We start from the raw sequence: 144,179 nt of genomic DNA, 5'->3' as shown, positions 1-144,179 counted from the left end.
ATTAAGGTAAACAAAAAACTTCTTGCATTTGTTTTGATGCCCGACCTGTTCCAGTTCGATTGCAGCTTGGTTTATTATCCTTTTTTACCAAGTATTTATCCATTTTTGGGCCCTTTTCCATTACACTGTCTTCTCAAATCACCTGAAAGTATCTCCTCTCCTTCCTAATCGCCATTCTCTGATCTCCTACGGCTTCTTCTTGGGCCCACTTCTCCTCCCCCACTGCTTTCTTTCTCCTCTACATTTTACATTTTTGGCGGCGCTGAGGACCTTTCCTAGCGCAGTGACCTTTCTGGCTTTAAATTAAGCCCCACTGCGGCATGTCTCTCTTCATAGACCGCTCGTTACGAGCCTTTGGAGAACCGCAAAAAAAAAAAATAACGATTCTGATGAAATGGCCCCCTTTTTTAAAAAGCTCCTCCAAATTCCATTTACATTTTTCCTTTCCTCTTTCCTCCCCTTTTAGGTCTAGTTGCATTAATAGTCACACTAATGAGGAACATCCTAAAGAGCAGACCATGGGAAATATGACACATGCACACGCCTCCCCACATGCACATCACGCACACACTTTCTCCTTGCTAATGGGTTCTAATCAAATGGCATGTATGTTTTGATGTGATTTATGAAAACCGTGCAGCGTATGCTTGCAATGTGATTGCCTAACCAGAAAGAGGCCACTTTTCAGTGGATAACCCGGTTATCTGGCTTTTGTGTGGAGACAATGCTCTACATTATGTGATTAATAGGCTTCTGTTAAATTCTGTTCAGATGAGTATTTTTAACTGCAACAACACAGTGTTGTTCATTTCAAATATGTTCAAAGGTTTGTCTACAGGCCTGTGTGGTGTTCAGAAAAAAAGGGGATGATAACACATCTCAGTGCACAATCCTGCCTCACTTTTACAAAACAAGGAATCCGACTCAGTCGACCAACATGTGACACAAAAGTGTCCCAATAAGACACAACAGAAGTTTCGGTCAATTTTCAGGATAGATTTCGTCCCGATGTTCGGCTCGGACGGTTTTCTGAGCTTCAATACAATTCCAATGTAATGCCTTGATGCCTGCGTGCTTGTAGAGTGGCACTCGAGCGCTGTGTGAATTGTTCACAGGATGCAATCCGACAGACTGCCAGGGCGCATTGTGGCTAAACTCCAGATATAGCTGCATCTTTATTAATACATTACTTCACAAGGATATCCAAAAGGAACTTGCAGACCAATAACCTCTATTTAATCACAAAGTTGATAGTATATAATTCACTTCTTGTTGCCAATGAGAAGCTGCCTGCTTTTCCATTTAGTGTACCGTGATTACTATATAATGAGATGGGGTTACTTGCAGACTTATAATACATACATTCTGCTCAGAGGACGGCTATATTTAAGCACATTAGAGCGACACTTTTTCCACTTACAGATACTTTACGTCATAATTTATCCACTGTACCAAGAAAAAAACAAATGGAGAAAAGTGTGAAAATATACATGACATGTGGGTTTTCTCTACTCAACACATTGGTCCTCTCCACTAAGGCACTAGTGCACTAGCTTTGAATACTAATTGCCTCCTCCCCAATGTGGGCTGCAGTGATGATTTCTGGGGATCCTATCCTAAGGTGCTTCTTGTAGCCTTGGCAACCCTAATGAAATATGGGCCAGCCCAGTTAAAACACGTGTGGTATTACCCCATTCCAGGGTGTGTCCTCCTGGGTGTCTATGAATCACTGATCTCATCAGACAGTTTCTCTCTCTTTCTCTCTCTCTCTCTCCCCTCCCCTCCCCCAATCCCTGTCACACTCGAGTCCCCTGGGGCGTCAGTCTAGGATCTGCCAGGCTCATCAGTGTAGGAGAGGAGAAGGCTAACTGGGAGCTCGTACTGGCTGTAAATCTGACCAGAGAGGGAGGGGAATAGTGGCCACACTTCCACTGCAGCTCGATAAGTCAGACCGCCCCCAACAGTGCACTGAAAACCTCTTACTTGCGTCAACATGTGCAGACAGTCGCAAACCAAATAATCAGCATGGTCATTTGTTTTGATCGGGTGTTCACTTGCATTAAAAGCTGGGCTTTCTTTGTGTCTCAACAATTAGCGGAACTCGTCTTAAACTGAGAGCGGTCTTCACCATTTGAATTTGTCGGCATACATATGCTTAATAAACACTACATTTCACTTTTGTTTCACGGTAACAAATTACTTGAGCGAGTCATTGACGTGTCTGTGTCTGGGAGAGGAAAAGGCATATAGAGAGATACTCTCCAAATGAATACATGTATGGATAGAGAGTTGACATGTTTACTATTTCCTAATAAGAAGATGAAGGCTAATCTTTTCTGTCGGAGAGGTGATGAGAGTTGGACGGCATGCCGAGGGAGGTGCGATTTAATCCACAGTGCTTTGCCGAAGTTATTTCAGTCTGTGTTGCTTTGACGCCTTCGGAAGCCTAGCAGTGATCTGGACTGCAATGCAGTGAGGTGGGCCCTTCTCTCTCATACATACATTTAGATGGGTGTGATCTCCCCCCCCCACACACACACACCCCTCCCCCCTCCTCTCCTTATCTGGGAAATAAGCATTTTTACAGAGTTTGAGCTGTAAAAGGAGAGGAGCAGATAGCCCATAAATCTACCCATAAAAACGTTAAGTTGTCAGAGGTGCCATCAGCTATCAATCGTGTGCGGCAAGCTGATGAAGGGGAAATAGGTGATAAAAAACTGCATTTTAGGGAAATTATGTCCAGTCTTCCATTTGCCAAGTGCTGCAGTCGCATCACAGCAGAATCTTAATCAGTGGCTTGTGTGGCCAGGGACTGTTCCTTGGTGTGACAGTTAGGAGGAGCACACCCTGCTGGGAGGGTTGGATATTGAGAAGGGGAGCCATGGGGGGGGCGCTGTAGAAAATTATACAACTAGCATAAATCACTTCTACACCACGTTTTTTCTCTCGCCCTCATTTTCTCGCTTTCCCCATCTCCCTCGCAAGCTCCCTCTTTCTCTTTCTGTTTCTTTCCCTCCATAATGACCCAGCATCTCCCTCTCATTTGCTCTCCCACTGCTCTCACCCTTCCTAGCTTCCTTCCCTTTTATTTCTCCATCACTCCCTGGCCGTACGCTTCATTTGATGCACTGCTGGTTACCTTTTCCATCCCGATCTCCATCTATTGCAACTTCATTTCCATTGGGGTTTGTTGACATGCTTTCTTTATTGATCTGCTTTTTGTTGCCTACCAGGGATTTATCCCTTGTCCATAGGACGGTGTTTGCAAACCATGAGATTGACCTGTCTCTCTGCAATGGTTCAGATATAATCTGTACTTGAAATAAAAGGGAAAAAAAACATCTGGCTTGTGCTAACGCTTATTTTACACTTTAAGCTTCATCAGACAGCACTGTGACTCCATTCCTGGTTGCTTCTTAAAAGGCAGTTTGATGCATTGAGGCATTTTAATACAGGGCAGATTCATTGAAACGGCTTGCAAAAGCAGTATGCGCTGCACCCCATCGTTATTTTTCTTTATTAACTTGTGTATATTACACTAACCTCAAGAAGACATACTGTTAGAAAATGTGGCACAGAGAAATGGAACGAGGGCATCATGTGAGCGCACCGTTGCCTATTGAGCTGATGAATGGCTTCGTTGTCTGATCTGTGACTCCCCCCTTTAATCTAAGGTCATTCGTTAATTAATTTCAATAGCCTTACAGGCTCTGGTTGTGCTCTAGTGGTCCTGGTTGAGTGATGTCCTCCTGCACGGAGCAGACTTTAAACACTGAGATGGATGCAGTGATGCATGTTCACCTGCAGTATCCGCTCTAGTATTTTCTGCCCTCTGTCCATCTCTTGCGACCGCAGGAAGGTGTTACTGGTCACCAAGCATTCCTTAAGCTGTGAAAAGTGGCACTGCTCTATCGCTATTGTCACTGTGGTGCTGGTGGTTCATGTTGAGACGTTAAAGGTGCTCCCCGGCAGTGGTCACAGTTGGTCTGGTGTCAGGGGCTGTGCTGCCACCCTTAGACAGACTGCAGTACTGTAATGCAGTATCCATTCCCCCACACAGTCGGTGAGCTACTCTGCAGTTCAGTCACACAGCATGTGTTTGTGACAACCGGTAGTTTAACAACACATCTAACCGTACTGCATTACAGCTAGTGTACCGTGGGCACGCGGCCTTTGTGAAAAAATGCAGTGACAGAAAGATATACTGTCTGATGGTTTTAAGCTTTGCTTGCCTCTCCGTGCCGTTAATGTTTAAAAACCAGGCATTAACTTTGTGAGCAGTCTTGTGTTCTCGTGAATCTTGGATTTCGTTATAGATCTATTCCATCGTGTGTTCCTTTATCATGTTTGATTATTATATTTTTTCATATGGGTATAAACCTTTAATGTATATCCATTGGTGTTGCTGCTTTTATAGCTTAAGTTGTTGGCCTGTTATTGAGCTGAAACACTGTGGTCCCTCCGATTGAAACAGTTTTCCATGCATACGTTAACTGTGTAGCTGCTGCTTACCAGCCGAAAGGTGGAGTAATTTAATTATATTTTTGCCAGATAACCTTAGTGATAAGGGGCGGCTGTTCTCTCAGGGGTTGATTACCTTAAAACGTTACGTCAGGAGATTTGACATTAACAGCAGTATATTATAGTTTTTATTTGATTTTGAAAAATGGAGCTACCTAAATGTGGTCTTCCTTCAGAGGAATATACCTTTTCATAGCTCAATGCCATGTCCTATCTTTCCAAGGTTCCTTTTTATTATTTGTTTGATTTTGAGTGATGCAAATTAGAATTTCAGATGGCGTGGTTTGTTGATTATTGCCTCTAAATAAACATGAAGCCCATACAATGTAGATTTAATACATTAGAAGGTGAATGAGACATTCTTCTGGTGGTTTCAGTTGCAGGGAGTGGTCTTCCTTATTAAAATGTTAGTGCAGTTACAGCTGCATCTGCCAGGGGGCAGTCGAGCACACTCAGCAGAAAGTCCCAGTCCTGCCTCTGCAGATCTCCATCTCTCCCTTTATGGCAGTTTTACTATTTCTGTCCTTTTTACAGAAGATATTTAAAGCAAGTTGCAAATTCAACTTCAGCCACATAATGTTATATGGCTCATTGTTGCGATTAGGACTACTGTTAGAATCATTTTGAGTAGTGACTATAGTTATGTGATGCTCTGCTGTGATCATAAGCCCTCACTGATTTATATTCCCTTTTAATGTTCTGTTCATTAGCATTAAATCATGATAGTCATTTTTTATTTAGAAGTTAGATGAAGCAAAATGAGGAATTTGGGGGAAATTGTCTTATCTACAGGACAGTGTCATCAAAAGAACAATGTTCCGAATATAATACATTTTTAAACATTCAAAAGTTTAAACTGCATACATAAAAATATTTATTCACTTCAAAGCGTACCAGTTACACTTCAATGAATTCAAAATGTGGAGTTGTAATTTTGTACCTATAAAACTGTTAAAAGAATTTAATTCATTTCACTACTACTTATTTTACTACTCTGCCAAATTATGAGCAATGGGCAATATATACATTAATGTTATTGCTCATTTGAATAACTGCTGCACTATTATTATTTATTCTAAACCTAAGAAAGAAAAAACAAGTTATGATTCCTGCCAGTAATGATTATGTTTTGGAAGCACCCAACATTCTGTTGACTACTTATATTCATGTTTTTTCTTTTATGCGTTTATAATAGATTGTAATAAAATTCAAAATGGGTTTTTGTTTTCATTCACAAGCGTAATTTGTTTCCTGCTTCTCAGCACTTTTTTTCAGCGGGTGTTTGCAGAAAGGTATGTTGACTGCAGAGGTGTTGCTGCTTAGCCTGCTGCGTAGGGCTATGTATTAGTGCTATAAAGGTGATTATATCCTGTGTATAAAGCAAACTTGTTTTCTAAGCCCAATGTCACTTCTGTTTCCTCAGCCCTCCATAGAAGGAAAGTCATAAATCCTTTTTTTTTTTACCAACCGTGTTAAAAAGAACACCTGTAACTTGACACAGAGACTTCTCTAGTCATATGCCAGAGGCGACTTTATGACTCATGGGAACGGGGACACACGGCTAAATAGATTTTGCACAAGCCTACTGGTTTCAAACGCAACGTGCGTTTGAAACTAGCATCGAAAATACACAAGGGCAAAGGGCCAAATTCCCCCAAAGAAATATAATTTTGCCTCCGAAATCACGAGGAGAGGGGCAAAAAATGCCCCCATAATTTCCTCCAACAATAATTTAGATTCTCGCCTTGACTGATGTTGCGCGCTCGGGGGGATAAAACGTTCTTTAAAAAAAGGAAAAAAGCAGCTCTTCTTGATCAGACCTGTGAGTGCGGCAGAGCAAACCCAGCCTCCATTACCGTCTCTGGTTCAAAAGAAAAAATCCACGCACCCATCGACCATTAAAAAATGGAAGATAGATTGGCTTTGGGTGGAGGAAGACCACAAGAGAACCACCTGCATTTTTTGCAAGGGACTCAACTTGCCGACAACGAACTGCCAATGTCGTTGTCCACAAGCACCGCAAATTATTCTGCTAAATTTGGTCAAGAGGAGCGAAAGCAACAAACCATCGCCTACGGTGAGTGATAACTAAGTATTAATTATCTTGAAATCATCTATCTGTCTGGGTCAGGAGCCAGTCACGTTAGTTAGCTAACGTTAGCTAGCTTTGATTAGCTATTTAACTTAAATTAGCTACGACGGCTTGCTAGCTCGCTACAGTTAGCGAACGTTGGACAAAGTGCAGTCAGTGAGAAATGTTTCCCCTCATAAGTTACTGCCATCTTTTGATTAACAGCCAGCCCTCTATTTGGGTAAAATACAAATAGTTGAGACTGTAGTTGAAGGGTTAAATGTGTTGTTCTTTGTTTTTACAGAAGCATGGATTAATCGGCTCAATAACCGAGCCAACTGTGGAAGCTGTGAATCAGATGCAAAGACAGCACTCTGCAGAATGGTCAAGCTGTTTGACATTGCTTCACATATTGCTTAACATGAGAAACTACAAAGAAATGAAAAAAAAATTGAATAAGTCTGATTTCATGTTTTCTGTTCATTTGTGTTAAAAAAAAGTCAAACACTTTGAATCTGCCTAGTCTTATTGCTTCCATTTGATGGCAAATGCATATACAGGAAGCCCAAATAAGTATTTTTTTATTATTTTTAACAAAAAAATGCCCCCATTTTCTTATAAAATTCCAATGGTTTTCAGTCAGTGGGGGAAAAAATTGCCCGAAATAATATGTGAATTTCCTACCCTGCTTTGGACCGCATCTGAATGGAGGCCATTTTGTTTTGGCCTTATGTTTGCTCAGCCTTGGATTGTGCAGGCGCTAGTGGGGGATGGGTGGGCTGTTGCAGCAGCTACCCTGCAGACTCCTGTTAGTGTTTTAGTCATTCTGGAGCCCCTGGGCTGGGAGACCGATTCAGTCAAAAAGCATTTGAGCACTTTCAGGTTGTCAGAGTGATTTACTGCGTATTTGGACATCTGCAAAGAGCTTCTGCACCTTGAAATTCTCTCTCCTTGACTATCCCTCTTTCAAGTAGCAAACGCGTATGAATTTTTGTCATACTGAATCACCATGAAGGTATCTAAAGTACAGTCACTTCCTGTCATCTTCTCTCTCAATGATTCTACCCCTCCCTCTCTTCCACCTACTTAACTTACCTCATCTTTCTATACCCTCCGAACCTTCTCCTCGAGCCTCAACCACACCCTTCTCGTCTCGGACATCAGATTTAATGTGTGCTGCTTCTGTGTCTCTTCGCCCACCTCTTGCTCACCAGCTGAACACATCAATCCCATGTGACAGGTGCTTGTCAGTCCGCTCCTTCCAGGGCAGCATCCCAAAAAGGAAACACAAAGTCTTGGATTGCACAACTCTACCAGAAGCAAACATTTGTCAATATACAATGCCTCTTCATTAGATGTTGATCCTCACTCACGAGACAAGTATGGGTAGCTGCTGAGCAGCTATGAGTAAGTTACTCTACCTTGACAAGTTCTATTTACTGCTTAGTTGCCTATGGCGGCCACCCTGAGTCAAGTGAAAAGGACAGGCGTCAGTGGTCATCAATAACAGGTCTGTGTGGTGTGGGTGGTGCAGGCTGTGTGGCATGTGTTTTCTGAAGTGATGGCCAGAGGCCCTCTGTCTCTGCAGCTCCGAAAATATGGTGTCATTAGCATGTGTGTCTCCATAACTGGGACGGTTGCTGAAGAGGCCCAAGCATATCTGGTATGCAGTGTTTAGGAGGCACGCAGACGGGGTAATTGCTGGGCAGAAACTGGCCGTAGCTCCAGACTTTCAAGTGCTCGTTGCCTTTGAGCGTTTTACACCCCAAGTGGCTCAATTGCCCAAGGGAAACAAGCCTGCATTGATTTATTGCTCACCCTTAGGTCTTCTTTTGTTTCTTAGAGCCGAGTCCAACTCAATCACCCACCAAAGAAGTCTCCAACTTTGGGTTTTTTATGCCATCATTTTTTAGTTATTGCACATAGGAATCAGAATACCGTACAAGTAAACGTGTAAAGTAAAACGAGTTGGCTAAGACTTTCTCCCTTACCGGTGCAATGCTTGTAATGTTTGGCTGCATTTCACAACCACTGCTGTGTGTCTCTGCCAGTACCAGTGATTAAACACAAGAACAAAGTGTTTTCATTAAGGTTGAGTGAGATTTGGAACATTGGCAGGATAAATCTGACACAGTATCTGCTTACAAAATTGTTTGTCGATGTGTTTTGGTTTGCTGCTACATCTTTCTTTTATGCCAAGCTGTTAAATAAGATATGACTAAAACATTTTTATTTCCCTAAAAATATGGATGCCCAAGTGAAACCTCTAAGTAAAACTATACCAAAATATTCACTGTTTTCCCCCTATAATCCATCCCTCATAGTTCATAATTGTTTGCATATGCTGCTTAACTGGCATACCCATGTATTTGCATGTAAGCCAGGACATATTTACGGTAAAATGTTATGTCTTGCTATAAATATATTTATTGTTATATTATGCACTCATGGGGATGGCACAGTGATTGACACTGATAGGGAAAAGAGAGGCTGTGCATGAATATTCATAGCATTAAGTGTGGTTATAGTTTTCATATCGTTGTTTTCAATTAGGGTTTAGTATGTGTTGTCTAAATTCTTTATTAAATATGTAGCATATATTTAATTGGAGGCAATTCAGTATCCTACGGTTCATTTTTCCCCTCCATACATTGAAAGTAAATGAGACAAATCTGATACATTTGTTTAATAAGGTTTATTTCCTTATTCACTGACTTTGTATGAATGAGCTAAGATATTAGTGTTAACATTCATTGAATTCTTTCAATGTTAAGTTCCATAATATTTTACTCGGTTTATTTTATTAGCTGACAAAGTGCAACTTCTCCTCCACCATGGGTCATGGGTCATCTTATGAAAAGCTGCTCTTCGTTCTTGGTGGGTTTTCGTATATTTGCCAAGCATCACATGCCAATTTTACGCTCCTTAAATGCACTTATTCTTCAGCTTCCGTCTTCACAAGAAGCTACTTTGCTAGGTTTGGGGAACAAAACTTCTTGGTCAGGTTTAAGAAATGAATGTGGTTGGGATTCAAATAGCTACAGAAGTGGGGCAATGCAAGAGGTTACGGACTATTAACTCAATATTTAAAATACAATAGAGTACAGATAATACAGAAATACAGAAGTTACATGACCAATGAATCGTGTTCTGACTTATTTTTCAAAGGTCACTAAAATCATGTTTAACTCGAAAATCCGCCCAACATCCTTACAAGGCATTGGTCAGTTTCTATTCTTCGTTTGTGACAACATGTCAAAAATATTAAAGTTATGAAATAAATTAAAGTGATTTAGTTTTAGGCCAATGACAGTGTATGAGAACAGCCTGCGAGGTTCGCTTACTAAATACATATGGCAGACTCTGCTACGTTTTGATATCTGTTCAAAGAAGGATGTTTCATGATCTACATTATCAATATATTGTTGTTGCCGCTGCTACTGCAGTCCAAAAGTCTTTGCTCAGACTCAAGATTTGGTTCAAATTAGAGCCGGAATATTGGTCTATTTGAACAAACCTCAGCTTGGCCCTCTAAGCTCTATAGCTTGAAGTATGTTTAACTTCAGCCAGCAGCCTTTACTTGCCAGCACTGTAAATATGCCCAGATGTCAGTGACCAAAGCTTGACATGAGGAAAAATGATTAAGACAATCGGAATCTCTGATAAACACCAACAGCTGCTGGGAGATAAATAATTCATTGAAGTTACTGCATCCTTCAAATCCATCAGCACTGTCAGAACAACTAATATTTATTACTACAAACCATAGCTTTAAAGTCTGTACGTATATGGGATCCCAAATCATCTATTATCATCAAGGTTACTAACTAATTCACAATCTCCTAGATTTTGTGGAAATCTGTTTTCAGTGTGACATGTTGTAATATATACACATTGACATTTCATTTATTCAATCTCCAGCCAGGAGTAAATAGTGGAATAGCTTTCTGTTCTTTTGATTAGAGGCTTTTTAAAGGCTTCCATATTGCTCTGAAGTGGTTGGTAATGTTTTCATGGAGACAAAGAGTTAGACAGCGGTAGTGACATGTAACTGGAAACATATGATCTATAATTATGCAGCATCCGTCATAGCTGTTATGCAACGTGAGTGAACTCCTTCACGGGAAATGACAGGAAACATTTCTGAATAATTAATATCGACAAATTGTTGAGGAAGGCAGGAAAAGCCTTGGCGGAAACGTGATGTGTTGAGACACATTTGCTCCATTTTGTCAGAAATGAACAAGTGAAGATGGTTCCTCTTCTGTTATTGCAGTTTCAACTCCACCCGCATGATCACATCCCCAAGTACCCAGAGCCGCACTGTACTCAACCTGTCTTTGATGCAAAATAAAAGGTTTTGCGCGCTATTTAATTTTTTTTTCTCCTTTTTGTAAGGATTCTATGACAATGGCACACGCATATAGTTGTGTAATCATTCAATGGGAGACATTAAGGCTCCAGACATGGGTGTGTTCTCACGCAAAAATGGGTCCCCAACAAAAGCCATGAAGTAGAGGGAATACTGCTTGGCTTTTTAGGAATTAAATACCATGTCTAATGACTGTTAGTGGTTGACTCCCTAGAGGTGCAGCGGTGGTGATGCACCACAAAGAGTAAGTCAGATTCACAGCTTTTGCAGTTCCGGGCGACTTACAGAAGCCGTGCCAGTCCAATCAAATATAAACGGACAACTTTCCACCAAAAGTTAAATCAAGCAATTGGAGTCGTTTTCGTTCCTAAATTTCTTAAATGTTTTTTTCTACAAAAATGGATAGTAAGTGACCGTTAAACAAGATTTAAAAAATACTTTATTGATTGTAAAAGCTCTAGTAAAGAAGACCACTGTTTTAGAATTACGATGTGATGATAAAACTGTGAAAAGCTAAGGCTCATGAAATATATACTTGTAATAGCCAAAACTGAAACCCAGGCTTTGTGTAATAGTTGCTGTTGCACCTATTTTGAAACGAGAACACGTACTAAAAAGACTGGTACATATCAGTCTTTGTTTTAGCCCAATCACGACAGTAAAAGAGAATATATCCTGAACCTCAGACATTTAATTGTTTAGAGCGCAATTGACAAGCATCCAGTGGGAAATGCACTTTCTTCTCAAAGATATCTACGCCTCGACTCTTAATAAAAAGTGAACGTAGTGACCTTGAGGGCACCCATTCAATTGAGGACAGCCATTTTGAAGCCTTGAGTTTTATACCTAGGCCATCTGGGATTTAGACTCGCGTAATTTTAGATTTTTTTGCAGGGGGGGAGAGAGGTCGGAGGAACCTATGATGCTGAACTTTTAGGCCCGCAAAAAGTTTACAATGTTCTTCCATGAACTGAAAACTCACTGTGAAAAGTTCCAGTTATGAGACAAAAACACTGTCAATCCCATGGTAGCCATTTGTGTAATCTTCTCCCGAATCGAACCCAGACAGGGTGGTCCTCAGTAAATACAGGCCAATGTCAAAACTTTCTTGCATATACAAAATACTGAGAAACTAAAATAAAACAGGAAATGATTTGACCCTTAATACAGAGGCCTTTGCTGGATGGCTTGGCGAATGATAGTAAAAGCATTTCATAGTTTATAAAAGTGAAAAGCAATCCCAATACATTTCACACACACCAGATACAAAGCAGACTTGCGGATCGAACCAGTGCTAGACCCGTCACGTATTTTCTTTGCTTCTATGATAATAAACCAAATATTTTGAAATTAAGTTTTTACCGCCGAATCAATTTACAGTTATCAGACAGGGTTCCAACATAATGTGTAGTTAGAATTGACAGTGAGCTTTGGCAAGTGGCTGCAATCCACCAAGAACAAGACCTCCCGCTACAAAAACAGCTTCTTCCCTTCAGACGTTGGGCTCATCAGTAAAACCCTGGACCCCCACTGACTTTCTTCCTAATCATGCACTAAAAGAACAATTTTTACACATTAAAATTGAACATTTAAACATTGAAAGTATATAATTTGCCCTGATGTATGCTTTTCACTGCAGCTGGGTTGAGACAGCTTGTGTGCATTTACAGCCAGCTTGCTTTGTGTGCATTTATGGGAGTGCAGCTTGGTGTGGGGCTCCTACACCACGGGTTTGTTTGGGATAAACCTGTGTCTGGATTTGTTTCTATATACTGTAATTTAGTCTTGCTTGGGTGGATGGATATCCCACTCGTAGAATGCCAGTTCTGTGGTCTAGCCTTCATGGTACTAATGATGGTGTGTTGGTATATTTGTGTGTTTGTAGGGTGTTTTGCAGGTAGGAAGGCTCCATAGCACACCTTCCAGCTCTGTTGCTGTCCTTCCTGCAATCGTCTACTCAGTCATTTACAGCAAAAATGAAAAGCTCCAGATTCAATAGTTGTGATGTGGTTTACATCACAACTATTAAATTTGATCCATTGGCAATATATTAAGTGACTATCGATGCAGAAGTGAGAATGGAATTGACTGCTCATCACAATATCTTTAAGTAAAAGTCAAAATGCAAATTTACCAAAATGTGGAAATGTACCTCTAAATCAATCATCAAATGCGACAACCTGAAATCAACGGAACTCCAACTCAGATATAACAAAAACGGATCATGGACATCAACGCTAGTTATCCAATGGTTTTATATAGGCAGAAAACCGTTTGCTTCCATCCATTGTTTCCCCCTGGTTTCATTTTAGGGGCGGGGGGTAGGCAAATAGATCGGCCAAACGGGGCGGGGGGGGGGGGGGGGGGGAGACACTGCTATCAATATGTACACTCACTCTCCAGGACTTGGAGTGCTACTTTAAAAAGTTATCGTAACCAACGACCATATGATTCTGGTACACAATTTGCAGGGGGGAGAGCGCACCGGAGCTCTGCAGGTCCATCCCCACAGCCGGCCGGTCGGCTCGCTGGTGTGGGACGCTCCGGTCCGCGCTCCCCTCCCAGCGAGGTGATGAATGAGGCAGAGGGATAGCAAACCCTGCGCTTCTGCTGCACTTTTGTACTGTAGCCAGAGTAACATACGCATGGTGCACATCTTCATCCAGGCGCTCTTGTCGCAGCGTGGCAAAGCAAATTGCTTTCTTAATGAGGCCGGACAAGAAGCCAGCCGTCCACTGGGTCGTTTCCTGCTGCCGCCGTGCATTGGTTGGTGCACCATCGGTTGCAGAGAAATGAGCCCAACAGCCGACCTTCTGTTTCTCTTCAGAGAAAGCAAGATTTCCCTCCGTGTGAACAGCCAGCTCAGTCCATCGCTGCGGTGCGGCAGCCGTGACCGAGAATGTGGTGAGCTGAAGGCTAAGCTAAATAATAAGAAGCATGTTTTCTCCATCTCTGAAGGGCCTCACCAATAATGCAGCCTGCGAGGGCCTGGATTCTCATCTCAAATTTATGTATTGATTCTGGCACCCACCAACACAGCAGTTCTCTGGCATGATTTGTGTTAGCCACCGGTAATTCCTTTTGCCTCCAGCGACGTAATCATGACTTCAGCGGGTAGTGTTTGCAGAAAGAGGTGGCTGAATAATATCAAACATACCTGGATTTCTGCATTGGAACTCTGCTAGATTGGGATTTCTTTTTCTCCGTGAGCTCTAGATTTGTTGCCATGTTATTGTTAGAGGATTGTTCTGTTGGATTGTTGTGAATTCAATGCCCAATGTGACAAACAGATCTTAAGGCATTCGACCTGAGCGGCTGCATAGAGGTGGAGTAGATCGGCTACACAGGCATGTAGTGCTCTTACTATTTAAATAAAAAAGCCACAACACCAAATCTATTGGATGTATCAGTTATTTAAGTCCTTGGGAATGACAAGCCCTTGTTTATTATTCATTTTGTATACAATATACTGGAAGAGGTCATTTCAAATGCCTGTGCTATTAACCTGTCTATAGAGATTCATTTATTGACATTGAAAGAATGACCTAAAGGCATTGTTTGGATTTTTTTAGTGGTTTTATATGAGGTATATCAGGGCTACTGAGATTATTTTAATATACTTACATGGCTAATTTTACAATTCTTCAAACTGTTGACTTTGTTTTGTGTGGTCTGAAAACATGAAAAGGAATATGTCTCGTCAGTCATACATTCCTTGAAACTGAGTCAGAGGAGTGCTCACCAATCATTTACACAACTGCTAGTAGCACCACCGCCTCGGTAATAAAGCACTTTTCCTCAGAACTCGGCTATCTCCTTTTCCCCATAAACAGGGCATGTGTTGCCTCATTCATTAACAAGCCTTAGAGTACACATTCATGCGAGCACATCTGTGAGGCTGCACTCAGGCACATCAGTGCTTTGAGCTCAGTGCTCACGACCACGTACGTACAGACTTACTTTTTTACCCGTACTTTACAATTGATCTACTTATACATCTTCATACTTATGCTTTACTACATTTCAAAGGTATATTTTGTACAATTTTTCAACGTCATTACATTTAGAAGTATGGTAAATCAGACAAGCTCTGTATAACGAGATGGGTGAGGTGTTGTTTAGGATGTATATTCAAACAATGGATATTTATGTAGTGATATCCAGCTTGTTGTAATCACAAGGGCATGAAATACCAACACTTTTCATGTGTCCATCTGATGCACAGGGCACCCTTTAGTCCGAGTAGGACGCTCATGGCTCTTGAGTAACTACAACTTAACCCATCTCTGTCATTAATGGACGTACAGAGCAAAGGCTGCGGCAGTGTGACGACATGGACCCTTTAAACCCACAGCCATGATGTTTTTCGATAATCACACAGGTTTGTCCCCTAAACCTAACCTTGCTGTGGGCTCCCTTGTGCGTTGGGGATCTGACGAAGCTTCACCATAACGAGCTGGAATGGGAACATGTTGTGACATCCCAATAAACTAGCATTACTCGAGGTTTCCTAAGCCAGCATACCTTTGATTGCAATATCCTGCTTTCATTGCATGTCATTCCCATCCCATATTTTTCCACTCATGTCCCAACAGTCTTCTCCAGTTTGAAAATTGTTGCGTAGATACATGACTGCTTAAATACTAGATTACTTCATCACAATTTCATATTCCAAATGCTGAAAGCATTTGCAGACACTCTTTAGATGTGCAACATAAAACAATTGGTTTATTTACATAATTTGGATATTTGCTAAATGCAGGAAAGTTGGCAAATAAAATCCCAGAACGTCCCAAATAAAACAGCTCCTCATACCAATATTTTGATTGATCCTGTTTTTGGGGTTCACTTGTTCTGTACACAGATGTTTGTGCACGAACGGTTAAAGCACTTTTAAGTATTGCTGTCCAGTACTACCAAACAAAGTAGACCTATCACATTATGTCAATTGCCCAGCATTTGTTTTCAGACTTTATATACATTAGTTAGTGATTGATGCCGGCAAAATACGGGCCACGGCTCACTCTCTGATGGCCTGTTTACAGGGCTTTGACACTTTTATAGCTCTCCTAATACCATTACAAAGTATTGCTCAGACGGCGGGGCTCTCGCCTTTCCTGCAGAATGAGATGCACAACGCCGTCTGCTGCGCTTACTTGAACCAGCACTGTTGTGAAAATGTATTTTTAGTTCAAGCTGGATGAGAAATTATTCATTTATTTGTCAATGATTGTTTGGCAGATTTAGTTGGATACCAAAAGTACATTGAAAGAAGATTAAAAGATATACCAGTCTCAATTCCTAAAGTATTTAGTTCAACATACTTAAGGGGGGGGGGGGGGGGAATAAGCAAATTGTCAAATTTGAAATTGTTGCCATGACATTTTACAATTAAAACATTTTACACTAAAATACTTGCCAATTTATTTTCTGTTAAGAGTAGTGACAGATTTCAAAATTTATAATTTCAGCTCTTGAAAGGTTTACAAGCCCCTATTAAAATGAACCTATTGTTAGGAGAGCGATATTATAATCAAAGTTGAGTGAAGACTTCTGCGCATGTACATTTCTAAAATACACAACAGAGATCTGAAAAGAAAACCGACGCACTGACGAGCTCCTCGGGGTGCCGGTCTATTGACCAACAAAAACTCGCCACACAAACGACTTTGTCACGGGACTCCTCCTAAATCATTTAATGTTCATGCAGAATGGGTTTAAGCAAACTCAAGTGGGACATTCATAGGGATTCATCGTCCACGAACCATAAATGTTTGTACGAAAAAGCTGCCACTTGGTCCCGGAGATGTTGAGATGTGTCCTCGCTGGATAAATGAAAGTGTGACTAAAAGGAAAATAGCTTGAGGACACTAAGACAACGACAGCTTTCGCTGCCTCACAGTATCGGGGTTCCGGTTTGTGTTTGACACAACAAGAGGCGTCAGAAAGGAAGAAACGCAAAACTACTTAAAGCCAAAGGAGACTTGTTTTGAGTCCGCTATTTTGCTAGTGACCTTTCAGGGCTCAGAGACAACGTGTTCTGGTGGGTGGGATTTACTCCCTCAATTCAAAAGATTAGCGTTGTTTTTATTGTTTGTCTCTTTATATGTGTAATTTACATGAGTTTTTAAGTCATTTTTACATGTTCACATTGCTACTAGACACAAACTGATGATGTGCTTTATTTGGAAAATAGATTCTAGAGTTTCTTTTCTGTCAGAGACCAAGCATTACCCCTGGATGGATGGATCGGAACCTCACTAAAATGTTAATGTTGTTTTTAATGGACGTATATTAAAAGGTTTTTTTCTTTTTTAAAGAACTGCTATAAATGAAAGTCTTGCCCCTTCAGACTCACAGCCCAGAACTGCAGTCATGAAGAATGCAGACCTGCATGCTCATTTAATCGTCTGCTTAGCAGGAACTGAATGCATCCAAGTCAGGATTAACCGGTAAGGGGGGGGGTTGGGTAGAATTACTAACCTTTTAAAGCTCATTAGAATAACAAGAGATGGAACACAATGATCCTCGTGACCTTGGTCGTTTTAGAACAGCGGTTTCCAAACAAAAAATACGATCTTACAATTAAGAAGCCACTGAACATTTGTAACACAGGAACACGTCAACCCAAATGTCAAATCAAAAACGGGACCTGTATGAACCCCGTGCCAAATCAGTAACACTTGGAAAGCAGACAGAAGCTAGTTCTTTGGTTGCTGAATGACTAATGTTTCATTAGATTACCAAGTGTGCAGAGGGTATAGTCATGTGTACAGCTTGTGCTGCTTATGGTTTGCTGGACTATTGTTTGGTTCTTAAATGTAAAAAACGGTGACCTGCACAGCTTGAGGTTTAGAAAATTGCACACATGTAGAGTTCCATGGTTACTTTGAAGATCCCGAAAATGTCATCAACAATCCAACGGAAAAGATCCGGCAAAAGTCTTTTTTCCACATGGGAGATAACTGGATTGAAAAACAACCCCCCCCCTCCTGTGGTTATCATATACAGCAAATTTCAGAGAGTTAAATTGACTCTGTGAGATTCAATTTGAACTCTAAGCTGGTGTTTATATTGTCCCCATCCTGTCAGTGTTAAATCAACACTCAACAATTTAACTCTGAATAAGTGTCAAAAATAAATCTGCTCATTGTTAAATACAACGTCATTTAGCTAAAGTAACTTACATTGCATTTTTAACACACAGTGTTTACATTTTAGCCCAGGGAGCAGTGCAGGGTTAAGGTGTATTGCTCAGTGACACGGAGCAGCCAGGGTTTGAACCAACAACCTCATGGTTCCCGGCACTCCCTCTCCAATCCATGCGCCACAGTACATGGAGTTAAGCCCTACAACCAAGACGTGTGACACGGTTACAGTTACATTTCAAACCTATCAAAGAGTTAATTTAACTAAGTGTTGCAAATTAATCTGATCTTGACACTGGATGATGACTCTAACTCTTTCGTAAAATTAACTCTGTAAGAGTTTGCAGTGTGATTTCAACTCTGCACTTCAACACTTCTGCCCAACACTGGAAAATTAACTCTATGAATTTTGCTGTGTACCCACACATTGGAGTACATTTAAAAAAAATGTATTCCAGAGTATCCATCCCACTCCTTCAAAGAATGACTCTTGTTTCCGTTTGGGCGTGTTGTTTCATAACAGACTGCTGCTATGTTGATCTTCTCGAATAGTAACTTATGTAATACTGCAAGAGGGACATTAATTAACACCTCTCATATTAGTCATGTCACCTCAACCAAACTATTTGAATGAGAAGTCCTGGATGTGTCGCAGTGTATAATGAAAGCCATAGTTTGTGTGTACTTTGTTCTAGCAACTAATACAGATGTTCATTTTGAACACTTGACCTACATTCACAAACTGGTTCGCTCACACTGAATCTATCCATGCTCAATCCATTTTTAGGTTTTTAGCTGATAAAAAATCTAATCTTTATTTGCTGTCCAAACATTATTCAGTTCTGAGGTCAATTGCATTGAGTTTGCATTGCATCTAAATAACAATTTTTCAAACTTGAGAAACCAGAACCAGAAAATGTCCACATCCTTGTTTAACTCATTTCCTCAATGCGATGAATTGGAACAGAAGGTACAGACTTGGGGTCTGCTGAACAAGTTGTTTTTTTCTCATATGGGTCACAAAGAATATCAAAGTGAATCAAATATGCACACAATTGAATTCTGAGATACGTATAATAATATCCTTGCTATCTTTTCTTTACATTAGCCAAAGGCAAATCATTACTTTAATGGAAGCTTACGCGAAGGTGAGTACTTTATAGTATTTTTAATTTATAGATGAATGAACATACATTTTATAGAAAAGGGGGGTTCAATTTCATGACTATTGTAGCCAACTTCTATTTGTGCTACCTTTTAATACTAAATGATATTGGATTTACATATAATACAGTAAATACCTAAAAGAAAGTTTGTGTCTTTTCAGAATGGCAATTGTTGAAAACCTCGGCAAAAAAAGTTCTTTTAAAATACTTAAAGGATATTTATGCATGGCTGCATCAAAGAGATTATGTACACTCGATATCCTTGATGCAACTTCAAGATTAACGTTTCCAGTAGTTTCAAAGTGATATAGTTTTGGCATTACTGCAGTTAAAACGGGCCTGAAATAAACTGCCTACTCAGCAGTTCCTAATAGATTTAAAACAGTGCCGCCCATTTATTGCCTGAGGGCCACATGACTCCAGCTTAAAATTGCAGCCAAACAATATCTCATCTTTAGGAGCTATTGGCTCACAGTTGATTCAATCTGTGAGTCAAGTTATTTAATTGCAGCTTACAGGTTTCTAAGCATGAACATGCTTAGTGTTCATCTCTAGCAGCTCTTGGAGCAGACTTCCCCATGCTTTTTGGGCAGGTCACTAACTAAATGGTCTCTTTGAGTTTAGTCTGACCTTAAACATGCAGCGTTTTGAACAAATATTTTAAAAGTCCACAAAGTAGACTGAAGAGAAGCATTTACACATTTTTTTTTAAATGTACTGTCTGCATGCGGTGCTTAAATCTCCATTTGTGTGTCACCTTTTTCACATTGTAATTTGAATGTTTACATGTGAAGATGTTTATCTTCTCAAAACTGAGAACAATGCTTTCCTTAATAAATTAATAACGCCAGCACGTGTCTTGGAGTATGCTTTCTAATATTAGGGAGATATATCGTTAGGTTGATGTCTTATGATTTTCATTCATTTCATTTCATTCTTTACCACAACAAATAATTATTTTCAATCATTTGATTTTTTTTTTCTTTCACGCTCTTGCTCTGATTCACACATTTGTTGTTTGGTGTTATTCTCCGCTCTGTTAGTCAACAGGTAAAAACCCTGATATCGATGTTGCTCATTCATTTGTACCCTGTATCTTCTCGTAATTATTTCCATATAATTACATGTAAACCCTGTCATGCAGTTAATATCTCACCGGTGCGGATTATTTAACAGCCTCTTCAATCATTAATTGTGCAATTAAATAGCAAAGGAATTAATGCTCTGACGCGTCGATGCACTTTTCTGGTGATGCAGACACAACAAGAGTTGTGTTGCTTACTCCAGAACATCTCACGCAGGAAAAACAAGGTGAGAAGGTGTTTTTTTTAATCGCCTAATACTCCTCTGAATGTTGTGTAGTGAAGTTTTTTTTAAAATATAGAATTCATAGAGCAAGCGTACTTTTCAACAAAAAAAAAACAGCCGGGATGCACAGTCTGATGTAGAATTATTTTGGTTAGGAACTGTTTTCCCTGCAAAAATAAATCGGAAGTTTCCCTTCATCTGCACTAATTTGCGTATCTTTACTGACTTTAGATGTTTAGGATCATTAATGGTTCCGATGATTGTTTCTGACGAATAACGACGCATTTCAAATGTTCGGCTTGCATTTTCAGACCATCATACTTGAATCAGAAATGGTTTTGTTGCCCCACTTTAGCCCGACGACGGGAGTCGGAAGGTCCAGCCACAAGGTATGATGTCATGCAGACTCAAAACAACAGATAAATAAGATGCTGGTTAAGGACAACTTAATGTACTGATGAGATTAAAACCGGCTGATGGCGTGTCTTCTTAAAATCAAACCAGTGAATGCTCGATTATTTGTCAGTAACTAATACGCTTTGGAGAGGTTTTTTTTTTATTATTCTTTGGGGTGAGCTTGTTTCCTTTCCTTGATGCTCACAGGTTAAACGGAAGTCTGAGCTGTTTTGGATTGGAGTGTGACGCTGGGGCTAATGGATGGAGTTTTGGCCTTTATGAGAGAGGTGAGGGGTGTCCTCCCCAGAGCAGACCCAGCTCTGTCTGAGAAAAGTGACTTTGAACTTGAACTCCCGTCTTGTTCATCTTCGTCATCTGTGCCATCCACGGCTACAAGTGAACTCGACCATTCAGAATTCCCCTCGTTGACTTTATCGACGAATTTCCAGTTATTTACACCATATTTCCCCCCCCAAAAATGTTTAAATCGTTGAACAAACATCACCGGTTTTCCAATCTGTCTTTGATTTAACTCGAGTTAAGGTTCTAAACCTTCATTTGCTTTTGTGGTAGAGTAAACTTTTGTAGATCAAGGTTTAAATTCGGCATATGGGATTTGAACAAAACTAATGAATGGAGCCCAAACCTTTATCGCCGATTTTAGTCAAATGTCTAATACATTTAGACCTTTTTGGAGGAAGGCAGGCTAATTTATAAGCTATTCCGAATCGGTCCGCTTTAAAATCCACATACAGGAGTCTTTTGCGCACGTTTAGATACGTTTTATTTTTAGGAGGAGTCTGTTAAAATGTGTTTATTGAATTCTTTGCGCTACTATTCTGACCTCGTTAAATGTATCATATTTAATTTAATCATGAGCTATTCGCCCCGCGATCACAAACGCATTCTTCTTAAGAAATCATGCACATATACGTTTGTATGTGCAGTTCAGTTTTCCTGGAGAGCATGACGTGCAGGATGAAGTGTCAAAGTGTCGCATACGTTTGATCAGCCGCGCGGAGAGACCCATCGCGCACACGCAAACACGTGACTTTCCATTCGGGTTTTTTTTTTTTGGTGACCTCACTGTCAAAATGAGAAGGAAAGGTCCCATTGGAGCCGAAATCACCGTTTATATTATTCATCCAGGTTTCCACGCGTTTCATACGACGCATAAAATCACACGAATTTCTAATGTAATGTTGTATTATAGGAGAAAGTTATAAATATGCGTTTATCAGAGCCAAATGGCTTCTCTCCTCAGGCTCCTGACGTAATAACCTCCTTAAGTTATTCTTAAACGATTTGGATCGATATAGTATTTTACTTCCGTATTGAAATGACTCGAGTAGGGCTTCCTGTGCATACTTGCACTTAAAGAATCCCCCACTTCGCAACGAATGGACCAACAATAAGCAGGTGTGGACGTTATTTTGCGGTTGAAAGCCATTGACCGAATCTCTTCTTTAAAGGCCGCTCTCACTGCACGCGCACGAGGACGTTTGTGTCCCTGTCGCTTTCGGTAATTTCGCCCGTGTTTTATTTAGTGAGGTGTTTGATTTTAAATTTGAAAGTATCTTTCACAGCATATAAATCAACCCTTTGCTATACAAAATACAGTCCGACTCAGATCTGAGAAGGCGGATTCTAACGCTGTAACAAATGATAATGAAAAGAAAGTAATATAGTTTCTATTCTCGTTGATTCCAGAAGTTTCATCTTTATGTAAATATGGATATATGTTGCATCTAGTCATCAGGAAGCACAAACATACATTCAATTATTGTCAATAGGGGTTAATATCGATAGATCTACACGGGGATTTGAGGGGAAAAAATGGAATTTGATATTTCAGTTTAAATGTTCGAAGTGAAGTTCGTTCACTTATGCAAGAAAAATCATCCTTCAAGCTAGTTTTTAAAAACGGATAGTTTTCCTGTTTATGTGCTCAGACTATCGGTTGTTTTCGGAAAAATATATATTTTAACAAACATCGACAGTCCCCTGTCTTTGTGAACCTTTTGAGAACTACACGGGGTTTAGAGGCCATAATACACATTGAGTGGCGTGAAAATAATGCGCATAACACACGCCTCAAGATTGCGGAAGATACTCTGGGGAAAAAGATCATTTTGATACAGATTGAACTACTTTCCTCCCTCAGTTTTCTTTCGGTTGTAAATGATGTGACCTTCAAGGACCGCATTAGCGTCCTAGCGGGCCCGATTTAATCATGACTTATCATTTTAAAACATAGGAAATTCAGCCTTCTAGACCTTTCAATCTTGCAACTCATTGGTATGTTCCTCCTATCTCTCTTTTATCGAAGCATACCACTTTTTCAAATGTACTTGTAGGCACGTTTGTTCGCTTGGGTTTGGCCCGCGGAGTCTGAAATGCACCGAAAGTTAGAGGCGCTTTGTTGTGTGACAGAAGAAGTGAGATGATTAATGATGAGCGTGTGTGTCCTTTGTTTTGCTGTCTGGGTGGATGGAGCGACCTCCTCTCTTAACTTGAACTTGGACTTCCAACTGTGCATTTATTTTTGTCTGCTTTTCTCGCGGTACACCGACCAGGCTGCAGCATAAAAGTCAGAATAGCTTCTGCCAGACTAGTTGACCACATAAAAAATGTTCCCAACACATATTTTGATAGAATACAGGTCGTTTAAGGCCCACCATAACAGACACGAATAAGAACCTGTGGTGAAATATTACCGTGATTAAAACGTGTCTGGACAAACGAACTTCTCCCAGATGCGTATTTCATGGCGAATGGCGCATTTCCAACGTTGTGATGAAAAATGATTATATGATATACCTAATTGTCTAAATCCTCTATTGTTGTGGATACATTGTAACATGCCAAATGAAAAGCCCCACTTGCAGATGCTTATGTGATCACGCTTGTAATAGTCTATTTTCTGAATGGTCCGAGCTTCAATCTGTTGATGGGTAAACAATACACGAGTGTTGTGTTGTAGTCCATATCTTGATTTAATTGCAGTTCAGATAGTTATTTATTTTTGAAAACTACATGTTGCAATGCAAACATGACGCGTACAGACCTTTCTCTTGAATTTGGTCGAAACACTGAATTCCTAATATAGCAAACACACCATATGCAACTGCTAAAGCCTGTGTTGTAATGTGTAAATCCAGTATGGCCGGACTCATGGTGGTCTGAGCTCTGGGCGCGGCTCCGCATAGTCTGCTTTATTTTGCGGTTAAACCACATCTTCTCCATCTACCTGCTGTGGGTGCGGTTAAACGAGTCAAACCCCGCCTAAATTAGCGGTAAACTGTGGCGCAGGTACACGTTTTTATGCTTTACTTCTCACCAGCCCCACAACAACTAGCTTAACTACTGTATAGCACCAGTGGTAAATAAAGAAATGGATTTACCTCATAGGGGTTATGTTGGAAACAATCCAGCGACACGAACGGAACTCTACTGAATCTACTGCGAGTTCCCGAGCCCCAAATCTCGGGTTTTTACGCTTCTTCGTGAATAAACGCTCTACTGCGGGTCTCTGTCAAGTCCGTGTCACATGTGTATGAAGGTGTTGGTTTGTAAAGTGACTGTAATAAGGGGGTTACTCCCCCCACAGCTCCGCGAGGACTAAACTTGACACTGTTGTGCCCCGTATTCAGTGTGTGTCGTTTCAACAATACTTGAAGATAACGTAGTAATGACAGTAGTTTACACCATTGTAACAGGTAGTATAATGCGCCGTGGTTTACGTTAAATACAAGTCTTGTTGTCACGTGCTGCAGGGTCCCTTGACAAATGGACCTCGCGGATCTCGGTGCAAGCTGAAATGTTTTCTCATGTTGACGATCGTTTTCTAAATGTGTCTCTCTTACTGTGTGACTCGTACAAACGCTGCACTGCCTGAATGCGGTGTGCTGCTATGACTTCCTGTTCACTGACGGCCGGTAGCGATGGCCAGCGCTCCTGGCTGATACGGTTATGAACATTTTGTATCAAATTCAAGTCAGGCTGAATGGGGAAACGCCAGAGTGGGATTCTTTTTTTTAGTTAAGTATAGGAATGTTTTCTCTCCCCAGTCCGATAAACAACATGCCCACTTTCCCGTACACGCACTCGAACACACATGCGCCAATTGATATGCACAGCTGCAACCTAAAGCAATTTGAAATTGCTCAAAGTCAGCGAACATTCACACTTGTGTTGGAAAATGAAGCATTAAGTCAACCTACGCAAAACGCATGCACCACACAGGACCTCGTGAGTCACGCGCGCAATTTACAGTTCACTATTTTTGCGTGCACACGGTCCGATATTTGTCGATTTAATTTAGATCAGTCACTTGATTGATCCAGCGTTTATTTAATTTAGTTTGATATCTACAAATCCTTATTTTTGCATTAAGAATGCATTGACCTTTATATCTAAATAGGGCGTGGCTCTATTTTGTTATTTAGTCCACAGTGAATTTACCACCTGGTTAGATTTGATTACAATGAATGACTTTATCTCGAAGCTAAACCGTAAGCTGGTTGTATACTTGTAAACATGAACGCAACCTTCTTTTAGCCTGCATGTGGCATACTCAAACTGTGGTCTTGGATTGCCGCATCGCCTCTCTTTATCCTAAGGGATTTGCAGCATCCTCACGACTGGCGTGATACTGTTGGGCACTAATAGTATGGCTTTTCGGCGGGTTTCAGTCTGTTGATACACGTAAGAGAGAAGGAGTCGTTTTGATGGAGGGACTCCAATGCATTGATAATTCCAGATGATGGTTTGTCGGGGTTTTAAAGTTATGTTATTAAGATATATATTCCATTCGAATGTATTGGCATCATGGATGACTAAAATGCTCCATGTACCCATATTCTCCGTAAATATGGATTGGCTCAGTAATGTATACGTGCAGTCATGAGAGCAGAAGCTGCGAGTATGCAACATTGTTATGAGGATGATGCTCTCCCCTCCCCCACTAACATCCGCATCAGTCCAAATCTCTCTCTGTCTGACAGAGGCTGTCTGGAAAGGCATGACGTCTGGTTGTCAATTTACAGCAGCCACATTGGTTGTCAAGATATTGGTAGTCTTTTCACGAACAATTCATGAAATAAGTGAAGCCACAGTGGAGAAGAGTACCTGTCATACTTTAGGCTTAAAAATAGATTTTTTTTAAAAAGTGGCCAATATTTGTGGGGGCATTTACATGTATTTTGCATGTAAACTCAACAGTAAAAACCAGCCGCCCCATTGCAAACTGGCCTTGCATCAGTCTGAACATCTATGATGGTGTCTTCTATGTTGTTTCAATGATGCATGATCAGTTTCGCCAATTGAGTGAAATAATCAGTACCTCGCTACGCCCATGTCCATTCGCCCATAATGATGGTTTAAGTTTTTGAAAAGTTAATATATTTGAACTTTAACGTATTTGACCAATATTGTGCAAATGATGATACGTACCATATTGGTAGGTAGTTTAGGGGCATTTGCCAAATGTGAACAAAAATATTTAAACAACGAGTTAGTCGTTAAAGTATAATATTGGCTAGGATAAATAGTGAATACTTGCAGAATGTGCTCTAAGCAGGCTACTCGCTGGCATGGATCTGCTTTGAGATTGGACCGTTAATGTATTAGTGCTGTGCACAATTTGTGTGGTGTATATGCACCGTACGCATGAATATGTAATATTGGTGTTATCGCGTATATTTTGATAATATAACTAATAATTGTCATACTTGTCTTACTTATTTCAAAAGCTAACAATAACGAAAACTTTATTGTGAATAGGGTCGTTATCACAATAAATAACCTTTTACTTGGCATTACGAAGGCACGTTCTGGAGATCAGTGGAGGCAGATTTGGTGTATTAATTGTGGTGATTACAGCATAAACTAATTTAATTACATTTATATTATTATTGTTATTAAATATTCCTTTTCAGTAACAGTCCCGGTAGGACCAACGCTGCAACATCCGTGTGGAAATATTTACCTGAAATGTTTGTGCATAGTGTCGAATTTCAGCTGGTAGAAAAATACAAAACGAACTCAACTAAAAAGTACCACGCTGTGATTCAAGTCCGACGCCTTCATGGAAAAGTTAGTTTAGAAGGAGCCGGTTTCCTGGAGCGGAAAAAACTGTCAAATTCCTGATCTTTGAAAAACAAAAAAACCACCACGCGGGTGTATTTGCAGCCCTCTCTCTCTCTTCACACACAGCAGATATTTGAGAGTAGGGGTCTCTAAATAACAGCTAGTTTGCATGCATACTCTACTCTAGTGTGAAGTTCATTCTTCTCCCCGTCTAGACTCTGATTACGACCCTGTTTGTCTGCGTTTTTTTACCTTGACCTTGGACTTCCGTGCAGCTGCCGTTTGGATGAGCACTTCGTGGTTGTAATTTCCTTGAGACAAAAGAACTATAGTCTCTGTCCGAGAAAGGACAGGGGTCCAGCTTCCTCAGTACACAGACACTCAATGGTGGCCCGATTATTCCCAAGGCAACTCGGCAGTGAAAAAATGTTGATAAACTATAAGCACCCTTTCCTTGGGCAGCTTGTAGCTTGCTTTGTGAGTGACTCATGAGGCAAAAAAAAACCTATTTCATGCACCCATTACGGGTCTTTCCGATTGATCATATTTGAACCTCTAAAATACAGTCCAATGTATAATATTAACCCAGATGTATTTTGAAGAGGAAGAGGAGAAGAATGCGCAATATACTCCACTGTTGTGAATAATGAGCATGGGGAAGAGTGCAGGGACGTTTGGGGTTTAGAAGGAAGTGTTCGCGAGTTACCGGTTCTTTAAATATCAAGTAAAACAGAGGCTGAAGAATTCTTGGGAAAAGGTGAGACCGCATTTGTGTAATGGCGAGTTCAATAAGGTCTGTAGCCTAAAGTCCTCAAAGCGGTCAATTGTTATTTTTCCTTGGACCCTCAGCAAAGACCTTTAGGCTGTGGACGTTACGAGGAGTCGTTCATTAAAGTCATTTTAGCAGTCACGTTATCGCTTAAAAATATTTGAGGTCTAATGAATATTACTGTGCTAGAACCTAACTTTACCCCACACGTATCAACACTGTATTCGTCGTCCATATGTGCCAAAAAGCTGCCAATGAATGTGGGTGAGTTCTGTAATTATGCATTCAAAAAGACAGAGTACGTATCGCCCCAGAGAGCTAATTTGCAATATCTTACCTGTAATAGCTTTCACTTCCTCGTGTTCCTGTTAATGTCGTTGTACAATGGCTCACATTCAACACGTTCGACTCTTCCAATTCTGTTATTCCGGGTTCTAGTACACAAATCTGCACACAACCTGCAGATTCCGAATATGTATTGTTTAATTCTGACTGGTTAATAGAAAATAAACACGTCATGCACAATGTATAATCTGCTATATTAAGGGTCTAATATAAAACCACTAAATGGTCGCATTAACAGTACATATAATTATTACCCCTGCCGTATAAGAGTTCCAGATTCTCATCTCAGCATGGTATGACCCAGTGGCACTGGTTTAAAGATAATGTGTCCTTCAAAGAACGAGGATGAATTTGATCTAATTGCTCCGTATTTGCTGATGCTTAATACTTTCTAACGATAGTTGCTGAATGGACTGCCAATTGAATTATTTTATATATTTCGTATTACTACATATATAATAATGAAAGTAAACGTCAGACAGAAAAAGTAGCTTTCTTCAACTGAAACAACAACAAAACGCCAGGAGTAGAAGTAGCATCTTTTAAGATTGCATCAAAAATTACTTTATCTTTTATTTCTCCCTGCATAAATACATACAAGACATAAATCAAATGTTGTCATTTTCTCGGGAAGTCCTCGGAAATAGCCAAATTTCACAGGTTATTTCCATTTGCCCCAATCCTGAAAGTATCTCAACTCCCCTTTAAGGCTGTGGGTCTCAGTGATTTAAACCAATGGCGTGACTCGGTGTTCTGCAGGAAAGACCTGTGACATGTGAGGCAGTGGGTCTTTAAAGGGCTGCTCTGCCCACCTCTCAAGCCCGATCTCGTAGGACTTGTTAGCATATCACGTGCTAGATTCTTAATGAAGTGGACATACGAGGGTGTCGTGTGCGCATGCGCGCTGTGTAAAATGTAGTTGGAAATGAGGTGTCCGTCTTGGAGTAGTCGACTTTTTAAAAGCATCGGCAGCCCCTGATATGACGACTTCGCTGGTTCTGCATCCACGCTGGGCGGACACCTTGATGTACGTTTATGAAAAAAGCCCGAATGAAAACAGCCAGAATAAAAGCCAAACAATGGAGGGACTGAGCGGTAATTGCCCTGCGACCCACTGCCGGGACCTGATGTCGCACCCCGCACTGGGACGGCACTCTGGCACCATAGCGACCCACCAGGGCTCCGTCTACTCGGATATTTCCTCTGCGGACACCGGCCGGCAGTGTCCGGCTCCTCAATCGTCGTCCAGTGCGTCTTTGAGCTACGGTTATCCTTTCGGAAACCCATACTACGGTTGTCGGTTATCTCATTCGCACAACGTGAACTTGCAGCAGAAGCCTTGCTCCTACCACCCAGCAGAGAAATATGCCGAGCCCAGCACTGCGCTGCCCGCAGAGGAACTGTCTACCAGGGCGAAAGAGTTTGCCTTCTACCCGAGTTTCGCCGGCTCATATCAGGCTGTCCCCGGTTACCTCGACATGTCCGTGGTGCCCAGTATCAGTGCCCACCCGGAACCGAGGCACGACGCCTTGATCCCCATGGAAGGCTACCAGCACTGGGCTCTCTCCAATGGCTGGGATGGGCAGGTGTACTGCTCCAAGGAGCAAACGCAGTCAACGCATCTCTGGAAATCACCTTTTCCAGGTACGTCAAAATTCGGTTTGAATTTTTCTCCAGGCTTTAATATACAGTTGAACGGCTTTCACGGGTTTATTAAATCTGTTATCACATTAAGAAAGCTATTCAAATATAGAATGCCTTTTCTTTACTTTACTTGTGCACATGTGTTGTGTTATAATGCCTATATCAACTTACAGAGAGGTCCAGGGGAACTAAATTTGCTGAATAAACATAACTGTCATGTCTTATGTGAGTGAACATATGTCCTTTAGGGGCTGGACAGTCACGCTTGGTATTAAGCAAATCTTCAGGCATTTTCCTAGATGTTTGCAGAAATCTGAATTGTGATTTCAATGCGTTTTTTTCAGTTCACCGGTTAGTATGACACTTGATTTCGACAGTTTAGGAAGGAGCACCCGTGCATTGCCCCCGTGTGACAATATATAGACTATCTACTATTCATTTGACCAATATTTGAGCTGCACGCAGACTTCAGCATTTCAAAAATGGTTCACTACCACTGATTCGTTAAGACCCCATGACCCAGGCTTGCCTTCCAATTGACTCATTGTCATACGTAGAGGATATGTGATAATAGACACAAGGGCCCGGTCAGTATGCGGTTTACAGTGTGTTTACTGGGCTGCTTATTTTACCACACGGGTTTATTATCAGCGTGATCTGATATTTTAATTTCGCGAGCACGAAACGATAGGAACGTTCTCCTATCTCGACTGGGTCTCTCCCACAAAATATTCCTCCTTTTTTATATTGAAAATACCCAAAGAGCAAGCCACGCAAGCACGGGAACGTATAGGCGAATGCGCGCGCACACATGCACACAGAAAAAAAAAATCACGAACGCGCTGTCGTTGTCTTTCCGTCCCGCCTCACGAAAATACCATCTCCACGTACACACTCACACGGTCATGCGAAACTAGTTTGCTTTAAAGCGAACCCCTTTCTGATATTCTCCATGTACTTGTAGCAAATCATTTCACCATCTGGCCTTTTGCATGAATTACACCATGGTCGTGTATACATCTGAAATACCCACAATCCCTAACTGTAGGAGTAAACCTCTTCCTGTCTCACAGCTTGACATATTTGTCCTGTAATATTCTCACTGGCTCTCTTGCACAAAGGTACAGACGAAAAGGTCTAACCCACAGATGTACCTGCGCAGTGCCGATGTCTATTTTTTTTTTTTTTTTAAGAACAACGATATCATTTTAGGAGAATTCTGTGAAGTTCACTTTCGCCTAAATTACGATCAACACGTGTAACTTTGAAAACCTTGACTAACTATCCCTTTAGTGGCCATATTAGGATTTATATTAGTTGCCAAATAATGATTTCTATCGGGCTCTGACCGGCGTATTGCATTCATTACACCGTGTAGATTCCTACGAACAAGGTGTGTTGGTAGTTTAGCTGTAGTCAATCAGAAAATGAGGTATCAACGTTCATAATTCATATTGGATACAAAGCAAATTGTAGTGGATGTAACTATAAAGTAACTATTTATTTACATAAACCAAAGATGAACCAACACTGTGTTGTGTTCCTACATGTCAGGTGCAGTATTCGCCTGAGACCCACCCCACCCCAACTCCACCTACACCTACACACACACACACACACACACACCTTAGGACTTTGCACTGTTTGTATCGTAAAACAGAACGTTCTTTTCAACTGCAGTTGCTGCTGATTTTTTTTGTAAACAGTGTTGGTGTTTTGCGCATAATCTAATGTTTGCCTGCATTTCTTGTTCCCACAGATGTTGTGCCACTGCAGCCTGAGGTAAGCAGTTACCGACGTGGGCGTAAAAAACGTGTCCCTTACACAAAGATCCAACTGAAGGAGCTGGAGAAAGAGTATGCAGCGAGCAAGTTCATCACCAAAGACAAGAGGAGGCGCATCTCGGCCGGCACCAACCTCTCAGAGCGCCAAGTCACCATCTGGTTCCAAAACCGGCGAGTAAAGGAGAAGAAATTTGTCAGTAAATCCAAAAGCAATCATATGCACACCGCTTGATGAGATAATCGGCCTCCTTGAAACTGCGACTCATAACTTCAAAGGCACCATGCCATGTATCTCATCGTGCATCTAAAATCATGGCTGAAGAACATGGCATTATTTAACCTCCTTCCTCTCCATCGACCATGCCACCGCATCCCCTGTTTTGCAAGTTGGAGATGATGCTCAAAAAACTGTGAAAATATTGAGAATTCACTTCATTTGTTTAATGATTGTACATATATAAATATATAATATTTAAAACCGTATCTGTATTTCAAAGACACGTATTGCGTCTATGTCTTGTTCTTTTATTTCTTCTTTTTTGTTTAAGCCAAACTTCAACGGGACTGATGACATTTCAATGACTTTAAACAGGGAGCCAATCAAATCCGAAGAGACTTGTTTGATGCCATTTTAGAATGATAATGACCACATGGACATTTGTGGGATAATGACACGTTCACCTTAAGACGTCTTCAAGAAAAGGCTCACCAAGAGGACTATCAAGAGGATGTTTTTCTTTTTTAAATATTCCTTCCGAGTTTAAAAAGCTATCTTCTTGTACGGGAGATGTTCTTAAGCCAGTGGTAAAACAGAACAAAGCTCCTATGTTGATAATCTGTATAGTGCAATGCGTTTTTATTTAATTCATATTATCTAGTATATGGCTAAACTGTAAACTGGAATATCCCAAGACCTGTATGTTTTCCTTTGTCAGTGAAAGATTCTGTCTTGCAACTGGAATGATTGTAAACCATTAAAGATCAGTGAGTAATACACATAAATGCGCAGTGGTTCGGTTTGATTTTTGTCTTTGTTACACGCCTTGTACGAAGCCTTGTCATTTCTACTCTAGTGTAGTGTGTGAACTATATCGTGGTGTCGAATTACGTACTGGTAACGTGTTTCATATGAATAAATAATGATTCTGAAAATGCTTAAATATCTCAGTCGGTACTTGCAGTATATTTCTTTCAGTTTCTACTTACACATGTTGTACTTGTACGCGGCAGATCTCACCGCGTCCGTCTTTCCTCAAGTTGATCCCACAGTGGCGGATGTGCGAGACACCATTTAATGTTACACACTGCTAGATGAAGACTTTTCGTCCCTCCTGGAGTAGTTCTAGTGTCATTAAGAGAACATACAGTGATTGTTGATGTTTGTTTTGAATCACACCGAAATAATACCAAATCAATTGTGATATTCCGAAACTGTTCTGTTCCAGAAACAAATTTAATTGTTTAATTTTCGCAGGGTGAGGAGGGAAAAAAAAGGCATTTTTAGTCAAATGAATAATTCTAAATGTTTTAACCCCTTGGTCGACACACTGAACAGATTTTTATTCACCAGTTTTCGCAGAAATGTACTGGATGATAAGAGCACAGTTTGTTCAGAACATTTCTATCCCACAGGTCAAATGAGTTACCCAAGTTTCATTCCCTGTGGCGGGTCGGGTGTATCTTCAAATACACATTTCCAGCAAATGAACGGGTACAGCACAGGCTATCGATTTGATTTTTACCTGCAACAACACGCCGTAGGACTTTAGCAATTAACACGAGAATGCACTGGGTTCCGTCGCCCATGTTCTCTCTATATTTCGTATCACGGATACTCGTACAAGTGCTCGCGCTACGTTAGTCCGTAGTTGCGAATTGAGTCTCAATAGTTTTGTGCATGGAATATATCATCATTAAGAAATGTTCGCCTTATTGAGCAACAATCACCAGTCCACATATATGCAAGTTGATTACATTTGAAGAGGATCGTTCCGAGTATGATTAACGTTTAATGCGGTTTACTTTAAGGTGGGTGCTTTGAAGTACTTGACATTTCCGTGTAAAATGATCGAAACAAACGCACAATTATTAGTGACGGACATGTAAACAAATACACACACTTTATAGGGGTCTTTTGTTGTACAAATGATTCACTTTTTCGCCCTTTTTTTCTTTTGATGGTTATGTTAAATCTATTGCCATGAGCATTATGACAACCTATCGTAGTTTTTGTATTGTAATTCCTCAGTAGGAAAGTCATTGAAGCAGCGGGTCACAGTTTTGATTTTGCTAATGAGAACCCAAGCCTTTAGAGTTACGTCTTTGTGTTTTGTCTGCATCCTTCCCAGGGTTTGGGAGCTCTTGTGGAAAGTTCTGGGTCTCCTGCTTTACCCTTGACCATGACTGCAGACACTTTGACCTTGACATCACAGCAGATTGTGAATAATAAATAGGGGGCTGAACACCAATGCTGGCGGTTTGTTTGTAGGCAAACAAGGTGTTATATTCTTGTCTAGACAGGCTGGCTTAATGGCATGCCATAAATACATAAAAAAGGGGAAGTGTAGCGATATCCTCTGACCTGCATTTCTGACCATCTGGAGTTTCGTGGTAACATTTCTCGCTCGGGTCCTTTGTGTTTTTTTTTGTAGAAGTCCAATTCTTTTGGCTCATGCACTCTGGAACCACCCCATGCAGTCTTCATGAGGTGTGTATTATTGACCACGGAGGACAGGTAGGACTTTTGACGTCTCCCACTAACGCCAGAGGTCCGCAGCAGGCTGCCGTGCTGTCTGCACAGCGAGAGGACCAGACAATACGACGTGGCCCGCACTATAGCGATTGAAGGTACGGCTGTATTCTTCCTATTGTGGCAGTCGGCTTTCGTGGACTTTGTTTTATGGCTGTTTAGCTCACAATAAATGCGGTGCATTGAACAGTCAAAAGTAATTTCCGCAGACATGATGGATATATGATTTGTACTTAATTTGTCAAATTATGGTTTTCTTCAAAGTAAAGTGTTTGGTAAAGTGACGGGAATCCTAGGGCCTTCTTTATTACATGGACACGTTATGACACTTGAGAATTTAACAACATTACATAAAACATGTATTTATTTAGTATTTTGTTGATTTTCGTCTGTCACATAACACAAGTAGTCCCAAACAAAATAGTTTGACAAAACTTGCGGAGTTTGCCATTTGTTTTAGCTTTAATCCAAACGGCGTGTTTTTCTCTTACTGCACATGTAATTCGTATGTAAAGTTTATTTCCAAATTAAACATGTCACAATGGATAAATCAAGAAATTTCCACATAGCGCTGTTTGAAACTAGTTTTGTAAGATCATTTGGAAATATGTTTCCAGTGTGTTTTTTGCACTTGTTGTGAATAATGAAGTGGGCCAAACGAAGCAAGATCAATAACTCACTAAACCAGACCTAATTATTTTAAATGATAATAAAAACGTCAACGAAACTAAAATCTTTACAATTTCAATCCTCGCGGATTTTACCTTGAAAATATAAAACTTATTTCAAAAAGTTTCTTTTGTTTGTGTGTGTGTGTGTGCGCGTGCGCGCGTGTGTGTGTGTGTGGAGGTGTCAGTGCTGCAGGCCGCGTGCAACAGGACACATGAGAAAGGGGGCTGATAACCTCTGGTGGTGACCAGAGGAAAATATCAGGAAGTGCTGCAACTGTCTCTGATTTGAGGAGACTTGAGTTCAGTTGATTCGTTGTTTTATTGCCGTGACTCATTTGGTGCAGTGTTGTGTTCCTGTGCATTTCACAATATTTATGAAATATGGATTTGACAATTCGTATTATTTTAAGTTTTTCCAAACTTTTAATGTGCGAGGCCTGCTTGTATGTATAAATGGAGCAACAACTAGAGAAGTGACAACAAAGAAAATACAAATAATTGTATGCTGTTAACTATTGGTATTGATTAATTTCATTTATGCAATCGAGGCCTTGCGCTGTGTTTCGACGGCTTTTGATAATGAGAATATAAAGTCGAAGAAGTTTTAAAAACACAGCTGCGATTTTGACATTTGGTACTTTTTTATATTGTAATATTTAGATGTACTTATTTATTTTCTATGATGTCTTTAAAGCTATATGTCCATACGAATCGATGTATACAATACATTTGACCGCAGTCTTGTTTGACAGTCCCTTGTGTCGAAGCGTTATAAAATGTTTTTTCTGCTATACGCCTGGTGTGAAAATGTATAATTTGTTGATCATTAATACACTTTTTACATTTGATCGTACTTAATACGGATTACACACGCAAACACACACACACACACACACACACACACACACACACACACACACACACACGTACAAACTCACACACACACGGAGACACATTAATCACACACCTGTAAACACACACACAACACAGGTACACAAAAAACACAAAAGTTGAATAGTAGTTCAACAGTTTAAAATAAAAGTAAATAACAAGATTGTTGAGAGTGTGCAGTTTATTGCATTATGACTTTATACACATTGATTGTCAAGTTAACATATGACGCAACGGATTTATTATAATCGCCAGTTTGCGATGTTTCATTGGTAGGAATGATACGTACTGCATTATTATCAATTTGTTGTTGTTTTTTTACAGTGAAACAGAATATAAATAGTAACTGCATTGAAATTGGCTATATCAACAAACATGTGATTGTATTAGAGTACATCCTAGGCTTCTTCGTTGAATATTAAAGCGACATGAAATACCGTCTGTTGTAAACCCACGCAGAAGGATTCCGAACCTTTCAACCTAAACACTGAGGCTTCCTAAGGCTTCCCTTGGTGGTTTGTTTTCCTTGAAGGACGCTTTAGAGGGTTGCAGAGCTATAGCTGTGGCAACCTGCCTGCAGAGAATCAAAGAGAGAAAAGGGAAGAAAAGCCCTTTGTTTGGGCTATTGCCCTGTCTGGACAGGACCCGTAGGATTCCACGAGGGTCATTTCAATATCGACCAGACAGTGTACTAGACAGTGACCTTGACAGTCCAATGCTCGCTTTACCAGCTTTTTCTTAACCAGTTCGTTTTTTTTTCCTCTAAAATGAGAACACGAGGACTATACCGCTCACGGTCACGTGTGACACCAGCGCCAGCTGAGCTGGAGATGCACTGAGTTGACAAGCAGTTGTTTGAATGTGAAATTTGGATTCGTGGGAATACTGGATCGGAGGCGTGGAATGACGAGGCGAGGGGGCGCAACACATGGCCTCCTTCTCCGAGGTAAAGTGGCGCTTTAAGCCTGTACATTACTCACTTTCTGTTGTCATAACAAGCGATATCGTGTCACCCCATTGCTCCCACTGATGCACGAGTTGGGATATTTAATTGGTGTTGTGTTGCATTGCGAGACTCACTAACTGGGTAATAATTTGCAATGATTGTTGAGCTGACAGAATGAAACCCGCAAACGGATCCACGTGAGCCTCCCCAGTTCCACCATTTGATATTAGTCTTTCTATTTAAGGCAAAGGCAAGGCCTGCTGCCTTTGGGTTAGATAGCAACGTAGTCACAAGTGACGAATGTAGCTATCAGATATCGGCTGACTCGCAAATCGTTCCCGAACTGAATGAATGCTCTCACATAACACTTCACTGGCATGTTTGTAACACGCAACGAGGGCCAGTCAACACGCATGTGCAAGCTGCAGTAGCCCCTCTACTTTTTAAAACCCCAAACCCACTATAATATATATGAATTCATTATATCAGTTTTTTCTTATTTTTTTCTACTATTTAGAGTATTATCAATCGTTTTAATTCCAGAGTGTGTGTTAAGGCAAAGGGTGCGTGTTTTTTTTAATCAGCAGCATCTTGGAATACGTTATTTGTGTCACTATACTACAAATCCTGAACAATTGTTTATTCTATTTTGTTGATTAAAATGTCTACTTCATTTCATTTAATTGGAGTGTTTGAGTTCAATATCAAGTTCAACCCACCGAGACTCATGAACTTGAATGGTTTGACGGCATTACACTTGTGTGTGCTTAATAATAATTATTATCATTAATGAGTCATTGGTGAAAATTGTTGTCCTCGACTATTTTTTAATAGTCAAAATTGAGACATAAAAAAACTCTCCACTGCTCAATCATGAAAACATTTGAGATCTATAAATGTATTGTGTCTTCCTTAAATCTAGTGGTGGTAAATTGTGAATTCATAAAGGGAAAGTGGGATTTGCTCAATTATTTCTGGACTGAACCTACTATAAAAAGCTGGAAACGCTAAGAAATTCCGTTTTTTTTTTCTAAATGTCAGTTAACAAGACGTCTGTAGACCTTGGAGTGGAATGCAAAAACAAACAAAAAAGTTTGAAATGTAAAAATAACTTATTGGAATTCCAACCAAAGGCCAAATTTAGAGCAATGTCAGTCACGAGTATGCCATTGAGGATGATGGTCGGGGGGCTCGTTGACCAAAGCCCACATTAGAAATGACTGGGCCGTATACATGAATAATTTGCACAGGATGGGAAAGTTTTTGTGCAGAAAACGTGTGCAGAGAACTTTTTTTTGTCAGAACGGAAGTATATGATTCAATATTTGTTCTGTTTTGCCAGAGCTGCATCTACAAATCAACTAATTAGCCTCGATATAAAGCAGAGAAACTCTGCTGATTGTATCAGTTGAGTGCCCTCGGATATCTTGTAAAGTTCATATAAAATAATTGTGAGCAGTATAACAATCCCACAGAGTTTGGCTGTGAACGTTTATTGGAGGTATCTGTTAAAGTTGTTCATGTGAGGTGTACTAGGGGATATTATGTGAAATATATCCTCTTAAAGTAACCTTGTAGAATATCTTTCTCTTTTACACAGCCAATGGCTTCAACCTGCTGACCCTGTTACTGTATATGAGTAGAGTGCGGCAATGAGCATCAGTCTTTTCTTAAAATAAGCTTGTAAAATTGGGAGATCACAGCTTTATGTGACATGGAATTCATCCATAATTTGCTAGAAAACAAGAGGTCACATGCACCTTCTTATTCTAGAAAATTAGTTTTCATAAGAAATGGCATTTAAAAAAAAGTTTTGCCAGCTTATAAAGATAAAATAGCCCACGCGGTTCCATGAGTGTAAAGGGAGAAGCTGCCTGGGCTCCTTTTGGACTCAACGAGGAAAAAAAACATTCTGCAGTTTTAATAAAGGTTTTTATTGTATTTTTAAAAAGCATATAAACCTCTGTAATACAGAAGGTAATTTTTTGTTTTGTCTGAGATATAACGAGTGGGTGGTACTATGTGTAGCAGAAGTTAGCCTGGACACGTGGTTTGAGGAAGACCAATCAGGTGCCCCTCCAGGTTTAACTATGTTAAATGTCAGATTGCAATAAACTAGAAGCTGTTGGTCGGGCCCGTGGAAATGGGCGAGCATAATCTCCTTAATCCAGGGTTTGTGGGACCTTTGGTAAACATCCACACAGGAGACACATTTTACTTCCCGAATTTTAGAGCCTCAGGGGGACAACTGGCGGGGCTACCGTCGCTCTCCTACCCGAGAAGGGACAATGTTTGCTCCCTTCCGTGGAACCCTTCGGAGCCGTGCAATGGATACTCTCAACCCTACTTTAGCAGCCCCGTGTCTATTAACCCGTCTTTCAATCGCTCGTGTGAAGTCAGCAGACCAGACGAGGGAAAATGTTATTATAGCAACGGGAACAGGGAGACCTGTTCAGGTGGCAGCAGCCTCAAACGAGAGGATAGGGCGAGGGACACATCATCATTAACATCTGAGCACGGGATGCACAGTGGAATAGGCAGCACAGCCGTCTTCGCCAAATATGATTATGGGACCGAACAGCTTACGCAAGACCCGCCATCCTGTCAATCTATGGAGTCCGACTCCAGCTCCTCTCTGCTCAACGAAGGCAGCAAGCCTCCATCCAGCGACACACAGACCATCGTGTCATCGGGAAGCCATTCAAGCAACATAGCCATAGGCGGAGGTGGGTGCTTTTTTTTTTGCTTTTTAATTCAACATCGAGTATTTGAAAGGCACGTTGAAATGATTTATTAGGGACTTGCACGGAGTGTGAGCTCCTGGTATTGCTCGTTCGTTAGAGCTCGTTGTCTTGATGCACAGCATGCAGCCTGTAGATTAGCCTGCAGGGTAGTTGCGTGGTGTGCAAACGCCGCTAGGGGTTGCCCTAAAATGCCTCACGCGCCATGTGGTTGTGTACAGTTACAGATAAACCCACCAAGCCATACTCCCTACCAGTTTGGGGATGAATGACGACGAAAGTGTGATCGAGGCATAGCAATGGTCGTTATGTAATGTGACAAGTTGCATAGCCCGAAACAAATGAGTGTAGTGATTTAGAGAGGACGGCGCTTTGGGTGACTGCATTGAATAGAGTTTTCTTTTTAATGACTCGTAAACTGAATTAATATATGTCGCTGTGTACTCAAGAGTCATTTAATATGCTCTGAAACTCGCAAATAAGTGGGGGTATTTTCAAGCACGGCTTAATTATCACGTTAATGCTACTTTAACTGCAACAGTAAAACTTACCGTGACACCAGCCGCTGTAAACTGGTTGTCTCGAGAGGTTTGAGAAATACAATATAAACACGTACGATCCAAAAATGCTCAAAATTGTGAAGGTTCTGCTGGTGGTTCTGAAATTGGGTTTGTCCCGGCAAGACCAAAACAGTTTGGATGTGTGTGTGTCTGTGTGTGTGTGTGTGTGTGTGTGTGTGTGTGTCTGTGTGTGTGTGCAGGAAGTGAAAGATTAGGATCGTCAGCTCTCTGAACCCTAACATTCCTACATTTAGCTCAACAGAGAAATCCTCTATAGATGACTTAAACGTTTTGGAAATTGCTTTATTATAATGTATTTTGCCTTTTTGTGAGTGCTTTTCAGCTTACTGCTCAGATGATTATGAAATGATGTTAGCTCATTCACAAGGCAATCACCCAGGCTTCTCTTGAACAAGTGATGCCCCTCCTCATAACCTTGGAGGTGACCGTGATTTTGCAACTGTGGTGACTAATCCGTTGTTGCCCCCCTCCTCCTGCTCCCGCCTCTCCTCCAGGTGCCCCGTGGTACCCGATGCACACTCGGACCAGAAAGAAGCGTAAACCCTATTCCAAACTGCAACTGGCTGAGCTAGAGGGTGAATTCATGCTGAATGAATTCATCACCAGGCAGCGGCGGAGGGAGCTCTCCGACCGGCTGAACCTCAGCGACCAACAAGTGAAGATCTGGTTCCAGAACCGCAGGATGAAGAAGAAGAGACTCATGCTGAGGGAGCAAGCCCTGGCCTATTTTTAGAGATGCGGCAGAAGGTGAATGATTGGCAGTAAAAGCCGGTCCTTCTACGCTCCCTTTGGTCTTATTTCATTGCATGCACTCATGTAGCCACCGTTTAGATTGCAGGCGATTATTACAACACGTTCTGATATTATTTTTGTTTCTCTATAAGGCGTGGGTCACACGAGCCCAAAACAAGTAACCATCTGTGGTTCACACGGATACTATAGTCAGTGAGACGGTCTTTATGTTTGGTATAATCGCATAAAAAGCGGAGAAGATATATTTTTCTCATCTGTTTCTGTTCTGTTCTTGTCTTCGGAGAGATAACTCAGTTTGCGATGAACCGCGATGACATCATCCTTTTTATCCCACATGTAGTGAGGGGAAATCAGGGAGAAAAAAAAACGGGGCCACTTGCTAAATAAAAATAGGTAGAAAGAAAGAAAAGACTCATTACTCGGTCTCATCCGCGAAGTCCTTTTTCTTTTGCGTTATGAACAGAATAAACTCCGCCCGGTTGCTTAATATTTCCACAGCTATTATTTGTTGGGTAAGAGTAAAGCATCCTCTTAACGTTTTTGGGGACGTTCACGGTCACAGACAGGAAGTCTGGCCGTCTGCATGAGGAGGGGACTGTAACCCACCTTGCTGTCTTGTTGACTTTTCATTGAAAACAAAAGGATTGCAATGACTTCGTTCACGCGTTAAGACGTTTCTTACGGTATTTGTTATTGTATCTCTACTTGTATTACATTTAAACGTCTTAGGAAAACCTTCACGAAATACTGCATGGGTTGCATTTCTTAAATTGAGTTTGATCATCGTTTAGATATGGGTTTAAGATGCTATTAACCTCCGGAATGTGCCCCGTGCATTCAACCGTAAATTCACCTGGATCTGTCTGTAAATTCACCTGGAGATACTCGCAATTACATGTAGATTTTAGGCCAACTTGGTTAAACAAGGGAACTGCTTAAAGTTACGTCGTGGGGGGGGGGGGGGGGGGGGGGGGGGGCGTTTCAGGCCTGGAAAAAAAACATCTGAAACTTGATGAACGGACTGAAAATAAATATGAAACTAGTGAAGTTACTATGATTGCGCTCCCTTAATTCGGGAGGATACAGTGCAACATATGTCATGTAAAACGAGCAAGCTATAGAAGTGAAATGTATTTACAGCATGTTATTGATGTGAAATAGCTAAAAGTGTTTTTCTTTCTGCGGGCCACTTCTTGTGACTTTTTTTTTAATACATGTTTTTCTGAACAAATCAAAAGTAAACACGACCTTGAACATTTACACACAAGCGTCTACGAAGAATGTTTTTTTCATCGATATTATTATTCATATTTGACTACAAGGATGGACACTGAGGGCTTATTACCTAAATGAACTTGCTCTTTGCAATGTGATCAATGTTGTCCCTTCCCATACCTTGTACTGTATAACTTTGTAAAATTTTAAATGTCATATGTTACCTTTTGCATCCTATTTGAGGATCCCATATCGCTATGAAATAGTGCGTTATGTTATTGATCGTCTTGTATATCGCATTCCATACAGCCACTTTGTGGTTTTAAGGCTCCGAAATTTAGGCCTATTATATCATACTGCCAAAAATGGATCTAAGAAATGGTATGCGACACGTTTTACCGTACATGACACATAAATAAACCATGTTTCAGTGTGATAGTTGTTTGTCATTGTTATCTTAATTCGTCCCTCATTGCATTCCCTTCTTTGCGCTTGTAAGGATTGCTACGTTGTCTTGTAAAAGTATTAATGATATGAATGTATATGCATACGGTCTTCAATAAACATACTATTGAAACGTATATCGGTGTAACTTCACTTTATCATGATGTTGCCTCTCTGAATGTTCTGTTTGAAACACTGCTTTTCTGAGCGCTGACTGGAAGGATTATTGCAGGAAACTGAACATCGATGGGACGTTTTGAGGCATTTGGGAGGGTGTTTTGGTGGCACGCGGCTGTACTTGCTGTGAACTATGATCCATGGGAGCCCACACAGGTTGGCATTGTTTTATCAGCTCGGATTCAGAGGATTTAGCCATAAAACCTTTCGATGCAAAATGGCGGCCAGGTGAATGCAGAATTCTAAAACCCACCTTTCATTGAATATATTTTATTAATACAACAACTGCATTCGTTTTTGGCAAAATAGTACCCTCCCTCCCCCCCCCCCCCCCCCCACCACCACCACCTTAAAGTTCGTCCTAATCAATACCACTGGTATACGAGCCTATAACTACGCATCTAAACACGCTGTAGGTCTGTAAAGCAGTAATAAGGTTACACCCCAGGGCTCTGGAGTGAAGCTTCTTGAACTGCCCGTGTTTATCTTCTGTTTTGCATTAGGATTTTTAACGCTTGTGATGTCATATATTTACACAAATCAGAAGTGCTCTCACAAATGCATGTTGAACTGATATTTAAAATGAAGCGCAAAGCAATGCAGAGTCGAGCATCGCTCTGTAGATCATTGCCCAGAGGGAGTGCGTCTCAGTTGGGTTGCTGGAAGCAGTCGTGCCGTCTCAATGTTGAGATCACATGTTGCTTCTGCAGTGCACTGTAAACGGCCGAGTTAATCCGTCCGTGATCACAACACGAAAACACATCTTAAAGGACGCGAGCTAATTACTTAACAGCTCATCACGTGAAGCAATATTGAGGCCGACCGAAGCCGGGGATATTTTGCCAACCACTTTCTCCAAATCAGTAACAAACACGCACCTCATGCATTGATCATTACATTGCTTTGTAGCGTTATATTAACAATGAATATACTGCAATCAACCATGAGATGAACGCGCCTGGATTCACTGCAATCCGATGATGCCATGCGTTAGTTTGCAGGTATGATAAAGATAGATAGTTAGACATTGCTGCTTGCATCTGTAAATATGAAATGTAATATGTGTCTAGTGAAAACGAGAATATACATATTGTAATATATGGCATCCGCTAGTTTTATGCATTGCAAAAAAAATCTTCCGAGTCCTATGAAACGAATGAGCGTCCAGAATTTGAACATGGATATCAGGGTGAATAGTATCATCTCTGATTGATTATTACCTCATTGTAAGAAGACATACACAAACAAAATATTCTTTTGCGACTATATTCATATTCGTCTTTAAAGGTATACATCGTTTTCAAGTGGTGGCAGGTTGATGCGAAGTACATCCAAAGGACATCATTTGTCACTACTCGAATATTTTTAGCCAAGCAAAAGCACTTTTGAGATGAGATAATGTTTTATGTTTGTGTGTTTGATAAATAGGTTCGAGAAGAATAATGGAGGCAAAATGCACCAGGGCGCTCCTGATTATTTATCAAAGAAATCCTCAAAGTCAGTGATGTGGTGAATGATTTCGGTAACAAGTTAATCCCAAGCAATTGTAATAACTCGATATATTACAAATATTTATATTGATAGTGTTACTGGTATTTTGGAAAAGAGAGATATATTTTCCAGGATCCATGATATCTATTAAACGCTATGTCACCATAAGTAGTGTTAACTTAAATTCAAAACAGCGACAATTAACATATGTGTTCATACACATTTTTGTCACTATCTAAGGCCGCATTGAGCACAGCGTGATTCGTGTTTTCTACCGGATGAAATGAGCCAAACTGTTGTTGTGCGTTTACAGGCTAGTTGGGGGGTTCCTGTGTAAAACGGTGGGATTATTTGGAGAGTATCGTGGCAGGATGGATCGAGCACTGCCGAACGGATGTCTGGACACATAACCCGGTTTTACCTTGAACTTCAATCACTTGGGTTACACCTTTGTCCTATTTCTGCTTCTCTTCTTTATTTTTCTTTGGCTCCTGACAAACAATACTTTTTTTTTGTTTGGAAGAGCTTTCACGTCAACGAAACGATTTAACACCGGCCACAACTGCGCCTTTACCTGCAACCGTGTCTCTTATAGGTACAATATCCCTGCGTTGTAAATGTTTTCACTACTTCAAAATGTCGGTGTAATTTCGGATTTTCGGGAAATTCAAACGAAACATAAAACAAAAAACCCTCGTAGTATTTATCTTATTAAACAGTACACGATCTTAGTTGAGTTTGCGTAATTCCACGATAGGCCTTCCACTTCCGCACGTTTGACTTTGAGACGTCTGTTTATGGCGGCCTGTCTCCGTGTCTCAAAGGTCAGGGAGCTTCCCGGTGCCCTTCGCAGAGAACTTGTGTGGCATGTGGTCTATGTCCCCCGCCGCCCCTCTGCCATTTATGGTACAGAGCTGGCGAGAGAAATGGAAAGCAATGTTACTCCTGCTAAAGTGTGCGTGTGTGCGGACGTGCACGACAGTGTGAGGTGAGCGTGTGTGTGTGTGTTTTATTTGGAAAGAGTATTAACGCGATATAGAAAATACAGAATAAACGGAATGCCTGACATGAAAGATACACGTTGTTTCTCTCTTCTTCTTTCAGGACCGTTGTGTGTTGCTTTTGACGTTCTTTCTAATGAGACATTTCTCATTTTCCTGAAATGACTTAAAACGTTTAAACAGCAGCACAGGTCGAACACAACCTCCGTGCGGTATGTGAGTGTTGCGTTGCCGCACTGAAGGAGCCGGATAGGCCAGTTCAGCCGGATGCAAAGAAACCTCTTTCAATGTGTTTACAAGTCATTGAGGTCGCGATAGCGAATCACGAAGGCTTCATTTTATTGTTCTTGTTTAGCCTTTTCTTTTGGAATCACTGCGATTTTGCATTTTTTTAAACGTGTAGCAACATGGTTGAAAAGATCGAAAGAATGTGCGGTATTCGGAGTCCTTATTTTCCCACAAATATTTACACAGCGATGTTGAATCTCAAGTCTCTGAAACCCTTGTTTAATGTCTTACATATAAGTTGACTTATCACGTTTTGCTGCCTTTAGGACCTTCTTCTTCATTGTTTTTTCCTCCCCAGGCCGTCGCTGAAGGTCAAGTATGCCTCACAGAGCTGTTCAACCGGCGCCGCTTCAAGATTTTCCAATTTAAAGGAAATTCTATGTCATTTTTTAATGTTTGTTACAAGTGATTTCTTCGAATTAATTTTCTTAACATCACACACATTTGTCTGCAGTTGTTTGGAGGTCTAGCTCTGGAGGAAATCCGGAAAAACCTGCTGCTCAGACGGAAAAGCACTAAGTGTTCGAGCATGCATTGCAACGATATCTGAGTTTATGGTGGAAAGCTCGTAGGTTCTATTTGGGGTCCACGTAGCGTGCGAGGCCAGTGTAGAGTAAAATAAGGCATTTGGACCCCCGTTGCGAAAATGATGCGCCTTTTGCCTCAAATATAATACAAACAGGTTGATTTTGTACTGTTGCCGTTACACCTCGGTTACACATGACACGTTTCGAAATAATAATGAAGTAAAACATTAACTTTTAGTAACCTATGTCTTGGTCATTAATGCAAATACAAGATTAGTTATTCATTCGTCACAGTTTTCAATATAACCTGTAAGTGTAGAATTTCCCAAATTGAATCACTGCGTAATGGTTGGCCGTCGGTGCGTAATTGCGAGCCTTCTTGTGCGGTAAAAACATTTAATTAGGATGTTTTCGAATTTCTCATCCCCGTTTTGTTTTTTAGAAGATTGACTGTGCTGATAATAGATTTCAGCATGTGACAAGCTGTTGCCTCAAGTACATTTGCTTATAAAAGGTCTTAGGGATGGTTTTGTAGAGTAGTAATCGCGGAACGAAGAGCCCCTCCAGCAGAATATCCGACACAAGCTTTTGGGGATTTTTAAAACGTATTTAAAATTAGTTAATATTAAGACCGACACAATTCCTGTCTTATTGTCCCTGACTTCCAGGTTCATCTAAAAACATACAATAACACATGGGATCAGCCAGAAAGTCACTATCGGCCGATTTTCTTGAGATGTGAAATCATTTAATACTTCTAATAAAAAAAGTTAACACATTGTTGTGAAAGCTTTATGTGCTAGTTGGTAGAGAAATGCTCTCTGGAGATTGCTCTAAATGTTACAGCAACACGCATCCTTATCTCGTAAGCTATTGTTGCCACCCCAAACGCTTCACGCGAGGTGCATTTACCGAGACCTCAGTAAAACAAAAAAAAGCCTCTTTAGTGTTGCTTGAAACAGTTCGCAGCTCATACAGAGTTTAACTGCCCGACTTACATCCAATTAAACGTATCTAGGCCATGAGGGGACAGTAATATGATTACACAGGCTTCCCACATTTTGCCCCGACTTGATCTTACTGCAGCAGCGTACCGGTGAACTGGGCCCATTGTGCGCGTGTTGTGTTTGGAGTTAGTGTTGGATCACATGGCGCAGGATTTATCGACGCAGAGCCAAACCACTGCGATACCATTTTTTGAAAGGAGAGTCCTCCTTAGCATGTCCCACCTGAGAGAAGCAGTGCAAGTATGCTACACGTATAGCTTGAGTTCTACACAGTTGTAAAATCAGTGCTGCAATATCAAAACGCAGAGTGACAACTGGTTCCGACACCTTCTCCACACAATTAACATATGGTGAAACTTTTTGTTGGACAGATTTTTTTGCACGTTAGGGCGAGAACAGCCAGTGTTTAAGCCATCGGAAAGCGGATGTTGCCGACCTGATGGACGTGTAGTGTCCACTAAGACTTGAACGCAGTCAGGAATGATTCCTGCACGCTTAACTGAGTCTCGGGCGCTGTGTTGTAAAATGTGTCTTTCCCATTTTCAGTCGTGTGATTATCAGCCGTAACTTTTCAATTGTATTTGTGCATCACTTATTCATACCCTCACATTATTTATCCATACAATGGAATGGTCGTGACATTATTCGACTAAATTGTTTCAGACCGTCTGCGACACAAAGAACAGTTTGTATTCATTTGAAGGTGACGTGTTTTGTTCTTCAATTGATATAATTATCAGATTAGTGTTGAAATGCAGGTACATTCTAAATGTTGTATTTGACAACCATTGCTGTGGATCAATTAGTATTGAGGCTTTTCCGTTTGTAGAAAATTCAACAGGATTCCAACGAAGCGTTTTGTCTTGTTCAGTTTTTTAATAATTCGATGGAAAATATTTTATACTTTTCGAATAGACGTGTGTCCGCACAGGCCAACTACTAATGTTATGAAGAATATTTACATGGCTGCGGTGGTTCATCTACCAAAAATGACACTAACTAGCTAATTACAAGGCACAAATGCACTTGTATATATTTGTTTTTTTTGTGTCACATTCAAACTATTTCATTTTGTTTTCAGTGAATTAATCGTTAACCCTTACAATAATGTCCAAACACCGAATTTTAAGCGACCGGTTTCTATTTGGCTTCATCTCTCAGATGGACATACACACCTAGTTGGAATAAATGTATTATGGTTGTCTGTGTGACAATTCTGCCCGACGGTGTCTTTTTAAGTTGCAAAATATCTAGTTGCTGAAATCCAGATTCCTCTCATTCTCAAGTTTTATGGTTTTCTATAGAACAAAGGGATTTAGCGTTACTACAGCCATTCGGAGTTTTATGGTGGACGTAGAGAGGATTTTAGTGGTCAAATTCAAGTGCTGTGTCTGGACAGCTGTCTGCTTTCTTTGTACTTGGATGCAGGATGCATCATGTGAGACCACCTTTTGTCTATAAGGGTAGTAAACAAGTTAATGCCAATGCCACCGACACATTTTTCAAAGAATACGCCTGCAATGGAATCTTATTTCCAATGTTGAGGTCTGAGGATTTTGCTTGTTTTCACACTTGCTGTCGGATACGTTCCATTATTTTATTAAGGTATTGTATTAGAGCGATACTGTTATTGGACTATTGGATGATAATTCTAAATTAAATTGCATCATTTAGAAAGAAGCTTCTGATCATAAACAATGGGCCATCATATTAATTTTCCCCTGTGATAGTATCAGTTAGTCAATAAAGATTCAAAGACGCCCCTCGACAATATAATTAAAAGTTTACAATGATACAGGAAAGAACACGCAGGCGCATCTTTTCAAATCACTTGTTTATTACATTACATTTGATTTTTTTATTTTTAAGTCTGGAGGTCGTTCTGTTTAACAGCCACCGACAGATAAATGTCGAAAACAAAATGGTCACAGCAGCTTTGCACTTGTTTAATTCGAGAGGGAAAACGTCGGGTACATTCATGGCGTTTAGTGGCTTAAAGCAGCCGCCGCCGCTGCTCTGAAACGTGGAGACAAAAGCTGCAACACAACACATTCAGCGTGGTCGATATCTATTTGAATACTTTCACTGTAACAGTTTTTACACACGTGGGCTCGGTCTTCCTCTTATTGTTTTGGTCAATAACCACACCAAAGTCAAGGTTGCTGAATCCATCAGGTCACATTTAACCGGTGGAGGAGATGCGATGTCCGAGGGCTCTTTACTGGTGTCCCAGTAGCTGGAGTCTCGAATTAAGCAGTTGTCCTCCGATTGCTTTGATCCAACGTGAAAGGGGAAAATTAGAGTCGATTCATTTAGTTGCATCTATCCTGCATGGCCCAACTGTTGGTTGAGCTTAATTTCGCAACAGTATGACATAGTGGTGCACCTTTTTTTCTTTAGTGAAAACAAGTGACGGATTTAAATGTTGCACAGTAATAGCGAATCATCTGCGTTGTTGTTCTTCAATAGTCCGCGTTTAGCAGACTCGTCTTGCAACTTATAAGAATAAAAATAGATACAAATTATTTTTAAAAGTCGCATGCCAAGATCTCCTGCATATTCGCAGACAACAGTGTAAAATGTCCTGGGAGTCTCAGAGATTTGTGGAATAAGTCACGTTGAAGTAAGACGTTGATTAGACTCGCTTCTTAACAGCTGCACACAGCTGTGTGCTACGTTGACAGCGTCCACTGAACGATCCTACGTTCTTAATCCAGGTTTTGTACTGTACAATGCCATTAACAATAATGCCATTCTATGATTAAAATATCAAATGAACAGCAGTAGCCTATAACCGTGTCTGATTTGTATGGTAATTGTCATTTGATTGCAATAATTCGAATGAATAAGAGTAATAATGTAATAATTTGCAAAAAAACAATACGAATATTGCCTGTTAAATTCAATAACGCTAACATATGTCTGTGAAAGTACTCTGCAGTCTGTGCTGTGCTGGTCACACAAGCTGTAGTTGTGCAGCTAGCCTACCAGCAGCCCATTACCACAAACACACACAGCACATATCTCTCTAAATGTCACAAGGCAGCAAGCAGAAATCTGTTCCTGGTTTTCTTAGTGCGCCTGTGGCGTTGTGATTCGTTTGAACCTTCTCGATCTTACCTAAAGCCAACCACTCCTACACATCCAACTACTCCAAATTGATATATGACAATATCTACTTTCGATCACGTGTCTGCGGGGCGACTTAGACGGATTGCGCGTCATCTCGCCTTCCCAAATTCCACCCTTCTGCTGCAGCACGTATCCAAAACATCTATCTATAGTTCGGAGTACGAGAGAGAGAAAGATGTTTAACTCGGTGAATCTGGGCAACTTCTGCTCCCAGACGCGCAAAGACCGGACATCCGAGTTTGGGGACAGGACAGGCTGCGCGTCCAACATTTATCTCCCCAGCTGCACCTACTACGTCCCCGAGTTTTCTGCCGTCTCCTCGTTTCTTCCACAGGCCCCGTCCCGGCAAATCAGCTACCCTTATTCCACAAATCTGTCTCAAGTGCAGCCGGTACGGGAAGTTTCATACGGCTTGGACCCTACCAGTAAATGGCACCACAGAAGCAATTATGCATCGTGCTACTCCGGAGAAGATCTGGTGCATAGGGACTGTCTTCCGCCATCCACCATGACAGAAATGCTTATGAAGAACGAGAGCGTGTACAGCCACCACCACCATCACCATCACAGCCATCCGGGCTCCAATCACCCCGCCACAGGTTTTTACTCCGGGGTGGGGAAAAACAGCGTCCTTCCGCAAGGTTTCGACCGCTTTTTCGAGACCGCATACTGCAGCAGCACGGACAATCAGTCAGACAGTTGTTTACAAAAGGGCGAGGGAGGAAAGCTGGAAAGCGACGCTCAGCAGCAGCAGCAGCAGCAGCCCGTAGCCTCCTTAGCCGGAGCTCCGGAGCAGGAAAAAGACCCAGAAGATGAGGAGGAACATACAAATTCTGGCTCGTGCACTTCTTCTTCCACAACCACCAAGGACGGCACCGCCAACAAGAGCAGCCACTCGAGTAGGTTTAAAGCTGTAAAATGGGGGAAGGTTAAGGGGACTAGCCCGGTGTTTTGTCGGTCAGATTTTATGTGGAGTTTTATAAGCATTCAAAGGATTTTATTATAACCCTACAAAGCTCTTTCTTGCAACGAGAAGAATTTTTACGATGGGAAAGCGCTTTGAAAAAAAGGGATGTTATACACAGTCGCCTCTATGGTGAGAGTCTGTGAAATGTTTAAGAGAGAGCTATTGTGACAAATGTTAACTTTGATCGTGAACTTGCGTTGGGCATTTTAAGGGATTTTCTCGTCGGGCTGGGGAGAGTAAAAACCAATTGGGCAGAACATTGCTTTTGGCGTCTTGTGAATTTTCTTTTAGCACCGGGTTTGCACACAAAATACATGCTGCACCGAGTATTACATACTTTACGGTTGAACGCGTTCCTATATATACAGGTAGATGTCTGGAATACATGTATTCCTCCATCCAATAATAGATTAGAACCGTGTCCCACTTTAACAAGTAGTCAGTAAATGAAGCAGCTGCAGATAATCCGAGTGTGTCCATAACCTATATGAGGAGAATGCATAGGTCTGCAATTTATGCTCTTTACTCTGTAGCTACTAAAAAAAAAAGGTTGAGTCTAACTCCACTTCCATTTAGGCTCGGCTCTCTGTTAGTAGTTTGAATGCAAGCTGGCATTACTGATAACATGAATGTTCAATATTAAATAAAGTAATGCTTGTATGTATGTTATTGCAGCACACACTGGTGTTTAGCCTCATGTACATTGCATTAGCCCGGCCATTCTGCAGGTACAAGCTAACTGAGGCTACCCCTATTCCCCAGAAAACCATTAAAAAAAAAAAGTATTTCCGTCATCACCTGTTTGATAAGAGGTTATAGGGCCACAGAGGTCTGCATAGGCAGCTGCAAACATGAGCGATGCATTGCAACTCACTGCCAAAAGATTGTGTAAATTGTTTAGCTCCGGAGGAATGTAACGCGTATAATGCGGGTGGGTACTTTTGTTGTTGTATATTTATAACATATAAACACGTACTTAGAGCATGTAAGTTGATAGGATTTCCTGCCAGTGATTCGGATATTTAACGTGCTTTATGGATGGTCTAACTGATAGCCTCGACCACTTTGCTCGATGAATCTTGACGGAAATGTTAACGTTACTAATTTCAACTGAAACTTAAAGCTCCAGTCCTATGGGTTCATCAGCACTGCTCATTTGTCTCGTTCGTGTAAATTATTGTCAATACTGGTGACGTTGTTTCTATTTCCCGTGAAGCGGAATGCATTAAAATATAATGTATTTTTTTAAATTTTTCTCCAGCCACTCCCCGCACGCGGAAGAAGAGGTGTCCATATTCCAAGTTTCAGATTCGGGAGCTGGAGCGGGAGTTCTTCTTCAACGTTTACATCAACAAAGAGAAAAGGCTTCAGCTTTCGCGAATGTTAAACCTCACCGACCGCCAAGTTAAAATTTGGTTTCAGAATAGAAGAATGAAAGAGAAGAAGCTGAGCAGAGATCGCCTGCAGTACTTCTCTGGGAACCCCCTGTTGTGAGCAGGAGAAGGCAGCGTCACCATCTCGGTCAGGGACATTGAGGCCTACTCTAATCTCCTTGAGTTGTAATCATGGGCATAACCGTTTTAAGGAGCCCAAGCGGACAGTGGGAATAATGGGCCTGCATGGGATAATGTCGCGATTTTCGTATTGCCAAAGGGCGGCAGTGAATTTCTAGCTGCTCCCCAGTGAGGCCCACACGGTTAAAAAAAAAATCATTTATACCTATGCTGTCCTTGAATAGGTCTCTCTATTTATCAAGGTTCTCCATTGTGTTCATTCTATCGTTCATATAGACCTATTTGTTGTTGAAATAAAAACAAACAATTCAAATCTTATTTGTGCAACCAACGGTTAGCTCTTTCCTCCTGTTCTCTGGTCCATGTACATAGAATATCATGAATTATTTCTCGATCAGAGCAGAGACAAAGTAAGGCGAATCTCGTGGCTACATTTTTTTCCTTTGAGAACTGTGACGTCCAATCTATTAAAGTATAACCCCCTGAGTAGCCTATGCAATGTGCATTCGTGACTGTAAATATATGTTGAATTTGCTATATCCCGTCCCTGCTGCTATCTTTCAGTACACTGTCCATACGACTTAAACAGCTTTAACGCCAACTAAATTATTTGCTTAAAACATTGGTGCTTTGGATCCCAGAGATTGTTGGCCTGTGTATTGTTAATATTACATATGAAATAAACACAAACGTATAGGAAAAACTCAACTACTTTGTGCTTTTTCTGCCTCCCTGATCCCAGTTACAATTATTGATACGCATAAATTATTGACAGCTGTTATTGTTATTCTGGAAGGTCGTGAGTCAGAGAGTTTTTTTTTAAAATAGCAACTGCTTATAAATGGGTGTGTAACCTAGAAATGTCCAGTTCATTCTGATACACTCGTGGTGAAGATATTTGTTTTTTGGATATTTGGCAATTTTCAGGTTATCACATTCTAAATGATCAGGTTTATATTTTAGTAAGCATGTAAAACGAACATAGAACCCATATCTTAGACATGTAAAGAAAGAGAGTGGAATGGTCTTTTAGTGCCCACTAAATGGAATCGCACTCTTGTAGTCTAGACACTGCCATAAAGACAGAGGCACTAAATGGCTATTTTTTTCTCTTAATTGCACCGTCTGTTCGGGGGGGGGGGGGGGGGGGGGGATGGCGTGCACTACCGCAGTAAATAGTAAACAAGCAAGGCTCGATGTCCGAAAGGGTCGAAACCAAGTTGTCGTGATTTCGACATGAACTCGGTTTGTCTATCTGTAACTCGACCCCAACCCCCCTGTGCACCCAACTGCATGTCCACATCGCTTCTATAATCGCAATATCCTTTTGGATAAGCCCAGCAAACCAGTCTTTTTCCCAGAGATTTTGGTAGAGGTTTTATTAAGCTAATTTATATATTTTTTAATCTTTTCAACGATCGATCTCGTGAAAGAGTGGAATCATAATGTTCGGCATGCTCAGATTCAGGCAAGCATTTTAATAAATATTTTATTTGTCTGAGCAACCCCCCAAAACTTGCCTACTCCAATCAGTTATCAATACATTATTTTGATTGATGGACCACTTGAGCAATGACAAATAATATGGTAAAATCGCTCTTATTTCAAAACTTGTGTTTAATGTGTGTGTGTGTGTGTGTGTGTGTGTTCGGCATAAGCCTGTACGTGTATTTCGAATGTGTATCACCAAACATATGTGCATGATGATTGCACGTGTGCATTAACTACAGTTTATAATTAAATGTAGTCTTTGAACTTCAATCATGTCAAGGCCTTCACCTTTAACCCGCTGCAATAAAGTGGAATCAAGGAGTCACTTTAGCCCGGAAATGTGTGTAGCGGCAGAATGGGCCAATGAGTGTGAGTGGGAACAGAAAGTGGAATGTGTAAAGAGACCAACTTTGACCCTTCGCATTAAACTACAACAGGTAACTTTGCCAGCTTTAGCATGGCCAGTAAATACACTTTATTGTCCTTGTTAAATGTATACGTGTTCACGCATGATACGTGTTAAACCATGTTGGTACACACTGTTGACTTATAATTGTATTTCCTAAAGTTTGACATTAAGATGTTACGTGGGGCGGTCGCAGTGCATGTAATAAAAGTGATTCTGTATGTGTAAACCAGACATTTTGTGTGTGGCTGTGGTGAGTTGAGTCGGTCCAGCTTTTTATTCCCGACTTTAGAAGTGACTCCTGCTCATATTTTACAGAGCGGTTTATAGTTCTTTATTTAGACCTGAGGGTTTCATTTAAAGTCAGTGTCGGTTTGCTCTCTTTTGGGATAAGCATTACGTTCTCATCCGGATTATATATATATATATATATATATTTATTATTATTATTATATTTTAAGAGAAAAAGGCAACGAAACACTAGTTCCAAAAGTCCTGGGAGTCATTTTGTCTTTTCAGCTAATAGAGTTCAGGCTCCAATCTGCATATGTCAGTGTAAAATGTGGCAGAACAAAGGTGACGCATACTGGTGGAGATCAAGGCTATAGCTGCGCCTCTCTCTGTCTCTCTCTCTCTCTCTCTCTCTCGCCACACCCACCAACCTTGGCCCTGGGAGGGTGACGTGAATAATTTGTAGGTTTCCAGCACACAACGTCACTAACGGAGATAGCTGCGCTGCAGAGGCTTGTGCAAATGTTGTCTGTTAACCACACGAGGGCCAAGAGCCTCCCGGCCTCCGCGCTACTTTGTTTCCTCCAAGGGCATCTTGACGATGTTTGCTGAGATGGACGCCTGACCATCAGAGTAGTAGTAGTGGTAGATAGGCGACGTCCTCTTCGTGAGTCCGCTGTGCTCACTGTGGTCCACTGTGCAGGAATGCAGGTCTTTCGGTGTGTTTGGCTTGGTTTAGTTGTTGTGGTGAAGGAAAATGGCGGTGTGTCTGAGGCAAGGCACACTGGTGCTACAACAACGCAGAAGGGAACATTGATTAATTCAGCTCCATAAAATCGGAGGAATTGTTTTCAAGAATGTAAATGTTCGATTTGATGCTGTAAAATATCAATATCATTTGATGATACATATTTTAAATAAAACCTGGCTATAAACATCATGGGGACGTATATATGGATGAGTGTGTGAGTGCATTACTGTATATTGAAAGCTACCGTTGACCTTCAAATACCGGAAATTGTAAAGCAACATAGGCAATAATGGAGAAACGAGAAAGAAATATCTTGCAAATATGTTGAAAATGTGTAGCTAGAAAAACAATGTAAACACAGTTTATTTAGAAAATATAATCTGAGGTCAATACTATTTTGTAGCAATATATATATATATATGTATATCTATATATAATTTATAAGGATACCATATATGTAACAGTAAAAGTTATTGTGTTTTAATTATGATGTACATGGAGTATTCCTGTTTCTCTGCACATATTAATCACGGGGTTATAGGCTATTGAATGGTGTTATATTACAGTGTATCACTCATATCTCAGCACATTTCCTGTTCTATATAGGGCCATAAAACAGTTCGTCGCTGTAAAACGAAATTCCTTCTACTGCTGCAACCAAATAACTACACACGCTTTAGTTTACAATTTTGCCTTAGAACGCTGCTAATGCTAATAATCGCTGCGAAGTTCGTTGTGACAGTCATTTAAAGAAAGTTTTCAGTTACGGCGTCTGGTGCGAAGTGCTTGTCATCATCAATAATTGAATAGTTCTAAACCCCTGTATAGATCGCGGTTAGCACTCCGGTTTTTAATTAAGAACTTACATTATTCTGGCACCGCACATTTGCCGCTGCGCACGGAGTGGACAGCAGCATAAAAACATATAGGACACAAAGCACAATCTCCTCACGTCCGACTGGAAAGATGTTTCAAAGTGGTTGCCAGGTGCAAATGAGGTGTGTCGCCGCAGTGGCTCTTGATGAGTCTAATAAGGTTACTGGGCCCGTCTGTCCCGCAGCATTCAACACCCGTATTCGTAACATAATAACGGCCCAAAGGTGTGAAATCAATGGGACGACTATTTAGTGGCGAAAGTGCTGGCTGCGGTTTAGACAAGTGTAAAGACCCTGGTAAAATACAGTTGGAGTCAACTTCGTGTGCGTCTCCGTGGGTTTGTGTGCGTATGAGTGTGAGTGCGTGGGTGTTTTGTAATTGTGTGTAGGCCAGCTCAGGGTAGCTTAAAGCTTGCCAAGCAGCATATGTAGTGTGTCGGAGAAGATTATTGAAGTTGAATGCTAACACAGCGCAGAGAAATGTAGCCGTTACACGTTTTTTTTCAGAAGTGAGCGCATTACTTGAATCTATTAAAATGACACGCCGACCTTTGCAGAAAGAAAATCACGTAATATGATGCGATATCATTTTGGGAAAACATGGTTGTGTGTTCATGAGTGACACAAACAACACATAGCAGCAGAGTGCTCAATTTGTTATTTGCCGTTTTGTTCTTAAACGGTATGCTACGCAAATTTAGTAACGACACTCGTTGCACTCTTTGCACGTGGCTTCTGCACGTGACTGTTAAAGGGAATGACTTATTTTCGTGCTCTTCTAGCCTGCAGGCTAGTCTAAATGTGTCATGAAGTACTTTTTGTGTATTTGCGCTGTTTGTGAAGTTTGTGAAGTGGGTATTAAGACGACTAAGAAAGTTGGAGGGTGGTGAGACTCGAATGCTGCATTCGTTAAAGTCCTCTTGGCTGATAAACTACATTAACAAGTAAAATGTTGAGGAACCACATATAAGTGTGCACGGTTTAAAGTGTATATTTTGAGTCAAAGGTTGTCCACGCTATCCGTCCATCGTCGAGTAATATAAAAAAGCACAAGAAATGAAGATGCTAGACTGTCATTTGTAGCTATAACTGGTCTATTTCTTTTATAAATGTTCGGAATGTAGCAGGACCCGACACTGTGTACTGGTTATTATGAAAATGTTTCTCACTCACATTCAGGGCATCGCGTGCAAATAAATGTATTGTCTCGTCTTGAAACATCACTGTAGGCGTGCAAAGCCAGACAAATGTTTTAAACACGTTTGTAACGCATGCCTGTCTTTACCTTGTCTTTGAAACTTCAAATACTGAACTGAAAACACAGAAAGAGGGTCACAATTCGCAAGCAAACCCGCAGAGCATAATTTCCACGAGCAATCTTTCAACTGGTTCAACTCTTGCCTGCCTCCACATCTCTTCAAACCGGGAGTCTTGTTTGTTAGAGGTCTGTTCACAATGCTGATGGGACTTGGTTTTATTGCAGCTCTCAAACCATATTGGTAAAAGTTTTAGGCCTGTAGCATTTTTGCTTTTTTTTTTTTATCACCGCTGAACATTGCGTGGCCTTGAATTATAGTTTTACAAGCTTCACGTGTTTTAATAGAAAAAAAAGTGTGTGCAAGGATCAGCACCTCGTGAAAGTTTGGGAGCAACGTGTTGGCAGTATTTGGATCCATTGCGGGTTTGTTAAGAAACGACGTCTGAAGGCTGAGCTTACTGCAGGCCTGACACAAAACAACACGACACACAGGATTAAGGAAAATAACAACAAGCATCCACAAAAAATATGGGCTTCGTTTTAATTTGCTAAAATTCACACAATATTCACACACAAAAAAAGAAACAGATTATCATTGTACCATGTGTGCAAACAAGATTTTGAACAGTTCGTCTCTTGTTATAAAGAAAGTGCCTCTGCATAAATAACGTCATTTTAATGAAAGAGCCACACACCAGTTCTTCTGACCCACAGGCTTAGAACTAAATATGAACAAAGACTAGAACATCTAATACACTGTTCATTTCAGGTATCGATGGCACCACCGTGGTTACGAAATTAAAGAAACAGCACCCATGATGTAATTCTGCATTCTGCAATTTAATACATCTCCATAGCGAACCAATTCCATGGTCAAGTTAATATTTATATTCGTCATTTCCAGAAGAGAACGGCCAAACGCGACTGTATGAGTTAAATAGGCTCACTGCGCTGATGATGCAGAGTTTTGATGTAATTCAGAGTGGTTAAGTCAATCGTAGAAAAATATAAATGGATTATTAACCGAGGTTAAAAAAAAGGTTTTCGTAATAATGTTGAAATGTGTTTCTGTGAATCGGCTTTTCTGTAGCAGGTCACCGCATAAGCGAATATTTAAACCTTTATGCAATTGACGATTTTAAGTTTTTTTTTTTTAAAGATATTTGAATCAATCTTCAGATTTCCCTTTCTATAACACACCTGCGAACATCTTACGTTCCCTAAATCAACGGTACAACAGATCAAATCAACGAAATGAACACACGCAAAAGCAACCCTTCGGATGCTTGTCCTCCACAGCGCGGGACTAAAGGGAATTTACACGTTGCCCTAATTCATTTCCTCTCAAATATCTAAAGTTCAGGGCTGAAACTAAATTGGAATTGTTTAGAAAGCCACCTACTAGCTGCCGCAGAAACACTGCTGCAGCCGCCTCCCTTTGTTCCCCCCGCTGCGGCCCTGCTGTCCTAACCAGCATTTCAGCGCTAGGTGGCGCTCTTGCTCCACCAAAAAGCCTCCAGGTCCCCCAACTTGACCGTGCTGACGTCACGTCAGTCTGGAGCATCAAGTCCACTTTCACGCTGCTATTGGTCTGAAAATCACGTGACATGTCTCCCCGCATCCATAATTATGTTACTGATATTTTTTCACCCCCTCCAAAAGATGTCAGCATCCTACTGTCGTTATTCTCTTGGATAAATCCCGCATAGTTCAGAGCAGTGCAACTCACCAGTCGATTACTGTGTTGCCAAATGCAACAAAAAAAAATTTCATGTCCGAATAATTTAGCGCCCGGTAAATTCCTGATGGATTCTTTAACGGCAGGATCATCTTCCTTCAGGGCTGACGGTTATTCCAACAATCCCGGGATGTACATCCACACGACTGCAGAGTACGGATATTCAATGGTGAGAAACATTGGGAAGGTAGGACCAGCTTCCCTCTCGAAAGGAGACGATGTGGCTCCGGGCGGTGTCCCGCTCAGCGGCTTCCAGGATGGCCCCTACCTGTCGGCCCCATGGACACAGGGCTCCAAACCCAGTGGGGACGAACAACCTGTTGCCCAGTGTTTACAACCCTGCTCGTTTCCAGCGGGCAACGTCAAAGAGGAGGCGTTTTGTTGCCTCTATCGGGATGATGGCAGCAATAAGGGGAAGCAGACAACAGAGTCGGCCACTTACATCCGGCTCGGGGACAATAGCTGCCGGCCTGAGCGCAGCGCCTCGTCCAGCGGCTGTTTCCAGGTGTACAACGGAGAGAGGCCGCAGCAGGACGACCAGCAGTTCCCCTCCGGCTTCTCTCTGACCCACTTGGAGACTTCTGTTGAATTAGCATCGAAATCGACAATGAGTTGCAATAAATTGGAGCTTTCAAACACAGATGAGAGTCAGAAGAGAACGGAAGAGAAGGCCAAGAGTGACAGCTGTTCAGATAACTCGGACGGGCAATTAAAAGGTAGACGACTACTTTACCCCCTCCCCCTCTTCCCTGACACACACATAAACAACCCCCCCCCCCCTCCCTCCATCCCTCCCTCAACCACCCTCTCCACACACACACACACACACCAACGAGTTCACATGAATGCAAAGTACAGAAATACACAGGAAACGTGCGGACTTCCACACCGTGTACCGTGTGTGCACAATGTCTTGTGCCACGACCCAATTATGCAGACCTGAGTTGGATCGCAGTCACTAGCCTGTCAGACTATTTACCAGCCTCACTTAGTCTGGCACCTTCCCATTAATACGAGAATGGGAGATGGGCAGTTATCATTGAAATAAACTCTCTCTCTCTCTCTCTCTCTCTCACACACACACACACACACACACACACACACACACACACACACACACACACACACACTCACGCACATACACGTGCACCCACGCATAGACAAATTACTTCAATATCTCTCCCCATCAAAGGGTCCATTTGCATTGCATGTGACGTAAACAAAAGGCTGGTATATATTTAGAAATCCAGAGTTTTTCTTCAAAACAATTTGTACTAAAATCCTTGGGCAAAATTTCCTACTATTATATATTTTTTTCACAAACACACACTTTCCCATCAATGTAACGATAATTCAAGATTTCGTTTTTTTTAAATAACATATTGTTTAAGTGCACGTGTCAGATCTAAATCAGAATCCGGAGCCATGTTGGCACATATGTTACACATTTTGACTGGGTGCATTGGTGCAATGTGAGAATAAAATATAAGAATAATGTTCGTATAAGCCTGTATGCTGACAGTGGCATGTTGGTAAGAATTAATCGAATTAGTTTTTTGACATTGACAAAGGCAAAAATATGTATGATTTGTAAATTTACATTTTGTAACGAATTTTTAAAATGTTCTAAATACACACACATCGTTTGAAACTTATTTAAAATGTTGATAGAATGATTCCCCTTAATGCTGGGTTACACATCTGATACCATTGTGCATCACGTTGTGGTTTGTCTGTAGCTCTTTAAAAAATGTTTCAGTTTTCTGCGTTATTTATGTATTTAGCTTCCTAAATGACGACCAACAAGCTCATTTCATTTTATTTTATTTTAATTAGAGTATATAGCCAGTGTGTGTGTGTGTGTTCCACACACTTCTAATCCCACATTACTGAATTAAGCCCGGACTGTTCGCATTAGGGTAATTATCACTGTAACCTGCATGGTGTATGTGTGTGTATGTGTGTGTGTGTGTGTGTGTATGTGTTGGCATGCGCATAAAAGAGGCGTTATTCCCTAGAGTCTGTAACCTAATCAAGAAATTACCCGAATGCGCAGAAGCCTCATTTTCCCTGCTGACATGCGGCATTTTTTGTACATATGTTTTTTTTTTTTTTTTTTTTTAATTCGATGCGATGCTACAGAGACTTCCATCTGGATGGATCTCCAAATACATAATCATGTTTTATGAGAGTCTGAGGTCCAACTCAGACAACAGAAGTGCTTACACATTGGATCTGATTACAGCCCCACGGCACACAAAAGACATTTGCAAGCAGCATACATCGTGGTCAAAAGTGTTCAACTTCGTTCATTTGTCACGGAGATCCCACACCGGTTAAATCGTTTTTTTTTCTCTCTGCTCGATGCACACGATGCAGGATATGGGCGTGTTTATAGCATCGAGTCTACCGATAAGGATTAAGACGCCGCTTATGTTCTCTGCACAAAATGGATCCTGATCCTGCCACCGTTGCTCACTGGTGTCTTTTTGTTTGTTTGTTTGTTTGTTTGTTGCTCCAGTAGATGATTTATCCGAGGAAAAGACTACGGGAAGCTGGTTGAAAGCCAAAAGCGGAAGGAAAAAGCGCTGTCCCTACACAAAGCACCAGACGTTGGAGCTAGAGAAGGAGTTCTTGTTCAACATGTATCTGTCTCGGGAGCGCCGCCTGGAGATCAGTCGGAGTATCAACCTGACCGACAGACAGGTCAAGATCTGGTTCCAAAACAGACGCATGAAGCTCAAGAAGCTCAACAGGGAGAGCCGAGGAAGGGAGCACAGTGCAGTGTATAACTATTCTTGAAGACGTTTCTCACACACGCACTCAAACACACGCACATACATACACGCACCCACCAACACACACACACACACACACACATAGACATACAGACAGAGAAGCACGTGTCATCTCATAATGCGTTGAATTATCGTTTATAAAAAATGCTCTGCAAGCCACACGCACACACACACACACACACACTCACATACACGCGCGTCGTGTCTTCCTACCGGCAGACTTTAGTTCCAGACCAACACTTGGTGGAGGAGCATTGGGACATCGATACGCTATTACCTTGAACTGACAAACGATCATCTTACGTGAAGGAAACGAAAGGAGGACGATGTTTCTCCACTATTGCAGCTTTTTTTCGTTGCTGTGGCACATTCGTAACGTGTTATGCACACTTGACAATATCAAGCGGTGTCATCGCAAATGATACCAAAACAGTGAAGTGCACAGTTCGTAATACATGGAAAGGTATCACCAACTTTGTCCTTCGTCTGGAATAGTGGTGCAAATGAGAGGGACGGAAAGACACACTGCGGATGACACAAGTAGATCATGGCAGTTTTAATAGAAGTGAGAGACCATAACGTTGATTTAAATATTATCCAGGTGACCACAGTAAGTCAAGGTCATAAAATTCTAATGTCAGGTTCGCCCTGAAAACGTTGGGGGTGGATTTTATGATCTGCAAATATAATGTGCTGCAGCAGTAAAGATGCGTTTAAAGGTGTGTGTGGAGGGGGGCTAATCCATAGCAGAGACTGCAATGTGCAGGGTCCATCGGAGGCGCTGAGCTGGAAGGTACAACAGCTTCCACCCGGCAAAATGGAGCTGCGTGAGAGCAGGAGATAAGAAAGATGCTGGATAAAAAAAGGGGGGGACGGCGACCACGACGGCTGCATGAACAATAATAACAACAAGCATCATGGTAAACACGTGGATAAGGGAACGGACCGGCCCGCCGACTGCAGGAAGCAAGTAAAGGTAAGGCTCAGATTTTCTTTATTTCCTGCTCTGGGAAAAATCTGCAGCATTTGTCATGGGGAGCTTGCTTGACAGCTCTCGTGGCACGCAAGGTGCACGCCCGATAGTTGATGAGTTGTGGATTAGTCAGCGTCCGGCGGATTTCTGTTTCCTCTGTCACTATGATCAAAATGCTAGTTGCTGATTATGTTCCCTTTTTTTCTCGAGGTACTGACTTTTTTCCTGACGGTTTGCTTATTCAGAACGGCTGAATAAATTGCTGTCCTGCGTTTTACTGTTACAATACGCCGCTATTATGGAAGTGAAATAAGGCTGACACATTATTATTTTTACAAGTTGTTTTCACGCAGTTTTTTTTAAAAGTAGCTGCATCTCATTGTGTTTTATACTCGCCTTTTTATCTTTCTGGTGAGATGTGTTACTCCTCTTTTCCTGTCCATGGAGTTAAACCCTTTTGCGCGAAGCTGAAGCGTGGTTTAGGTAGTTTCATGTTGTTGGGGTTGGCTTCCTGGCTCGGCAACAAGAAACTGCCTTGATTACGTCAGTTCGTCTTCATCAAGGGCACAATTTCCGCTGAATTACCCCATATAGTCACCTAGGTCTCCCCGCAAATGGCATTGTAAATGAACTGAGCTGCAATACCTTGGACAGAGACGTTTTCTTTCTTTGCTGTTTTTTTTTGTGGTGGGCTGTAAAACCTTCTGAGGTTCTCAGGAGGAGAATGGGTTGTAAACAACGTGGGGTAAATTTTAGACTGCGTTATACTGCATCTGTCATCACTGACTGTCTGCTTAGGTTTTGTGGTTTCAGCTGCTTTATGATCATCTAAATGCAGACAAATGGATTGATACGAGTGGATATGAGTCACACATTTGAATTAAGCTGGCTCTAAAAGGGAATACATGCGTATTGACATTTCCATAATGTGAAGTCTGGCTCTTGTAAATGCTAATACACGCCTTGAAATTCAAATTATTCCGCTCAATCACATTCTCAAATGTTTCTCAAAGTGTTATACCGAGTGGAGGCCTCAAATAATTCTGACGTTGGACACACACGTAAGAACGATTTGATTGAAATGATAACAGTTATCACTTTTAATCATCTCGTTTGAAGTCATTTTTTTCGAATTGAAGTTGTCATTCGAATACCTGCAAAACATATGTGCATTAAATAACGTCACTCATCACTACATTTAGTACTCTACTTGTTGGTAGTTACAGTTGGGATAACTTAAACTTCAACAGTGCCAAATTATTTGATGCGTTGTCAGTTGGAAACGACAGCACGCCACCGAACATCCAAAGGAGAAGCCGTACATTAGTACCAATGGTCGATTGGATTATTGCTGCGAAAAAACTCGGCCTTCAAAGCAAAAAAAAAGGTATCCAAGAAAGAGTCAGCCTGTTGTCTGTAGTGCTTATCTGCGTTACCCCCCCCCCCCCTCCCCATTGTGTGGTGCAACTGGAAGAGACAGTCTGGAATCCAAAGTCATTTTCATTCAGCTCACCGAATGAGTGTCTCCCTTCGGAATGCATCACTGACAAAGACTTTACAGCGCTGGAAACAGCCCTGAGAGCTGCACAGATTTTCCCTAAAACCAGATACACACACAAGCAATTTATTTCACTTTGTTGTGGCGCACAGGAAGTGAAAGCTAAAGCTTCCTCGGGACAGGTCAGGATGTGTTCCTGCCGCTGCATGATCAGATAAGAGTCAGATATGCTCAAGGGTTTCCCTTTTCCTTCATCTACTTTTCTGGCGTTTTTTTTTTTAATTGTGTGAAGTATGTACATAAATGTTATCGTTGTGCTTTATTCATAACACGTTGATCAAGATGAAGTTAGTTAGGATTGAATTCACTGCTTTTACTTGAAAATACGTTGCTCTTATACTATTTGGAATATTGTTGAAAGTATGCAACTGAATTCTTTGACGTTTATTAAACGGAAACATTTCGTATCTACATTGTAGATTCAGGGACGCCATTTTGGCTACAAAAATATAACTTATGTGTTTTTTCTTACATCGTCATCCCAACCAACATTTTTTGGAATGCAAACATTTTTAAACAAGAAAATCTGAGGGTACAATATGTAGCTGAACTTTGATGTAACTTTGATATCGATGCTCGACTGTTAAGCTGCGGATGATTTTGCGGCCTTTTTGGCCACGAAGTAACTTTTGGATGGTACTTTCTGTTCAGTAAATGAGGTCGTTATGGGTATAATATAACATGCTCTTTGAAATCATTATATGCATATTAAGCAAAGGAAATGATACAGGGTTCAATGGGAAAAGGCGGTCTTCTGGAGTGCCATAACCTTTTCTGTAAGGATATTCAATTGTATTCTACTTCCAAATTGAGAAAACATGATGCACTTTCGTCCAGATATATGACACCAACCAGCGGATGGGATCTTACGTGTCTTACAAAAGCAAGCCGTGTTTCAACAAATACCTTCAATCATTCAGAAATCAGGCAAACTCATGTGAAGTGAAAACGAATCAGGGACGAAGAATGGATCATCTCTAATTGCACGGAAGAGGTGGTGGGGGGGGGGGGGAATTGTGTCTTGATATCAGCCTTTAGAGTCCCGTGCGTCTATCTGCTTGATGGTTTAATAATAGATAGCCTGGCTACAGGTTACTCTTTGTCATGATCTACCACACGAAGATGCACATTTATGATCTTAATTGATTTGAAGCGTCCCTGTTCAGTCTGTTTCTGCATTTTTCCCCCAAACTCCACTCAAACCTTAATTAAAGTGAGGCTTTAAGGCGTAGGACCTTTAACACTTGCTCTTCGGCTATTTCCGATGAATATGTAGCCTCACTGCACTGCGGCGCCGTGATGCTCTTCGACTGTGCGCCATTGTTTATATCTGTTAGCGTACTTTTGAAGTATTGCGGATGAACGCAGTGTGTACATATGGCTCATATTTCAAACAATGACTTGCACCATTGTCCACCTTTGTAAAGCTGTGTACATGGTAACGTTCCCATACATGGGTCTGTCTTCTGAGTTTTCTGATGCCTCATTTAATGAATAGGAAACAGAATCGTGTGTCTGAGAAATGTCCGGGCGAGCGTTCACTTTCAGCCATTGTGAGCATCTTTCAATTGATATAAATTCCTGTATGTACGATATCCAGACGATATTAAGAAATCCAGTACCTCCCTTTAGATGAAAACACAAAGTTTTCTTCATATCATGTGCAGACCAACCAAATGGACTTGACCAACAGCCCGTTCAAGAGCAAACAATCATCTAATCGTGTATTTTTGCGTTACATATCAATGCATAGTATTTATTTCCATTAATGGTGATATTAAATCATCAAAATGTAATAGAAAAATGCACACCTTTTTGTTTACGGTTACAGACTATTTTCAAAACGTTGAGGAACAAGTGAATCGGTTTTTAATAAGAGAAGGGTGGCGATGCAATAAAGAAGTATTTGTAAGACGGTAACGTTTATCTTATATCCAACTCAACCCAGTAGGAACAACGGTAAACAGTGAAATTCCTGAAATGAGAAACAACAATTGACTATTTTAGCATACATTGTTTTTTTTTAATGTAGAACAACAAACATGGATTAAAAACAAATCTTCACTTGTAATCAACTCACTCGATGCCACGCACACGCAGAGATACACGTAAGTACATATATCTATATATATATATATATATATATAGAGAGAGAGAGAGAGAGTTTTTAAAATACAGAGGTGATATAGAAATATAGAAGACATTTATATATACAAAAGTATGGTAATAAATGGCAACTAGCCCACTCTGCTTAATTAGCAGCTGAAGAATATGTAGAATTAGACCTTCAACTCGCACAAGACTTTAGGACAGACATAAAACGGCAAATTGAGGACTGAATTACGCTAAGCCAGTGGGGACGTGTGTGACTCACCAGAACGCCGTTTGGCGTTATCTGGGTTAGGGTCTGGCGTCTGGACTTTTAGATTTCATGGTTGAATCTGAACTCAGCCATGAATAACATCGCACTTCCCAAAGCGCACTGATTACAATTGTGCCCCACGGAGTCAAATATTAAGTATTATATCAGTAATAGGCCAAGCGTAGTAGTTAATTTGAACTGGAGTAGTCGAAGTGACCTCATTGAATCATTGCAACTTGGCGATGACAAAGCCAAGACTTTTTAAAATGCCAATACGGTTTGATTTCTATTTTCCTAATTACAGTAGGCGTCTTTGTCACTCATAAATTGGGATTTTTTTTTAAGTGTGGCCTCTGGTTAAGCTCGATTTGTTCAGGTTATATATTTTGTATGGCTGGGATGCACCCAGATTTAGTTAATTCCAGCAAAACAGAGGGCGGCTGGTTCGGCTGCACACCACTATATTTTCGAATTCACTTGCTTTATATTTAGCTTCCTCCTGTTACAGTTTTCAATAGTTCAATACCCTTTTTTCAATATTCCTCACTTAAGGGAAAATACAAAACCTTTTTCAATCATCAAAATGGCAGTTAAGCACATGATCCTACCAGTCACACAAAATACATTCAAAAACACATCAAAAACGTGCATGCTTTCACGTATTATTAAAAATCCGAGTTTACATGCATCAATTATTCTCCAAATTGTTAAAGTACTCCTGCACTAAAGTCACCACGTCACAAATGGTGCAACTTTAAAGATATATTATTGTTTCAAGCCAAGTTGTCATAGACCTTATCCATTTTGCACATGTGCATTTAACTGTCAGTATTTATGTGTCAGTCTAATTTGTGTTCCCCGCTGACTTCTCCACTCACATGATTATTCGCACATCGGTGATCTATCAACGGTGCAGAAGAGTTCAGGTAACACAGCCTTCTAACTGACAAATCTATCGTTGGGCAAACGGAAAACTTTTGCCACGAGAACCTACAGTAACATTATCCCTGTAATGAAACACTTAATTTGGTTATCCCTCTAACGAACCCCTTCTGCACTCTGAAGACTCCCCTCTCGTGTCTTCGGAGTTGTTTAATATGAATTGTTTCACATGCATAAAGTGGTGGTGGTGGTTTTTATGTGGAGCTAGGACCCCAGATGCAGTCTTATTAACGACACGTTTATGAACAATCAAATGGTCCTCGTTAAAATTTATAGATGGGCATAAAAACATTGATGGTCACTAGCCGAATATAACCCACTCCAGTGGGCTGCTTGTCAAGAATCTGAATCCCATCCTCTCGTATCTTCCTAAATGCTAAAGGATATGGTTAGGACGCTAAGGATAAGACGGTCTCGTTAAAAAGTTAACTTTAAAAAACGTAATTGTTGGTGTATTGTTCGTACCTTAATTTGACTCCGTCGCTGGTCCGACTATAGTCCGACCTGTGCCTACTGTGACGGTCTCTCTTCCTATCAACAAACTAACAGAAATCTTCAGCAAGTTCTAAATCCTTCACTTTATCAAACGTGCTGCCGCTGCTTTGATAAAGACGAAATACGTCAACGATTCAATAAACACTTTAATTGCTGCGATACTACCCATCTCAATAACACGGAGCATTTGCCAGACAGAGATTAATTACACCATAAAATAGTGCCCAGCTCGGTTATGGATCTAATGTGCGCAGGTCAGTACTGCGGCATGAGAAAGATCCGCTGTTACGAAAGCAGGTTTTATAAAGCGATAATAAAGATATTTGCTGGATTTTCCTCTAATACGTACCAGAGAAAAATCAAAAGAGCACATTCGTTAATCCCATTTATGTGCATTAAGATCCCGGGATAAGTGGCGCATTGATCCACTGTACAATTTGTGTGGGGGTAAATACAATCACGTGTCGTTGAGTCAGCCAATAGCAGCCGGGGAAGCGTTGAGAAATAATTACCTGCCTTGATTGTTCTATGGCTCGACAAAAAAGTACACATACACGCCATATAATAATCGGATGCATGTAAAAGAGTCGGGGAGCCTTCGACATGTCGACCACGGGTCCCATAAGTAATTACTATGTGGACTCTTTGATCAACCATGAAAACGAGGACGTCCTTGCAGCCGCTCGCTTCTCGGCTCCCGGTTCGCACTCCGCCGGCGCTCGTCCGACGTCCCTAGTGCCGGAGTGTGGCGACTACCCTTCCTGCAGCTTCGCGCCCAAGCCACCGGTCTTCTCCACCTCCTGGACCCCGGTGCACTCCCAGCCATCAGTGGTTTACCATCCCTACAGTCACCAACCCCACTTAGGCACAGACTCGAGGTATATGCGGTCATGGCTGGAGCCCATTTCAGGCGCCGTGCCTTTCCATGGCTACGCGGGGAACAGCAGGCACTATGGGCTGAAGCCCGACGCCTTCCAGGAGCACAGAGCCGCAGAGTGCCTCGGCTCCAGCGGACGGACGTACACGGATTACCTGTACTGCTCATCCACTGACATGCGAGACAAGATGCAGCAGAGTGTCCCTTCTCCCGAGTCGGAGCTGCTGGCTACAGGGAAACATAAAGACGAGAAGCCGGAGCTAGATCCGAGTAAGTTCAAGCTCCTGCAGTCTTTTGCAACCGGGTGGGGGTTTTCTTTAGGGGCTGTTTGAGGCTACCTTTGATTAGAGGCATTTTAACGTCCTGTATGAAGTAAAATGATAAGCTGTTTCATCCTCCCATTTCTGCCCAGTCCAAAATCGCCTCTGCTGAGGGGACCGCTTTAGGAACCATAAAAGACAAACGCTACTAGGCTAATATTGGGGCTATAAAACCAGACGGGGTTGTAAACATGGACTCGAAACTACAGGAAGACGTTGAATTTGGATGTACGTTGCGTCATCTTAAAACATGTTATGACCATTTTAAGAATACCTTAAACCGACATATGAAATAATCCTATTCATCAGTAAATGCTTTATGGTGCATTTTTACGACCATATTTTGACCCCGTGCCATTACACAAGGCACATGCTGCCCTATAAACTGACTTTCAGTAGTGTTCTGTTTTTCTTATGTAGTCCAGTCTTATGAGAAAAAGACATGACGTATTGTAGTGTTAATATAACGTACAGTATCCACACACACACACACACAATAATGAGAGGATGATATGCATGTAGTTACATGAAAAGTTGCTCTCCTCTCTGGGTCCAAAACAAATTCTCATGACTCTTTGAGACAACTTGAGGAATGCAGGAACATACTGGAGGACTTTCACCACGGACCTGTAAAGGCTTGAACCACGGGCCATTTTATGGGCCAATAAAGTGAATAAGCGCATAGAGTATTTTACGACGGTGTAACTCACAAGTCAAGGAAGCAAATCAGTATAGGGTTGGATAGTCTGAGGCTGAGTCTGAGGATCTTTCCTTCAAATATTTTGCTCATCTTATCTTGAACAGCAAACCCGTTTGTGCTTTGAACTGTAGCAAATTGTGATATTTCTATAGAATAGTTGTAAATCCAGAGGCACATTTTCTAAACCCTTAACACTAACGTGGGAGTCAGCAGCCATTGTTTCAGTGTTGAAAACTGTATCATCCCGTCATGTTTTCTCTCTACTATTATCTTGATGCGTTTTGCTTGCAGACAACCCTGTGGCTAATTGGATACACGCTCGCTCCACGAGGAAGAAGCGATGTCCGTACACAAAGTACCAGACTCTCGAGTTGGAAAAGGAGTTTTTGTTCAACATGTACCTCACTAGAGACCGCCGATTCGAGGTCGCGAGGGTCCTGAATCTGACTGAGAGGCAGGTCAAAATCTGGTTTCAGAACCGGCGAATGAAGATGAAGAAGATGAACAAAGAAAAGAACGACAGCAAAGAACAATAATGTGGGGTGCAGTCACACAACAACCATGATAACTACTAGTGAAATGGACAGCACAGATGCACCAAAACACACGATGACCCCCCCCCCTCTCCTCCTCTTCATAATTGTCACTTTGTTGAATTTGTATTAACCCTACCTTTGAGACTAATGCTGTTTTTTATTTTCCAGTGCAAATTTAAGTATCCATCGTATAAGAAAAAATGAGACGATTACATTCTGCGTTTACTTCGATACCTTGATGTTTTTTTTTTTTTTTAAAGAGAAATCATTCAAGTGCAGTTTGGACACGTTAAAACTGTCGGAAGAAAGAGAATACTTGAATTCTTGAATTTTACAAAACCCATAATTTATGATGTGAATTGTTTCTTTGATTTGTATTCCTTTTGTATACGTTGATGTGCAGGTGTAGTATTTTGTACAGAAAAAGAACATCTGCTACCGGACGTGTCTGTCTGTCTTGAAATTTTTGTGATAATTGTTACCGTGTTTGTGCATCTTTTTTTTCGATTGTAACCTACGAGTTTAACTATACACTGTAGATATAGATCTCTGCAAATATAAATATAATCACTAAGTGCTTGTATGCTGTGTTCATTGTGACTCAACGTGCATCTCATGTTTCCGTCCAAACGCATATCGGATAAGATCTCATCCAACAGCGGAAATTTAACGTACATTGCGCACTTGTTTTAAAAAAAGTATACGTTTGATAATAAATTATCCCTCCGTGATTTTAATTACTGAAAATTCCTCCAATGTAGCCTGGGCCTAAATTAGCTTTGCCACCGCAAATAACTGCGAAGTTTTTCAATTGATTTAATTGGACTATAAACTACTATAAATCGGTGTCTTTATTGACGTTATCTAAACCAGAGACACTTTTTTTTTACAATTGTTCATGTGCACTCTACCAAAATAAACCCCACAAAAGGTTATATTTTAAAACGGGAAACGCACTTCTCCCAGATCAGTATACACCCTTGTTTTAAAATATTTTTTGAATAATTAATTTTGCACTGTTGCTTAAATGTGCTAATAGAGTGGTCGCCAGCATAGTAGTTCACTTGTTTGTACACAGAAAAAAAAAATAAGGCAGCATTAGTTGTATTGTTTCTTGGCCTCCATGTTTTACCCAAGCTTTGTGAAATTCTCACATTTTTTAACACGCTTTCTTTTCTAAATATTTACCAGCCCTGAGGCATTTTTCTAAATTAATTGAAATCTAAATAATTTGATTGATGTACGTTTTCTACGTTCACTAAACTCACAGTCGATCAGAGAATCTGAGCCTCGGTTTAAACACTTAAAGGTGAGAAGCAATTTCCCAACTCTCGCATTTGTTTCCTGGGAAAGGCCTAAATTGCCTTTTTGTAGTGGCAAACAATGCGGACAGGATGCTGTAATTCCAAAGCCTAATCCGATGCATTTCCGCTCAACTGCGACAAAAATGCCAGTTTTACAGCCCTAGTTGGACCTCGACTGTTTGTCTCAAATGCAGACGAACAAAGCAAACTCAACTAACTGGCTAGACGTCTGGGCTAAATTACTTTATGGTTTTAATGAATTGTGTTGGTGGACTCCTTCAAAGGAGAGCCTTGTGCACAGTTCGGGACAGTTTGCCTGGTGGGCCGGCCTCAACACCCCCCCCCCCCCCCCCACACACACACACACACACACCCCGCACTACATCACATGAGTGGTCTATTAACCTACATTTAGATGAGAAAACGTCAATAGTTATTGTGCATAAATATAATATGAGTGCTGCGGAGCACCGTTATCTCTTGCAGGGAGCGCAGATAGCGGCCATGGCAGGAAAGAGGTATTGTGCAACAAACTATCAAAACTATCAAGAGGAGACTGGAGTAATGTAGTTACAGATGTGGGGGTAAACTACTTATTTCCCTTTCCTGTATTTAAGGAAGACTGGGTACACACACGGTTTGGACAAATGGGGAGACCCTTTCTTTCGACATCACGGTTTGGTTTGTTTTTATTGGTGGATTTATTCAGGTTCAGTGAGACACGGGGTCGCTAGATGGCGCTGCTAGTCCATGTTTTGAACAAAGTCTGTGTATCGATGGGCTTCTTTACAGCTTTGTGGCTTGACTGAAAATAAAGAGTAACCTATCGATGACAAAATGACAGATATGGTCACCCACCGCATTTTGGGTAATAGGCCACAGAGCAGCGCTCCAGAACCCTGCCAGCTGATTGTAGAGTTGGGAACAGAGTGGTTGCATAAACGTTTTTTTTCTCCTCTATTTTGTTATTTAATAGTTTTGTATTTTCTTCTTTCTGTACTAAGACTACATAATAGTTTACATATTAGTATTTTAATTGTTTAATCAAGACAGCCAACTCGGTAGTAGTTAATATGTTATTTTGTTAACCATTTGTTTTTCTACACCCATTGTGTTCCCATTGAAAATCATATAATTTATCTCACACTGGTATTTACGGTTTTAAAATGCATTTAGGTGCTAAAATGTAACATCGAGGGTTATTATTCTCTGTCTGGATTTTGATGTTTTCTATTTTTGTTGTTTTTATTCTTTTTTAAATGAGAAAAATAATACCTCAAATTAAATGTGCTACCTACGTTGAAAAACTAATACACGCATCATCAACGCATAACCAATAATTGGTTAACAACAATAAGCGATATTTGAGTATTTAATAGCACTTGCATCGGTAACAAAAACACCACAGCAGAAAACATTATGTTCAACACAAATGATTACCTAACATTGTATTACTACTACTACTAATAATAACAATAATAGTAACAATTTGAATAATAATAATACAATCGTGATAATAAAATATAATAATCGACACCCATTCCCGCAACGGGTCGGTACAGTGTTTTACCAAAACAGCTACCTGCTCATTTATGTCCTTAATGTGCTGTGTATCTGCAGCTTAAACTCCCCGAGAAGTGTGGAACAGTGATCGGCAATCTACATATTTGTAGTGTGTGAAAGGTTTTTATATTCGTTCAGTGTCCCTTTCAAATTTTACGATGATGTGTATAAAACGTCAGCAACTCCACAAAAACCACGCTTGTATATTTTGAGAGCGAGACCATGTAACTATTGGGCTGGGAATTCAGCTCGCGCCATTGCTAAACATCCGATATAACATTTTATGAACTCCTCCAAGTGTGAGATTTACTGCTTATCCTCGTCGGTTTTACAGGGTCAGTAAGTGGCACCGAGTATTCACAGGTCGCGTTTATATTTGCGTGTGTCGGTATTTTACTATAGATGTGTCTCTGTGGCCTCGGTTTCACGAGGGAGATGTTTTGTCTTACTCTCACACACTCGTTTTAATGTCATGTCAATGCTGCCTCATATAGCATATTTGGTTTTAACATGAACTTCACTAATGGTACGTTGACCTCATGGAGCCCATAAAGGCTCAACTATTTTCTAGGATCCAGTGTTCAAGGCTCGGTAGACCCTGACAGGGCAAACAGCGTCTCGTAACAGCTGTATCCGTTTTTAAAGAGGGAGCTTTAACTGCTTTATATACCTAATAAGCCCCCCACGCAAAGACAACAAGTCTGACTCTATGGTAGAACTGTGCCATGTGTCTAAGTCCATGACTCCATTGATCAGCTCACAACAAAGCTTTTTCTGGCGATATGCATAACATTGATCACATTTAAAGCCTGTAGGGTTGTTGCTTATGATTAGTGCAGATCCTCTCAAGGTGGATATACGTAGGGCCCACGTCTGACCGGGCGTAGGAGGATGAAGGGGTGGGGGTGAGGAGGGTGGGGGCGCTTAAGCTGGGGGTTGGTTCGGTGGGAAGCTAAAAAAAAAAAAAAAAAAAAGACAGAAAAGAGAAGCATCTGTGACCGTGCCGCTGGAGCAAGTCATCTCGAACCTTAGCAAACGCACATCCAAAGCACATGCCATGAGCCGGGTTTGAGCCTGGGAGAAAGAAAAAAAAAACCCACTCACAACTGCGAGAGAAATCCGATGAGAGGAACGGCTCGGAGAGAGTGAGCTGCCGTATATTGTCCAAAGGGGCAGCGTTTCTCCTAGTTCCGGTTTGTCTGCCTGTGCGCGCTGTGCGAGTTGGGACCCTAAACAAAAGGCTGCCATCATCCTAAAGGAGATATTCTACAGCGGGAGAGCCCATCTGCTTGATGCTAACCAAACATGAGCTCCTATTTTGTTAACCCTCTTTTTTCCAAGTACAAAGGCAGCGAGTCACTGGAGCCAACTTACTACGACTGCAGATTTCCACAAAGCGTCGCCCGCAGCCACACGCTGGTTTACGGACCCGGAGCAGCCGCGCCGGGCTTTCAGCACCCGTCCCATCATGTGCAGGACTTTTTCCACCATGGGACCACGGGGATCGCCAACCCCGGATACCAGCAGAACCCCTGCGCCTTGGCGTGCCACGGGGACGCTACGAAATTTTATGGATATGAAGCCCTTCCGAGGCAAACACTTTATGGTACCCAGCAAGACGCAAGCCTAGCGCAATACCCAGACTGTAAATCGTCGAGCAGCTCTAACCCCGGAGACGGACAAGGCCACTTAAATCAAAACTCCTCTCCCAGTCTTATGTTTCCCTGGATGAGACCCCACGGTCAGACTCGTACAATTATTTCCTTTTTATTTTCTATGTTGCCATGTGCGCGTGTGAGCATGCGTTTGCTTGCGTGTACGTGTTTTTTGTGTGTGCATGTGTTCGAGATGTGTATGAGTATACGAGTGTGTCTCTTACAAAACGAATTAATTCTCTAACATGATGGGGCAGAGACAACATGTACTGCAGGCAGCTGTTACTCTGCAGCACAAGTCCATACAGGGCTGATTTTTTTTTTTTTTTTGCTTTCATAATTGCCTTTAAAAAACGAATTGCTGATCATAGCTTAGGACACTATTGGCTCTTTGAAGTCATTTTTTATTTTAATAAGTTATTTCAAGAACTGTTGACGCACCAGGCAGAAGGAGGCATGTGTTAAGAGTTTCAAATATGGCACCTGAGTAACGTTCAGAGTGAAAGGACAACAACATGCCCAGATTATATAGGATGCGGGTTTCAAGAGTGTGGGGGTAATTTGAACCACAGGCCCAATGTGACAGACTCTATACAGCCACAATGATAAGGGCTATGTATGTTACCTCCTCCATTCATGGATCAGGCTATCAGGCAACATTCACTCTACCCAGGTGTAAGCTTAATTTCTATCTGTGCAGACAGACTTATCAATAGTCTGTCCCCTTCTGTTGTTACAGCGCAGTTTGATATCACCTAACCCCCCCCCCCCCCCCCCCTGACCCCCGCCCCCTTCTTATTTTCCTCATGTGCGTGCCCCTAAGTGTGTGTGTGTGTGAGAGTGTGTGTGATTGGAAATTGGAACCAGTCCTGTATAGGCCCTGGGAAACCTTTTTTCTCTTCCTCTTTGTGTAGTTCAAATATTCATCAAACATACGATATTAACACCTGAATGTAAAGGATAAAACTCAACTGATGACACTTAAGACACGTTTGCCTTCATCTACATATATTTATTAATATTATTTTTTATATATGTATTTGATCACTTCAATTTTCACACTGCCCATTTAACTAATTTTTTTGACAAGTCCCAGCTACAAACATATCTGTAAATTGCACAAACGTACGTGGTAATTACTTGTACACATTCCACACGTCGTATGAAATATTGCACACACGGGTTGACTAATAGATGTACCCATCTCAACCTTCAAATGTGGGTATCCCCCCCCCCCCCCCGCTCATCAAGAGTATACGTGAATAGGAATGGAAACTAAATGACGGAACTGGATGATTGCTATTCATGCTGAAGGGAAAGAAGCAAATGCTGAATTAATTATAACACTATTCTTTTTTTTTTTTTTTATGGGGGTCAGTCCAGCTAACCTCTGGCTTTATTTCATTCAAGCCCCAGGAAGACGGAATGGGAGGCAAACCTACAGTCGTTACCAAACTCTTGAACTGGAGAAGGAGTTTCTCTTCAACCCTTACCTGACCCGCAAGAGAAGGATCGAGGTGTCTCACGCCCTGAGCCTCACCGAGCGGCAGGTGAAGATTTGGTTTCAGAACAGGAGGATGAAATGGAAAAAAGAGAACAACAAAGACAAGTTTCCGGGTCAGAGAGGAGAGGCTGAAGCCGAGGCCGAGGCCGAGGATGAAGGAAACGAGGACGGTGACGGGGAAGAAGCAGATGAGAAAGAAGCGGAAGAGAAAGAAGAGACCAAGGAGTGATTTTATGGTCCTTTTTATGGTTATATGGCTGAAAAAAAAGAGGAAAAAAGAAAGGTCCCATAAAAAGAGCAAGAGTCACACTGAGGCAGAGAGCGTCAACTTTATGACCATCCTTTAATTTTGTCAAGAGGGAACAGGAATCTCTCTCATATCACCAATAGACAAAAATCCCCCAGTATCCCCGTTACCCTGACATGATTGGCATTTGTATTTTTCCGTAGAGGCTACACACGCGTAACACACTTTCTTTGATAGAACAGTAGCCCTTGCAATAAAACTAAAAACGCATGTAAGAAGGAAAATGGCATAGCTATGTTTTACAAATTTGCTTTTTATAATACCTGTATCAAAAGCATAGCCCACAAGATCAAAAACATGTCCAACGTTGACTTGTATTGTAAATAGATTATAGCCTACGTTTAAAAGAAAATGGGCTTCATTTCAGAGTGTAGGCCTATTACTTAGTGTTCAAACATCATCGCTGCAGTTACATTGGCTAACGGCCTGTGTATAAACCACAAGTTTTATTATTCTAATTGTTACTGTTATACTGTTTTACTCGTTTTCGTGTGAATGGCCTAGACTAAGATAGCCATTAGCTCCTCAGACATCTTTTTCTAGGATTACCAGGGAAATGCAATCGATTGAAATCCTTTGATGCTACCTAAACCTGGGGAAATTGCAATAGAGATTTCTGAATATAGAGATTTCATATGGTTTTAATTTTAAAAGTGTTCTATATCAATCTTATATTATTAAGTTATGTATGTAGCATTTACCCAATATACAATATACACTTGTGGAAGACAATTTGTGAGTCTTGGGAAGACAATTAGCTCAAAGCCAAGCAAACAATTTTGAGATTGTACCACGGCACTACCTAAACTCAGAGCCTTGCCTTTGCTGAATTTATATTCCTCACTTGTGGCATCGCTCTGGTTCGATTGCAAGCTATTTCCCCAACAACTAAAACTGCCTATAACGCACATTTTCTGTGTATGATATTACCTGCTACAATTACAAGAATTTTAAAGTAAGGGAATTTTTATTTTAATGTGCTGGTGACATAGCGTAGTTGTTTTGCACTGAATATAATCTTTATGTACGTCTTGTTATAAATCGATGTTAACAATATGCTCGTTTCCTGGTGTTTCTCCCGTGAAAGACGGAGTTGTGTGTCCCCGCCATTGTTGATGTAAAATCACAAATAAACAAGATGGCTCACCATCATTTCTCGTTTTTATTGATTTCACAGCCTCCGTTACAGATAGAATGTCGTCTTCTCCCCTCTTCCCACACACACATAGAAATGAGCTGCATATCCGCATTGAATAAAAAAGACGGTTACTCTAAATTGCAGTTTAGTACATATTCTATTTCCTTTTTGCACCTTCTCTGCTTTCTCCTTTAACGAGTTACATTCGCTGTGAGTCTCAGTTTTCATATAGAGAAGCAATTTGATAAAAGAAAAAACAACCAACATCAGTCAGTGAGGAAATGGCTAAACGAGCAACATACTTTAATGATGCCCTCAAAACGTTCACTGGCGGCGACAGGAGGGGAAAATAGTCAAGCACATTGAAAAGCTTCTCCACTAAAGTTTGCCTCATTTAAACTTTCCAACTCGTTTACAAAAAAAAAAAAAAAAACACGCCATAAGTGCGTTCGCAGACGGATCCGTCCACCTTTTAAGGAATTATTGAGCGTACCCTTCACAGCGTGCGTATTCTCTCCAGTGCCTGAGTCGTGTTTTGATTCATCCCCTTAATAAGAAACTTCCTCTCTTCAGGGTGGGCACCAAGCTTTCCTTAATGAATCTTGGGATGAATAATGGCTATTTGAGATGATATGAGAAAACATCTTGCCCGATGTTAATGATCACACTGAATAATGGCAGCGCGTGAGGGAGGCTTCATCCGTCCATACCATGAAACTTGGTGTGCTGCGAAATCAGATAATCAGATGAGAGGCCAAGTGCAGGTAACACCTTGCGTTCTTCTCCCTTCTGCTGCAGCTGCTGTTTTTACGACGACTGCTGAGAACAAATAGAGGCAGCTACGCAGAGTACAAGTGAAGCGGCACATGGACTTTAATGTATCTAAAACGTTACTGTTACAATAAATGAAGCCCACTTTATAACTATATTCAAATATATCTGATCCCTCTCTTTCAAATAATGTAATTGTATCGCTTCTAATATAATATACTGCCCCCCCCGCAAGTCACCTAAAGACGAGCAGTTTTTGATTTGAACTTTTATTCATGAATGTTGTTATTTTTTTTTATTTATCTTAACCAACTTTTAATGTATTATTGGAACTAAAGATCTCCTTAGGACTTAGGAAGTCACTCCGCGCGGCTGTTCCAGTGTCATCCAGCTAAATTATTCAAGACTCGGTTCGTCTGTCTGTGTTTGGATAGAACCGAAGTTTTCCATTTCATGTGACAAGCAATTAGTTTACCGTAAATACAACATAAGGTGCTAAACCTGATTTAAATAATATGTATTGAATTCTTATTTAAACTATGGAATTGTGTTTTCTATTCATAGAGATTTGGAAAATCAAAGGGAATATAATATAATATAAGGTGGAATAAACAAATATAGAAAGTAAACGGAGCTGCACACCAGAGCAATTTTTACTCTGTGTCCTTGCTAAAGATGAATGCAACCCATCGAAGTCTTGAAAGCAGCCTTTTCAAATATATTTGATCGTATTTTATTGCAAACTTTATATTTATTTTTCCCTTCTTCAATGTACGTCAACAACAAACAGAATCCTGGAGATCGTTATTTTTTGTTTTTCCCACTCAATTGTGTATTTTTCTAAATAAAAACCACCATGGTTTAATTGTTTTTTCTTTTGCGTGTTGTCTTTAGAACATTCCGGATGTGTCCCCAAGTCACAGCCATTCTGCCTCTTTGTGTGAGTGTACTTTTACCACAGGGTTGACATTACCAATAAAGTTGAATGTATACCTGCTGTAAACTTTATTGGTGGTGTAAAGGCACAGCTCGGATGGGTCCGCATCTTTTGTCCGTCTGTGTCGAGGCTCAGTTTGGAGATCACGGCCTGCAAGGACAAGATGCACTACTCCTCCAAGTATGGGACTGGTTTCTGGGATTCATTTGTTGTAAGCAATTTATTTTATTCGTTAAAGAGATCAAATCAATTTCTTTAAAGCCAGAGGCATTGTACAAGTGGAATTTATAAGATCAAACCTGCATTCAGCCGCAATGTTATTGTTAAAGACATTTTCATGTAAACCCAGTTTTCACCACGCGTGCTCCTTATTCCTAAAATGAAGAAATTCATGTCCATATTCTCAAATGCACAATTATCTTTTTCTCTGTGTGTGTTGAACCAGCTTTACGGTGTAAATTGTTGGTCTGTATATCTGCAGTGTACGTGTGTATTTGTGTGTTTTTTGCAGGCGCCACCTTTTTTTCAAGTTTAAATTATGTCGGAAACCCTCCTGGCAATTAGTTTAATTTGACCCTATTTCCACGATACGGAGTGTCAAACGTACCTAGAGGATAAATAGTTGATGTCTTAATGTTAAATGTGGAAGCTGATATAAGCTTGCTGTCATATAATCAGCCTGAGAGAGAGAGAGAGAGAGAGAAAAAGAGAGAGAGGGAGTGAGAGGCCCTAATATGGAAGTGTTTAGCTAATTGAAGTTTAATTAGACGTATCCGTCTTGTTCTCCCTTCCCTCTATTTCATACTCAGTTTTTTATTTCCCATTTCGCACTAGCTAGGGTACGTCATGGCATACAGCATACTTGTCCACCAGGACGACTGTCATATATTTTTGATGCACATCTATTTCGTAACGAACGGGAGATCTCAACTTCGAACTTCATATCACGTGATCATTTTAGTTGTATGCAATCGAAAAAATGAAAGGAGAAAAGATGGGTGCAAACATTCCTGGTTGTTAAAGGGAGAAATTTACAGCTGAGTAATAAAAGTTTACGACTGGATCCCCTCTGCTATTGGCTAAGCTGAGCCACGTGTCCCACGCTCTATGAACATGAACTTTATGCTGTTGTCTATTCTCTGGTCCTTCCCTTGTATCAGCAGCAGACTACGCTGGACTTAGAAACGTCCCTCTCTTTACTCTATTTTCATAATATTCTGCACGGACGTGTTGGCGCCGATTCGTGTGATATTTATCCGATTTCCAACTCCCCGACGCAGGGATCTTCGGGACAGTCGTCGCCTCCACGAGCCGCTGCGTTTATCCCCCCCCCCACCCCCCACCCCCCGGAGGCAATAAAACCGCGACTGGGAGAGGAAAAGGAGCCAGCCTGACTGCCTGAAAATACTTTCGTTCGGCGAGCCAACAGCCTGACTAAATGAGCTCCTCATCGGCGGGATGCGAAGACGTTACACGGGGAGATGGGCTCTCTGTTGATATTTCCAACTCGCAATCGTGACCCCCCCCCCCCTCATCTGCTGTGTTGGACCACAGAGAATCCCCAAACTACGGATAGCACTGGGGGTAAGACTGCAGAATATCTCTGCTCCTGTTTATCCGTGTTTTCATGTTATATTGTGTAGTTCGTGGTTGTTGGGCTGAAAACGATGCGTGAGAATGACGAGTTGACCATTCGGTGTGACCTGACCCGTAGCCCGAGGCTGGCTGATGCCCGGGGGAGGGGGGGGGGCGACAGGCATTGTGCCTCACTCGTAGCAGCACCTGCGCGCGTGGCCCTGGCTGCTTTGGCCTACATCCTGGAAGCTCATCTCAGAGATGCCGTGTCGATGTGTCTGGAATACTGGTAACAAACTTTGGTGTAACTCCGAGGCCCAACTACCAGGCAGCGATAACGCAGTTGTGCTCGCTGTCACTTATTCTCTTCAGCCAAGGGCCTGACTACCGTGGGCAATTTTCCTCACGTGCATGAAAAACACGCACACTGGCACACGCACACCCACGCGCACTTGTCGCGGTATGTACACGCTGACACGCAGTGGAGATCCCGCCAGTGCCCCCTAGCGATCAGAGGAGTTGCATGTGGAAGTGGGCGGAATTTTTGAGGCTTGTTGTTCATGGCTGCTGGTTTTAGGCGGCGGTTCACTGCGGATGTCAGCTGACCCAGCCAGTAACCGCACGAGCTTGACACCCAGGAGCGTTTCTGTGGAAGGGAGGAGTGTCTGATTTGTTGTTGAAACCCGGAGATGTGGGATTTGTCTGTTTTATTGTTGTCTACGGATCTAACAAGATTCTGATTTGTCATACTATACAACACATTACTGACAACATAATGATGAGCAGCACGAGATTTTATTCACACCATTAGCAAACAAATCATCACACATAAATTTTAAAAAAACAATAGCAACAAGGCTATAATTGAACAGTGTACATGGATAGCGCGATAATGAAAATGAACTATTGTCTATGTTAATTGCAGAGATTCCTTTTTATATTTATATTATATAAAATATTCCCGTATGTGGTTCAGGGATTGAGACCATCTTTATGCAAGTGTGTGTGTGTGTGTGTGTGGGAGGGGGGGGGGGGGTGTGAGGGAGAAAACGGGGGAGAGAGAGAGAGAGAGAGAGAGAGAGAGAGAGGACCAACAAAAACGTGTATGCAACTGGTTCATGACAGTATTTCGGCCCTGAAGCCCAAAATACAATCCCTCATGAAGTGAGTTCATGTGTGCTGTCCCCTGCTGAAGCTCACAGGTCTTTGCGTTTCAATCTCGTCAAACGCAATTATTGGATAAGCCTCAAACTGAAGTTTTATAACCTTCTGTTACACCCATTTTTCCCCCCTTATGGAACATTGCTGTTGCAATGGCTCGTGTCCGCTGCCGCCCGATACTTTGCCTGCAGTGAGAGGGAGAGAAAAAGGAGCAGAGAGAGACTCCATTTAATCCAAGAGGTTTGGGGTTGTGTGGTAAATCTTGGTTTAAAATAAGAGGGGAAACCACAGTCTATTGTTTTGCCCCGCAGTGTTTTTAAAAGCACAGATAGGCTCGCATAAAACTTCATGAAGTCATGAATCTGTCCGCATCACCACATTTAGAACCTCACTTACAAATCCCGACAGGGCAAAATTTTTTGCCTACTAATGGTCATAATTTATGATGTGTGGATCAACATGCGCTCATTGGGCAACAGCTTCCTGAGTGCTTAACGAGCATAAAGTCGAACACTTCCGGACATTAATTGGGCTAGCCAGCGATGGTAAAGTGCTTATAGAGGGCTTTACATTGTTAGTATGTGAATTACTCCTTATTAGTAAGGTTAGAAGCGGGGGAGAAGAAAAAAGCATCAGGGGCAGACCAGACTTTCCCTGCCTCGCTGTGTTTTTAATCATGGCTTATAACGTAGAAATGTTACAGGTCCCGTATAGCTAATTCTGAGTTAAGTTGTGTCTTTGGATTCTGATGTAAAGGAAAGTAAAGTGAATGTATATGTTCGTGCACGTCGATGGGCCCGGCTGTGTTGCAGGGAAAAAGGCTTTTCAAATTGGGCCTTCCGCAGTAGAGCCAATTATAGTGCACATTTAAAACCGATCCAACATGATAGTTAGTAACTACCCCGACAAGCACAATTAAAATAATAATAGAAATTATAAGACGACGCCGTGCTGCTGGTGATCTATTACCATTAGTCTGTGCCCTTCATTGCGCATTCACCATAGATAACTACAAGCTACAAATCAAGAGCCTATAATATTCAATAATTAATTATTAATGCTAATTATTAATATCCATGGTTGGCACCCTACATTAGCAGGCAGGTCATGTATATTTTTTTGTCTCAGACAATCTTCCTTCCATCATTCAACCCCGGCTGTAAGATCCTTTAAAGAATCGTCGAAACGTGGACCAAACGGCTCCTTTCCTTCCTGCATCAGAAGCCGTGCACGTGATTTGCCCCACGGGCCGCAATAAAACACTAAAAAACGGGGGATAGAATGACCTTTCTAATTCTGCACACTGACACAACCTCTGCTGCATTCCTTTGGCTAGTGTTCAGCCTTTATTTACAACCTAAACTTTATGGAGCCGTGTTGTCTTCTCTTTTTTTTTGCGGGTGGCTGAGAAGAACAGTCAAGGAAATGTGTGTCTAAAACTATAAGTATTTACCTTAAATGGATATTTTAACAGTTCTTCATTTTTTTTTAAATAAAAAGGAAATATTAACAACAGCATGGTGACAATAATAGGAAACAAAGACTGCACATGACTGCCAATGCCCAAATACCTCGCATTTGTTGCATCGAGACTCCTTTTGTTCAAATCTAAATTTAATTGTGGTATTAATGTGTTCAATGTCTATATATGTTTCCGTAAAACACACACTTACATGTATTACACACACGCACACACACACACACACACACACACACACACACTAACACACACACACACACACATATTGACTGAATAGAAACCAGTATTGTATCCCTGCTTTATACGTCCTGTCCCATCATCCACTGATTCGTTACTTGATATTAAAGTGAAAAGGGAAGAACAATCCCAGAACAGCAAAAGTGGGTCATTGCAGCATTTCACTTTTGATGTTTTATTCCTAAAATTCCTGCCACGCGGATATCATATTTGGCCACAAATAAGGTGAAGGGAAACTTTTATTGCACCAGCTACTTCCTTCTCTTTGTTCTTGTCTGTTTTATGGGCTCTCCGGGACCCCAAACAACAGACCAAACAGTGTACCCCGTAGAAGAAATCGATTAGCTGGACCGATGCGTGTTGCGTTTCAACAGAAATTTGCAATAACTACATTGATTATTGTCTTCGTATCTATCATGGCCTGTTGTGAACAGCAAATATAATATGACATATATTGTTTCAAATTAATGGGGATGGTTTTATTTGTTGTATTGTATTATGACGGTTTATTTTTTTCATTAAAAAGGCAGGCAGTGTAAAACTGCACTGTTATCAGCTGTACGAAAAGTAATTTAATTGTATTGATTACCGAAAAGTGAGAGCAAGAGCACGCGTTTTTTCTTTTATATTGTTGATGAATTGCACGCATTGAGCTTTTAGAACAGCACCTCAACACTTGCTACATTTTTGCAGAACACCTAAAGTCATTTCCAAACCCATAATTTGCTGCTGGGATAATGATTGGTTCCCCTTTCCCGTGTGTGACGGAGGAATGTCAAAGTGTGATCAGAAGAGGAGAATCAGACCAACGTAAATCCAAAAAGCATACTATATGTGATCGTGATTTAACGACACTGTACCTGAGCGGCTCAATAGGAAAACCGGGCCACTGTTTTTTTTGTCTGACGTGTGCCGGACAGTCGCATAACTGATTAGATGTTCATAGAGTGGCCATTCAGACGCAGTTCTGTAGTAGCCAGTTGGGGCAATGCGCGCTGTTTCCCTTTCACTTTATCCCTCCACGTGCTGTGCAGTGCTTTGTTTTTTCGGAGCCTGGGAGATTGCTGCTCGCGTTGCAAGGCTTTGCTGCAGAGATAGTAGCTGGTGTGCTGGGGAACGTCAAATGTTTTATTGCCCCCACAGAAGAGAGACCATAAACGCATTCTTACCTCCTACACCCTCCCCCAGTTCATTGCAACAACAAAAAAAGCATTCAAATTGCTCAGATGCTAATTCCTACCCAATGGAAAGATTTTACGGTCGATGTGGTTGAGACCAACAAAAAAATGCTAATATTAATTTAGTTTTTAATTCAAAAGTGCGGCGTCCTGCGAGTTGAGAGGTTGCAGAGCAGTCCATCGGTGCGGTGGTGTTGTGGTAATAAAACTGTGTTTTTTGGGGGGACACACACACACGCATACAAAACATAAACTCACAAACTTCGCTCAATTGGTTTGATAGCTGATTCCATGCACTCTCTGCCACCTCTGGAATTGTATGTATGTGTTTTTATGCAAATGTTTCGGCTTGGTTTGAATGTGATCACTGCACCGAATGACATTGCCCACGTTTTATATCATACTTCACCCCCAAACACCACATAATGTGAAACTAAAGTCAAAAATGTCTCATCCAGGCAAGCTTATAGCGTGCCACTCCAACTGCGTGGCGTGTTTATCGGCATTTAGCGCTAATGTTCAAGCGCGGAGCTAAAAGCTACAGTTTCTCCTCAACTCCTGCCTTTCAATTGGTGGAGACTGGTCAGCTGACGTTGTCATATTGTCTCTCACCGAGCCAAGCCTCGGCTATAACACTCGGGTTTGTGCGTCTTAACCGGAGATTGGAAATTAATAATATCGAATCCTCAAAGTAGCCCACGTCCAGTTGGAGAAGCAGAAAGTCGACAGAAAAAAAGAAGACCTTGGAGAAAGGTGTGGTTGGTTGACACAGACGCGAAGGAGATTTACTGAGAACGAGATTGAAGAGAGACCGATAAAGAAGTGGGGAGAGTTGGAGAGAGGGTTACAGGCAAGGTATGAATTCGTATTTCGCGAACCCGTCGCTCTCCTGCCATTTATCCGGTGGTCAAGACGTTTTGCCCAACGTACCCCTAAACTCCACCACCTATGACACAGTCAGACATTTTTCCTCGTACGGCGCCGCCGTGACCCAGAATCGGATATATGCACCTTTCTACTCTCCTCAAGACAATGTCGTGTTTGGGTCTGGCAGGGCACAGTACGAATACGGATCAAACGTGTTTCTTCAGGACAAGGACGTGCTGCCGAGTTGCAGACAAACAAACATGGGACTCAATACACAAAGCCACATTGCTCAAGAGTACAGTTTGGACCAAGGAAGAGCAGGAGCGCAGGATCAGAAAACCAACATCCCGATCTACCCGTGGATGCAGCGAATGAACTCACACAGCGGTGAGTTTTACTACGACAAATAAATTAAGGAAATGGGCCAGTTTTACGATATGTCTTACCAAGAGAGTAAGTTGCTTTTTATGGCCCCATAAAACATTACTGTATCCCCTTGACTTGTGGATGGGCCTTTACATGTGCAAACAAACAGCTTTCATGTTAACAAAGATATAGTAGCCATAACCAGCAGCAAGAGACGCAGAGAATACGTTGTGTTTTTTATTCAATTATTTTTTTATAATAAAGCTATAATAAAGCTAATGCCCTCGGAGAAAGGCTTTGATTTAAGTTCAATTTAGATTATTTTTGTTCGTGGATTTCTATTACGTTTATGATTTTAACAATGAGGTGAAACTTCTCAACTGCTTCAAAGTATTAACAGAGCACAGAGCGGAGAGTGTGTTTTTAACAATGTCAAATGTGACTTCGCTTTTCAAAGCGATTCAATTAGTGACTTCACTTTGTATTTCAGCAGGAGTGGGCTACGGGACAGACAGGCGCAGAGGACGTCAAATATACTCTCGTTACCAAACTCTTGAGCTGGAGAAGGAGTTTCATTTCAACCGCTACCTGACCCGGCGCAGACGCATCGAAATTGCAAATGCGCTTTGCTTAACGGAGCGGCAGATCAAAATCTGGTTTCAGAACCGACGTATGAAATGGAAGAAAGAGAGCAACCTGACCTCCACGGTGACTGGAAGTGAACAGACAGGAGCCTCTCCGGAGGAGGAAAGCAATGGCGCAATGGAAGAACAGAAAGACGAGGACAAGAAAAAAGAATAGCTTAGAAAGAAATCACAGGGGAGAACACCTGATGACCATTTAAACCCAACATAACTACCTAAAAAAAAATCTGTATGGATTTAAGAGCGACTTCACTGCATGATGACTACCGCAGCTCTCCCACTTATATCCCATATTGACGACAGGAGTGTTGAGCCTTAGAAATCCAGATTATTTCAGCCACAGATTGTCCCCCCGTGACTCTCGTGGGATGCTGATTCTGTTTTATTGCAATGTCACACTTGTATTGTGAAAATAAAAATAAGTATTCATTTCTACGTGATTTTTCATGCCAGTAAAATCTGTGTATTTATCCCCCCACAGCCCATCCATCACTGTGAACTCTTTGATCACCTCACCAACTACATTGTTGGTCAGACTTTACTCAATGTTGTACATGCACATTCCACGGAGGAAAAGGGAAGGACGGGCGGGCACTGCTTTTCACCACAGTATTATAGTAGCTATAGGAGACCTATTTTAATCGTTTGCCAAAAGGTGTCCTGCACAAACATGAAACTTGCACGGACTTAGACCACAGTCCACACACCAACAGCTGTAATGCCTGTAAATAAGCAAAGTAACAATATACCATGTTAATCCCGTAAGGACGTCTTAGCCGCTTTGATCGACACTGCATTAAATAAAATTGCGCTTTGCCCCCCATTTTGTTTTTAATTCCACACCATAGGCTCTCATTGCGAAACAGATATGTACACTAGTAATTATTGGCTTCTGTTTGGGAGTTACGAATTCATGTTTTGTCATAATTGTGTATCATGTAATAAAGTGTTTGCAAAAATGTCACCCTCGTCTTGTGCTTTAGGGAGCATCACATAGGGTCAAATGATCGTATAAAAGATGTGTTGATTTAGACACCAACCTAAGTACGTGTTTGTGGGAACTTGTTTGACATTTTTGTGTTTATCGTGACCATAATGGACAAAATAGGGTATAAAGCCAAGTGACAAATAAACAAATACGGGGTCATTTTACACGCTATGCATTTTAAGTGTGAAAAAATCTAACTTGACATGCTGCATAAGAGCATGGGAATGAGCTATTGTCCTACACGCGCTCGCGTAGCCGTATTTATAACTCAGACACACTCAAGTCTCACGTGCATATGTGGAAATGTATTTAAATCAAGCGAGCACTTTTAATCAGCGTCATAATTGCTTTTATTATTAGGAGTAGTGGTATTATTGTGATTGTTATAATTATTATTATTATTATGTTATAATGTGGGGCTGTTTGTGTGTCCGGGCCAGAGAGCTCTGGACGGTCCCGGCCGTCTTGCCCCATACCAGACACCAGATGACGCTCTTGTCTTACTGTCTCGCCCTTTTTTTGCGCTAAAGATCCCTGCCTGGTCCTCAACAACCAACAGCTCAAAGTTTACCGGACACGTTTCTCCAATTCATCAATGAGAGTATCAAAGCCAATTTATGACTGGCCAACATGCGCACGTGATCCCATACAAATACCCCATATTTGGGCAGCGCACGTCGGATCAAGAATTAAAAAAAGATACCAAAGCCTACTCCACCTATAAATCCTGGATTATTTTTTTAAGGCAGACAGCTTTGAATTTTTCAAAAGCGGCTACAAAGAAACGCAATGATCAACAAAAACAAGGAAATAAGCTCAACAATCACCCCGGAGACCGCTCTAGTTTAAAAAGAAAGTGTCGCTGATTGTTCGAAAACGAGCTCTTATGTTGACAGCTGCAATCTCGGGAAAACAAGCGAGACAACTTCTCCTAACACTATGTTTAGTTTCGATCTTTCTGGGCGCCCGTCCAGCCGCTACGAGGGTGCTAATGTGAACGGGATATTCACATGTCCCGTCCCCACGACCTCTGCTCAACGGGAGGAGATGAAAACGAGCCTGCGTGGCAACGCGGATCCTCCTCTCCCGCCGCCGGGACCGCAGATGACCATGGTCTCCGGTAGCTCGTCGGAGAACGCGAGCGCTTTCGACTACGACAGCGGCTCGCTGCTCGGACTGGGCGCGGAGAGAGACCCGGAGAGGAGCGCGAAATCCGGCGCAAACAAGAGCCAAGAGGGCGAGAGGAACGCGGCGAACACGCAAATGGTGAAACGACACACAGGCGCGAGCCAGCTCCAGGACAGCGAGCAGCAGCCACAGATTTATCCATGGATGACAAAACTGCACATGAGCCACGGTAAAGTTTGCCCCCCTTTTTTTTTCTAAAAGTGTGACTAAAATGCTTCCCCATAGTCTCTCTTTACGCTGCTACACTTCTTTTTGCCCGTTCCGGTTTTCTTCTCGAGTTTTATAGGCCAAACGCAGGAAATAATAAAAACTCGTGGTCATAAATTTTATGACAAAGGCATCCATTGCTCGTAAACCTGCTCCGTTACGGCGAAGGGGTGATCTGCGGGTTGATTTATGGTGGTATAATTGGATAAGAGAGGAGAATTGTGATAAAACTATGAAATAATATTCACAAATTCAGCTCTTAGTATTAGTCATGGTTTCCTTCTTAGTCGTAGTTAATGTTTTACATGATCAGACTCACTGTGTGGGAGCAGCTGTAGCCTTAAATTGAACTCTGGGAGACATCAATGCCCTGACCCAATCGTGAACTTTTCACCTCTAAAATATTTGAATAGTCGTGCTCCTTCCCCTTGCCTTATAACCACTGGTTGACTATTTAGGGGGCAGATGGACGGTGAGCACAATTGCTGCAAAAAAAATAAATAAAAAGAAGGTACTTCTGTTTTGTGTTCCTCCATTTGCAAACATCCTGGAGCACAGAGTGGGGAGTTTAAGATATTCAAGTCCAATAGCAACCGAGGCCTGTTGCTTAGCACGCCTTAATGTTTGTAAATCTGATAATATGAAACATATGTGCACATACATACATGTCTATGAGAACGAATCTGGGGTAAAAATTAGATTTAATGTTCTAATCCCTTTCCTTTTAGATTATGCACATCTGTTTTTCCTTCCACGGTGCAGCGGTAGGCCGAGGTCAGTCTTTACAGGAAGGACACCACATTAGGCCCTGTTGGTTATCCAGTTATCACATGTTACAATGAAAAGCGTTTGGTATTTTACATGTTGTATGTCAGCTAAGTATATTCATTACGGATAGTTAACCATCTTTATCAGCCTGACATTTTTATTACACAAATCCACAGTAAGTAAAATCTGATTAACTTTGGTTGTATAAAGATATTCGACCTTTTGGATGAGGAAGGGTATTTCATTAATTCAAATCAACAATATTATATTATATGTATGCTTGTAATGATTTTTTTTATGACCAATCTTTATGTAAATGTAATAATGCTATTATCCTATAGCAGTATATGTATTCACCACTATAACGCTGCTGAAAGCTAACTGATTTTAATGCCACTTCAGAATCGGAGGGTAAACGCTCCAGGACCAGTTACACCCGCTACCAGACTCTGGAGCTGGAGAAAGAGTTTCACTTCAACCGGTACCTGAGCCGCCGCAGGCGCGTAGAGATCGCCCACACCCTCTGCCTAAACGAGAGGCAGATCAAAATCTGGTTCCAGAACAGACGAATGAAGTGGAAGAAGGACTCAAAGGTCAAAGTGAAGGAATAAAAGAGCCCCAGAGAGTGGGTGCGTGCAGCGCGTTTTCATCCCGTCACTGCACAGTGCTGGAGTGCCGCCTGACCTCCGGATGAACTGCTAGGAGCAATGACATCATGACACCGCGCTGTGCGCTTCATCACCAATTATGTGTCACTTGCTGCAGTTTGGGACCTAATGTATTGAATATCACTCACTTTGATCAATCGGTTTACATTTCTAAATTAATTTGGTGCCCATGCGATGATAACCTCACTTTGCTGCACGAAGGGGACAAGAGGTCGAGGGGGGGGGGGGGGGGGGGGGGGGGGCCTTGCCCAATTCTGCGGCGAGTCTGCACGACGCTTGGTGTTTTTAACCTGCAACATTTCCAACTCTGTCACTGTCATCATCTGATAAAAAAATGTATGTCAACCACTCAAAATAAAGACAATAATACTGTTTTCTTGAGAGCTGTCCTGTAAACAACAGTGAAAAACCCCCTCTCCCACCTTTTTCCTTTTCTTTTTTAATCCAATATAATATGTCGCAGTGGTTGAATGTGTTGTATGTCCAATGAGCTAATGTGTCAGTGAAGGCACCATCCCTGTTGTCCGTCATATCATTGTGAACCTAAATCGTACTGTATAATTCAGCGACTGTGTGTGAAACTATTGTGATGTGCAATGAAGCCATTTCTCTCGCCCTCTGCAAAGGTGGCTGCTTTACTAGAGGCCCAGAAGAACTGAAAGATGGCTTCATTGTAGGTTGTAACCAATAAAGTCTCGTCATTAACAGAAAGGATTTTTCCTTTGATTTCTACGTATATCTATATGTTTTTGTATAACAGGCTTTAGACGAATACAGACATTGTTGCCTATACAAAAAACTTTTCGTTATATTTTACTCATCACGTTTTTCGGAATCCACAGAATTTCATTGACTAACAAACGCGCTCTGGTTTAAGGCCCTCATAAAACTTTATTGCCCCTTTTCCAGCAACTGCTCCACAGGCAAACTCGCGCTTCCTGTTTTGTCAGCGAAGGAAGGGACACACTAGCCTGTGATAACACTTGCCCTCGCGACCCAACATGCCAAACGTTGGCTTCCTGTGGCCATCGACTGACGCGCCATCGCTGGCAAAGACCTCACAGTAACTTTATTATATCTCCCTGCAATGGCGGCATTGCACTTTCGTTAAAACATCACGACCTGCTAGTATATAGAGGACATCAGATGATGACAGTTGCTGGGCGTAGGTGTAATAGTAGGACACAGCATAACCCAAAGCTACGAGGTCATTTAGATGTTAAATGAAATCAAAATCAAACTCACCTCTCAAACTAATAGCTTCCTATTTAACTCCCTTGACGGCTATGAGAGCCGGTCAGCTCCGCATCCACTTTCTCTGCGCTCTGTTGGGCCTAACATACGTGGACAATGTATTGAACCCCTGTTTGAATGTCTTTCTTTTAGGGTATTTTAAAGTTTACAAGGTTACATATGCCAATTGCCTCAAGCAGGGACTGTGAATGGTGCACAGGAAGCACGTGGTGTCATTTAAGTGGGTTTTATGGCCTGGAAGAGCTGACAAACCTTCGATATATACACATCATATATAATCTTAACTGTCCGGAATCGCAGCTGCTGGTTTCCCCTTATCTGGGGAAGAAAGGGCTTTGTGGCAGTGAGGATGCAGTACCTTTTATCCCGACTGCGTAGTCGGTGGTGCGGAGCACAGAGATCTAATGCAGTAAGTTGCTTTTAACTTTGCTTTTACAGGCCTGTGACTGTAACATTACTTTCGCCGGAAGAAAATAGATTCTGCCGGTTTTATATTAGCGTGACTTCGCATGCGTGAATGTTAAATTGATGAAGTTCGATATAAACGATACGATTTGAGGGTTAATAGACGTTTTTACACTGACCGAAATAAGCTTTTCTCGAATCCGGAAAATGTTTTTTTTTTAATTATTATTTTTCGTGTGTGTTGCATTTTTCGTCCGATAGAAACATTATTGCTTACGGTTATTTGGTTGTCATGGTAGTTATTGTTTTTTCACGCAATAGTTTTTCATATTTGCACTGCAAGATTTTAATCTTACAAGATGAAAGCAAAAGCAAAGAAAACTATCTTTGCATCTCAAAAGATTTGGTAGATCGTAGTAAAACAGTTTTCTTTAAATAATCTTATCTTTAACAGGATAAAAAAAATACAATAAGAAAAAAGATATCAAAGTCAGCCAGAACCATCAAAAAGTCGTTAATTAACTTTAACTTCTCCATCCACCGCACCCTCTCCCTCCCCTCAAACATTCATATTCTGACTATATCGTTTGCCTCTATGTATTTTTTTGTTTAATTGATTCATGGTTAAATATTGTGTAACTTCAAAATAATTCCCTTTGGTTTTGTGATGCAAAATGTTTGTCTTTTTGTTTGAAATAAGGCACCATAAAATATAATACCTCCTTATTAAAATCTGTGTCACCTTCACATGAGGTTAGTGTTTATCCTGGTGGGCTCCTGTTGTTTCCGGGTCACTACGAGGCCAATAGACAGGTGTCATTCAAAGCACTTTGTAGTGTTGTAATTATACCGTGTCCAAAATCCATGCTTGTAAAAAAAAACAGTGCGACTGTGAGGGACGTGTCGCATGTTTAACAAAAAAAGTGCCGTTGTTATACGAGAGGAATGTTTGTTTTTTTTCCACCCTCGTTGTAGACTTGTCCTCACTACAAGGGGCAGGATTTTACTGACTTGACCAGTTTGGAGACTGATGAGGCGACGTTGATCTTATTAGCTCGATAATTTTCTGTTGCTCTGTGGGGCACATTATTTAATTGCCCATATGTCTTGGAAAGCAGTTCATTTGAGAAATACTGCATGGTCTTTCCTGATCAATGGATTGCAAATGGCTCATTTTGAAATTAAGTATATTTTGGGCTGAGTGCAGCCCAGTTGACGGAGCAAGGTGCAGCAAGGCTGTGCATGATGCAGCACCAGAGGCCAATGGGGGAAGTATATATAGCAGAAATGGATGAATATTCTCTCAAAACAATCATAAGTTTTCAAGGTTCGCCTTCCGATATGACAACAGCATCACTTTTTCAGTCTTTTTGTTTTCAGGTGGATGATCAATTATACACTCCCAATAGGGGGCACTGTGTAACACTCTCCCGAGTGGGTGATTCATGGCAACGTATACGTAAGGGCACGGAGTTGTGCTCTTTTTATGATTTTATTTGATCTTGTGCTGGTTTTAAGCAGTTATATTGTCATGTTTGCTGTTATTTAGAGGGAGGCAATTGACAAAATTAACCCTTTAAAAGAAATAATGCAAAATACAACATTTATTTCGTTCAAAAACAAAATAAAACATTTGCTGATCCCAAATGAATTCAAAACGAATTTAATGTGTGATAAAAGCATCTTTATAAAGGACACAGATCTCTTAGTCTAATCAAAATGATACTTTTCACGTCCTGAGTGGAAGCTCGAATCACGTGTGTTATTGATATTAAAGTCATCCAGGCACACATTATTCTTATGTCACTCGGTAAAAGTGGAACAGTCTAAACATCCGTTTTCACTGCCATGTTCTGTGCTTTTGCATTATTTTCTTTAACCTGTGGAGCTGACACTGTCATCCTTCAATCCACCAAGGTCATTTCCGGGTGAGCACAGACTTTCCTTTGTCTGAGTCCAAATAAGAACCATAAAGTCTCATTAGGTCGGTTTCGAGCACAGCCAGATGTATTTACAATGGGAAGACAACGTCGTGATTCTTTTTCTCACTGTTCGCCATCATTCAGCCGCGCCGAAGTCCAAGGATTTCTATTTATAGAACATTTGGCAAGGAAATATCCTAATGCTTGTAAATTTATTTTGTACGCAAATGACCCGTCCTCAATATCTCTGTTCTCGGCCAGTTTTGCGGGAGCCCAAAGATGTCAACACGTTTCTAGGGCACCCTCGCTTCAATTAGGCTAAACAGAGAAGTTCAGACGCAGACAGAAAAATGAAGAAAAACAATTAAATTGAAGTATTATTAAGATGAAATAATAACACCAACATATCAAAACACAAGGTATACGAAATTTATGGGGAAATTTTTTTTGTCTGGAATAAAAAAAATGCGACTTTTTGACATTTTTAACAAAATATGTTGCTCATATTTATGTTGAAATAATTTAAATTAATTGTTATAATTGTTATGATTTTGTCTTCATTTTAAATTGGGCCTAAACGAAATAGGTTACACACAATGCATCCATTAATTCATTCTCCTGATTATGTGACACATTCTTTACTCAGTTATCCAGCAAGGGGTCAATTCATTCATCTAATATATGTTATTGGAACAAATGTTATTAAAACAACGTGTAGAATTGTATCTCCTTCGTCAAGAATTAAAATGAATTTGAATTAATTAATTTTCTTAACTCAAAAACGGCTTGTTCTTTAACTCATTTTCGTTGTCTCTTTTTATCAGAGCGTCCGTCGGGTCAACATGAGTGGGACCGTGGATCCATCAGTAAGTGTTATCCATCGCCCCACGCCTTTCCACCTGGCTTTGGTCAACAGATGTGACACATCTTGGAGCTGGTCATTTGGTTGTAGGCAAACAGCTGGCTGCGCTGACATCACGGGCCCCGATGCCTCTCTCCAACTGGTGTTTCATGGTTTGACAATCACACTCTTTTAACTTTCACTTGGATTTTATTATTTTCAAACACTGCGTACTGCAACAACAAAAAACAACAACAACTACCCGTTTTGTCCTCCTGCAAACTACTTTAATACTACGTTCATACCCTAGAAAAGTTGCTCCCTTGTCGCACATGCTGGATTTAACGCTGGATTTAAGAACCACACCATTGCTATAATGAATTGCAAACCAACCTTGTTTCTTTTGGGCATTTAGTATTTGAGACCAACTGTGCTCCTCTGGCTGCTGCTGTTAGAGGTTATTCATATCAAACTAGTCTCCAGTTTGTCTTCACTTCATTAAAACTTTTTTATTTTAACTGACGACCCCGCTTAACGTTATTACACCTGGGGAGATTAAACGTGTGAAGGCTATTAGGTTAAGGGTTTGATTAAAAGCGCATCGTAGCATCGTTATTATCAAGTACAGCACTGTCTGCATCCATGTCAGGTGCTGCCTGCTTGGCCACCAAATTAAAAAAGCATGCCATGCATGGACACAACCAAACCCTCCACATAGTTTGGCACAGACGTATTTTGTTTACATATGTACATGTGTGAACACGATTGTGCGGTTGTTATTTTGCAGGGGGGTGGAGGGGGAATGGTTGCATTTCACAATTTCTCAAATGAACAAATGAAACATCAAATTAGTCCGCCCGAGGGTCCCATTTTTTGTACTTCTATATTATAACTAGTTATTGAACTAGGTGCACGATCTGAAAGCCATTTGCGGGAGAAAGAATTCATTGCTCTCCCCCCATCAATAATCCTTGGCAGTGAACTATTGGAATCAGTCAAACGCGAGGGGTGAAACGCGGGTCAGGGCGTCTAACTAATATTAAAATGCGTCCGCCACAGCACATGCATGGGGCGAGAGGGGAGTTTGGGGCGTGCGTGCAGCACTGTCACATGGGTGCACAACAAACCGCTTATATTTAGATGAGCACAGGAGAAAGCCAAATGAACGCGTGAGTTAGGTGACTATTCCCTATTGGGTCCACTGCTTGTTTGCTCACGATGCTTTGTTCTGTAACATGTGACTGAATTGATAAACATAGTATAGGCGCGAGGGGGGGGGGGGGGGGGGGGGGTTAGATTTGGATGTTTTGGAAATCCCTTGTTCATGTCCACTGTAATCAATTCAATCGATTCATAGCATGAGCGTGTTTGCTGTTTTTAATAACTCCCAAATAGGTCACATGTCTGATATATCATTTTTCATCCGAGGCTTTTCTCATTAGCTTCCAGAGTGGCAGGACGAAAGGTTACCAAGCGGTCAGTATGGTAATAGCAAGAAGAAGAAATGGTTGGGGACAATGGAAACTTATTTTTCATCTGTGCTGTCACGCCGTCCCTTTGTAACCTCCGTGTTTGTGACTGAATATTCATATATGAGCAACCTCAAAGGCGGAGGTTGAATGTAAAGAAAAGAGAGCCTCTTGTCCTTTTGCACATGACGCGTTAGTGTGTGCACGAGAAGTTATATACGCACATTTCAGTTTATTTTAGAAAACCTGTTGAAGTCAAATCCTCTCTGGGAGCATAGAGCACATTGATTTGTGTTGGTGACAAACGGAGCCTCGTGTTGTGCAGTATTCGTCTCGTTGTGACAAACACGGTGTACTTCTTCAGACGTGACAACCCGCTGGGGTTCGGCTGAGAGATCTCCTCTGCAGTCTCTAACCTAAACAACACATTAGTTGTCTATATGTACCCTGTAGAACCGAATTTGCGTGAAATACAAACAGTCGCAAATACGTCTCTGCAGGAATACATGGGCGACTGAAATACCACGCAGGCCAACGGATTCCTCTGCTCCCTGCTCGTCTTCTTCACGCCTCTCGGTCTTTTTATCTCGCTGCTTTTGAATGTACAAACACTCAATGATATACAGCCAACATCCAGGCAGCAACGCAATAACAATGTCACCACGTGTGTTCGTCGTCCAAAGCAGCCATAGGCTGTGTAGGTGTAGGCAAAAGGAGAGCAAAACCACGTGTGTATCCGTTGTGCGGCTACAGTGTCAGACCCTATGAAACGCGTTAGGAACAGGGGGGCCGTTCAAAAGTGACGGATTTACGCCTTTTATTGCTCTATAAAACGCCTCTAACATTCTCGCAAATGGTAATAGAAATCTCGCGAGCATTCTATACAAACAGGACAGCCAGAAAGACTACGCCGTGTCTCATTTTTTAACCATTGCATGTAATTATTGCTGTGAAAATAGATTCATCAGTTACATTGCAATTTGCTGCACGCATAGATTGACTAGTGTTCTATGTTTGTTCAGGCTTAATGTTTCTTTAAGGAGCCTCTGACATTTTTATTAGTATTGTTGTTATTATTATAATACTTTAGTCTTGTAATTTTGGCTGTATATGACTCCATTGCTGGCTATCAAAATGATAAAATAAGAATATCTACAGTCTGGATGCTGCTGAGGTATTTGGGAGTTAACCCAGCCTCTCTTTGACCACAGCTGACTCTGAGATAGGAACTGGAAGCATGCAGCACATGACAAGTTTACATAGCCAGGCAGGATCAGTTTACACTTCAGCCGCAGACCTCCAATAACGTGGCTGATGTTCAGTGCTTCAGTCAAGAATAGCATGTAACATTTGGAGGCAGTGAGACTGATATGTAGGGTTTATATTGTTTTGGGATGAGATGAGTTTAAAGGAAAATAATATATAGATGGATCTTGTAAACATATCGGTTGTATTTATATACATATAAATGTATGTATACATATATACATTTTTATACATATAAAGAAATACTGCATTATTTCAAATCTTCTTCAGCATTTTCTTACGTCAAGCTGATTTTTATCATGGTTTTAGTCCCGTAAGATAATTACTGCTGGATATTGTTGAAGCAGCGGGGCATGACATCATGGAGTGAAGGGCAGCCATTGTCAAAAATATTATTATTATTTTGTGATTGTCTGTGTGGGCAGAACTGCACTTCATGTACCACTCAGGTAGAACTTCTCTGTGAAACGATGGGAATGCTCTGCATTAAAGTGAGCAGGCCATCAGTTTCTGAGACCCTCTGGTCTGTGACATCATGCTAGCTGTGTTCCCACATTGTCTGGTTTGTGATGTCACGATGATTGACATCACAAACAAGGTGTCCAGTTTGTGACACCACAGGGGAGGCAGGCCTGCAACTTCTCAGGTTTCAGCTGTTAGCTGCTCCAACATTTTATGGTCCTTAATTTTGCCATGACATTCAACTACTTTTTCTATTTTCAATGTTCATACAGAATTTTTTCAATTGAATCCCTATTGTATATTTTATAATTAGGATATTGTAAAAAGATGATGTAAACTTCAGACAATAGGAATATTATTATTATTGTCTCATTTTCTTTTTTGTAAAGCCCCCCTTCGTCCAAGCAGATTTCCAAAGGTGTTTCAATAAGACCCAGTTATAGTTGAATGCTGAGTTGTTGAATTGATAGAAGAAAGGGGATATCATTTTAGAATAGACAAATATCTCATCAATGAATGAAGCTTTTGGTTTCCGCAGCATGTCCACCTTTCTCCATCAATATAAATGATCAGGCCTAGTTTCAAAACTCAACCACACCCCCAAAGCATCTCACCACTCCAGTCATCTTTGACATTTAGATTCAGAACAAATGTATTAAGTATTTGTGCCGAAATGCTCTCAGCAATATCAATTTTACAAAACTAATAAATCTCCAATTATTAAGTGTATTAATGGATTGTAATCAGTATCACAGTGGAAGACTCTGCCTTCATTAATAATCAGTTAACCTTTATAAAAGCGTGTAGGCTAACAAAATGATTGGTTTGCTATTGTCTTATCATATCCCTCCTGCTAATCACCTTTGTCCTATTGAATAATCGAGACCAGAGGATTTTGCATGTTTTATTTTTTCCTTGGTCAGCAACTAAAGCTACTAGTTTTGTCCCCAAGATCAATTGCCTTGGTAACACAACTAGAGAGAGAGAGAGAGAGAGAGAGAGAGAGAGAGAGAGAGAGAGCGAGAGAGAGAGCGGGGAAGGGAAAGAGAGTGGGAGAGGGAGGGAGAGATTTGTGCCCACAATGGCGACTGTAGGTATGCTAAATACCTCTGGTTCCATATCCGGGAACTACCTCTTACTCTTCTATTGGGCCATTGGGTCACGTGGTAAAAGTAACTTTACAGGGCTGCTTGCAAGTAGGAGGGCTTTATGGAGCAGAAAAACGACAAAGCTAGAAAAATTATTTTCCACTCCAGAAATTAATGATCATGAGCTCGTATTTGATGGAGTCTAACTACATTGATCCGAAATTTCCTCCATGCGAGGAATATTCGCAAAATAACTACATCCCTGAGCATAGTCCCGAATATTACAGCCGCGCAAGGGAGACTGGCTTCCAGCATCACCATCAGGAGTTATATCCTCCGCGGGCGAGCTACCAAGAGCGCCAGTATAACTGTGCAAGCATCCCTGAACCTGACACGCCAAGGGGACATGGAGTACCCCATTCTGCGCACCTGCTGACAGGGAAAGGGCAACCAGCTTCATGTGAAACCCCCCAGTTGTCCATGTCCCCCGCTACCCCACCAGCCGCAACCTCCGCCTGCAACCAAGCTACCCCGGAGCATCCAAACAGCACAGCCTCCTCCAAGCAGCCCGTGGTGTACCCGTGGATGAAGAAAATTCATGTCAGCACTGGTAGGCAACTTGTGTGTTCATGTTCCCTGCACTCCCTGTGCTCCTCTCTCCCTTTCCCTCCCTTTATCAGTCCCTCTGACTCCCATCTCGTCGCCAGCCCCTGCTCCGATAGCAGGGAAGCCTTTGAAATGGCACAATTGAGGCGGATTTACGACTCGGCTTTGGTAATTACACCCACCATAAATTTTATAGCCGAGGTATACTCAGGGCAGCCGTATCACCATGTGGCTTCTGCTGTTATGTATTGCGCGATGGTGAGAGGGGGAGAAATGAATAAGAAAAAAAATTGAGCTTTGTAATCTTGCATTAATAATTTAGGTCATAGTTGGATGTGAGTGTCCTCTCATTACCATGAGAAGTTCTTAACTTCCCATTTAAATTTCTCAAACAGCTAAACATTCATATCCAATAAATCTTTCCAGCCATATCTCAGTCGAGGCCATTCTTGTTTACCCCTCCTTTCCTCCCTTCCCCGTCTCCCTTTCTCTCCACTTATCCTATTTCCAGTGAACCCGGGTTACAATGGGACGGAGCCCAAGCGGTCTAGGACAGCCTACACGCGGCAGCAGGTCTTAGAATTGGAGAAGGAATTCCACTATAACCGATATTTAACTCGGCGGAGGCGCATCGAGATCGCCCACACCCTGGTTCTCTCCGAGCGACAGATTAAAATCTGGTTTCAAAACCGCAGGATGAAATGGAAAAAGGATCACAGGCTGCCGAACACCAAAGTGAGATCCTCTTCCTCCTCCGGGTCCAACACAAGCTCGGCAGCCGGCGCTGTGGCCGCTGCTTCGGCCACTAACACTGGGGCCCCCGACGAACTCACCGGAGCGCAGCATGGCGAGGATATTACCAGGTTATAAAACCACGAACGGAGGGGAAGAAAAAGGACTGGTTATTTATAGAACAATTATATATTTTGTTTTCGTAGGTATCTTGTGCAGTTTCCTTTAACTCCAACGTTATATAAAATGCATGTTATATGGCATGGATTATTGCGAATACTGCGAATAATTTTTACGTGACACAGGGTTTAATTTATTTGAAGCTCAATTAAGATGATGTTTTTTATTAAAAAAATGTTTTGAATGAAGGAAAATAATTGTAGAAAAAAATATACGTTTTATCAAAATGTTATTGTGGGCCATTGTTTTGCCCTGGTGCCCAAGGTGAAATGCACAATCTATTTATTTCAAACAACACTGGAAGGAAATCAATATAATAATAGTTATTTTTGGTATAAAAAAGCTGGAACATACCATTGATCTTGAACTTGTATTGTTTTGGACAATAACAGTGTGTAAATTACCTCGTGTATTTCAGAAACAGGATTTTGATTTACAATTTAGTTTTGTGGTGTTAATGTTGTGTTTAGACCGTTAAACCGCAGATTATTGTGCAATGCAATAAACGGAGTGTAGTGTTGTGCTAATCATGTTGGTCAATAAAATAGTGAGTGTCTACTAGTTTTATACGTTTGGTCACACTTCATTTTAGGCAAGATGAGGTCTGCTGTAGTTTTATGGCTTTTTTGGAAGGATCACCTTAAAAAGTGTACAGATGTGTATTTGAACATTTCATGAGGGAAACAAGAAGCACTGTGTTTTTAAAATTGTGATTGTAAATCCTGCAGCTCATTCTTGCGTTTTCAGCAACGTGCACAGACGGCGTGTGTTTGTGTGCGTGTGGTGAGTGTGTGTGTGTGTGTGTGCGCGCGCGCGCGTGTGTGTTTGGGGGGAGGGGGGGAGTGCTCCTTCGTTCTGACTTGAACACAAAGCTGCATGCTTTCGGTTTAAGAGGGCATCTGTTAGATTACACAGATCTGTTGTTAAAATATTCTTATTCATTTTGTAACCTGGTATTTTTCCTGCTTTTTCCCCCCCTGCAGTCCAAATGTACAGAAATAAAAAAAAAACTAATACAATACGGTCTTGAGACGCAGATAGATTCTATAACGCGTCATGTGGTAATGGCGTAAATTAACTGACCTTTGTTATCAGTCTCTGTTGAAGTGCATTTGGCTCAAAGAAATCAATGCTGATGGTTTCTGGTTGGCTCACTCTCGGTTTGTGCTTGTGTAAACACTTTGCCATATTTACCTGCTGTCTCCCCAGTGGCTGATTTGCCTCCCGAGTGTGTGCAGCAGCTCGCGAGAATTCAAGAAACACGACAACTACAATTGTTTTTTAAACGGTGCGTCTGGCTGCACGCCGGTGGACCGACAGGACTGTTACCAAACATGCTGGACTACTATCGCCCAAGCTGCACCTCTCAACTGACGTGGCTTGAGATCTCTCTCTCTCTCTTTTTTATTTTTACAAAGATGCATTCATTTTGTTTTTGGGCTTCTTTTTTGGGGGCTGATTTTAGTTTAGACATGACTTAAACCCAAAGACGCGCACGAATTTGATAGATTATTGAATTGTGACATGAATAGGCCTCATAAAATGCCTGGCGTAGTGGGGGGCAAAGGAGCACAAAGGGAAGAGGTATTCTCCATCATCAATCTTTCACTACAGAGCCATGCGCTATGTTCTGGAAAATAGCTATGGCAACAGACAGTTTTGATCTTACAAAATATCCTGTACCAAGCCGTATCCACAACCATTATTTCCAAACGTGAGAGTTTAGATGGACTTTGGAAAAAAAAAAGCCCTTTAACTTGACCACAGCGGTTGCCATCTGCTTTTCGGACGGGGCTTTTGGAGAGGCACTAATGGTGAGACGGCGCTGAAAAATGAATCCAGAAGCCTTTATGTTGCTGGACAGATTAGAGAAATTAATGTGCTCGCCACAGTCGCAGCATCCCTCCAATTCCTTTCTAGGCCCTGTCGCCTCCATGTCGGGAGGCTGAAAAGGTACTTTATTGAAGTTTGGGGGCGAAGTGGGAGATGGCCGAGTTCACCTCGAGGACACATTTTATGTCCCATTAAGCTCATTTCAGTCTGGATGGCCGACCTCCCCAGCCCCTGAGACTGGACTCGCTCTGTGCGTGTACCCCCTGATTGCGCCCTCACTGGTCCTCCCTTGCCGCCGGCTTTCTATGTGGATGTTTCTGGGCTGTGCCGAGAGATAGGCCCACTGTGAGGCATCACTGAATGATGCGTTGACCTTTTGACAATATAGAACTCCCGGACACGTCCCCTTCTCTGCATCCGAGACGCCCAAACTCGCGCCTTCTTCGGTGGATTTAAAAAGAGCTTCCATGTGTGGAAACGTTCGTCGTTTAATGCAGTGATGAAAAACACGTGCACGTGGATGCAGCGTTCTTAGCAACGCTTAGAAAAGTTGTTTCTGAGCCATGCTGGTAGTTTGTACATTGATACACCCCGTTAAAAAGCCGTATTCATCGGATCAATTTCCAATTTCTTTCAAATTAGCAGCAATAAAATAAATATCACATTCATTACGTTGCTTGAAGTCTGAGAAACAGGAGGCATTAAACATTGTCGCTACGGCCATGTGGCTTCTGTGTGATTTAAGAGAAGAACTGTCCTCAGGTCAGTACATCCGCTCAAAAACAAGCAGCCAATTATAGCTTGGTGCGTCTGACAGTACTAGGACAGATGGTCATTGTGATTAGTTTATAGACAGGGGACCTTCAAACGGGTAGTCCACTTCTTACTAAAACATATTATCCAAATGGAAATTCTGTAAAACAGAACGAAGGCGTGTTAATAATACATCATGTTGATGTCTGGGATACCCCAACATGATAACATCAATAACGTTAAATATAAAGTATTAATTGATATTTCAGCATGTTTTCTGTTTAATTCAGTTGGAAAATCGTAGCAAGTGGCCTTGAACTCTGCAAGGCTGCATTGAGCCACACACGACATGATCTTGCAGTGCTCAGGGAAACATAATCGACAGCATGTCTCGATAAACAGCTGACACTGAAACCCAAACAAGTAATCGGAGTGCGTCTCATTTATAGCCCGCTTCAGTCGGCTCCTCCTACTTGTGTGTTCCGAGGCTACCGGTGGAGCACACATAACAATCTGAACTATAATGGCATGTCACTTTTGGTTTAAGCTCTTGTGATAAAATACTTTTATTATGATGAACACGAGGAATCATGTTCAGAGATATTGTGTCTTGCCTTTTCGTTTACAAACGTTTTTAATTATTCACACACATATTTTTCATCAAAATATAAAGGATCGTTCTTTGCATCAGTTATCTTCACATTTGGTCAAAACAACATTATATCCGTGACTGATATTTTCTTTGTTTTTCCTTTTTTTATTAAAAAGAGCCACTCTGTAAGTTTTAGATAACATGTAGATTTTAATCTTCCTTGAGCTAAAGCAGTCATCTACTCTGAATCTGTACAAAAAAGCTAAGACTCTACAATTATTATGTAATGGGTTTTCAGTGTTTAAATTCCCCAACACTTACTTAGCCCTAACAGACTTTTTTTCGGACTCAAAACTGTTGAATCACACAAGATTTTTAGCTCACATTGCACCGCTGCAGGCTCCATCTGATTTATGAGCACCTCGGGCGAGCATTTTTTTCTCTCTCTTGGAAGAAAAAAAAAAACCTTGACACAAACTGCCACCAAAATGTTTTAACAAGAGGCACATACGAAGCCATAATCATCAGCTGTTGTGTCGGCGTAGTGTTGTATTGCCTGTTTTTATTGTATAAGTAGCTGCAAAACGTTTCTTTCCCCCTACTCGCCTCAGGTGTGTCTTCTTCAACCACTTTGGTTTTTGATGTGTATTGGTATGGCGTAGTGTGTTTCGACGGCAGGCCGGTTGCATATAATCTGAGAGTTGAAGCAAGGGTCACGCTGCTATTTTCCAGGGACCGAGAGGCTCCTTCGCGTTGACCAGCAGTGGGTGTGTCATAAATCCGTAAATCTCTCGCCCATCCGTTCACTCTTGGGAGCAGATGCACCATGTCTTTTCCTTTTTTGTCACTGCAAGTGTGTGTGTATGTGTGTGTGTGTGTGTGGGGGGGGGGGGGGGGGGGGTGTTAAACACATTTACATAAAACTAGATTTCAAAACTCCATCAAACATTTTAAATGATTTGCTGTCAGTTCTTGCAAACCTTGGATCATCCCGCGAGACTCCGACGTCACATTCACAGGACTCGGTGACCACGAGTGAACGTACCTAGTAACAGTTGCTATGTCGTCATGATGCCTCGCTGAGAAATGTTTCATTACCTTATTTGCTGCATCGTTGAAGACCTTAGGAATTACAGTAATTTCCCCTCAGTTTGAGCCCAGACACTAGATTGAGTTATGATTATGTTATTCACTTTTCATTAGCAGCAGTGATCTGAATTTGGGACAATGAGACTATAGATCCACAGTTATAGGTTAAGTGCAAATGTCCGTTTCATTTAATTGGCTCTAATTGGTGTATTTGTGTGGCCACCAGTTGCCATTGTACTGCAGACTCGTTGTTTGAGCACAGCTGCTGGAAGTTGAAATGTCTCAGACAACTGAATGTTGGAAGCGAAGTACAACGCGTGCACGTAAATAGAAGGGTGGACCCTCTTTCGAAATGGTAAACAAACCCCATTTAAAAAAAGCCATTTTAACCAAATTAAAAATCGAAGGTAGCCGAATATCCTCTGATGAAAAAAAGGTTTCCTTTTAACAATAAAAGGTCGATTTTCATTAGTTGACTGGAGAAACCAAATGTATTTAATTGTTGAAACACACATAAGCTGCGAACACTTATTATACACATACATCACATTTCAAAAGGAATAAGAAAACCCATTTGTTTTTTAAAGATATTCTGATACGCAAATTTCCCCCGGGTAAACAAAAAGTAATTTCCAAATGTGACACATTGAGATATACAATGTCTCAGAGCTGCACGATTTATGCTTGTGTGCACTCTCCACAGACAGGCCAGAATTTACAGTGAGCTGCGCTTTAAACAGGCCCAAATTATTACTCCATGTTAATGGACATGCTCATGCAAGTCAGGACTTGTTTAGGAAATTGACAATGTGTGTCTTTTCCTCACTTACGAAGTGCAGTCTGCAAACTCTAGTCCTTTCATTTCACTCTGCATTGTTTACAGCAACATAGGGCATCGGGCCCATAAATCTTCTCCTTGCTCTGCCAAGACAGCGCCATTTGTATGCACCGTTTTAACCGACAGCATCCTCTGCCCATTAACGTCTTCTCCCCGGCTCTCTCCCAGTCTCCTCTTATCTGCCCGGCTCTGTCCCTTAAGAAATACATCAACTGATCAGTGCATTTGTTGACCCCTGGAAAAAAGAAATTGTGTTTTTTTTGCCTTTTAAATGTAAGGACTATATCATTTAGGTAAAAAAAAAAAAGAAAACAAGAGAAAACAATAATGCTATTATTCTATTTTTCCGATTCCACCGTGTGTGTGTGTGTGTGTGCGCGCGCGCGGTTTCAGATAGTCCCCATTCCCCAATGGCGTTGTAAGTCATTGGAAATAAAAGTGTATCGACGATTTGCTCTGTTGTTTGTGTTAGCAGGCGAGAGAGCGCATACGGTAAGGAGGAATTGGAACAGGGTTGACACCCAGAGCGACCGGCGCGCCTTTGTGTGTGTGAGAGAGAGAGAGAGAGAAATGATTTATTGCCACCGAGGCGGTTCAAACAGAGTTCACGGAGAATTGTGGTGGAGCCACGGAGGAGCTAAATTATGGTCTCGCTGAGCTAGTATATCACGGCTCCTATCTCCAATAGAGAGTGTGTTCAAGGGTGTGAGGTAAGGGAAACAAAAAACCGATTTAATTACTTTCCCGCGTTTCTGTCAGTGCTCAATTTGCCTGATAATATAAAATATTACAGCTAAATTCAATGGTTACAAACCATGCTAATAATAACAACTATTGGCACTGTTACGAGATGCAAGCAGGTGCCATGCTTAGCTACATTCAGCCAGTATTGAGGGTGACAGAAGAGACGTTTAGCATTTAACTGCCCTTTTAATGGACACCACGAGGTGATTAGAGCTGTTTTTAGTTCAGAATTACAGTCGTGCATCCAAGCTAAATGTTTTCATTTTCCGGTTAAATTATGACTCTGTAAAATTCGTTTTGATGTTGAAATTCAACACAAAAAGAAACTAGCAGGTAGAGCCTCAGTGTTGTTGGCAGCCGGTAGTTGTAGCTGAGGGTGAACGGAGAAGGGGGAAGGCTCCTCTCCTTCCAAGCTATGCAACCCTGAGTCCACAATCAATCACCGCTGAGAGGCACCTAAAGAGGGATTTCTCCACAGCTTTGTTGTGGTCAAACACCAGGAGGAACTTATATCGATAGCCTGCTGCAACTGAGATTTGCATATACAGAATATGCCGTAAACCCTCGCTTTGGAAGACGCTTTTTTGCTGCACTTGATTTAATCATTTTAATGGCTTCATTATTCTATGGTTATTTATCCACTTTGCACCACATTTAGTCGTGTTGAAACTACACAATCGTGTTTTATGAGTTTTCGTTTCTTCCAAAACGTAACTCAGTTTGCCCACATTTGATGTAGCATTTAGCTCAAATAATTTCCCCCAAAAAATTAATTATGGGAGTTTTAAATGAAGTTCCAAATTTCATATTTCGTTTAAGTGCTTTACACCTTTCTAACTGCATTTCCAAGATCCTTGTACCTTGTGTGGACTCTATTGTAACTCCAAAAAGGCGTCCATAAGGGCTCTGCAGAACATCTCCCCCACTCTTTTGTCCATCCGGCCGTGGAGCAAGCGGGGTGTCCTCCACTCAAACGTCCACTTTGTCTCTGCCCGCTGCCTCACGGACCCACGGACCTGGGACACTCGATACTGTACAGTGATGCCTGTTAAATGCAAATGGGCCGGGGGGAAAAAAGTCTCTAAAGATTGCCTCCTTTGTCTTTGTGTGGCAATGACTGTCAAGCCTTTGTTTGACCACTCCCCCGTGAATCCGATTAAGCCAAAGCTATACTTTCGCCCCAACAGTTATACGCATATGTTGTTATTTAAAGGAAAAGCCCGCCGATTTGCAGTCAAATAAGTTGCAAACCAAATTACCCCAAAATACTCGGAATTATTTATTTTACAGGGAAAAAAGCCAGGCGTATTGCAGTGCCCATATAGAGCAGCTAATAACATTGAAATACAAGAAAATTACTATTATTATTTTGTATTATATTTAATTGCAGAACAAAAACCCAATTGGCAAATTATTTTTTAGGTCTTTTACATCTGAAAAAGCTGACGTGAAATAATAAGTTGTGGTCGATGATGCATTACCATCAAGTATATTTTCCTAGCTCATCGACATGGTTTAACAGGAAGTCCTCCGGTTGTGGTCAAACCTTCCACGGGATCGGGATGGTGCAGCAGCAGATACCGGGTCCTTCTAACAATCGCGTCCTGTCGAAATATTGACAATATTACAAGAAATCAACGCTTAGTTTGAAATGAGACGTTCCTGAGATCGTGCAGTCTCCCCCTCTCTGCTATTGTTTCTCTCTCACGCATAAACACACCCATCTTTTTTTTTTTTTACCCCCGACAGTTTTGACACAGTTATTGGCGTCAGCTCATATTCCGTTTTGTGTTTTATAGATAAAAGGAACGCAGGCGGCTCATAGAAAATGTTATCAAAAGAAATATCGCAGAAGCTTCTCCGGCCGCCCCAAGTTGCCTGCGGATCACTTTGCAACCCCGAAGCTCTGCTATTGGACGATGGGCTCACGTGACTACGGCACCCTTCTGGTAAACGTTATTCAAATGTTTCACATGGTTATTTCAAGTGCGCTTCGCTGCATGCTTTGTACATCGGGTTAATTTTGATCGGATACTAGACGTTCAGAAGTCCCATATTCTTTCCTACCGTTGAGAGATCCATGGTTTTATAGCAGACAGTTTGATGAGCTGGGTCCATGGAGCCCCGACAGTCTGCCCTCCCACTACAGCTGCATGGCAACAGTTTAGCTGTGAGCTCTGGACACGTGCCAAAACTAAGCGCGGGATACGATGAAGAAGGAGGAGGTGGAGGCAAAGAAACTGAACTTAATCAGCCAATCCCAACCTCGTCTGCTCGTGTCAGTTCCAGGTTGAACCCAGGTGAACAGCTTCAGTGCCCACTGGAGCCTCCGGGTCACTGCAATGCCAAGGCCAAGATGGACTTTGAGAGCAGGAGATGCAGTCTACTCACCATCTGCCACTCGGGAGTAATTTATCCCTGGATGAATCCACGGCCAGCTGATTCAGAACTATCTGGTAACTCTGGTTTTGTATTTTTTCAAGCTCAAAATGAGTGCACAATCTTTAAAAGGTGCAGTGATGGGGTGATTACAAATTGAATGGGCATTTACCTCATTGGTGCATCTAATACACATCTAATGTCTGACTCGATTTATATTAGATATTAGTCAGCTGTTTACAGCTGTTTAGACTATTTGTTTCATGAAAACACATGTTGCAACCGCAGACACAGTCCGCCCAGTCTTACCTGATGACCACATTTCTAAGTAAAAGTCTCACTAGTTTGATAATAATGTGTCACATGGTTCATTTAAATGTCATTGATTTGCTCACAGTTGTTTTCTGTTCAGGGTTGCTGTTAGAAATAATCTTAAAAAGCTACAGTGACAAAGTTGGACACGTACAGATTTGGAGAATCTTATTTTAAATGAATCCATTCTACTCATTAAATATGTTTGTTTTGAGTGGAGTGTTAATCGTAGTTTTTGTTGTTGATATGAATTACCAAAATGTTTTTAATAAATAAACATCACAACCTCAAAATCAACAATGAAGCAACAGTTTGCCAGTCTGAGCCCTTTTCCTTCTAAGGTCACTATCATCACACCTATAAGGGATCCATTAACCCATGCTGTTGTCAAGAAGGCCCCCGGTATCGCTCATATACATGTCAAATGGAATCTCTAATGGTGGTTATTTTCAGTGGTGGTCCCATGGTACCTTTTAAGTGACTGAGATGGGGATTTGACGGGTTTGCTTCCGTGTGTAGCTGTGATTAATGTGGCCTGTCAGGCAGCCCTAGCGGCGTCAGATGTTTCCCCCAGACTGTTTCTTCAGGAGGTAACTTACCCTGAACACATGACACCGTAGACAGCCAGTCTTGTATAGTGTCTAAAGCATGACTGAATACACAGGAAGAGCTGAGAACCCTAATTTGTCCCAGGTTGATTGGCGGAGGATTAACATGATTCTCACTGGCTCTCGAAGTCCAACGAGGGCGTACATTTCAGGAGAGACCTAATCCCCTTCTCTTCTTTATGTGCTTCCTCCTGCATCAGTCAGTGGGGGTTTGGCGGTGGATCTGTCTGGCCGAGGAAGGCTCTGCGTCAGAAGGGAGAGAACGGCCTTCACCAAAAGCCAGCTGCTGGAACTGGAGAAGGAGTTTCACTTCAGCCCTTACCCGTGTCGTCCTCGGCGGCTGGAGATGGCCGCCGCGCTGCGCCTCACCGACCGCCAGGTGAAGATTTGGTTTCAGAACCGCAGGATGAGGTACAAAAAGGAGCAGAGGCACGGAACGGGCGCCAGGTTTTCCCAGTGGCCTCCCTATGACCCTCCCCTCAGCTTGAGCTCATGTGCGGACCAGTTGAGGTTTCGGGGTGAATGCGTTGTAAGAACCTCCTCATCAGATCTGCAGTTCGTGGATTACGCTCCGATGTCCTCCTTTCACTCGGGCTATCACAGCGATGGCGGCAGCGGTCAGTGTAATGACCTGCCCCATCCGAGCTGCATGCATCCACCTGTTGCAAAGGGCCCTCCGCCCTCCTGTACAAGCGCAGACAGCCATCGCCATGCCGGCATTTCAAACTGGCCCTAGGGGCCCATAACGGCCATTCCTCCCGTGCTCATCAAAATCTCAATGATACGTCCACTTTCACTTATGAAAGACTGGTGGATGTCTTATTAGCATCCCATGGTTGAAATCCCCTTAACACACCATTCAAGAAACATTTTAATTAAACTATATGAACATTTTTTAATTGAAGGAGAGCTACGGCGATATCATTTGTGTTTCTCCTCCACAGTGACTAAAGACTGCAGGTCAAACTTGCTGCTCATATTACTCACACAGCATGAAAACCCATTTGATCTAAATTACTACATGTTTTCCTTTTATTTTGTGGCTGTTACCTTCATATTGTTGTTGCACGTTCAATGCATGTGGGGATCAAATGTTACGTTTGGTTTTTTATCTACTGTAAATAACGGGTCAATTGCATAAAATGTTCAACTGTGAAATGGGAAGAATAAAGTTAATAACCGATGCTGTTATATTTTTATTAATCCCATTAAAGTACACAGCAAGTCTTTTATACGTTTCTTGATAAATTGATGTCATATGCTGTACACGCTTATTAATAAATGCATTTGGGAAAACCGCAGCCCTTGTGTATTGTTTACCATATTCATCGCTGATCAGATTTCAATCTTTTTCCAGCAGAATTTCATGAAGGATTCAGATCTCTGAGGGGGAAAAGAAAACAAAAGAAAGTAATCAAATAAAGGCATCCTTTAGATTAATTGAAAACTCTACAGTTTATTAAGGTTACACAACATAAGCCTCCTCCTCGATCCATGCCTCCTGGTTCCCCACCATTAATCACTGAGACAAGGCAGTCCTTCCAGCCCTCCTGAACCCACAGGGCACCATGACAAGATCTCTTGCCTCCTCCTTCCCAACCTTTGCATTTTCAATAGCAAAATTGTAGCGGTGCAAGTTGGGGCTGGCCTCCTTATTAGGGGGTGTTACTTGTGTAGCTTAGACGCCTTTACAACAGCCGACAGGCCACGACAGACCACGAGGTTCAATCACTAAGGACAACTTATCTTAAAAGGAGAGATACTTAGCTTAGCATCCACTGTGAGACGTTGTTAGCTGAAAATGATGCCATGGAAACATGATCTCTTCTCTTGCTATTTTAGGATTTCCGCATCTGCAGGGAATTCGGCTTCAATGTGACAGAAGTGGGTCACAGATTCTCTCGGGTCTCGATAGTTTTACACTTTACAACAAGACAGCAGCTTCCACGATGAAGGAGTAAACCTCCTCTTGTTATAACGTGAGCTGGGGTATCGATGTCCCTAACACAACTTCGCACAGTTTTGAAACGTGCTGACAGTTTTATGTCAGTGGCTGTACTGCAAACGAGCTGTCACCGAGGACTACTGACAGCTATGAAGAAGCTGATCCCGTCGGCTTCGGGGAAACACTTGGTGCTCCCGATTCATTAGTTAATCACTCCGTGGATCAGCTGTCATTTGGTAAATATTTGATACCATTTTCAGCAGGTGTTAGTAGTTGTCAGGGGAGCTTTACGACTGCTATAACTCTGAAGAAAAGTTTGAGTCAAATAAAATGAGGTCCACGCTAAATATGTATCGGATGTGTTGACAGCCAGGTAATTTAGGGGAAAAGTATAATAAAGGCAAGTAAAAAAAAAAAAGACAAGCAAGAAAAAGTTATTTGTTTTATATATATATATCTGCTATAGCAGATATATATATATATATATATATATATATATATATATATATAAGCTGCTGTCTATATATATATATATATACTGTATATACATATATATAATATGTTTGCCTCCAAAGGCAGAAAGGGGGGGGGGGGGTGTTGTGAAAAAGAAGAAGGAGACAGCGTTGAATTCCAGAGATTCTTGTATTTGCCGGGTGATTTATGGTGTTAATGGTGCCGTGGCTGAATAGGAACTTTACCTCTGGTTTCTCACTATACATTCTCCTTACAAACATTGAAAGCCATGAGGATCCACAGACTGGAGTGCTGTTTTCTGTAGATGTGGTCAAAGGGATCCCCAAGGTTCATGGACCCCCACCCCCTTAAGGACCCCACTGCAACCAGGGAACAGTCTACCTCCATTTCAACATTAGATTTGCCAGTTCTTCTCACATTGGATGGCTCCTTGTTAGCAAATAGTCATTTTTTCCCTTTCATACACTTAACCTCTGTTTGACAACATCTGTTTTCAGGGGGGGGGGGTAAAATCTGCAAAGCCAAAAAATCCTTACATTCTTACTATTTTTATAATTCAGAGCTTTGACCAGACTGGAACGATGCATTAAGTGGATCTTTGAAGTGATAAATGATGCCAGCCGTGGTGCCGTGAAACCAGCTTTGGTTACGGTCCATCATTAATTTAGATCTTTTTTGCATTGTGCATGTCCTTTACAGTGACTGATGTTCCACTGTCCCATTTGCAGCTGTTGTGAAACCGATTTTGGGGTTAGATTTGATAAATGCTCTATGGATCAAGACTTTTCTTGAGCTGCCATGAAAACATAACCGCTGTGTCCTCAGCAGAGACATGGGGCTGCAAGTGTCTTTCAAAGCATTGTACCCTGCGTTTAACTAAAGTAAAGCCAGAAGCTCATCATATTACCATCACAGCAAGCTTATAGTCTTACGCTGTTTGTTTCATGGGGATCACCATCACAGGAAATAAATAATGATTGTTTGACGTCTGGATAGTTGGTAGTGCGAGTGGGGTAAATTGACCAGGAGGCAGCAACAACAACAACAACAACAACAACAAAATCTGTTCAGACCCACCACAAAAAGGAGAAATACGAACCATGAACCTGTTTTCTGGGAGGGTCTCTGGAATGAATGCATCTTTAAGCCAGGTGGGTGGGATTAATGTAGTTTATTTGGAGCTAATTAGTAGCCAAATACACTCGGAAAAAAACAAACATGACTATCGCCCAAAAAATAGAGGCACAAATTACCTTGAAAAGTTTAATATTTGTCTTGAGTTTTGTTTTCTCTATATCTAATTTGTCAAGTTGTGTTCCACCTTTTTGTGTATTTATTTTTCAAACAGGAAAATTAACTTGTTCTATTTGTTAGGAAGCAAAACAAACCAAATGTGGGTCAAGGGGCTTCCAATGTCATCTCTTCAGCCAAACGTTTTTTTCAAATATGAGTAAATATCCTAAAATCTTGATTTCAGAGTTTAAAACCTGGAGAATATAAATTAATGTGATGCTTTCGAAACAGGATTTTCATTTTTTAAAATCTTGATGAGAAAGTTTGGTTAATTGACTGATCATTTAGGGTGCAGCTCTTATATGTGACCTGCCTCAGCAGTGCAGCCTCAAAGCTATTTAGGCATTTTTTTTACATTTGTTTGGAAATGAAAACCACTTGAAAAAAAATGTTTACCTTCTAGATAACATGGGGAGATACTTTTTACAACAATATGCAATATGCGATTTTCCCTTGTTGCGTAATGTTAGACTAAGGTCAGACTACTGATACTACAGAGGAGGAACTGTGACTTTGAGTATTTGGTTGAACATTAATATTTTTTAGTTCCAAGTTGTCTGGTACGATGCATTGTTCTGAAATTACATTTGTAATGTGTCACGGTTTGGTCCCTCTTCCTGTTTTAGTTTGAAGTTTCATGTTCCTTGTGGTCCTGGGTTAACTTCACTTCCTGCCTTGTCCTGTGATTGCCTGATTGTTTCCACCTGTGTCCAATCACCTGCACCTCCCTTGTGTATTTAAGCCCTGTGTGCCTGTTGTCCTTTGTCGTGTCATTGTCTAATGTCACTCTTCGTTGGTGTACGGTCCTCGGTTTGGTGAGTTTGGTCTTTTTTTTTTGAATAAAGAGCACGTCAAGAAGTCCTGCGTTTGAGTGTAACCTGCGCCAGAAGGATATTGTGACATAATGTGTCTTTCATGCTTATGTTAAACCGTTCTATTGGCCAAAGACAACTCAACCCTCTCACTGGAATAATTTACCTGAGTTAATGCTATTATTCTGTAGGACAAGTGCACATTTCTTTGGCTAATCTATACAATATTTATGTGACATGGACTGCTGTTTGAGAAATGCTTTTTCACTCCTGTTTAATCTTCCTGTTCAAAAAAGGTATTCTGTGGGGGGGCTTCCCTTTCCCCTTCCCCTTCCCCTCTCCCCCCACATGTCTTTAAATTCTTAAGTCCATTTGTACCAGTGGTGGGATGGTTGCATCCCACAAAATCATTCCTATCAAGAAGTTCTCTTTCAGGCAGGACAAAACCAATAAAGACCAAACTACGGCTAAAAAGATTGAATCAAAAGTCAAATCCTGGCTTTTATGAATGCAGGTAAGACGAATGTGTACCTTCCTCTCAGCATGTACAAATATTAACTTGGGTTAACTAAAATGACTTGATGCGATTAGAGAAAAACAGCCTAACGACCGCCCTGTTCATTCTCTCATTGGTTAGTTTACTTCCTGTGAATAAATGAGTTTTGATACATGTAATGTGACATGGTGACATGGGATTGAACATTTGTTTGGACGGTCGGCTACACTTTCAGTTGGAGCTGCGCTCTTGGCGATACATGCCATACAAACAATGCAAAACGGCAGCAATGACCTAACCAGTGGAGCGAAAACGCACATGCACTAAAAGGCTGGCGTAGCCATGTAAACAAGGCATACAGAAGCTTTGATTACAACACACACAGAAGGAGACTGACCTCATGCCCTCTCTACTCGTTTATCCACCAATTTCCATTGCAAATAGTTGTTTGCTCTGAGATTCATGTTTTTAATTCTGTACGTACAACCAAGTTTAACAAAAGTTACAACTGACATCAAGGCTGAAACCATGTAACATTATCTCATTTAGCAACGTGGACAAACGCGTTGACCTTATTTTCCCGACCATTTTCTGAATACAAGGTAAAGATGCTTCACAAGTCGCAACCAAATACGAAACCCAACTTTCTGTGCCGGCTGTTACGTCCCCTCTTTGCGTTTGTCTAGGGAAGGCGTGGGGGACAAAGACGGGACAGTCAGTCGGAGAAAGTCACACAAACTGATTTTACACAATTTATCATAAGACACTGCAATTTTTATAGAATGTTGTACTCTGAGTAGCCAGACTCACCTGGTCTTCAACCTCCCAACAAACTCATTCATTCGAACCCGTCTGCATCTCCCCGTTCAACTCCATCGTCCTCCTTTTATTGCAGAGCCTCGTCCAGTTGATTGACAGGAAGAGGTGGAACGCGCCTGGAAAGAGAGCAGGACGGGGTAAGGTGTCTTGCCCCATCCTGTCGCTGCATATTTACCTCTCAAACATCACAACACAACATGTCCTTTATGTATATTCACTCATTTAAAACAACCCTTTTGTTTGTCCCAGTTACAACACAACCTGGTCGGCGAGACTGCAACAACTTGACAAATAGTACAACAGACACTTATTATTATGACCAATTTGGGGCATGTGTTCACTTTAGGTTTTAATATTTATGCTTCGTAATTGAATGATTTGTACAATAAAAAGAATAATAGAAGGTAAGACTATCCCATGGCATTACTGTTATATGCAATACTTGGGTCCATTGTTCAGCAAAACCCTGGACTTTTATGCTCTGCCTTTAGGAGGTTTTGTTCTTTTTATGACCTATTAACCTTCTCAGCCTTTTTCCCTGCACAGTAGTAACGGCTGCGGACCGTTCTCTCCAGGTGCTTGTTGCTCAAGATGATTTTTAAGTATCAATTTCTGGTGTCACCTTTTATGGTTTTTATTTATTTGTCCGCTCCTTCGTGTGGAACAGAGCCTGAGCATTACTCAGGTAGATGGATTATAACTCAACTGCTACGACTCATCAATTTTAGAAATTTGACTTCCTGAATCTCATACAACTGTTAGTGTCATATTACAGGACAGCATTATCAAGATCAATGACATTTTAAATGCTTCCCATTTAAGGATGATCTGTGACAATAAAAAGGTAAGTTGGTGATGAAACTGTCTTAGCTGACGGACTCACCTGCTGGATGGAGCTCACAGTTCCCTCAGAAGAGGTCTGGTTTAATGAATGAACTTGTAATCACAACAGTCACCCTGCTAAATGTCAAATGTTGACCATTATTGATCACCCAGAATTATTTAGCACCCAACGGCTTCATCACAGAATTTAATCAATGCATACGTTACACTTGTTCTCGAAAATAATCCTTGGGGAAATATCTCAGATAAAGTATTTCATAATGTAATTGTGTTGGAAATGTATTGATATTTGAACATTCTGTGTGTTTGTTTTTCGTTAGAGGGAAAAAAAAAAAAAATCACAACCTTTGCAATTTCACTGTTCTGTTTTGGGCTCTCAGAGGAACTGCTAAATTTAAGGGATATTCATCTGCTCCATATCAGTGGATGGTGTTGACATCATTGTGATGTGACAATAGATATATCACACTGTACATTGGTATAGACATCATTTTATATTTTTTCCAACTTTCTAGATACAAAATATGCGTTCAAGATTTTTATACAGTTCTTATTTTATAGAAAATGTGTATAAAATGATGCACAGATTATACACCCATCAGGTTTGGATGGAATGTGCAGCCCTTAATCTAAATCAGTCAAGTCAATTTGAGACAGGATATACGATTCTGTCATATAAGATCATTTTAACAACCTTAGAGCTAATGTGGAATAAAAAACTTATTTTCATATTGTAAATATCCAATACCTTTAGTGATCTAAACTTTAACTTTCAAACTTTCACAAGGTTGACATTTCTCCTTTCAAGACTGAGATTGAGATGCAACAGAAGATTAGTGCTTTATTAATACAGTGTAATTTTTCTATCAGCATTTCGCTATTAACCATGCGTGAACAGTAGACTACTTATCTGCATTGTGAACAAGCGGGGGGATGTTTAAGCAGACAAATAAATAAATTAAAAACCACTGCTTCTCTTTCCCTGCAGCGAAAACCAGAATATTACAGAGCATGGTGCAATGATGAACGCTTCCTTCTGTTTCATGTTTAACCCTGCTCATTTCCCACAGTAAGAACTCCGGAAACACACAAGTGTGCACAGCGGCTTGGGGGGGAGATGACTGATGGCTTGTTGTCATGATGTTTGGGATTCTGCCGACTTCAAGCCTCTTGGCTCACCGAAGCTGTGAAGCACTGCAGCACATACTAGAGGCTATTGTTTAAAAGTCCTGGCATTAGCAAGGTATTGCTTCATCGTGACACTGTTGAGCCTTGGCAGAATGCTGTTATCTGTACATGTGCCTGACCATTTGTACCGTGGCTGCATTGGATTTATGATTACGTTCATGCACTGTGACAGATTTCATACCGTTTGACGACAAAGAGAGGACAGTTATTAGAATTTCACACTCCGCCATGGATTTCTTTGTTTCAAGAGGTGTTCCCCCGGATCTTGTGTGGGCTGGATGCACACGGAGCTAAACCTCAATTCTGTCACCCCTATTTTTCAAAAACGTCAATATTTGAAAAACACAGACATGCTCTATCAATCATACAGATAGTCATCTTTCAACCGGTCAATGTGCCACACTTGAGTATCTGTCTTCTTGTGCGTTAGCCTCGCTCTGACCCTTCCTCTCTCTCTATTGCTCTATTGCCGTATTACAGCTCTATCATGATGCCACATTGATGAGCCTGAGCTCCATAAACATGGGGAAGATGGCTGTCCTCCACTGCATTAAAGGCAGTGACCTCTCTGGCTGGTGGTGACAGTCGTCTGTCAGCGCTGGTTAATTCCTCGTCTCGTGAGGGTCAAGAGCTGACATATAATTACAGGCCTGACCATGTTGGAGAGCAAGACAAGGCTCTGGTGTCGATGGCGGCAGGTAGCATCGCGCGGCAGCGACAGGACGAGGGTTCAGTTCAGAATGTGGAGGTAATCCGAGCACGGCCGCGCTGATCCGCGTGCCTCGGCTGCCCATTGACACACTTCAGAGCAGGGGCGCAAAACTAATTAGCATCAGTAGATATTCTCTCCCTCCTCCTGCCTCCCGACGCAGCCACCCAAGTGCTCTGCGTGTTTCGCTTCACCTCCAGTCAAAGCCACTGAGGCAAAAAGTGTTCGAGGATGGTAGAAAATGCCTTCAATGAGTTTTAACAGGATGTTTATGGGTTCAGGGCAAAATATTCACATTTTCTGATTTGGGTGTAGAGTTTGGTTTGAGGGAAATCCCCAAATTGTATCCATTTAGCCTAAATAGGGAGATTATCCTCTTTCTTATTTCTCATGCATATGTGGAGGTTTAGGGGATACAAGCTGTCCAGAGCAAGAAACCTCAGCCACAGACGTCTAGTTATTTTGTGTGTGCTAAATTGGATAATATAACTTCTGCTGCATAAAAGGTGCTGGGCCGTGATGTGGAACAACAATTCAAATATGCTAATCAAACATATGGCACTGCAAGGGATTGCTGTGGTTGTCCTACATGATAAAAAGGTTACTTGGTTTTAAATATAATTTGAATACGTCCGAAGGCTGAGGCATGTGCTTAAGAAATAGTTTGCGTTGGGGGAAAAGCAGGCATTACACCTGTTTTTCTTTTTGTACTTCTCCCTGCAACCCCTTCCCACATCCCCTTCTCCGCGCTGAAAGCCATTACAGAAATACAATTTCTAATACCTCTGCACAGGTCTTCGATCGACTGCAAACAAATTTATATTCAGGCGGTAAACAGAGAGCCGCAGAGATTTATTTATTGAGTGTGGAGGAGAGAAAGAAGCTAGCGTGTGAACCCTGAGTAACCTCCGAGCTGACATGAAGATGGATCAGTGCACCCTGCAAATGCATGGAGAGAAGGGATATATTGCACTCAGTCATTCAGCACATCGCTGCCTGTAGAATCCTATTAACTCCAACAGCTGGGACCATGTGTGTTGTAGGAATGCATTTAGAAGTTGTTCATTACGCTGAATGGTAATTACTGCAGAGCTAAAAGACATAGGAGACATATTTCAAATTATACCAAAAAAAAGGTCATATTTAGTTGGTTGTTATTAAATGTTATGCATGGTAGTTTTGTACAGTTGCAGTTCACAACGTAGAAGTAAATAAAATAACCCTTATGACATGGATTTCAATTAACATACTACTTTTTATTGATGGATTTAAGCATACAGTGAGAGGAAAAATGAACAATTCAAACTTAGAAATATGGAAAAGTAGTAATATCATTTCAACATCATGCTTGAGTGATGTTAATAGCGACCAGGCCAATCACAGGAAGCATGCAATCCTCTCTGGCTAATTGAGTGTTTCTTTGGAATTGCGCACTTGTTTGCTTTCTTTGAAAATATATCACATAATATCTTTCCTTTTAAATAATTGAACGGGATGGAGATTAAATATTTACATCGGACAACTAGGATGCTGGTAAAGCTGTATTTATTATTGAAGCAAAGCAAGCAGCGCAAGCAATGTGTTTGAAAGTAAGTCACCAGTCTTAAACACAAAAAAAAGTGCACTTTGGAGTTCATTGACATAAGGACTAGAACACTGGCCTGCCAGGTTGTACCACAAGCCGCTGGCATTAGGGAAATTCTCATGTTTTAAGTCAGTTAGTCAGTTTCAAGTTTAAGTAGCAGAATGCAGGAATACTTGCACATGAAACGTTAAACATGATGATTCTTGACTGAAGACCTTTGTTGAAATGAGAGAACATTGTTGAAAACAGATGTTTGGACTCATCTAATCCAGCAGAGGAGATAGTTTAACCTCCAGATAAACATGCCCTCTCTGTCAGTTAAAACTTCTTGATCTCCGCTCGTAGACATTTTTTGTTTTTGTTCGAGGCTAATTACAAATCTGCTGCCACTGAACTTCTAAATACCAGCTGTCACGACCTATGAACCCATTAAGTGTGCCTTTCACATGACCTAAGCCCTTTGCTAAAGAGGAGCCTCGGGTTTTCAAGAAGCCATCCCACATTTGCATAATCCATTAGCTGCATCAATGTAGGCTTATATTATGCTAATGTAGCTTTGGAAAAACAAGAAGTGTTCATTGTTGCCGGGGAAAATAATCAAAATTCCAGATTTTGTCCCAAAATATATTTATCTTGGGGTAAAAATAACTGTGTATTATACAAAAACTGAAGCCGTAGCCTATAGAGTTGAGAGGCCCGTGAAGGCCCCTCGCTGTCTGATGACGGACTGCACTGCTTTTGACATTGTGTGAAGGTTTTTTTTTTTTTTTGCAGAGGCCCGCGTGGTGCAACTTCGATGGGCTCGGACACACAGTTTAAATGTTGACCTAAAGTGAGTTTCCCATCCCTGTTTAATCAGTGCTGTCCACTCTGATGACAGAGATGTCCAGCTATTGGCCGAGTCCAGGAGGGCACGTCATCTCCATCAATCAGGGACTACTGTTTCTCCTCAGAGGAATGTCCCCACGGTCCTCCGGCCGCCTGACCATGCATTACTTGTATGCACGAGAGGCCGGGCATGAAGTGCAACCCCGTCCAATGATTATGCAGGGGAGAGGTGATAATGACTTCCTATAAAGAGTTAACGGCCGAAGGGGAGAGTAGCCCTCTGTTCACGGGCTGCCGCCGAGCAAAAGAGGTCATAAACCGGGACCCGGACGGCAGCACGCATCCGGAACTCTCCAGTCGCGATGAGGAGGGCACATCGGAGGTGAAAGTCGCCTCGGGGATTACAGCCCCGCGTCCCCGGTGCTCCCAACAGTTGCACCTTTTTGGACAACTCTCCTCCTCCAGCGCGCGAGACTCTGGAGAGCTTCGCAGCGTCGGCCTGCCCCCCACTCGTCCCGTGTCCCCTGGCGGCGCAGGACGCACGAGCAGGGCTCACCGGGACGCGGACACCGCGCGTCAAATAACAACGGGACGCTACGATCCGGTTTTAGTTCCCCGGCCCAGCACATTCAAATCTACTCTCGCAGTGGCCCCGGGATTCACGTCGCCACGGGGAGCCCAACGGGCTCTGACCGCAACGTGACTCACGTGGATGTAAGCAGCAAAACTTTTGAGTGGATGAGAGTGAAAAGGAGTCAGCACCGGGCGGGTAAGTTTTTGTTTTTGTTGTCGAGGGAGACTGCGCGCGAGAGGAGGGGTAAACTAACATCGATACATTGAGGTAGTCATGTTGAATAAGTTGTTGATGCAAATTTAAGTTTTGGATCATTTCCATTCGTTGTTGGGTAAAGTTTGGTCGAAGTTTTTCTCTTCAAGCTGGAAAAGAAAATAGGAAAAAGAAATAGCAGACGCCACCGTTCACCATTTCCTCCGTTACCAACAATAAAGTTAAATGCACACATAACTATTGTCCCAATTTTGAAAGCATATCAAAGTGTTTTGAAGACAGCTGTAGAGTCGACGCCCCATTTGAATATGCACAAGAGGACTCGCTCGCTATTTCCTTAACGTTTCCATGTTACTGTAAGTCTGCTATTCAACATGCTCGCTCCACCTACTGTTACCAACAGAAAGCCGGGCTGTACACTACGAAGGTACAGACAAGTCCAAAGCCTGCTTAGCCTCACTGTAAATTCTACTGGAAAGCAATCAATTATTTACCCTTGACCTTACTAACCAGGAGCCGCTGAATAATGCAGCAGACCACTCACTGGCTGCTGAGACTCACATGAAGTTGAGTAAAACTTACTCCTGTAAGCTGTAGTGCTGCCTGAGTATTGATTAGTTGTCTGTTTGTAATGAAAGCCCTTGTGTATTGATTTCAGTTTGCAGCACCTTTACATGTGTCCACCTTTTTAACATAATTGCTGTCACAGATCATCATTTCACTGACTGATGAGCCCTGGGCAGAGAGCCCACAGTAGAATACATATCACAGGCTTTAAAAAAAAAATACCAATAGCCTACTAATTGGAAAAAATGTCTATCAATCCTTAATTTTATGTGAGTGATGGTAACTTATAGATCCTCCATTTGATCAATAATGCCAGTTGACTGACTGGCTACTGGAGTTGGGTTTTTATACATTTTATATTGAGGGAGATTTACTAGAATGGTGGTCCAACCAATCCCGGTCTGCTGTAAGCAAGCTGCCCAAGTGTTCAGTGACAACAGACTCAGGCTGTCTGAGGTGACAAGGCCCGAGGGCCTCCGCAAGGTCCGCAACAAACACGAAGCTGCAGCCCCATTTACATGCATATGTAAAATGATGTGGACACACGATTTCTGATTCTGCACAAGCAGGTCAGCGTGCACGAAATGTAACATCAGTACCTGTCATTTGACTGCACAACGGTTTAGCTGGATCACTTTGGATAAGTAATGATTATTGAGCCAGAGGATGACTCTACTATAATTAATATAAAAAGTTAGAAAATGTAACCACTGTTTTCACAATGTTGCTATAGGAAAAGGTGAAACGTTTGATTTATTGACGCTATTTTTGTGTTTCAAAATGCGGCAAGCACAAAACTGCAATCCTAATTACCTACTTTCTGTGGTGGGGCACCAGGCAGGGAAAAGGTGACAACTACACATTTCACTGGTTGGGTAGTTGTTTTATTCATAAAACACATTAGCCACTCATCTGAACCAGATCCGTGCTCTTGAGAAAGTCATTTGCTCACACCCACCCACGCAGACACTTCTCCTGGCAGTATTCTTTGCATCTCTGTAACCTCCTCCTGCATCCCTCTGAAGGGGATCATCTGTAGGAGTAACTCATTAGCGCCATAGTGTAACTTGTAAAAGAGTCATTAGTGAAAGTATGCTTTCCTCTTGAGGTTGTATTGGCTTTGGCACAAAACAAAGTCTTGCATATATTCTTCCACGCTGAAAGGCCTCCACAGACCTGCAGTAACCTGATCTCTTGGCTCAGTGTATATACTCCCAGTGCGTCATTCTTCAATTATGCCTTGACAGCACCTGAATTACTGTGGGCTGGATGCCCAGATGACTGAGGCAATGTGTATCGATCTATCCCTTTTCTTCTTCCCTCTCCTTGGCTTAGAAGGGCCTTCCTTTCCCTTTCCTGCACGGGCTATTTTTAAGCATGCGAGTTATTTCTCTAATATTTAGTTTGATTCTTTTATGCCTTCCGGCCAGCATCAATTCTATTATCTTTGGAGCCATTAATCAGAATGTGCATATGATTTGCACTCCTGAAAGCTGAAGTTGTTAATTAGGCACACTTCTTCCGCGTTGGTTCTTCCTGTTCACTGCCCTAATTCTCAGGCTCGGTTACCTTGACATTCATTTTCTTAAAACACAGATGTCGACATTTATCCTATAACTGACCTTTCGGTCTGCTATGCTTTTCCAAGTGGCTAGAGGCCTGTTAACCTTACTCTCTATGAATTGTGGTGGGAGGCATTGCTCCACACCTGGCACACTGGCTCCATTATGCAGCAGCAGCACATTCCCTGAGAGGCAAAGGCTCACTGACGACTTACCCACAATGTCAGCAATGAAAAATCCAGATATAGCTGCGGTTCCTGTCCTTCATTGGACATAAGTAGCATCGATGATAGTTTAATGTGTGACCGAGAAAACCTTATAGGAAGAAATGGAGGCATTTGGCATCAATGCAGTGTTTGAAAGGATTTGTAAACTGTTAAACTGTCATTGACACCAAAATGGCCTAAAGCAAATTATTAATGATTCCGATGAATACAGTTAATGGACCGTAAACAATACAAAGTAGTTTTGAATCGCCGAACATTCTTTTGACAACTTTCCCATATTGCTGCAATATACATTGACACATTTTGCAGCACTATTTGGTAAACTCGCTAAATGATTTGGGTGTCAACATAATTTCCCGGCTTTTGTTGGTGATATTGTTGCAGGAGAGTGCATTTCAGGGTTCAGTTTTCTGGTATTATGTTGAAATAGATAACACATAAGTTTTCACTTTTAACATTTTGGATCAGTTTACAGTATGCCTATGGGCTGCTAACTTTAATTATTTGAACTTTTGAGTACGTGCTCAGTGTCAACAAAGAAACAGCGATTCAAAAAAAGAATGTTCCTCATTATCCCATATTATATTATTGTAAGTGGCGTCAGCTAAACGATATGTAATGTAATATATACAGCTGTAAATACTTTATTTATTTTCTGAGGAAAAGTTAAAACTATATGACTTTGACTAAAGTTCCGTTTTACTCCCTAGAAGAACATCTAATCTTATTTCATGGACCAGTGGTTTTTATGGGTAACCTTATTGCTGCTTTCTCTGTTCCCAGGCAGGGTTCACGTGACCTGTGGTTTCAGTGTGGTTAACTCGCGCCTCGGCGTGGACGAGGCCGGACCCGGAAGCATCTGCACGGCGAACGGGCCCTCGAGGACGAGCTTCAGCACCAAGCAGCTCACCGAGCTGGAGAAAGAGTTCCATTTGAACGAATACGTGACGCGGGCCACGCGAGTGGAGGTGGCCGGCGCCCTGCAGCTCAGCGAGACGCAGGTGAAAGTTTGGTTTCAGAACAGGCGCATGAAGCAGGAGAGGTTACAGAGAGACGGGCTGCTCACAGACCCGGGGCCCTCACACGCCGCCGACCCCATTGGACACCTGCCTCTCTCCGGGATTTGTCCTCGTCAGAACACCTGTCCCTGAACTCCTGAGCTGCGTCACGCGTTACGCATGCGAGGGCTCCTGCCAGCAGATGTTTTGATTGCCTTTTGCATCGGTTTCAATCAGGCGTCACCTCTATTTGCTTACCGCGATGGATCTCGTATCGCAAGAAGCACAATGGCAGGTTCGTCATGCAAGAACGGATCAAAACAATTTGTCATCCTCCCTCGGCTTCCGACTTGTGCTGATTTGAATATTAAAATTCGAGTCATTGCAGCGCGCTCCTATCTACGCAACGAAAACAAGGAAACAAAATTATATTAATTGTCCATAGAAACTGTGGCAGACTTATTTGTTTATTTATTCGGAACAAATTATCCAGGATTTGACTTTTCTTGAATATATATTCAAGAGGACACCGCCTTTGTGTATGATAATAATAATTTGCATGTATTCAATGTACATACGATCATATTTATTATATTTTAAATCGACTCTATTGGGATTGATTGGATTATATAGTACTGATTTCTCAGTCAATTCAAGTTGTAGCATTATTCGATTTTTTTTCCTTCAATTTCTCTAAAAAGCAGTTTGTATCTGAATATTTGAGGGAGAAGTCAGATGAATTTGTTGTAGACCAAAATTGTCAGGCTAATTTAGCAACTCTTTATCGCTGCTTTGATTTTGGGTATTTTCCGATTTTAAGGTTTTCGTTCACGGAAATTAAAATGCAATAATTGACTGATATGTGTATTGATCGCTATTATTAAGAGTATTGATCCGTAGTAATATACCTATTTGAGGCAGAAATCCCTGTGCATTTGCTTGCATCTGTAACTGCATCTTAATGGGAAGGAGAAAAATGTCGGTCGGGAGTTGTTGCGTCTTTTATTGCCGCTATATACATGCATCAGAGAATGATAATTTGGCTTGAACACTCATGCGGGAGGGCACACAATAAAACGCTGCCTGCGCCGTTTTGCAGATCAACCAATAAACAGTTTGAACCCAGCAGTTCCCCATCTGCTAAATATTCCTTCTAGATTCACGTCTCATCTCGGATATAAAGTAAATGATTGTTAACTCGGCCACAAACACTGTTATGTTCCCGGTATCGCGATGGGGTTTCCGTCATGATAATGTCTGTTCTAATATCAAGATATGAGGCCACCAGCCACACTAATTCCATGTCAGGGAGTATTTTTGTTTAGTTGTCAATTAGCGGTGTTTTCACTAAGCTAAATCCAGCGGAAATAAACCTAAAAAGCAGCTGCGCTTAGAAATAACAATCCAAATGAATAAATTCGGTCCTTTAAAAACATTTAACAGGTGTCCTTTTTTTGGAATTTATGTAAGTAAAATAACAATCTAATTATTAGACAGTTGCACATTCAAGCTAATATATGCGGCTACACTGGAGTTCACCTCTCACCTCTTGACCTTTCGTCTTGCCTCGGGACGACGATGACCCGGTCAGCGGCTCGGTGAGAGAGAGATGCATCATTCATTGGGTTGACCTCAGCATTCCCTCTCTCTTTCTATCTCTGTGTCTTTCTTTCGGTTTTTCTGTTTTTTTTCAACATCTCGAAACGCTTTTGTTCACACAATAATATTTCATGGAGCTGAATGGAGGGGCGACCAGTTCATATGATAATTGTTCATATTATAATTCTATGCCAAGCCACATAATGTATTATTTTTCCACACCTAGACCTCATTTTGGCCCTATCTTTTATTTTAATAATCCCAGAAATATGCTCCTGGCTCACTTTATAAACTGGATAAAAGAGTCTTTTTACCCACTACGTTTTGGATACAAACCACAAATCTATTTTTAATTGCAAAGTTGAAAAATTAAAGTTACTTGAGCATACCGAACACTTAATAGGATTCCATATTCCAGCCCGTATAAACAAAATTTAGAGCAACTATTCATAACACCCTTGCTGCTTATATATTTCATACGTGTTGCCTTGAATATTTTTGGAATAATTTAAACATTAAAGCCCTGCTAACAATCCCCTTTACAATATTCATCTCATTCATTTTAACTGAAGGCAAATGAATAGAAGTTCAGACTCAAAGGTCCGCAGGGGAGCTTTTGACAGTGCAAACATTTAAAGGTTTTATTTGTAACTATTTTACATGCAAGCTAGACTTAAAATGTGTTGAGCCCAATTTATTTTACATTTGCATTTAAACAAAATACATGCCATTAAGGTTGCCTTTCTCTAAACAAAATATATCACAAAGTGAAAGTCTTAACAAAATCAAATTTGTCTGTCTTCTTTCAGTGCAAATAAGTGTGCACCTGTAAAGTTTATGAGGATGATTATGATGACAATGATGATGAAACAATGTGATGATAAAGCTTGTGAGTATAAAAACGTACCTTCATGTAAGAAGTGTGTTAAGTTGACCGATTCAGAAAAACTTTTATCTTATTGTGGAAATATGTTCCCTTTGTTACAGGCTGTAATGAATAGAGGAAGCTAACAGCAGATGTGCAGTCACACTTTTACAAAAATCAAACAGTTGACAGATTCCCATAGAAATGCGTAACAATATTAAATAGTAGAAAAGTGTGTGTGTGGGGGGGGGGAGGTTAATGTGAGTATGATGGGAAGGTGAAACGAGAGCTTTATTTTCGGTGAACTATTTATTGAATTTCATTTTGTGGCAGCTTCAATATTTGAGTGTTTGTCTGAGTGTGACTCTATACGCTGATTTTGTTGTGCTCTTCTTTAATTCCTTCCTGAAGATGTGAAGGTTGAGACTGACAGCTGTGCTGTGCTCTTACACAAGCATGCACACGGTGTGTGGAAGTGAAATAAAACCAAAATAACTCAGCTAAGAATCTATTAGGGCTGCAGGTACGTGCTGACGTTGAATCACTTTTCTTTTCACCCTTATTTTTCTTTTCCTCTGCTGAAGAGCAATAATTTATTGTAATTAAATGTGATTCTTCATTGAATTCAAGAAGAAAAATATTCATATGGAGTAGATAATAGAGTGAAATAGTTTCAAACATGGTTTGTCAAATTACCTGTTCCATTTTTAATAAATAAAACACTCCAACATGTATAAATTCATCACGAATGAGGCTTCGTCTGGAAGTTAGCTGATGTGCGCGGCTGTAAAAATGATCCTGAGAAGTGCCGCGTGGCACGACCAATGACAGAGCGCTAAAATCCACACACGCTTTAAATTAACACATAGGTTTCTTCTGAGCTCATTGTAATTGATGCCTGAAATTAACTTAATGGATAATATGCATGTAATATCCTCACCGGTGCTCAGGGGAAGGAAATCAATTGGTCAAGTTAAGCTCTTTCTAACTCTTACCACTCATACGAATAGCTTGTTGTTATAAATACAAGTCATTTTAGTTTTTCCGATCGTCTAATTTTACTGTTGTTTTTTTTAAATTTGCAAACACTTTAATGCGCAATCTGTCTTTTTTGTTGGTCTCATTCACATATTTGACTACCAAACAATTTGTGCATCAAGAAAGTTGAAATGAAGTGCACCTGCTTGTGTGTGTGATTGAGTGTGCCTCTGGATATTTGGATGCCCCGTCTACAATTACACAAATATGTGTTTTGTTTCCAAGGTGCTACTAATAAGGCGCTCAGAAAGATACAAAGCACCTATTTGAATAATTGTTCAATCACATGCGCGTGCACACACTCGCACATACAAATCCATTCATAACCCGTTCTGACAGAGCCTCACTGAACACCGTGCGCACCAATCCAGTCCTTGCTGATCTCCTGCTCCACTCCGGGGAGCAGATGTTTGGGGACAGCTTACAGCCTCAGCGAATTTCTGTGTACAATGCAAACAGCGGCACTCAGCACTTCTGGCTGCAAAAAACGAGATCTGCGCCGGAGAGTGTGTGCATGTGCGGGTACGTGTACGTGTGCGGTGGGGGCTTCGAGTCAATGTGAGGCAACATGAAGATGGGATTTGAGGGAGAGAAGAGTGAAAAGGGGTGCACGCAGGGGTGAAACTGTAGGAACATTCCTCGTTCCCTAAGACATCTCCTGCTGTGTCGGACCTATGTGTGGGTATCATTATGTCCAGTGCACACACAGTATCTTCCTGTGGCATAATGCAGCATCCGTAAAATCAACCAAGGTGCCCCCCTGACCTCTCCCACGCAGCTCTGTTCACTCACTAGTCTGGATTGCCCTTTTCAAAAATGGAACATAAGCATAAAGTGAAGGCAAAACAACAGGATGAGCCTTTACAGAGATGCTGATACCGCATCTGAGACATCAGCTAAGGAACAGCAAAGATAATGATGCCATTTATATAATGGCACTAGTATTGCGGCGGAATGCTCAGTTTGTGTCGAGAGGAAAAATTGCAATCGAAAAATTGAAAGACAAGTTTTTCTTTATCTCATTAAATATTTCATGAAACATAAATGCACAACATAAAATAAAAATGTGAAATGAAATTGTTTTTCCGTTCAAAATGTTTACAGTGCAGCGGTTTCACGTATGCTCAACGACGAGCTGCACGCAGTGTTCTGACTAGACTCAAACACGCACACTCATGCCCAGACATGTGTGCAAGTACACACATTTTGACCTCTCATCAGTGTATTGTAATCCCTAAACAAACCATCATAAATGAGCCCTGCCATGCTTATTTGTCTGAACGAAGGAAACCCCTCCTCCTTCGCCACTGGGGCGAGGTTGCCATGGCGACAGGTTCACAGACATATGGAGAGAGAGGAGAAGGGGAGCCGAGTTGAGAGGCGGGGCTTCGGGGGGGGGGGGGGGGAAGTGGATGGGTACCAGTTGGAGGAGGTTGGCGCTCTGTCTTTCAGATGTGTCTTTGTGTTTCATCTGTCAATCAGCCATCCGTGTCTGTCTGCGCTCCGTGAGGGAACAGTTCATGAACTTTTCTCAATCAAGTCTCTGTCAGGCGCCATCTTGGCTATATTTCATCAGGGATTGATTCTTGTGCCAGCTTCACGGCCCAGACAACCAAAAAAATGTGCAGGGGGGCCTGAGACAAATAGTGAACTGAAAATGTGTAATATTACCTTTATTTTTAACTTTGTGTTGCAGCTTTGCAGTGGCCATTTCGCTGTTTAAAGTAAAACCCCATTAAAATGATTAAAAACAGACACACAGATGTTTTTGGTCGTCACTAACGCTGATTCAGATGATATGACCAATGTTTCGGCCAACCTGAGGACACGTGGCAATGAACAAGAAGAAAACAAGAGATGGTAAGGGATAGAGAGAGAGCGGAGGGGGGTGAAGGGGCCATCAGGGCTGGTCTTGCCGCTACAAATACAATTTTTTTCGTCAGCCTTTTTATACAAACGGGGACAACCAGGTGCTCAATCAAACCTCATGCCGACAGTATTATTTTTCATCTTCACCAGGGCTTTTCCGCACAAACCTGTGTGCCTTCCCTTTTCCCTCGCCCCATTCTTCTCCTCTTCTTGCCATTCGTCTTCCCTCCTGCCGCTCCTCTTCCAACTGATATGAGAAAGTGACCCTTGGATCCCTGGGGGTCAAGTGATACAAGGTCATTTTTAGTTCATCTGTGCTGACTGGCTGACCTCTAAAAGGACTTCTGGAAGGAACCAATCAGATGTTGTTCCTCCACCCCAAGGCAGATCCCCTCCCTTGCTCATCAGCAGCCTGTGTCACATGACCAGGGCAAAGCGTCAGAGGGAGGATGATTAATGATGCTTTTAGTACCTGTTTAGAATGAAGCTGTCCACACCGCGATGTAATTACCCACTCCCAGGCGGCAGCTGCCCAACATAATTGCTTTTTGTTAGTTGACCTGGTTTATTGAGGAGAAAGATGGTTTTGGCTCGGTAAGATGGTTCTATGTACAGTACACGAAGGTGAGTATGGATGTTTGTTCAATATTAGCAGTCCTGTTTGAGATCCTTGTAAGTTACAAAGGTGTGAGCAAGAACCTTCAAAGCCTGATACTTATGTCAAACAAAATCCATTCATTCATTCAATCCAATTCAATCCAATTCAATCCAATGCATCTGCATCTACAGTAAATGTCCGTTAGGAATCATTTAACACAGGCAACCTTCCTACTTAAGGTGAACAAGCCACAGGCCTCTGGTGCAAGTCTACGGCTCGTCGCCGGAATAAACAATGCACAGTTAAGGAGGAGCTTATTCTGTCATGCATAATTCATGACAACATCTCAAAGGCACAAGCACTGTATTGCTTTGGAAATCAAAAACTAAGTTCAGAAGGTCAATAGAGTACCAAACCTGGAGGCCCCTCCCCACCCCCCCACCCCTCTCGCCTCCCACACCCTCCCCTTCTTTGGCTTTATGCCTACGACAAATATGAACATTTCAGTACCTCCGGCGCACGCCACGAGGACGGTGACAATGAAACCCAGATAAACAGCCCCTCGTTTGACCTATGGAGAGCATAAATTTACCACCCATAAATCCTTGAATGTTTCGGCTCCGTTAGGCGCGTTTGCCGTGCCTCTCCACCCAGACGGCGAGAGGCAAGTGTCGGGTATCAGTGCTGCTGTATGAGCAGCTTTCATCCTGCTCCTGGTTCTCACATAACTCAGTCCTGCAGCCTTTATCACCGCCTCATAAATAACTAGGCTATCGCCTGATAATGTCCACTTAATGCTTAGTCAATAAAGCCCACAGTGAGAGGGGCCTTTTTTAGCCTCTCTCCTGTACATAAATATAAACAGAGCGGTAGATTGATGTGATGGGCCGGCTCCTTCTACACTGGGACAAAAAGAGGCAGCGTGTGGGCATGGGAAGCTGAAGGTGGGCTGTGGGGCTGCAGGTGTTTAGAGGAGATAGTGGGCTGTAATGAGGGGGCTGCAAGAGAAGGACTGAGTGGATAGCCTTGACTGATCACCTGTGAAAGGCACACAGACACAAATGATGGCACACAGACACTAACGTGCAAAGGCACACGCGCACGTAGGGACACTAATGCCATCATTAGTTAACCCATTGGTGTCGAGGCGTGCTGCACAAACGCTCACCCTCCCTATTTGAAGGGCATTAGAGCATTATGATAAAGACACTCCCAAACTGCTTTTGTATCTTGTTAGCATCTCTTCCTAATCTATTGTCACATTTTCAAAGCAAACAATACAGCGCTTTACAGCACATATCCTTTCCCCTTGCACATGGCAGGGACAGTTATCGACCATTCACGCTCGTCATCAGACCATCCAATTCCAGTGTGGCGCCAGGGGCAGCTGTAGTCGGTGTGATGGCTGGAATGGTATCAGACTGAGCCCTGGGGAGACAGAAGAGACGGACAGGGATGTTGCCGGGTTGAACGAGGAGGCTGATTGTGATCCATGAGTAAGTCAGTGCTGCAGCACCTGGGCTTGGAGCAGCAGCTGGGAGAGATGGACAGGGTGACACGGAGTGGGTTCAAAATGAGAAGGATCATCCAATCAGATTGTACTGACATACTTGGTTGGGTGCAGTTGGTGGTGGCGTATGAATGTCTACTCTACATATATCTCGTCAGGCCAGATGAAGCCCAAAGACCAGACGACCAAATCCTGAAGTCCACTGATTCTGGATTTGTTTTGGGAATCATCGCTTATTTTCTTTGACTTGAGCTTTTATAATCACAAAATAAACATAATGGAATCGAAAGAAGACCTTTATTATGACTATGCTTGCCAAAACCACATTGGCTGATGATTAATGATCCAGTTATATTCCAAGATGGCATGCAGGCCGCGTGTCGTCCATAAAGCACTCGAGAATAAAAAATAGACCAAACAAATTGACCGTAGCTTTTATTATCTTTGACATTGTTCGGGTGTTTGTTGATGCTGCATATGTTTATTGCTGATGATCAAAATGACTTGAAAGAATGAAAAAAATTTTAAAGCTTTTTTATTCCTCTGCTATCAAGAAGAAGATATTTGACATAATACCGAAAAAATATCTTTAATAACCAAATACACAACTAGGCCAAAGAGCATGCTGCACCCTGAATCACTCTTGAGGGAAAAATAATGAATTCATAATTAATGCATAACATGTAAAGCCATTTAATTCTAATTAATGGCTGACCACCCAACCTTGAAGTTGCTGGACTATTTCCTCACTTTAGAGTTGTTCTTAGTGTGGCCCCCTCTTCTGATATTTGGAGAGTTCAAAGTAACAGCAATTTTTCAACATAACGCAAATAGATAGGATTATTACAAATGGGATTATCTGAGTATTGTAAGTAATACCATAACATTTTTTTGATAAAATGTTACTTACAACTATTATACCCAGTGTGTCTGTAAAAGGATCACCGGCAACTACGGAACACTATAGATAGAAGGCACCCGCACACTTCTAGAGGCACTGGTCCGAACACTGCGGCAAATGAATCTCCCGGGTAATGGAGACAGAACTATAGCAAAATTAGGTGAGACATTAACTAGGGTATCAATAAATAAACCTCTAATTAGGAAAAAAGAAGCAGAGCGGTGCCGGAGCAACAGCACAGGGGGAGAATATCAATGGCACATCTGTATGCAGGCACAGCTCTCTGGTGAGGGGCTGTAGGCGTCACAGGGGCTTCGCCAATGGTAGTAGCTCACGCATCCATTCACGACCCGCCCTGGCGGAGAGAGCATGCCTACTCTTTGACTGTGCATTGAACCCAGCACGCCCTTCCCCCTCTTCCAAGCCTACGTCCAAGAGCATGCCCCCCCCCCCCCCCCCCGCCCCTTCCACTTCCTCCACCTCTAGTTGCTTTGCTCTTCTCTTCTCCAACCAGCTTATCAGCGCGGTGCCCTGAGTGTGCCGCTGTGCTCTGTGACTCCTCCATGATTGATTGTGCTGTTGGTCCTCCACTCCCTTCGTGAGAGAGAAAATGGAGGACGGAAAAACAGGAGAGAGGGAGATGGGCAAAGTACAGAAGCCTGGAGAGAGAGAGAGAGAGAGAGAGACTGTGATGAGTAAAATTAAATGGATGCAGTGTGTTTGTGTATGTATGCGTCTCCACCTGGTACTGAGTAACGCCAAATGCGTGCTTTTCGATAGGAATGACGAAGACGGCAATCGGTGCATGCCCCGAGTCGACGTGCGTGTGTGTCCTGCTATAACGTGTCAGGATTAGTTGGACGTCTGGCCAGCGGAGGGATGTTGAGGTGCAACCTGGGTGGAAGGTGGAGGGCGGAGGGGTGCGTGGCGCTGACCGCTCCCTGTCTCCCCTCCCTCTGTTCCCTGGAGGGTAATAAAGACGGATGACAGTGATGCTGTGCCATCCGGCTCCACAGTCTCCACTGCACAACCATTTGCGCCATCATTTATTCCGCTCTCCCCTCCCCGCTCTAATTCTGCTTTAATAACCGCCAGCACCATTCATCAGTGTATTGACGGCCATGACAGGCGGTGCGGCACACACCAACTCCCTGCCCTTTACTCGCTCACAGTTGGGGTCAGCGCGAGGTCATACAGTCAATAATCACAACACACCTCACTGTCACCTTGGAGCGACGGCATGCCCTGCATATCTATCCTCTCGCATGCCCACTTTACTGCTTAGTACCCAGCAGCGTGCACATTCGTAACGGTCACAGAGGTGGGTTCGAATCGCACCACAGGAGACATGCAGAGCAGAGGAAGTGTGGATGTCGCTCCATTGGTGATCCAAACATTTGCACGTTTTGAATATGTGGGACTCCGAGTTGGATCATTCCTCTCCTACAATGCCAAAGGATTTGATGTATTTATTCTTTCACACTAAGTATAAGTTTGTCATACACACAACATCCCATTTACACTTTGCTTCTACACTTTTTGGAAGGGGGGTGGGGGGGGGGGGGGGTGGCTAGTCATCTGTTACAGGTGAAGCATCTCCCTCTCTCTCCTTGGGCATTCACCTCTTCGTATGCAAAACATGTCCCGCTGTCCTCAAACTCCAGAACAGTTTGCTGCCGTGACACATTTTTTCTTCATTTCAGCTTGACAGTGACATTTATGTTCATTTGCTCGGTGCAATTGTGAGGCATCTGGAGAGGCTGTTTCCTTTTTTTTTCCTCCCTCACCTTTTTCCTTTTTTCTCTCCTGACAAAAATCTGAATGCAGATTTGCATTCCACTGTGACTAAGCCCTTGATGAACCCTTGGATTTTAGGGATCACATAAGGGAGAAACACCTCTGTATTTATACATGGTAAGAAGACTGATGCAATGGATTCTACTGGAGATAAATTACACTGTATGTGGTAGCTTAGAACATAGCCAGGCTCAGTAGCACTGGGAACCTGCACCAGTCCATGAATCTTGTAATGCTGCTGAGTGTGGTGGTACCGTAAGTTGTGGTGCACTGGGGAGCTAGACATGCTGCACACTGTGCTGGGGCAGGTGGTACCCACCCTTCTTCCTCCTCGATGGTCACATGATTTATCCCCGCACTCCATTTCCTGACCCCTTCTGCTCACACATGCACAAAAACATTGCGGAGACAAACAAGAGCCCCTTTGAGGAACACACAAATAAAAAGTAGCAAGCAATTGCTACATTGCACATTGCACCTTCTAAGACACCAATATGGGACACACGCGCCTCTCGACCGCCCACAACAGTCCAGCTTCACCTATCCTGGCCGAGCAGCAGGAGCAGCCAGGGTGCGGGTGCTAAGGGCTTTAATCCACGGTGCGGGTCCCATCGGCAAGGATCATTGAGCTAATTAATAACATGGCACAGAGAGGGATGGCAGTCATTAAGGAGCCAGGGCTGTGTGTGTTGTGGGCCTCTGAATGTGTGTGTGTGTGTGTGTGTGTGTATGTGTGTGTGGGTGGGGTTGGGACACGCAGGGAGGGGGCACTGCAGAAGGAGATTCATTCTGGCATGCAAGCCTAAGATTCACAATTCACACAGCAAATATGAAAGCACACTATCATACAGGCAGACGCACATAAACGCATGAACACACACATATACAGCGTTGGCGTGAGTGCATGCACGCGATGCACACACGTACGCATCAAATAATTTACTGTAAAACGTCAAATAGAATGTGTGTAAGGGTCAGGCAGAGTGCAGCTCCTCAGGAGTTCCCTTTCGGTGTGTGTCAACGAAGCCAACTCTGCACGTTACTCCAGTTCCGAACACACCGGCTCACAACCGGAGCATCACAACGCTCCACGTATTAAAACACTCTACGGCGGAGCCCATCATTTCCAGTCTGCCGCCATATGTTAGGAGGCGCTGTATACATCGCCAATATTTACTATAGGCTGGGGGGGGACCAGAAGGCTAAGAGCACTTAGTTGTGTGAGGCAGTCCAATAGCTCAGCCTGGGCTAATGAAAGGAAACAACAGGAGCAATTAGCAGTGTAAACAAACAGCTCGCCGAGGCTCCAGTCTCTTGCCTCCCCTCTGACAGCAAAGGGACTGGCAGCCTGGAGTAGGAGGTAATTGGGGGAGCTAGGAGCCGAGACAAAATCAATGACAACGCACGCACAGACAGAGCGCGATTACTCACCACCCTGCATTGCAGCCCCCGGGGGATTCAAACACGACAGGGCGTTGTAGCAGGGTTGACCCTGGCGAGCTTACACTCACCTCAAGAAATGCTGCTTTACTAGGTCTCAGTGATGTTTAAATGCGCACACACTCATGCGGTCACAGCGCCGTTAAGTTCAGCGCGTTGACACAAATGCTCTTGGACAGACAAACACAGGCTCTAACCCCCGACACAGCGTACAAGCATCACACTCTGACCACTGGCCATACGGGGGCCTAACAACCTTCTCTGTCTAATTGATCTCATCTCGGGGCCATTTATGTGTCTGCTTGTGCGCTAATGTATCCTACTCACTCACTCATTGGGAAGCATCAGCGTCTGCAGTGCGACCATGTGGCTGCGGCCTGCAGGGCAGAGGGGCATCACTAATGCATGAGGATGGCGAGGACTTGGACTCTGCAGGGCACATTCAGCGGGCTTTTGCTGTCTGAGTGCTGGCCATGGCAATAATCAGCTAGAGAGAAACTTTCCTGCGGAGTTTTACGAAGTCTCCCATGCGTTGTTTATGGTGTGTTTTTACAAGAAACAGGTTTTTATCTGAATCAGGACTTGTTGGCTCTTGCCTTAGGCGGGACATTTACATAATGGCGAGACCTCGCTTGTGCGAGAGTAATACCGATCTTTTACAATTACAAATATCCATGGAGGTAACACCAATGTAAATAAAAGCTCCAAATGTTCTTACACAGCTAGTGCGAACTATGTTCAGAGCCATTATCCACAAATGGACAACCTTCAAAGGAGTGGCCGTCCTGCCAAAACTACTCCAAGAGTACATCAACTCCAGGAGGTCACAAAAGACAGAAAAACAACATCTAAAGAACGCACTTGCCTCGGGAAATATGCACAAGTAAGAAACCAGGAGGGGGGTGAATACGTTTTCACTGCATTTTATATTATTTTGCAAATGTGTTGTCTTTGGGTTTTGGACTGTTGGTGTCACACAACAGACCATTTTTAAATGTCACCTTGGTCTTAAAGACATTGTCTCAGTGTTTTATGATTAAAAACTATTAAAAACCACAGAAGAGTGGGACTAAGAGTTTGAGCTTCATCTCCACGCCCTTAAGCAGGAACCCCCATCATGTCCAGGTATTGTTTAATCACGTGCTTTGCCAAGTTATTCATATTTGCAATAATGACTCCTTCTTTGTATTTTCAGGGCATCTTGGTACTTCGAGTGTACTCTATTCAACAGCATCAGCAAAACGCCAAAGCTATGAGGAAAACCGATTGACTCACGACCGTAATTCAAAAAAGATTTCACATGGACGTGGATTTTGAGCTCACAGTCGAGCTTAATCTGGACCTAAAAGACTTATTCCAACATTTATGATTCTAGAAATTGTGGGGGAACACTACATTAATCACCTACCTCAGCAACATTTCTGATTTAGTGGTTAAATTGATGGATATTGCCACTATTAGTCCTCATTATTACTGTAAATTTTGCTATACTGCCGGGTCGGCTCGGTAGGGATTATGGACCATTATGAGCAGAGTGGAGACAGAGATACCTTCTCTACCAGATGCAGAGCAGGAAAAGTGGAGGCCAGGAAAAAGGAATGTGACCAGGCTCCTTTTAATGTTAATAGAGGAGACGGAGCACTGATTGGGGTGCAACACAATCCCATTCAGCTACACTTAACAACATCCTCCATAACAGCATCACTCGGTCTGAAGAGCCAAATGTCTGGATGCTGGACGCTACCACACGCACACACTCACAAACCGTTTGCCCTCCACATACCAGTGCATTACCGCCTTGGCACTCATTGACAGAGCTGCCACTCACCACTGAGATGGATGCTCCTCCGGGGACAATTCCAAACTTCCTTCATTGACTCATTTGTTTTGCTGATCTAACTACCTTTGAACGTTCCCTCGGCATTGGTGAAACTAGCTCATGGAGCCTGTACAGTACAGAACAGGGGAGCCTGCAAGTGATCTGTTCTTTCTCTCTAACTTTAAAATACAATTGATCCTTTCCTTCATTAGAATCTGCACAAATAAGTCTTGTGGATCATTTATGCACATTTTCCTCCAGGTTTCTTGATTAAAAACATGTAAATGATTGGTCTAAGTCCCCAGCCTCCCTGAGCATTATATTAACCCAAACAAGCCTTTAAAATTTGCATTTTCATTCAATTCTGGGACTGGGATCCTCCAGCCACGAGCCTCGGTTCCACTTCCACACCTCCACTTACATCTTCATCTCCTATCACTCTCCCATTGGAGTGTGTCACGACCACAAGCACCCTGGCAGACAGCCCTGCATTCATCACACACTCCTGTTCATAGTCACCAGGCTGAGCAGGTTGATTATACATTTGAAGAGTTGCGCACCTATAGCACAGTCATTTTCTTTATCAGTCCGATAAAAGGATGTGATATGATAGTGGCTCTGCGCTGTGAGAGTATCAGCCTCACGCCGCTATTTATCTCACCAAGATCTAACAATGGCAAGGCTCATCCCTCAAGGCAGCCACACGCATGTGTTATCTATAGAATTTAAAGAAGGGTTAATATCTCATAAGACTGTGTGCTTATGAAAACCTTAATTTCCATAACATTATCGCTACCAATGTCTGACTGCTGTACTAAAATACTTATCTCGGGATCTGCTTTGGTTCTGGTTCAGGGACAGCTCGAGACTAAAGGTGCAAATATGGGTTGGGCCTATTCCTCTTATGAAGTTGAGTCTTTATAATTGACCCAGACACACTGGCAATTTGATTAGCTCTTCCTGCTGCTTGAGGGCATTTGTCCATAGCAACCTCATGGTGTGTTTCATGTACATAGCTCCACCTATTGGTGAAATGAGAGAACAGCGTACAGAGCAGACTGAGCCTGAGTTGACTCACACTGCGATTGGAATTCACACACTGGGCCAAATCCACGAATACCTGACGAGCCGAGCAACAGCTGTATCACAAACCTAAAACCAAATAAATGATATTAGGTCATCTCTGCAGGAGCCAGGCTGAATGATGATTTGGCGACTGATCTAAACTTTTTCTTTTTGTCATGTGTTGCATTAGAAAACGATTAACACTTTTTTTGGGGGGGGGAAAGGGAGGAAGGCAGCATGGATTTACACAACGACATGCGTGTGTCCACGGGCCAGCTTGTGTGTTAGTGAGTGTGTGTGTGCTAGTAAAAGCAGTTCATCCCGTTATTACAAAGAGAACTGATAAGAGCCACTTGAAACACTTGAGATAAATCGCCGGCTTAAGTGCACTGACATAGTCACAAAACATGCAAGGCATAGGAATGAAAGTCAAGAAAGATGGGGGAAAAAAAACACACAGTGAAATGGTAGTGTCATTCAAAGCACCGTTAAAAGAATGTGCGCAGGAGCAAAACAGTGTGTCAAAAGAAGGAAAAATTGCTGTACATCCATTCATCAAGATACATGATTATAGCTGTCAAACAACAAAGGCTCTCTGATGCAAGCTCTTTCTTGACAAACACCAATAGCTTAATTTGTCAAAGTTGTTTCAGCCACGACAAACTGTGAGGCAAAGAGAACCGAAGAGAGCATGAAATTCAGATTAAGAAAAGGAACTTAATGTTTATATAGAAAATTTAAATTGGAATATAAAAAAAAAAAAAACGGGAATGAGAAACAGAAAAGGGAGCAGCCAATGGATCGGCAGCAGAGTTTCGTAACATCTCTGTCATCTAGTGCGACGCCACCTGGACTGGGCCCCGACCCCTCAGGCCCAAGCATGCTGGTTCAGAGCTGCACACACCTGCAGGTACCAAAAGGTGCACAAAACATTATCTCTACGTCTGTCGTGTTATTTGTATTATCTGCATTGCTCAACCTCACCTTTGTTTGACCTCGCGAGGCATCCAGCACATCACTCACTTTAGTCCAGATGTGTTATCATTCATCATTTTATTAACATGGGAAACATTTTGGGGGGAGATTGTATTGCTAATTTCTATCCAAATAATGCTTGTAAGAATACATTTTTAAAGTTTATGCGGCTTGCGATCAAATGGGTTTTAGATATCCCCAGGCTCTTGTATTCTCCAAATTGCTTCAATAAATAACTTGTAAGTCTAATTATGCAGCAATTAATTGCAGCCAACATGGAATGCCCATCAATCTTGTAACTTGAAAAAGTATTTTCCAGCACAGCCTGACAGTCCAAATAGGAAATTTGATTAGATTTTGCGTGCACGTATGGGATAGCGTGTGTGTGTGTCTGCCAGTCTGTCATTACGCATGTATGTGAGCGTGACTGTGTGTGTGTGTGTGTGTGTGTGTGTGTGTAGACATTTGCCCATGGAGGTTACAGCCAGATCACAGAACAGAGAGTTCCATCCCAGCAGCTCTCGGCAGTCTGCTCCTTCTGCCGTCTCGTCCAGTTGCTATGGCAGCAGCAGCGAAGGCTGTATCCATGGCCAAAGGAGGAAGCTGGCATCCCCCAATAACAGACCTTCCACCCCTTCTCTCTCCCCGTCTCCCACCGCCAGGCTCCTGACCCGCTGGTGAACCTGCCCGGGGTCGGGGGTCAATGGCTCAGAGCTGCCGAGTGACAGTGAGGGATGATTAGGGAGAGAATGAGAAGGAGAGGAGTTACACCACAAAGATGGGGAGGAGAGACGAGAAAATGAAAAGATGAGACAAAATTTGATTACTATCAAGGGGTGGGGGTGGCGAATCAACACTTTTAGAAAATGGCTGCTATTCTGCCCGTTGCCTTTAAAATGGAGGTGGAAGGCCGATTGTGTTGACTTTTTTGTTGCACAATTTGGATTTTTTTTTCACTGCGTAATGTCTTTTGGTGGCATGCACGCAGAGCCAAGGAGTCTACGGGGCGGCTAGCAAGGAAAGGAGACATCTTCCCCCGTCGGGAGGAAAGATAGACTCTCAGTCACTTCCGCTTTTTTGTTCATTGATTGTGTGCATATGTGTCGGGCCCACAAGAGAAAGTGTTTCTATCCTTGACTGTAAAACCCGTGGAGAGTAAAGGTATGTGTGAAGGCAGTTATTTGTGTGTTCAGTACAGGATTGATATGGTCGAAGGGGGTTCAAGTGAGTTGACCCCTAACCTCTTTTCCTCTGAGAGGTCAGACAGTCTCTGGTTAGCTCAAAACGAAACCTCCTCACCTTGAAGATTTCTGTGGTTTCGTACCTGGGGGCCTTGAAAAGTATGCAGTCAACGGAAATTTCCCGAATCAAAGATTGGACATCCTTCTACATTTTTCCACTATAAGGTGAAATGTGGTTTTCATTTGGTGTGCGTTTAATTATTTTCCAACAGTATTCCATTCCAATGTGCATTAAGGATTTGGTGAAACAATAAACAAAGAAAGAAAAAGGATCAATAAAGAGTGTTGATCCAGGAAAGAGTAAATGACCCCCACTTACAGACGCACACCACCTGTAATGTTAGAACCTGTGATAATACATCACCCTCTACTGTCTGAGATCAGCGCCACATTTCCTTTGGAGAGCAAAGCAGCTGTATACTGTGAGGATAACAGTACCCCCTAGTGACCAAAGTGGGCAACTGCACCCTGAAATCTAAGGGCATGAGTGACTGCCAACATGCAGCCACGCTATCTATCTCCATCCTGAACACATTGCGGTCCATACAGTAGCTATGGAAGACAGATTCTTACACTGCCTGTTCCATCTGATACACAAGATATGTCACCACAATCAGACGCATAATTTCCATCCATCTTTGTCATCGGGTGGTGAAGAGTGCAGGAGCCAGTGCTGAAAACCTGAAACCCACACACTGCCCGAGAGGCATGGCAGAGGGTGTATGTTTGTTCACACATAAACACACACACACACACGCGCTCAGGGCGCTATGGAGACACTTTACAGGGTCACTCTCTTTCTGGTGCATATTTCTCTTTTCCTGCATGCTCTCCAAATGTCGTGTCCTCTTTGTCACCCCGTTCCTCTGCTGCGCTCCGCTCGGTTCCCCCGCCCGGAGACTTGTCACAGCCCCTAACCGCATCAACAGCCCTGCTAGATTGGATATACACGATCTGTCCATCCATCAATGAGGAGAGAGAGAGAGAGAGAGAGAGAGAGAGAGAGAGAGAGAGAGAGAGAGAGAGAGAGAGAGAGAGAGAGAGAATTGGGATGGAGTGCAACAAACAAAGAAAAGAAACAGAATTTAAAATGCTGATACAATATATTATAGTTAAATTGATCACACAACACATGCAAGATTAGCTTGGAAGTAAAATGAATACTCTATAGTAAGTGTGTCTCTGTATTTGTCTTTGGTAAGTAATGTGATTACTGAAAATGTACTTCTGGGAGAAGTGGATTGCTCGTGTTACTCCTCTCCCTGAAAAGCTTCTTTAGCTGCCCCCCGCCCCCCCCCCCCCTCCTCCGTCATCTGTCTCACATTGAAGGTGAAGCGGATGATGCTGAATCACCTCTATACTCGCTTTTTTTCCTCCTTGCGTCATCTGAGCTGAATGAGATCACGTGTGTGATGATCCGTGTAATATTG

General features: G+C 41.9%; 11 protein-coding genes and 1 long non-coding RNA gene across 17 annotated transcripts; all 12 read left to right on the top strand.

Annotated features, from left to right (window-relative positions):
• Positions 1 to 29,166: 29,166 nt before the first annotated feature.
• On the top strand, positions 29,167 to 31,846 carry hoxc13a (homeobox C13a). The gene is made up of 2 exons (XM_037480885.2): positions 29,167 to 29,830; positions 31,590 to 31,846. Exons 1-2 carry the CDS (start codon positions 29,167 to 29,169, stop codon positions 31,844 to 31,846), a joined length of 921 nt encoding a protein of 306 aa, XP_037336782.1.
• Positions 31,847 to 39,014: 7,168 nt separating this feature from the next.
• Positions 39,015 to 40,926, top strand: hoxc12a (homeobox C12a). The gene is made up of 2 exons (XM_037480328.2): positions 39,015 to 39,597; positions 40,688 to 40,926. Exons 1-2 carry the CDS (start codon positions 39,015 to 39,017, stop codon positions 40,924 to 40,926), a joined length of 822 nt encoding a protein of 273 aa, XP_037336225.2.
• Positions 40,927 to 50,261: 9,335 nt separating this feature from the next.
• On the top strand, positions 50,262 to 53,305 carry hoxc11a (homeobox C11a). The gene is given in 3 exon segments (XM_037479311.2): positions 50,262 to 50,389; positions 50,391 to 51,127; positions 52,457 to 53,305. Coding segments are annotated over 3 exon segments (1,098 nt in total). The 3' UTR covers positions 52,690 to 53,305.
• A 6,149-nt stretch (positions 53,306 to 59,454) lies between these two features.
• On the top strand, positions 59,455 to 62,343 carry hoxc10a (homeobox C10a). The gene is made up of 2 exons (XM_037479312.2): positions 59,455 to 60,175; positions 61,984 to 62,343. The coding sequence occupies exons 1-2, from the start codon at positions 59,473 to 59,475 to the stop codon at positions 62,259 to 62,261; spliced, it is 981 nt and encodes a 326-aa protein (XP_037335209.2). The 5' UTR covers positions 59,455 to 59,472; the 3' UTR covers positions 62,262 to 62,343.
• A 6,701-nt stretch (positions 62,344 to 69,044) lies between these two features.
• hoxc9a (homeobox C9a) lies at positions 69,045 to 71,571 on the top strand. Its single transcript, XM_037477724.2, has 2 exons — positions 69,045 to 69,734; positions 70,776 to 71,571. The coding sequence occupies exons 1-2, from the start codon at positions 69,191 to 69,193 to the stop codon at positions 71,018 to 71,020; spliced, it is 789 nt and encodes a 262-aa protein (XP_037333621.2). The 5' UTR covers positions 69,045 to 69,190; the 3' UTR covers positions 71,021 to 71,571.
• Positions 71,572 to 74,929: 3,358 nt separating this feature from the next.
• hoxc8a (homeobox C8a) lies at positions 74,930 to 78,499 on the top strand. Its single transcript, XM_037481146.2, has 2 exons — positions 74,930 to 75,628; positions 76,953 to 78,499. Exons 1-2 carry the CDS (start codon positions 75,193 to 75,195, stop codon positions 77,273 to 77,275), a joined length of 759 nt encoding a protein of 252 aa, XP_037337043.1. The 5' UTR covers positions 74,930 to 75,192; the 3' UTR covers positions 77,276 to 78,499.
• Positions 78,500 to 81,362: 2,863 nt separating this feature from the next.
• LOC119223553 (homeobox protein Hox-C3a-like) lies at positions 81,363 to 112,194 on the top strand. 5 transcript variants are annotated; one of them, XM_062564973.1, is made up of 5 exons: positions 81,363 to 81,783; positions 95,932 to 95,973; positions 109,400 to 109,549; positions 109,890 to 110,056; positions 111,100 to 112,194. In XM_062564973.1, the coding sequence occupies exons 4-5, from the start codon at positions 109,957 to 109,959 to the stop codon at positions 111,633 to 111,635; spliced, it is 636 nt and encodes a 211-aa protein (XP_062420957.1). In that variant the 5' UTR covers positions 81,363 to 81,783; positions 95,932 to 95,973; positions 109,400 to 109,549; positions 109,890 to 109,956; the 3' UTR covers positions 111,636 to 112,194. The 5 variants fall into 5 exon arrangements, with proteins under 5 accessions (XP_062420957.1, XP_062420946.1, XP_062420954.1 ...); XM_062564962.1 differs by having other exon boundaries at positions 109,884 to 110,056; XM_062564970.1 differs by lacking the exon at positions 109,400 to 109,549 and having other exon boundaries at positions 109,884 to 110,056.
• Positions 86,062 to 88,782, top strand: hoxc6a (homeobox C6a). 2 transcript variants are annotated; one of them, XM_037479762.2, is made up of 2 exons: positions 86,062 to 87,084; positions 87,557 to 88,782. In XM_037479762.2, exons 1-2 carry the CDS (start codon positions 86,688 to 86,690, stop codon positions 87,862 to 87,864), a joined length of 705 nt encoding a protein of 234 aa, XP_037335659.1. In that variant the 5' UTR covers positions 86,062 to 86,687; the 3' UTR covers positions 87,865 to 88,782. The 2 variants fall into 2 exon arrangements, with proteins under 2 accessions (XP_037335659.1, XP_037335658.1); XM_037479761.2 differs by having other exon boundaries at positions 87,554 to 88,780.
• hoxc5a (homeobox C5a) lies at positions 89,161 to 91,757 on the top strand. Its single transcript, XM_037479763.2, has 2 exons — positions 89,161 to 90,052; positions 91,261 to 91,757. The coding sequence occupies exons 1-2, from the start codon at positions 89,635 to 89,637 to the stop codon at positions 91,467 to 91,469; spliced, it is 627 nt and encodes a 208-aa protein (XP_037335660.2). The 5' UTR covers positions 89,161 to 89,634; the 3' UTR covers positions 91,470 to 91,757.
• Positions 100,385 to 103,073, top strand: hoxc4a (homeobox C4a). Its single transcript, XM_037479760.2, has 2 exons — positions 100,385 to 100,843; positions 101,351 to 103,073. Exons 1-2 carry the CDS (start codon positions 100,408 to 100,410, stop codon positions 101,707 to 101,709), a joined length of 795 nt encoding a protein of 264 aa, XP_037335657.1. The 5' UTR covers positions 100,385 to 100,407; the 3' UTR covers positions 101,710 to 103,073.
• A 3,185-nt stretch (positions 112,195 to 115,379) lies between the features above and the next one.
• On the top strand, positions 115,380 to 117,883 carry LOC134132202 (uncharacterized). The gene is made up of 4 exons (XR_009956726.1): positions 115,380 to 115,426; positions 115,859 to 115,937; positions 116,815 to 116,875; positions 116,988 to 117,883. It is a non-coding gene; the product is annotated as an uncharacterized LOC134132202 (long non-coding RNA).
• Positions 117,884 to 119,457: 1,574 nt separating this feature from the next.
• hoxc1a (homeobox C1a) lies at positions 119,458 to 126,243 on the top strand. The gene is given in 7 exon segments (XM_037480897.2): positions 119,458 to 119,517; positions 122,017 to 122,110; positions 122,113 to 122,311; positions 122,313 to 122,394; positions 122,396 to 122,660; positions 125,818 to 126,109; positions 126,111 to 126,243. Coding segments are annotated over 7 exon segments (1,125 nt in total).
• The last annotated feature ends 17,936 nt before the right edge of the window (positions 126,244 to 144,179 follow it).

The sequence above is a fragment of the Pungitius pungitius genome, chromosome 1 (genome assembly GCF_949316345.1).
Source record: "Pungitius pungitius chromosome 1, fPunPun2.1, whole genome shotgun sequence".
Classification (NCBI taxonomy): domain Eukaryota; kingdom Metazoa; phylum Chordata; class Actinopteri; order Perciformes; family Gasterosteidae; genus Pungitius; species Pungitius pungitius.
The sequence above is the reverse complement of the archived record's forward strand: the minus strand, read 5'-3'. Positions and strand labels throughout refer to the sequence as shown.

Coding starts and splice junctions, on each gene's coding strand:
- hoxc13a (XM_037480885.2), top strand. CDS start 29,167: ATGACGACTTCGCTGGTTCTGCATCCACGCTGGGCGGACACCTTGATG. Junction 29,831..31,589: donor CTGGAAATCACCTTTTCCAG/GTACGTCAAAAT, acceptor TTGTTCCCACAG/ATGTTGTGCCACTGCAGCCT.
- hoxc12a (XM_037480328.2), top strand. CDS start 39,015: ATGGGCGAGCATAATCTCCTTAATCCAGGGTTTGTGGGACCTTTGGTA. Junction 39,598..40,687: donor CAACATAGCCATAGGCGGAG/GTGGGTGCTTTT, acceptor CCTCTCCTCCAG/GTGCCCCGTGGTACCCGATG.
- hoxc10a (XM_037479312.2), top strand. CDS start 59,473: ATGCAACAAAAAAAAATTTCATGTCCGAATAATTTAGCGCCCGGTAAA. Junction 60,176..61,983: donor CTCGGACGGGCAATTAAAAG/GTAGACGACTAC, acceptor TTGCTCCAGTAG/ATGATTTATCCGAGGAAAAG.
- hoxc9a (XM_037477724.2), top strand. CDS start 69,191: ATGTCGACCACGGGTCCCATAAGTAATTACTATGTGGACTCTTTGATC. Junction 69,735..70,775: donor GAAGCCGGAGCTAGATCCGA/GTAAGTTCAAGC, acceptor TTTTGCTTGCAG/ACAACCCTGTGGCTAATTGG.
- hoxc8a (XM_037481146.2), top strand. CDS start 75,193: ATGAGCTCCTATTTTGTTAACCCTCTTTTTTCCAAGTACAAAGGCAGC. Junction 75,629..76,952: donor TCCCTGGATGAGACCCCACG/GTCAGACTCGTA, acceptor ATTTCATTCAAG/CCCCAGGAAGACGGAATGGG.
- hoxc6a (XM_037479761.2), top strand. CDS start 86,688: ATGAATTCGTATTTCGCGAACCCGTCGCTCTCCTGCCATTTATCCGGT. Junction 87,085..87,553: donor GCGAATGAACTCACACAGCG/GTGAGTTTTACT, acceptor TTTGTATTTCAG/CAGGAGTGGGCTACGGGACA.
- hoxc5a (XM_037479763.2), top strand. CDS start 89,635: ATGTTTAGTTTCGATCTTTCTGGGCGCCCGTCCAGCCGCTACGAGGGT. Junction 90,053..91,260: donor AAAACTGCACATGAGCCACG/GTAAAGTTTGCC, acceptor ATGCCACTTCAG/AATCGGAGGGTAAACGCTCC.
- hoxc4a (XM_037479760.2), top strand. CDS start 100,408: ATGATCATGAGCTCGTATTTGATGGAGTCTAACTACATTGATCCGAAA. Junction 100,844..101,350: donor GAAAATTCATGTCAGCACTG/GTAGGCAACTTG, acceptor TCCTATTTCCAG/TGAACCCGGGTTACAATGGG.
- LOC119223553 (XM_037480892.2), top strand. CDS start 109,717: ATGGAGCCCCGACAGTCTGCCCTCCCACTACAGCTGCATGGCAACAGT. Junction 110,057..111,099: donor AGCTGATTCAGAACTATCTG/GTAACTCTGGTT, acceptor CTCCTGCATCAG/TCAGTGGGGGTTTGGCGGTG.